Raw genomic sequence first — 142,349 nt, 5'->3', positions numbered from 1 at the left:
AACTGAAGCCTTTGAAATGTGATGCTGCCAAAGACCCTGGATGGAAAAGAAGACAAACACTTCTGTTCGAAATATTATTGTAGAGAGGCAGACTGTTGCTGGAAATCAACAGGCGCAAGCTTATGTATTTTGGTCACATCAGGCTCAGAGATGGAAATAACCGCAAAAAAGTATCATGTAAGGAATGATGGTGGATCATCATAAGAGGGGAAGACAAGTGAGGAGATGGATAGATGGTGGCAGATCGCTGCTGCGTGCAAAGCTAGTAATTAAATGAGGAGGCTTCCAAAAATTCTGCTATGTCACATATATTCAGGCATGAATAAATGGACATTACATTACATATACATTTTGATCCAAGCACCCTGGACCCATTGCATGGTGGGACATGTAGTTCTTATGTGCCATGACTCCCATTAAAGTCAAGGATTGCTGTAGCTAGGTTGCAGAACCCCATCAGCTGTATCTGGTCTGTCAACCTCCAAGACCTGAAGAAGAGCTCTGTGTGGCTTTCTTACCAAAAGAAGTTGATTCATTACTTCACCCATCTTGTCTAACGTCCACTTTGGCAACCACTGGTTTACTGTAATCAGCAGAAATTATGTAATAGTAGCTTATAAAATTAAATAATGATCACTTTTTCCACAATAAGCTTGGCAAAAAGCTTTTTCAGGTCCAGATTCCAGATAACATTCATATTCATGCAGGGAGCTTTGACACTGCTGAAGTCCTATTGAAATCTGAGATTTCAAGCACACACTTAAAAGTTAAGCATGTGGTTAAGTGCTTTCATGCACAGGGAGGGATTTAAGTACACGCTTAAGTGCCTTCCTGAATTGGAGCCACAATGTGGATACATAGATATCAAATTAACTGTATCACTTGAAAAAAGAAAAGGAGTACTTGTGGCACCTTAGAGACTAACAAATTTATTTGAGCATAAGCTTTCGTGACCTACAGCTCACTGAATGCATCTGATGAAGTGAGCTGTAGCTCACAAAACCTTATGCTCAAATAAACTTGTTAGTCTCTAAGGTGCCACAAGTACTCCTTTTCTTTTTGCGGATACAGACTAACACAGCTGCTACTCTGAAACCTTTATCACTTGAGAGTATCAACTGTGATCTAGTGTGATCTGGTCTTGGGAATGGCCATCAGGAGACCTGGGTTCTATTTACAGCTTTGCCAGTGATTTATGTCACTAAGCTGAAAGGTGATACATAGTTGCAAAAAAATTTTCCAACGGGCAGTGGGTGTGTGTGTGGCAGGGGGGGTCTTACATTGGAAGTCTCTAAAAGTTTTGATTTGTTTCATAAAGGGAAACAGGCAAAAAGGTTTATCTACAACTGAGGGAAAAGATGGTGATACTTCCTGCAAATTTAAACTTTTAATATTTGACTCAGGAAGTCTAGAAAATGTCATACAAGCTCTGAAGGCATGTTCTTGGCATTTGTAATAGGCTTTACCCAGCAGATAATCTCAAAATCAAATATACCCAAAAAATCATTAGTTTCATTTTTAAAAAAATTAAGAATGGGTTGATTTAAGGCATATGGTTCATTGGTTGAATCCTCTGAACAAATGTACCATACCTTTAAGCCTGACCTTGATAAGGAAACTGCCAAATCTATATTGTTATAGTCATCTCTCCAAGAGCTCCCTTGGACTGTCCAATATAGACAGTATTCAGTAAAATAAAGAGGAAATTCATGCATATATAGCACGTGTTTTATAACTTCTGTATTATGTATATTTACAAGTTTTGTTCTAAATATATATTTACTATGAAGTGACTGTCTTATCTCACAGTTTTACTAGTTATATTTGTAGTTAGGATTTTAAAATCGAATTTTTTTTTAGTACATGGAAACCAAAATACAAAAAAGCTCATGTCTAAATAACATCTTCCTTTCACAAGAGCTGTGGTCTCTTCCTACTCACTTAATTTGAATGTCTTTAGCTGATTTAACATTTCATCAAACATTTTATCTCTCATAGCTCGTCATGTCGACAGGTTAAATTGCTTTGGATAATATTTGCCTTGTATGTAATCGGAACATTGCTTCTTTCTTTGATAATAGGTGGTATTTTCAAAAGCACCTAAATGACTTAGGCGCACAAGTCCCATTAAAAGACAATTTTCAACAGTGCCTTCAATGGAACTTGTGCTCCTAAGTCTTTGAAGCACTTTTAAAAATACCACCCTTTGTATTTTTTAATAGCTATTAACTGGCCAGCTTAAGTCTCCATTCTTTTAAAAAATTTGGACTATCACCCGATTCTAAAATGCTCTCTCATTATCTGTTCTTCTCTGACGCTGTCTGTACTGACACAAGTTCTTAAACTACTTAGATTCTGACAAAGTCTTATTAGAATTCTTCCAGCTCTTCATCTGGATGACTGCCCTCTAGTGAGTAATATTAACTTACCTCAACTCACATCTCTTATCAAATTTGTAAACACTTACCTGCTTGCTTTACCTTTTACATCTTCTCTAATCCTGGTTAATTTTTATGATATATTTAGCTCAACTATTACCATATACCTTGGTTTATAGAGTCTCATATTTATAGGTGTTCAATCATTAATATAAATGACCTAGATGAATTCAGAATGTTTTAAATAAATATAAGAGGATTTTTCTATATGCTATAAGACCAGTGTGATGCAGAGTGAATACAGTAGATCCAACTTAACTGTCACAAATGCTTGTGTGCTAAATCAAAGTGCCTACATGGTATAATGCTATATCAGAACTAACTCAAAAAATTATGCACCCCTGTCAAGGTTCCTTCCCCACTCTGAACGCTAGGGTACAGACGTGGAGACCTGCATGAAAGACCCCCTAAGCTTATTCTTACCAGCTTAGGTTAAAAACTTCCCCAAGGTAAAAACTTTCCCTTGGCCTTGAACAGTATGCTGCCACCACCAAGCGTTTTAAACAAAGAACAGGGAAAGAGACCACTTGGAGACATCTTTCCCCCAAAATATCCCCCCCAAGCCCTACACCCCCTTTCCTGGGGAAGGCTTGATAATAATCCTCACCAATTGGTACAGATGAACACAGACCCAAACTCTTGGATCTGAAGAACAATGAAAAAATCAATCAGGTTCTTAAAAGAAGAATTTTAATTAAAGAAAAGGTAAAAGAATCACCTCTGTAAAATCAGGATGGTAAATACTTTACAGGGTAATCAGATTCAAAACATAGAGAATCCCTCTAGGCAAAACCTTAAGTTACAAAAAGACACAAAAACAGGAATATACAGTCCCTCCAGCACAGCTTATTTTACAAGCCATTAAACAAAAGAAAATCCAATGCATTTTCTAGCTAGTTTACTTACTAACTTTACAGGAGTTGTAAGGCTGCATTCCTGATCTGTTCCTGGCAAAAGCATCACATAGACAGAACCCTTTGTCCCCCACCACACTCCAGATTTGAAAGTATCTTGTCCCCTCATTGGTCATTTTGGGTCAGGTGCCAGCAAGGTTACCTTAGCTTCTTAATCCTTTACAGGTGAAAGGGTTTTGCCTCTGGCCAGGAGGGATTTTATAGCACTGTATACAGAAAGGTGGTTACCCTTCTCTTTATATTTATGACAACCCCACAATATCCAAATGTATTCACTTACACTAAAAAATGGGTGTAGTCCGTGGCACAATGGGAGAAGTCAGGGGAAAACATAACTAGGATCTATAATTTTTAAAAAATTGCATAAGATAGGTCAGCACAGGCATCATAACTCACCTAGGCAGCATTGCACTGTCTATGCATACAGTGAATCTCACTGGACTTAGTCTGTGCCCCATAGAGTTTAAAGAATTTAAATCTTTTGGTTTATATGAACATAGAGTATCTAGTAGCACAGGGCCCAGATCCGCAAATGGGGTTTCTAGGCTCTACCACATTACAAAAATCACTAAACAGAGAACATAAAAGAACTAGGAAGAAATAAACCGTCTCTACTGATGGGATACACAAAACTGAGGAATAATGAATACTTTCCTTGAGCAAAACAATGAAATGCCAGATGGGACTTGAACTCTTGAGGAATTCTTATGCTCCAAGGCAAGCTTTGTCTAACTATGGAAGTATTCAATACACTGGTTAAGATCAGATCTACACCAGGAACTTTTTACTAATGTTTCCTATTGTGGAAGCCCTAGTGTCAAAAAGTCTCCAGCATTTTTACTATCATGTCAATTTAGCATGCTATAGACTTGTTTTGGTCTTATATTGTGATTTAATAAACATTGTGGTAAAAATGCTGGAAGCTGGTGAAACTCCAAATTGGTGGCACAGAACTGGAGACAGAGCCAGTGGGAATTTAAAGCTAAAATTCCCTAGCGTAGACTGGCCCTAAATATATGCAGTAATGTCTTCCTCTAGTGCAGAATTATAGATCCTAATGTTTCTAATAGTCTCTAGTGCCATCCAACATTTTTACCATCATGTCAATTTACTGTAATATAGATTGGTTTTTGTCTTGTATTTTGATGCAATCTCTCTCTTCACAAACCGAAACATAGAACAGAAAACCACTCTTTTTGAAAGCATCAGATAAAAGCTCCCAAAATAAATATTGTAGTCATGTTTTATTTTCATTAAGAAATTAGACTTTTAACAACACCACTCATGCTCCTAGAAAGATCTAGTGAAACTATTTTGTAATGTTAATCACAAATAGGAAAACAAATCTTATTTATGTCTTTCAAAAAATCATAACTATAAATTACATTAGTACAATTAATGATACTATCTTTCAGACATACTCAAAATGGAGTCTGTCTGACCTTGTCTACACTAGAGAACTGAACCACAGGTAACTGAATTAGTAGAACTAATAGTAGAATTAGTAGAATAATGTAAATAACAAAGGTCCAGTGTATCCATAAACTAGCCATGCTGTTTCACGTACAGTTCTGCAACACCTCCACACTCATGCTGTTCTACATTATGCAACAGCATTGCCTGCTGGGTACCTATTGCACACCTCCATGACAGCTATTTCTAGGACATTTTGAACGGCCTTCTTGAAGCTTAGGGAACTGCCCAAGGAAAAGTAAAACTCCTAAAATACCTCAGGAACCTGCTTTAAGTCACCTAGAGCCGGTGCTCTTTCCTAATCCTGTTCTCAAGATAGCAGTGATGCTGAACGCTCAATTCTAAATCCCTCTTCAGCGAGGAAGGATCTGATAAAGTGCTGGGCACGCTCATCTCCCACACAGAGTTTTCAGCACTTTTCAGGAAACAGCTCCCTCTACCCCAGTCTTATATTTCCCCACACTCCCTGGGCCCTGTCCCCATTCTCACTGCCCACTGCATTCCCTTGCCCCTTTACTATTCCTCCGTTCCTCAAATGCAAAGTGTATCTCAGCAACTGTAATACCTAGAGACTTACTTTAAAAAAAGAAAGGTTACAATCTGAAGAACAATGTGGCATGAAAGAAGTGCTGGTATGCTGCACCACTTCACAGCAGCCTAACCCAAGCACTTACTCCATTAAGAATGCCAGCCTCCATTGCCTGTTGTTCACCTTTCTTCAATGCCTCTTTTTATGCATGGAAAACTCTCCTCAAATTAGTCAGTAGGGCATGTAAACATTCTTATTACTGTTTCCCCCATCCTCCTGACCTTGTTTTTCTGATTGATTGTTACACTCACTGGTAACATCACATTTTAATTATATTGTAAACTCTTCATCGCAGAGGACTTAATTTACTCCATCTTTGTACATCACCTAGCATGATGGGGGGATACATAATATAATTAGTAGTAATGAAAAGCTATGTTACATAAAATTAAGAGTTAAACAATATTTCTATGAAGTGAAATAGTTGCAAAGAGAATTATCTATATTACACGGCAATAAAACGGTTTCCACAGCGTGCACCTTTTCTATTACTAGTTCACAACAAGAGAGGGCAAAAATACCTTAACTCAAAAATCTCAGGGGGAACAACACTCAGCTCATAGTCACTGGATGGTTTCCAGTATGCAGCCTTGGACAGGCTGACAAATCAGAGTGGAGCACTACAGAAGAATATTAAAAGGGTCAATTTAAGCACAACAGAGAGCACATACCTCATTGAGTGCAGCTGTTTAAAGACCTTGTTCTTCTTAAAACATACACGTTTTGTGTTTAATAAGTACAGTAGAACCTCAGTTACGAATGCCTTGAGAATGGAGGTTGTTCATAACTCTGAATAAAACGTTATGGTTATTTCTTCAAAAGATTATAACTGAACAGTGACTTAATACAGCTTTGAAACTTTACTAGGCGGAAGAAAAATGCTGCTTTTAACCATCTTAATTCAAATTAAACAAGCTCAGAAACAGTTTCCTTACCTTGTCAATTTTTTTAAAAACCTTCCCTTTATTTTTTTAGTAGTTTACGTTTAACACAGTACTGTACTAGTTTTGGTGCTTTTTTGTTTGTTTTTTGTGGGGGCAGAGATGGTGTCTCTGCTTGACTGCATACTCCCGGTTCCAAATGTGGTGTGTGGTTGACTGGTCAGTTCGTAACTCTGAGTTTCTACTGTAGCTATCATCTCCAGTGACCATGCAACAGATAAGCAAAACAGAGCTTGGCTCATAGGTAAAAGAGTCTGTAACATGTTAATCATGGATTAGGAGAAAATAAATAGCTTTCCCTACAAAAGTCTTTAAAAAACTTTAAACCAGTTGTAATAAGGAGTATGCTAAAGTAAGAAGGGACATGATAAAAATATATAAAATTATTAGTCGTATAGAAAAGGTTGATAGGGAGAAATGATATTCCCAATCTCATAAAACAAGAGCAAGAGGCACTGAATGAAATTAGGTGGGAAAATCAAAACAGATAAAGAAAATACTTCTTCACACCATGTGTGATTAAATTATGCAACTTGTTGCCCTAGGAAGTCATTGAGTCCAAAAACTGGATATGAACATGGATATCAAGAATATTCAGGATGATTGTACTAAACGGCAGCACATTTTTTGGAAGGGATATTAAACTTTGTCCATCAGGGCCTAAGCCCTAGCTCTAAGAGACTAGGATGTGACTAGGTGGGGAGGACACTGGCAGCATCATTTAGTGGCCAGAGCACTAGCCTGGGATTAAAAGGACCTGGGTTCTACTCCGCACTCAGCAGCTAGGTGATGCTGTTTCCACCCTCTGTACCTCAGTTGCCCCATTTGTAAAATAAGGATAACAATGCTAACCTCCTTAGTCAAGATCTTTAAGATCCACTGATGAAACATCCTATAAGAGAGCAAAGTATTATTACTACTGCCAGGTTCTTACACCTTCCTCTGAAGCACATGGCTCTCCCCACTGTCAGAGACAGGATACTAGACTGGATAGATCTTAGGTCTGATACAGTATAATAGTTCCTATATTTGCTAAGTTACAGTGCAGGAACTGATTTTGACAAGTTTATCTTTCAAAGGGATAATATTTTAATATAATACACAGTTCTTGCATTCTTGTATGCCTGCTTCACCTATGTACTAGCTTGTTCACCACATAGGTTGTCAATGCAACTACATTCAGCAAAGGTCTTTTTAGTCACCTGCAATTTTTAGCTAAAACAGATTTTGATCAGTTGGGAGCAGGCATTAAAAAAAAAAAAAAAGAAAGAAAGAAAAAAAAACGTGCTCTCTGGGTTACTGTACACAGGGTCCTGTGAACACAAGCTGGTCAGTTATGAAAAAGCTGGCTTCAAAGAAACTACACTGACACTCTCCTATGCCCAGCATAAAACTGCCAGCTGGTTTTACACAGGTTGTACTTCATTGAGTTCTAGGATCTTGAGAAAAGAGTTTTGGCCAGCTTTAGAGGGCAGGCAGTGTTAGAGGCTGTCATAACTATAAAGGGAAGGGTAACCACCTTTCTGTATACAGTGCTATAAAATCCCTCCTGGCCAGAGGCAACATCCTGTTACCTGTAAAGGGTTAAGAAGCTCAGCTAACCTGGCAGGCACCTGACCCAAAGGACCAATAAGGGAACAAGATACTTTCAAATCTTGGTTTCAGAGTAACAGCCGTGTTAGTCTGTATTCGCAAAAAGAAAAGGAGTACTTGTGGCACCTTAGAGACTAACCAATTTATTTGAGCATAAGCTTTCGCGAGCTACAGCTCGCTTCATCGGATGCATACTGTGGAAAGTATAGAAGATCTTATTATATTATATATATATATATATTATCTTTTTGTGTGTATATAATAAGATCTTCTACACTTTCCACAGTATGCATCCGATGAAGCGAGCTGTAGCTCACGAAAGCTTATGCTCAAATAAATTGGTTAGTCTCTAAGGTGCCACAAGTACTCCTTTTCTTTTTTCAAATCTTGGAGGGGGAAAGGCTTTTGTTTGTGCTCCTTTGTTCGTTCTCTCTTAGGACTGAGAGAGGCCAGTCAGAAATCCATCTTCTCCAACCCATCCTAATCCAAGTCTCTAATATTGCAACCAGTATAGGTAAGCCAGGTAAGGCGGATTAGTTTATTTTTTATGTGAATTTTCCCTGTGTTAAGAGGGAGGTTTATTCCTGTTTTCTGTCACTTTAAGGTTTTGCCCAGAGGGGGATCCTCTGTGTTTTGAATCTGAATACCCTGTAAAGTATTTTCCACCCTCAGCAGCGAGATATCTTCCATAATGAACATAGCCTGCGGAAAAAGTGGGGACAGGAATGATTATCAGGCCCCCCTACAGTGCTGGCTCTCCCAAGAGCCACATGCCCAGTGTACAGTAGGGTCCGGGAACACTGATTTACCCTGCCCCTGCGGCTACTCACTGTTTTGGGGGTCTTGTGGCTCATGTGTCCTTGCCTGGGGTCAGCCAATTAGTGACAGGTATGGGAATAGCAGCTGTGTTTTAAATCACTGAATCAGTGTTCTGTGTGTTGCAAACAATACTGCTTCTGTAAACTTGTGTTTTGGCTTCACAGAGATGATCTTGGGAGCCCAGCTTCCCTCTTTGTTATCGCCAGCTGAACGGCTGCGCAGAATTAGAAAGTGGCCAAGAAGAACTAAGGAGGACTTTCTGCGTGAAATTATGATGCACACCGTGGCCAAAAAACAGGATTTGAAGGAGTGGCGGGACAGCGAGAAGAGGGACTGAAAGGAGAATGCGGCACGCCAGAATGAAGCCACGGAGTGGCTCTTATATGGAGCGCCAACCGGACACACTCCAGACGATACTAGCACTGCAAACCAAGCAGCTCCACGCTCGCCCTCCCCTGCAGCCACTGTCACAAAACTCTTTCCCATCCTCCCCCCAGACACCACCAACACACTCTTACCAACCTCCTGGCTCAAGTTTGTACCTGCAGCATTCCACTCCTCTCCCTCACAGACCAGCACTGTGGACTCCCCATACCTACTGCACTCAACACCCATCCCTCTCCAGTTTAGCCCTACTGAAATACAGCACCCACTGCACTGTACTCCAAAGGAGAAGGTTGGATATAATCGCTGGACATACACAAATCTTTAACCATTCCGGGACCCCACCTTCTCCTGGGATCTTCCCTTCCCCCATCCCCCTCAGTGCTGGTGTGGTTTTTTGTTTGACTCTCTCCTCCAGTTGTTGTTTTTTAATAAAAATTGTGTTGGTTTGAAAGCAATCTTTATTATATTAATTGAAAGCAAACAGAGCCCTGCAAAGCAACAATTATCTTAAACTTTCATATTGCATCATCTGCACCAATCACAATCACCTCCTTGCATTACAAGCACTGCACTCCCATGCATAGCAACAAATATTAGTGGTTTTCAGCTTCAAATCGCTGCCTCAAGGTATCCCTGATCCTTATGGCTCCGTGCTGCGCTCCTCTAATAGTCCTGGTCTCTGGCTGTTCAAATTCAGCCTCCAGGTGCTGAGCCTCAGCAGTCCAGCCCTGAGTGAAGCTTTCACCCTTGCCGTCACAAATATTATGCAGCGTACAGTAAGCGGCTAAAAGCATAGGAATATTGTCATCAGCCAGGTCCAGCTTCACATATAGGAAGCACCAGTGGGCCGTTAGATGGCCAAAAGCACACTCAACAGTCATTCTGCACTTGCTCAGCCTGTTGTTGAATGGCTCCTTGCTGCTGTCAAGGTGCCCCGTGTATGGCTTCATAAGCCATGGCAATAAGGGGTAGGCAGGATCTCCCAGGATCACGATGGGCATTTCGACTCCCCTACAGTGATCTTCTGGTCTGGGAAGAAAGATTGCAGCTTCCTGAATAGGCTAGTGTTCCAAAAGATGTGTGTCACATGCCTTTCTGGACCAGCCTGCGCTAATATCTGTGAAAAACTCACGGTGATCCACAAGCGCCTGGAGAACCATTGAGAAATATCCCTTCTGATTAATGTACTTGGTGGCTAGGTGGTCTGGTGCCAGAATTGGAATATGCATGCCATCTATCACCCTTCCACAGTTAGGGAAGCCATCCACAATGTCACGTTTGTTGCCCAGAGTCACGGTCTTTCGGAGCAGGATGTGATTAATGGCCCTGCACACTTCCGTCAACATGAGTCCAACGGTCGACTTTTCCACTCCAAACTGGTTAGTGACTGATCGGTAGCAGTCTGGAGTAGCCAGCTTCCACAGTGCAATCGCCACACGCTTCTCCAATGTCAGGGCAGCTCTCATTCTCATGTCCTTGTGCTGCAGGGCTGGGGCAAGCTCGTAACACAGTCCCATGAATGTGGCTTTCCTCATCTGAAAGTTCTGCAGCCACTGCTCAGGATCCTAGACATGCATGATGATGTGATCCCACCACTCACTGCTTGTTTCCTGAGCCCAAAAGCAGCATTCCACTGTGGTTAGCACCTCTGTGAATGCCACAAGCAATCTCGTGTTGTAGCTCGTAGGCATGGTGAGATCAGTGTCGCACCCCTCTTTCCTTTGTAGTTTAAGGAATAACTCCACTGCCACTCGTGACACATTAGTGAGAGCGAGCAGCATATTGGTCAACAGTGCGGGATCCATTCCTGCAGACCGAAGAGGCAGAGCGCGCAGTACACAAACCGTTGAAAGATGGCGCCAAATGCGGACGGAAGCACAGGGATTGCTGGGATGCGAAACAATGCATCACGGGTCATTGGGACAGGACCCAGGATGCCCCGTGACCCCCTCCGCCTTCCCACAACTCTTAGCAACAGAAGAGATGAAGAGATGCTCTGTGAGATAGCTGCCCAGAGTTCACTGCTCCGATTACCGCTGCAAGTGCCGCAACTGTGAACATGTTATTGAGCAGGCAGCTGACAGTGTGAACACAACGGTGGTTTCCCTTCAGTGCTCTCTGTAACTCTACCAGTGTAGACATACCCCTATCCTCTGCTCTGTCGTGCAGCACATGGTGCAATCCTGCTTTCATATAAGTCAATGAGTTTTAATTTTGGTAGGAGCAGGCCCACTGGTCTGCACAGTTCTTAGTATGTGGTGATCTGCACCCCAACTCTGTAGACTTTTCATGTCACTCAGTCACCTCATCTCGGTCTCTGCTGTCCTCCTGTGAGGTGCTCTCCCCCCATGCCCAAACCCCAATTTAGCATTCCCTCCTGAACTCACTCATCCCCATTGCAGAATACTCCCCTTCTCTACCTGTGATCTATTCTTAACTCTTGGCTCCCTAGCTCACCTCTCACCTTTGCGCAAGTCTTCTACCATCAGTCTCTGCTTAACTCCATACACAGGGATTCTCAAACTTCATTGCACTGCGACCCCCTTCTAACAACAAAAATTCCTTCACTACTCCAGGAGGAGAAACCAAAGTCTGAGCCCACCCAAGCCCCGCCATCCCGAGTGTGGGGGAGGCCAAAGCCTGAGCTATACCACCTTGAGCTGGAGGGGGGGTCAAAGCTGAAGCCCAGAGGCTTCAGCCCCAAGCAGGGGGCCTGTAATCTGAGCCCCACCACACAGGGCTGAAGCCCTCTGGCTTCAGCTTCGACCCCAGGCAGAGGGGCTTGGGCTTTGGCCCCAGGTGGTGGGGTTCAGGCTTTGGGCTCCAGCAAGTCTAAGCCAGCCCTGGTGATTGCATTAAAATCGGGTCCCGACCCACAGTTTGAGACCCACTGCCCCAGATGCAAAGATCTGTTTCGTCTAAAGCAACTCTTAACTGGCATCTAGACTATGTTTACTTGTGCAACTACTCACCTCACTGCTCCTCCCCTTCCTTCATCCTAGTCCTTCTGTGTCATTCTTTGTGTGCCCATCATCTATTAGAGTTCTCTCCTGGCCCCATGCGGTGCAGAACTCATTCTCTGCAACCCTATGAAGACATCTTGCCTTCTACCTCAGCCCTACTCAGCTGCCTCCACTCTGCAGAGCTCCCAGGGTAGCCTGTACTTTGAGCTAGAGGAGTAAATTTCCAGCTCGAAGAAACATACCTGTGCTAGCTCTGATGAACTAGTGGGCTAAAGACAGAAGTGTAGCTCTGGTAGCTCAGGGCTGGACAGGCTAGCTGCCTGAGTTCACACCTAGTGCCTTGGATGGGATCGTACTCAGGCCAGCTAACCCCTCCCACCACTGCTATGACACTTCTATTTTTAGCATGCTGGCTGGATTAGAGCTAGCATGGGGATGTCTCCTGGAGCTCAAAATTATACTTCCAGCTCAAGGGGCACAGTACCTTGGATGCGCCCCTGCAGGCCCTGATTAGATTCCTGTTCTATGCAGCTTCCACATCTTGGCCTTGCTAAACTCACCACCCTGCTCAGCTCTCATCTACTCTGTGGCATTGCTCATATCCCCACTGCTGTGTGGAACTCAGGCCCACTACCCTACTTTGTACAGAGGCCTTCTTCACCCACTCTCTTCCTTTCAACCTCTCCTACCCCCAGCACAACCCTCCCCATGCACACAGTATACAGCACTCCCCATAGGCGCTGGAGCACCCATGGGGGAAAAAAAATAGTAAGTGCTCAGCACCCACCAGCGGGCCCCGCCAATCAGCTGCTCCCCCTCCCTCCCAGCACCACCCGCTGGCCATGGATCAGCTGTTCAATGGCAAGCAGGAGGCGCTGCGGTGTGTGTGGAGCGCTCTCAAGGGAGGGGGCGGAATGGGGCAGGAAGAGGGCAGGAACGAAGAGGTGGAGTGAGGGCAGAGCCAGAGTCGATCGCGGCCGGGAAAATGAGAAAGTTGGCACCTGTAGCACTCCCCTGCCATATCACAGCTCTCAGCCTGCAGCTTCCCCCCCTCCCCGCGCACAGCTCTCAGCCTGCAGCTTCCTCCCCCCGCGCACAGCTCTCAGCCTGCAGCTCCCCCCCCACCCGCGCACAGCTCTCAGCCTGCAGCTCCCCCCCCCCCACCCGCGCACAGCTCTCAGCCTGCAGCTCCCCCCCCCCACCCGCGCACAGCTCTCAGCCTGCAGCTCCCCCCCCCACCCGCGCACAGCTCTCAGCCTGCAGCTCCCCCCCCCGCGCACAGCTCTCAGCCTGCAGCTCCCCCCCCCCGCGCACAGCTCTCAGCCTGCAGCTCCCCCCCCACCCGCGCACAGCTCTCAGCCTGCAGCTCCCCCCCCACCCGCGCACAGCTCTCAGCCTGCAGCTCCCCCCCCCACCCGCGCACAGCTCTCAGCCTGCAGCTCCCCCCCCCACCCGCGCACAGCTCTCAGCCTGCAGCTTCCCCCCCTCCCCGCGCACAGCTCTCAGCCTGCAGCTTCCCCCCCTCCCCGCGCACAGCTCTCAGCCTGCAGCTCCCCCCCCACCCGCGCACAGCTCTCAGCCTGCAGCTCCCCCCCCCCACCCGCGCACAGCTCTCAGCCTGCAGCTCCCCCCCCCACCCGCGCACAGCTCTCAGCCTGCAGCTCCCCCCCCCACCCGCGCACAGCTCTCAGCCTGCAGCTTCCCCCCCCACCCGCGCACAGCTCTCAGCCTGCAGCTCCCCCCCCACCCGCGCACAGCTCTCAGCCTGCAGCTCCCCCCCCACCCGCGCACAGCTCTCAGCCTGCAGCTCCCCCCCCCACCCGCGCACAGCTCTCAGCCTGCAGCTTCCCCCCCCCGCGCACAGCTCTCAGCCTGCAGCTCCCCCCCCCCGCGCACAGCTCTCAGCCTGCAGCTTCCCCCCCTCCCCGCGCACAGCTCTCAGCCTGCAGCTTCCCCCCCCCCGCGCACAGCTTCTCAGCCTGCAGCTTCCCCCCCTCCCCGCGCACAGCTCTCAGCCTGCAGCTTCCCCCCCTCCCCGCGCACAGCTCTCAGCCTGCAGCTTCCCCCCCTCCCCGCGCACAGCTCTCAGCCTGCAGCTTCCCCCCCTCCCCGCGCACAGCTCTCAGCCTGCAGCTTCCCCCCCGCCCCCCGCGCACGAGCTCTCAGCCTGCAGCTTCCCCCCCCCCGCGCACAGCTCTCAGCCTGCAGCTTCCCCCCCCTCCCCGCGCACAGCTCTCAGCCTGCAGCTTCCCCCCCTCCCCGCGCACAGCTCTCAGCTTGCAGCTCCCCCCCCCCGCGCACAGCTCTCAGCCTGCAGCTTCCCCCTCCCCCCGCGCACAGCTCTCAGCTTGCAGCTTCCCCCCCTCCCCGCGCACAGCTCTCAGCCTGCAGCTTCCCCCCCCCGCGCACAGCTCTCAGCCTGCAGCTTCCCCCCCCCCGCACGAGCTCTCACCTGCAGCTTCCCCCCCCCCGCGCACAGCTCTCAGCCTGCAGCTTCCCCCCCCCGCGCACAGCTCTCAGCCTGCAGCTCCCCCCCACCCGCGCACAGCTCTCAGCCTGCAGCTCCCCCCCCCCGCGCACAGCTCTCAGCCTGCAGCTCCCCCCCCCCCCGCGCACAGCTCTCAGCCTGCAGCTTCCCCCCCCCCCCGCGCACAGCTCTCGAGCCTGCAGCTTCCCCCCCCCCCGCGCACAGCTCTCAGCCTGCAGCTTCCCCCCCCCCGCGCACAGCTCTCAGCCTGCAGCTTCCCCCCCCGCCCGCGCACAGCTCTCAGCCTGCAGCTTCCCCCCCCCCGCGCACAGCTCTCAGCCTGCAGCTTCCCCCCCCCCCCGCGCACAGCTCTCAGCCTGCAGCTTCCCCCCCCCCCTCCCCGCGCACAGCTCTCAGCCTGCAGCTTCCCCCCCTCCCCCGCGCACAGCTCTCAGCCTGCAGCTCCCCCCCCCCCGCGCACAGCTCTCAGCCTGCAGCTCCCCCCCACCCGCGCACAGCTCTCAGCCTGCAGCTTCCCCCCCCCCGCGCACAGCTCTCAGCCTGCAGCTTCCCCCCCACCCGCGCACAGCTCTCAGCCTGCAGCTTCCCCCCTCCCCGCGCACAGCTCTCAGCCTGCAGCTCCCCCCCCCCCGCGCACAGCTCTCAGCCTGCAGCTCCCCCCCCCCGCGCACAGCTCTCAGCCTGCAGCTTCCCCCCCCCCGCCGCACAGCTCTCAGCCTGCAGCTTCCCCCCCCCCCGCGCACAGCTCTCAGCCTGCAGCTTCCCCCCCCCGCGCACAGCTCTCAGCCTGCAGCTCCCCCCCCCGCGCACAGCTCTCAGCCTGCAGCTTCCCCCCTCCCCGCGCACAGCTCTCAGCCTGCAGCTCCCCCCTCCCCGCGCACAGCTCTCAGCCTGCAGCTCCCCCCCCCCGCGCACAGCTCTCAGCCTGCAGCTTCCCCCCCCCCGCGCACAGCTCTCAGCCTGCAGCTTCCCCCCCCCCCCGCGCACAGCTCTCAGCCTGCAGCTTCCCCCCCCTCCCCGCGCACAGCTCTCAGCCTGCAGCTTCCCCCCCCCGCGCACAGCTCTCAGCCTGCAGCTTCCCCCCCCCGCGCACAGCTCTCAGCCTGCAGCTTCCCCCCCCCCCGCGCACAGCTCTCAGCCTGCAGCTTCCCCCCCTCCCCGCGCACAGCTCTCAGCCTGCAGCTTCCCCCCCCCCGCGCACAGCTCTCAGCCTGCAGCTTCCCCCCCCCCGCGCACAGCTCTCAGCCTGCAGCTTCCCCCCCTCCCCGCGCACAGCTCTCAGCCTGCAGCTTCCCCCCCCCGCGCACAGCTCTCAGCCTGCAGCTTCCCCCCCCCCGCGCACAGCTCTCAGCCTGCAGCTTCCCCCCCCCCGCGCACGAGCTCTCAGCCTGCAGCTTCCCCCCCCCGCGCACAGCTCTCAGCCTGCAGCTTCCCCCCCCCCCGCGCACAGCTCTCAGCCTGCAGCTTCCCCCCCACCCCGCGCACAGCTCTCAGCCTGCAGCTCCCCCCCCCGCGCACAGCTCTCAGCCTGCAGCTTCCCCCCCCCGCGCACAGCTCTCAGCCTGCAGCTTCCCCCCCCCCGCGCACAGCTCTCAGCCTGCAGCTTCCCCCCCCCCGCGCACAGCTCTCAGCCTGCAGCTTCCCCCCCCCCGCGCACAGCTCTCAGCCTGCAGCTTCCCCCCCTCCCCGCGCACAGCTCTCAGCCTGCAGCTTCCCCCCCTCCCCGCGCACAGCTCTCAGCCTGCAGCTTCCCCCCCCCCGCGCACAGCTCTCAGCCTGCAGCTTCCCCCCCTCCCCGCGCACAGCTCTCAGCCTGCAGCTTCCCCCCCCCGCGCACAGCTCTCAGCCTGCAGCTTCCCCCCCCCCGCGCACAGCTCTCAGCCTGCAGCTTCCCCCCCTCCCCGCGCACAGCTCTCAGCCTGCAGCTTCCCCCCCTCCCCGCGCACAGCTCTCAGCTTGCAGCTCCCCCCCCCGCGCACAGCTCTCAGCCTGCAGCTTCCCCCCCCCCGCGCACAGCTCTCAGCCTGCAGCTTCCCCCCCCCCCGCGCACAGCTCTCAGCCTGCAGCTTCCCCCCCCCGCGCACAGCTCTCAGCCTGCAGCTCCCCCCCCCGCGCACAGCTCTCAGCCTGCAGCTCCCCCCCCCGCGCACAGCTCTCAGCCTGCAGCTCCCCCCCCCGCGCACAGCTCTCAGCCTGCAGCTCCCCCGCCCCGCGCACAGCTCTCAGCCTGCAGCTCCCCCCCCCCGCGCACAGCTCTCAGCCTGCAGCTCCCCCCCCCCCGCGCACAGCTCTCAGCCTGCAGCTTCCCCCCCCCCCCGGCGCACAGCTCTCAGCCTGCAGCTTCCCCCCCCCCCCGCGCACAGCTCTCAGCCTGCAGCTTCCCCCCCCGCGCACAGCTCTCAGCCTGCAGCTTCCCCCCCCCGCGCACAGCTCTCAGCCTGCAGCTTCCCCCCCTCCCCGCGCACAGCTCTCAGCCTGCAGCTTCCCCCCCTCCCCGCGCACAGCTCTCAGCCTGCAGCTTCCCCCCCCCCGCGCACAGCTCTCAGCCTGCAGCTTCCCCCCCTCCCCGCGCACAGCTCTCAGCCTGCAGCTTCCCCCCCTCCCCGCGCACAGCTCTCAGCTTGCAGCTCCCCCCCCCGCGCACAGCTCTCAGCCTGCAGCTTCCCCCCCCCGCGCACAGCTCTCAGCCTGCAGCTTCCCCCCCCCGCGCACAGCTCTCAGCCTGCAGCTTCCCCCCCCCGCGCACAGCTCTCAGCCTGCAGCTTCCCCCCCCCGCGCACAGCTCTCAGCCTGCAGCTCCCCCCCCCCCCGCGCACAGCTCTCAGCCTGCAGCTTCCCCCCCCCCCGCGCACAGCTCTCAGCCTGCAGCTCCCCCCCCCGCGCAACAGCTCTCAGCCTGCAGCTTCCCCCCCCCCCCGCGCACAGCTCTCAGCCTGCAGCTTCCCCCCCCCCCGCGCACAGCTCTCAGCCTGCAGCTTCCCCCCCCCGCGCACAGCTCTCAGCCTGCAGCTTCCCCCCCCCCGCGCACAGCTCTCAGCCTGCAAGCTTCCCCCCCTCCCACGCGCACAGCTCTCAGCCTGCAGCTTCCCCCCTCCCCGCGCACAGCTCTCAGCCTGCAGCTTCCCCCCCCTCCCCGCGCACAGCTTCCTCAGCCTGCAGCTTCCCCCCTCCCCCGCGCACTAGCTCTCAGCCTGCAGCTTCCCCCCCCCCCCGCGCACAGCTCTCAGCCTGCAGCTTCCCCCCCCCCCGCGCACAGCTCTCAGCCTGCAGCTTCCCCCCCCCCGCGCACAGCTCTCAGCCTGCAGCTTCCCCCCCTCCCCGCGCACAGCTCTCAGCCTGCAGCTTCCCCCCCTCCCCGCGCACAGCTCTCAGCCTGCAGCTTCCCCCCCTCCCCGCGCACAGCTCTCAGCCTGCAGCTCCCCCCCCCCCCGGCGCACAGCTCTCAGCCTGCAGCTTCCCCCCCCCCGCGCACAGCTCTCAGCCTGCAGCTTCCCCCCCCCGCGCACAGCTCTCAGCCTGCAGCTTCCCCCCCCCCCGCGCACAGAGCTCTCAGCCTGCAGCTCCCCCCCCCGCGCACAGCTCTCAGCCTGCAGCTTCCCCCCCCCCCGCGCACAGCTCTCAGCCTGCAGCTCCCCCCCCCCGCGCACAGCTCTCAGCCTGCAGCTCCCCCCCCCCGCGCACGAGCTCTCAGCCTGCAGCTTCCCCCCCCCCCCGGCGCACAGCTCTCAGCCTGCAGCTTCCCCCCCCCCCCCGCGCACAGCTCTCAGCCATGCAGCTTCCCCCCTCCCCGCGCACAGCTCTCAGCCTGCAGCTTCCCCCCCCCGCGCACAGCTCTCAGCCTGCAGCTTCCCCCCCCCCGCGCACAGCTCTCAGCCTGCAGCTCCCCCCCCCCGCGCACAGCTCTCAGCCTGCAGCTCCCCCCCCCGCGCACAGCTCTCAGCCTGCAGCTTCCCCCCCCCGCGCACAGCTCTCAGCCTGCAGCTTCCCCCCCCACCCGCGCACAGCTCTCAGCCTGCAGCTTCCCCCCCCCGCGCACAGCTCTCAGCCTGCAGCTCCCCCCCCCGCGCACAGCTCTCAGCCTGCAGCTTCCCCCCCTCCCCGCGCACAGCTCTCAGCCTGCAGCTTCCCCCCCTCCCCGCGCACAGCTCTCAGCCTGCAGCTTCCCCCCCTCCCCGCGCACAGCTCTCAGCCTGCAGCTTCCCCCCCTCCCCGCGCACAGCTCTCAGCCTGCAGCTTCCGCCCCTCCCCGCGCACAGCTCTCAGCCTGCAGCTTCCCCCCCCCCGCGCACAGCTCTCAGCCTGCAGCTTCCCCCCCCCGCGCACAGCTCTCAGCCTGCAGCTTCCCCCCCCCGCGCACAGCTCTCAGCCTGCAGCTTCCCCCCCCGCGCACAGCTCTCAGCCTGCAGCTCCCCCCCCCGCGCACAGCTCTCAGCCTGCAGCTTCCCCCCCCCGCGCACAGCTCTCAGCCTGCAGCTCCCCCCCCCCGCGCACAGCTCTCAGCCTGCAGCTCCCCCCCCCCCCGCGCACAGCTCTCAGCCTGCAGCTTCCCCCCCCCCCCCGGCGCACAGCTCTCAGCCTGCAGCTTCCCCCCCCCCCGGCGCACAGCTCTCAGCCTGCAGCTTCCCCCCCCCCCCGGCGCACAGCTCTCAGCCTGCAGCTTCCCCCCCCGCGCACAGCTCTCAGCCTGCAGCTTCCCCCCCCCGCGCACAGCTCTCAGCCTGCAGCTTCCCCCCCCCCGCGCACAGCTCTCAGCCTGCAGCTCCCCCCCCCGCGCACAGCTCTCAGCCTGCAGCTTCCCCCCCCCCGCGCACAGCTCTCAGCCTGCAGCTCCCCCCCCCCGCGCACTAGCTCTCAGCCTGCAGCTTCCCCCCCTCCCCGCGCACAGCTCTCAGCCTGCAGCTTCCCCCCCTCCCCGCGCACAGCTCTCAGCCTGCAGCTTCCCCCCCCTCCCCGCCACAGCTCTCAAGCCTGCAGCTTCCTCCCCCCTCCCCGCGCACAGCTCTCAGCCTGCAGCTTCCCCCCCTCCCCGCGCACAGCTCTCAGCCTGCAGCTTCCCCCCCTCCCCCGCGCACAGCTCAGCCTGCAGCTTCCCCCCCTCCCCGCGCACAGCTCTCAGCCTGCAGCTTCCCCCCTCCCCGCGCACAGCTCTCAGCCTGCAGCTCCCCCCCCCGCGCACAGCTCTCAGCCCTGCAGCTTCCCCCCCCCCGCGCACAGCTCTCAGCCTGCAGCTTCCCCCCCCCGCGCACAGCTCTCAGCCTGCAGCTTCCCCCCCCCGCGCACAGCTCTCAGCCTGCAGCTCCCCCCCCCGCGCACAGCTCTCAGCCTGCAGCTCCCCCCCCCGCGCACAGCTCTCAGCCTACAGCTCCCCCCCCCCCGCGCACAGCTCTCAGCCTGCAGCTCCCCCCCCCCCGCGCACAGCTCTCAGCCTGCAGCTCCCCCCCCCCCGCGCACAGCTCTCAGCCTGCAGCTTCCCCCCCCCCCCGGCGCACAGCTCTCAGCCTGCAGCTTCCCCCCCCCCCGGCGCACAGCTCTCAGCCTGCAGCTTCCCCCCCCCGCGCACAGCTCTCAGCCTGCAGCTTCCCCCCCCCGCGCACAGCTCTCAGCCTGCAGCTTCCCCCCCCCCCGCGCACAGCTCTCAGCCTGCAGCTTCCCCCCCCCCCCGCGCACAGCTCTCAGCCTGCAGCTCCCCCCCCCCGCGCACAGCTCTCAGCCTGCAGCTCCCCCCCCCGCGCACAGCTCTCAGCCTGCAGCTTCCCCCCCCCCGCGCACAGCTCTCAGCCTGCAGCTTCCCCCCCCCCCGCGCACAGCTCTCAGCCTGCAGCTTCCCCCCCTCCCCGCGCACAGCTCTCAGCCTGCAGCTTCCCCCCCTCCCCGCGCACAGCTCTCAGCCTGCAGCTTCCCCCCCTCCCCGCGCACAGCTCTCAGCCTGCAGCTTCCCCCCCTCCCCGCGCACAGCTCTCAGCCTGCAGCTTCCCCCCCCCGCGCACAGCTCTCAGCCTGCAGCTTCCCCCCCCGCGCACAGCTCTCAGCCTGCAGCTCCCCCCCCCCGCGCACAGCTCTCAGCCTGCAGCTTCCCCCCCCCCCCGCGCACAGCTCTCAGCCTGCAGCTTCCCCCCCCCGGCGCACAGCTCTCAGCCTGCAGCTTCCCCCCCCCCCCGCGCACAGCTCTCAGCCTGCAGCTTCCCCCCCCTCCCCCTCCAGCTTCCCCCCCCTCCCCCTCCAGCTTCCCCCCCCTCCCCCTCCAGCTCTCAGCCTGCAGTTTCCCCCCCCCTCCCCCCTCCAGCTCTCAGCCTGCAGCTTCCCCCCCCTCCCCCCCCTCCAGCTCTCAGCCTGCAGCTTCCCCCCCCTCCCCCCCTCCAGCTCTCAGCCTGCAGCTTCCCCCCCCCTCCCCCCCTCCAGCTCTCAGCCTGCAGCTTCCCCCCCCGCGCACAGCTCTCAGCCTGCAGCTTCCCCCCCCCGCGCACAGCTCTCAGCCTGCAGCTTCCCCCCCCCGCGCACAGCTCTCAGCCTGCAGCTTCCCCCCCCCCGCGCACAGCTCTCAGCCTGCAGCTCCCCCCCCCCGCGCACAGCTCTCAGCCTGCAGCTCCCCCCCCCCGCGCACAGCTCTCAGCCTGCAGCTCCCCCCCCCCGCGCACAGCTCTCAGCCTGCAGCTCCCCCCCCCCGCGCACAGCTCTCAGCCTGCAGCTTCCCCCCCCCCCGCGCACAGCTCTCAGCCTGCAGCTCCCCCCCCCGCGCACAGCTCTCAGCCTGCAGCTTCCCCCCCCCCCCGCGCACAGCTCTCAGCCTGCAGCTTCCCCCCCCCCCCCGCGCACAGCTCTCAGCCTGCAGCTTCCCCCCCCCCCCCGCGCACAGCTCTCAGCCTGCAGCTTCCCCCCCCTCCCCCTCCCCCTCCCCCTCCAGCTCTCAGCCTGCAGCTTCCCCCCCTCCCCCTCCAGCTTCCCCCCCTCCCCCTCCAGCTCTCAGCCTGCAGCTTCCCCCCCCTCCCCCCCTCCAGCTCTCAGCCTGCAGCTTCCCCCCCCTCCCCCCCTCCAGCTCCCCCCCCCTCCAGCTCTCAGCCTGCAGCTTCCCCCCCAGCTCTCAGCCTGCAGCTTTCCCACCACCCCGCCACAGGACACAGCTCTCCCCCCAGGACACAGCTCGGAGCCTGTAGCTCCCCTCCCCCACGCTCTCCCGCCCCAGCAGAGCTCCCCGCGGCGTGGCGGGGGTTAGCGCCGACGCGTCCCTGTCGCCTCAGAGGCTGCCTTGGCGTGGCGGGCGCGCGCGCGCGCGCTCGCTCGCTCCTTCCTTCCTCGACCCCCCCGATCCTCGCGCGGCCAGAGGCTAAGTAGTTCCCACCTCCCACCCGGAGGGAGATGGGTCGGAAGCAGCTAATGGCCATAATCGTGAACCCCCCCGCCGCTGACCGTAATCCTTCCGCGGTTCCCTCGCCCCTCCTCCTCCTCGGGGATAGATCCGGCCGGGCCGAGGCGGAGGGATCCCCGGGCCGTGGGCGGCGTAGGGGCCGGGCGAGGCGCGGGGGGGGGGGAGAGTGTGAGGGGGCGGAGGCGCCGGCTGGAGCAGCGGGGGCCAGGGGCGGGGAGGGGGCAACATGGCGGCTCCGTTTTAACTTTCCCCCTCGCCAGGCAGCGCCGCCGCCGCTCCCCGCCCCGCCATGCCGGGCATGATGGAGAAGGGAGCCGAGTTCCTGGGGGGCAAGAGCCGGGCAGCCCCCAACGGCACCAAGAGCAGTAGCCCCTCCAACGGGCACTACTCGGAGCCGGAGAGCGGCGGCGGCGACAGCGGCGACGAGCACGGTACGAGCCGCGGACTCGCTGCCGGGCCTAGCTGGGCGAGGCTGATCCGGGGGAGGGGGCGGGGCGCAGCGCGGCTCAGGGCACGAGCGCTGCCGCCTGCGCCGGGCAACGCGGGAGACTGCGCATCTCGGACCTTTGCGCGCGTGCAGGTCGGGCGGCCGCGCGCCGTGTCTGGCCGTGGCTCGCGTGTGCGTGCGCCGCACTGCACTGCACATGGGGGGCTGGGGTGGAGGTGCGCTGCGCTGCGCGGAGTGGCTGCGGCGGACCGCCGGAGTCCCCGTAAATAGCTCCCACCTTCACTAAGTAATAGACCTTAATCCGTGGGGGGGAGGGGCCTCTGCTTTTGCATCGCTGGTGTAGGAGATGGGGTTGGAGGCTTTTTGAAGCGCAAGGGTCGCAGGGAGCAGCCCTTGAATTTGCAAGATTGTTGGTAGTCTCGGATTGAGTGCAGACCGCCTAGATCGTTGAATTTCCCAGTTTTCATTTAAATAGCACCCCCCTTCTCATCCTCCCGCCCTTTAAAGATAAAATCCCAGTAATGCATTTGTTTTCTCTTGCATTGCAGATGTAGGAATGCGGGTCGGAGCAGAATATCAAGCTCGAATCCCTGACTTTGATCCTGGTAAATAGCTTTTGTACTATAACCTGACATCTTGTCGCTGCTGTTTTGAAAATGGGGGTTAATATAATGATTTATAATGGAGAGGGGTGTGTGTTTGTGTTTTCACTTGAATACTGTGTGGGAGCATTGCATTGCAAAGGTTAACGTGGATTTTTGTTTTTAGGCTTTGTGTTTGCTGTCAGTCACGAGAGCATTGCAGGGGCAGCATCTGCTCCGTGTGAGCTGAGGGGGAGAAAAGCATTGAGAGGGGAAAGCTGTGTTTAATTTACCAAGATTGGATGGCAGGGCTACAGACAAAGCGTCAGTGTCTCTTCCCTCCCCCCTCCCCCCCCATTGTAGATAGGAGGTGCAGGTTACAAGAGGGAATGAAAAAATCTTTGCTTTATAATGCTCTTAATATGACCTCTATTGGGGTGGGGTGGGAGGAGTTGCAGAAACAGTGGATACCTTGTTCTAGCACCTCTAAAACGTAGACCCATTTGGCTGGGTTTTCAAGCACCTTGTTTTGTAAGGTGGGGTAGTCTCAATATCTGTACTGTTGCAGACTAGCTTCTCTTGCCCACACAGTGGGTGGGGGAAGAAAGGGATATTGGCTAGCCACATACACTCTGACATTCGGTCTTAATAAGCTAAACATGAGAGACCTATTTTGTGTACATTTATAATAGAGTAATAATGTGTTAAGCGCATCTGTTAGTCCTGCTGTGGTGGTCACAGTGAAGCCTGTCTACTTTCCTGTTCTCCAAACAGGCTCCATTGCTGTCAGATGATTCGTGCCGGGAAGAGGATTGGGCCAGAGCTCCTCCCATGGTACCTCCCAAGTTGGAGCTTCTGTCGATGGGGACTAGTTGCCCTTAGCCTGCTTCTTGGGTCTGGAAGCACTTTTGAAAATGATTTTGTCTTAGGAGTGGGTACATCCCTTAGGAATTTTGGGGATGTAAGGAGGTTTCCTCTGGAAACTAGTACCTTATTTCATACTTCAGGTTTCTATTTTTGTTAATAAATAGTGTTATGGTTAAAGCTTATTATGTTTACATTAGTAAGTCTAAACATGTTTGTTTTAACAGATAAAAAATGATCACTCCTGACATGCAGTCTAGGCTTGTTCTGCCTACAGGCCACCTAGAGAAGCAAAATATTTAGCAATTGTTTTAATACTTTAAATAACTGGGCAGTGAAGAGAGAACATCCTCCAGCTTTTATAGGACAGCAAAATCATTAAATCCTGCAATTAAATTTTTTCTCTTAAACACCATATATATAATGTATACATGCAGTAGAATTGACACTACCAGCATAAAATTAATTTGTATGCATTCAAGAGCTTATAAGTGGATGGGAGTCATCTTAGAAGTGATCTCTGAAAACAATTTCTGTTGTGTAACTAGTGAAAAAACTAAATGTTACATATTTTGAATCCAAAAATATAGCATTGCCTTTAGGATTGTGCATACTCCTGCCTCTTATGCAGAAGTTCTAGAGGAAGGAACTTAAAAATGTATATCTACTTACCGAAAATTTTTGTAACTAGAAGAACTGTAATTCTCATTTTTTCTGAACTAGTATTGGAAAACTTTCTAAAATGTCTCTTGCATTGCCTTCTTGATACTAGTACTACAAAATTAAAGTTAAACTTGGAATGACTGCTCCCATGAATTGTAAGAATAAATGTCTACCACGTTAGTAAGGTGCTGTGTTTAACCAAAGAGATGTTGCCATGTCTGATGTCTGAACAGTTGTTCTCCTTTCTGATCAGGTTTATGAGGCATCATCAGTTTGAAAGCCAGACATCATGCTGTAACAAAGCTGTGCATGCTGTGGAGTGATCACTGTTTTTAAAAAGAGAAAAATCAACATTTTTGTTCACTGCAAATAAGATGACATACATTTTGTATGCCTGCTAAAGTTAAAAGCATATCTATTTTTAAATGTAATGCTGCAGCTTTAAAGCTGAATGTCTCTCCTGATGTCTTTGCTCTTGGCATTAAAATATCTCTTATGTAGAGTATACTGAGGTGTTAAATGTTCTAATTAGGTGCACTCCATTAGATTTTTAAGTAGGTAGTCATCAAATTGATATTTAAAATTTCGTTCTATTAAAACAGTGAGAAAAATCAGTGGCTGATTAGAACTGCCTATAAAGTCTAACACCTAGTTTTGCCCTCTGATACTTGCATTCAAAATCCATTCATTTTGTGTGTACATGTGTGAGCAGTGAATCCTCAGCTTCATTTGATCAAATTTTTAAAAATATTACATCATTGCAAATTATTTCTGTTGAGCAAATAGCTGTATTAAATGACAAAATGTGTTAATTGTTAAAGTCGTGGTACTCAGATAATGGTAAACTAGATGTTAAGTATTATAATTGGGTGGACTCTATTAGATCTTAAGTAGTTGTCATAAAATTCAGAGTTAGTACTGATGCTGTCATGCCACTGTAGAACATGAAAAGGGGATTCTCGTTGAGAGTAGAGCAGCATGAGGGGAAGTTAATGTGTCAGACAACTTTTTTTTTTTTTTTTTATGTTCACATCCTTAATGTTGAAATCTATTATGTGACCAAAGGAAACTACATGTATATTATCATTAAATAGAACAGCTGGGGAGACATAATGTAGCTGTCATTTTAACACCTAAGTTACACAAGAATACCTCTTTAATAGGAAGAAGAGAAATGTATTGGATGGAAGAAACAGTTCTGATAAAATAACCGGCCTAAATTCTGAAATTAGCCAATTAACAAAATAAACCTTTTTGATTTTCTACTGCCCAACTGAACCAGAATTTGTCATCTCCTGCTGATTTGTCACTGGAACTACTCATTCTGTTTCCTACCTCTGCTAAAACTGAAGTCTCTTTGTCCTAGTCCTACATGCCCTCAATCCCATATCAAACAAGCCCCTATTTTTACTGATATCCCACTGACACCATAGAAGTGTCAATATCATGAAGCTGCTTTCTTTTTTAAAGCTGGGCCCTTGGAAGAGAGGATAAAGAAATTGCTGTGTTGGAAAATGGGTCATTGTGTGGTTCATGAGTCAATTGAATGTACTCCAAGGGAGAAAGGCGAGGAGATGGATAGCAGAGGAAGGTTTTGGTTGTATTTAGAAGAGGGAGGGAAGGAGAAGGATGGTCCTCTGTCTGGCTTTTCTGCTAAATCTGATAGACTTTGATTTATTTGGAGTACAGCAAGGCTTACAACCTGAGCTCGATCCATTTATTTTTGGAGCTTTCTGGAGTGTGCCCAGAAGAGCCCCTGTGGACTTTAAGATATTGCCTCTTTTAGGGCCCTTTTATGGGTCTAATCGAAGTATTCATGGCCCTAATCACCCTCGTTTCAGAGAGTCTCCTGTATCAGAACTGCTCTTCTTATGTTCTCCATTATATTCAGTACAAGCTCTTCAGAACAGGTTCTACTCCGCTTGTTTAAAATGTACTTAGCCTCACATACTATACCTTCCCCCCCCCCCCCCCCCCCAAGTTCCTCTGCCAGTTTTTCCAGAGATGCTTATTTATTTATTTTTTAAAATGTTCATTCTTCCTGTCTCTGTGTGAAAGACCCACCCAAACCAAATAAACTGACTAAGCTGAGAAATTGACTACATATGAAGCGCTGTTGAAGGCACAAAGTAAAATTGAAACACATTTCTCTGCTCTTTCAGTTAGTTGTCTTTGGTGTATTTTTGAAGTTGACACATCCTTTTAAGAGTAGTATTCACTTCAAACCCAAAGTCTTGAGTTTTGTACAGATCACTTTTTCTCTGTGTGTCCACCTGTGTGCCTCAGTAATTGCTATTAACATTAATTCAAAATTAACAGGTGTCATTCCAAATCTATAGTGGAATAACTTTAGCACAGCAACAAATAGGAGAACTGATGAATTAAAGGCCATCTTCAGTTGGATGGAATGTCATTTTTGAAGTATCAACTGTTGAGCAGCACTGGTGTACCTGGTGGTGTACAATGCACAGTGCAACATACGTGCTCTACCAAAAGAAGCTTACATTGAGGTTTTACTGGTCGACCTTTTATGCTGAGAATTCTAGTATTTTTCAACCTGCATAGTTCTCTGCCTAATCCTCCCTGCCTGATAGCTCGTTTCCTTTCACGTTTATTAGTATCTAATTTCCCTAGTATTTCCATCTATTTGCCTCTACCACTTATCAATAAGCAGAATGGAACTGCTTGTCAAAGACCATGTGGTCTTTTGAGCTGGAGTCCTTTTTCCTCAGCTAACTTACTTTCACTCCAATTCACATGGAACGCATCATTCCCCCTACATTGCATGTAAAGGGTCCTCTCCAAATGGACTTCTCCCTCCTGTGCTGAAGGCAGCTGGGTCAGATGCCTCTTCAGCATGGTCTTTCCCCGCATCCTCTCCCTGGATCCTGTGGAGAATTCTGCTTGGTTGAATTCAGGGAGTGAGAAGTCGTATATGTGGGGAGAATGGGATTCACATCTCCCTATGAAAATTAGCTAGAAAAGGTTGCCTTTCGTGTAAAATCCATTCTGCAAAGGTAAAACATCACCCATTTTTAAAAGGGTCTGAGGGCTTGTTCCGTAGAATATTCCAACCTTCCACCTATACAACCCTTAAAACCCCACTTCTCTCCCCTTCCCCCCCCCCCCCCATCAGTCCCTTACAGGACACAGCAGTTTAGGAGAAACTTGGAGAATGAGGCATGATGGAATTGTCTAATCATTCAAGTTTCCCCTCACAAAGCCTTAATCCAACCAGCGTATCTGCCATCCTACTCCTGCAGTGGCCTGTCGGGTCTAGGTTGCTCCTTCCTGCAGTAGAATATGTGGGAGAAGGTAAAGAGGAAGGAGTCCTTGTTTGTTTCATCCTTCCATCTGTGGGCTTTCCTTTAGGAAGGAACAGTGTGACACCCTGTTAGGACATGGGGAGGGAATAGCAACATGCAAGTTAAGCTAGTTTGGTTTAGGCTCAACTCTTGGGAGTGGGGCATAATGGAATTATTCATTCCATGGTCATTCCGAGTACAAAGCTTCTGGCTGTAAATAATAGATATTACTTTTATAATAATAAAAATACTGAGTGTTTTTAAAATTTAGCATGCTTTTTCAGTATTACTTGAATGGTGTCTTGTTCAAGACTTATTTCTTGGTTTAGAATAAACTCTATAAATGCTGACTTTCATGTATGTATGCTCGGCAAGCAAAAATATTTGGCCATATATTGCATTGTTTTATAAGTAACCCAGGTGGACTCTGATATCTTTATTTTTTTTCCCCTAAATGGTTAAAAGTGTGGTTTAAGTTCAAAAAGATGAAGCACCTTAAATTTCGGATACTTTTAAAACAACTTGGCTTTTTAAAATAACAATACTTTAAAAACTTCTATGTCTCAAACTTTACAACTATCTTCTTCAGAGTGAGGTTAAAAAAAAAAAAAATCACTGAGTACAAGATAAGAAGTGCTCAGCTTTGGACTCAATTTACTTCTCCCTTGGAAAAGTTAATCCATTGCTGAGCGCTCTTCAAAATAACACAGAGCTCACTGTTTATATTTAAAAAAAATAATAAAAAAATCCAGTCCTGTTTCTCAGACTTATAAAAGCATCTTCTCTGTATTTACTACTTTTTGGTTTTAATATTAGGTTGTATCTTTTCACTCTTTGCATAGTGCTTTGAGGCCCTTGTATGAAAGATTATGTCAAAGTGCAAATAACACTACTATAAGGGAGGTTGTGGAATCCCCCTCATTGGAGGTCTTTAAGAACAGGTTTTGGGAGGTTTTTGGACAAACACCTGTCAGGGATGGTCTAAGCTTACTTAGTCCTTCCTCAGTGTGGGGGGGCTGAATTTGATGACCTTTCAAGGTCCCTTTCAGCCCTACATTTTATAGTTCTGTGATAACTTCAAGCTTTGAATCTTCTTCTAAACTTGAATATGTAATAGCTGCTGGTATCCAGGACATGAATTGATTGATTTTGATGTCCATGTTAAACTTGAACATTCCACAAGCATGTATTCTGGTAGTCCTCTTATTTCATTGTCTTTAATTATCCTACGTTCAAGAGATCAGTTACTGTTGCTGGCTCAGATTGACAAATATTTGACTTGTGCTGCAGGTGAAGGAGATGCATTTAATATATTTGCATAACTAATTGTGATGCTAACTTCATTCTTTAAAATGAAACTTTTGCTTATTGTATTTCGATATAACATCTGTAACTGGCATTAGTCTGCAAAGACAGTACCAAATACAAAACACTACAAATCTAAAGGAAAAAAACTGACTAAATATAGTACACATCCAGAAAACATTACGCTCGCCTCGCCTCCAAAATGATCATTTGCCTACTAGCTAGAGATAATGCAAAAACAAAGGAAGGAATCTTTGGGGTGTGGGGGGGAGCCAATAGGTAACTTAAATAAATAACTCAGTAGCTAGTAAGGAGAGATGGGTCTGGATTCCCTCGAGAGGACAGCTTCTTGAGGAAAACCGTGGTTCTGTATAAATCCAGGGAGTGTCTACTCTAACTGCTGGGTAGACTTGGCAAGAAAGGTGGTAAAAAGGCTGATATCATGTATGGTTTTATTAACTCTGTGTAAGAATATAGCAGTCAGTATAGCTGTTCTCTTGCTCTAAGGGTCAAGCATCATCCTGCAGCTATGTTCAGCAAGTAATTTAGCCTCTTTTAAAGAAACCCAACCAAGAACATATGACAAATCAGACTGTGATAATGTTGTCCATTTCAAGGAAACTAATACACTTACTGCCTCCAGCTCAACTAGGAACTACCCCAGCATGATGATCCCTAAACTCTGCATCCAATCCAACCTGGGCAAGCAGCTTTAATTATCAAATTCTGGTAACTGGAGTCATATCTAATATCCAGTTGTGAATGGCAGTTAGGTCACTTCAGTTGTGCTAGTCTTCTTATACACGTGGAGGGAAATAACTGTGAATACACTGTACTTTAGGTCATATTAATAAACACTAAGACAACTTTTCTTACAGGTGCTACAAAATATACTGATAAAGACAATGGAGGGATGCTTGTGTGGTCTCCATACCATAGTATTCCAGATGCCAAGTGTAAGTCCTCTTCTCCCAAGAAAATTGTACTCTATTAACTAGAACTGATTCACTGCATTTGATGTTGAACTGTCTACTTCTAATTTTTAGCACATAATTTCTCTTGCAATATGGGAAAGATGCATAAGTTATGTTGTGTATGAAACAGCAAAGCTGAAAAATGCTACTGTAAGCGAAACAATGTTAAGCAAATCCAATTACCCCATAAGAATTGATGTAAATGGGGTGGGTTAGATTCCAGGGAAATTTTTTTCACCAGACAAAAGGGAGGTGGTGGAGTCAGAAGGTGAGATATTTCCCAGGGAATGCCTTACTGCGAAATGATGAACTAGCATTCGGCTGAGCCCTCAGGTGTTAACACATTGTTGTTAATGTAGCCTCACACTCTACAAGGCAGCACGAATGGAGGAAGTAGACACAGCATGGCAGAGAGAGACAGACACACACACTGTGTGTGTGTGTGTGGGGGGGGGGGGGTTGGAGGGAAGAGACCGAGACCTACTCTGTGTGTGTGTGAGTGAGAGAGAGCGCACGTAACGCGCATTGCCCCTTTTAAGTACGCTGACCCCACTCTAAGTACACTGCCTTTTTAAGTAGATCAGCAAGTTGAGACAGCAGCTGCTGCCAGCAAGCTCCCTCTGTCCTGAGCCCTGTCATGTCCCCCCGCTCTGTAGAGATGGGGTACAGGAGTGGGGGGAGGGGTACACCCTGACATTAGCACCCCTTTTCTCGCACACACACCCCCCCCCGTGCCCCCAGCAACCAGGAGACTCGCAGGAGCAGCACACAGCAGTGTGGGGAGGGACAGCTGAACTGCCCCGCAATTGTTAGCCTGCTGGGCGGCTGCCGCACAGGGAACTTAGGGGGGCTGCCGGTCCATCCTGGTTCCAAGCCCCCACCAGCTAGGTCCAATGGGCTGCTTTTTCTGCATGCTGTGGACAAAGCAGGCAGCTGCCAAACAGCGTTATAAGGCAGCATTGCACAACTTGTTAGTTGTGTTAATGTTAGTGATCAATGGCTCCATGTCTAGTTGGCAGCCGGTGTCAAGTGGAGTGCCCCAGGGGTCGGTCCTGGGGCCAGTTTTGTTCAATATCTTCATAAATGATCTGGAGGATGGTGTGGATTGCACTCTCAGCAAATTTGCGGATGACACTAAACTAGGAGGAGTGGTAGATACGCTGGAGGGCAGGGATAGGATACAGAGGGACCTAGACAAATTGGAGGATTGGGCCAAAAGAAATCTGATGAGGTTCAATAAGGATAAGTGCAGGGTGCTGCACTTAGGACGGAAGAACCCAATGCACCGCTACAGACTAGGGACCGAATGGCTAGGCAGCAGTTCTGCGGAAAAGGACCTAGGGTTGACAGTGGACGAGAAGCTGGATATGAGTCAGCAGTGTGCCCTTGTTGCCAAGAAGCCCAGTGACATTTTGGGATGTGTAAGTAGGGGCATAGCGAGCAGATCAAGGGACGTGATCGTTCCCCTCTATTCGACATTGGTGAGGCCTCATCTGGAGTACTATGTCCAGTTTTGGGCCCCACACTACAAGAAGGATGTGGATAAATTGGAGAGAGTCCAGTGAAGGGCAACAAAAATGATTAGGGGTCTGGAACACATGAGTTATGAGGAGAGGCTGAGGGAACTGGGATTGTTTAGTCTGCAGAAGAGAAGAATGAGGAGGGATTTCATAGCTGCTTTCAACTACCTGAGAGGTGGTTCCAGAGAGGATGGTTCTAGACTATTCTCAGTGGTAGAAGAGGACAGGACAAGGAGTAATGGTCTCAAGTTGCAGTGGGGGAGGTTTAGGTTGGATATTAGGAAAAACTTTTTCACTAGGAGGGTGGTGAAACACTGGAATGCGTTACCTAGGGAGGTGGTAGAATCTCCTTCCTTAGAAGTTTTTAAGGTCAGGCTTGACAAAGCCCTGGCTGGGATGATTTGATTGGGGATTGGTCCTGCTTTGAGCAGGGGGTTGGACTAGATGACCTCCTGAGGTCCCTTCCAACCCTGATATTCTATGAACTTTAAACAAGCATGTTCTCTAATTGATCAGCAACGTATCAACGTTCACCGGGACGACGTTAAGTGAGGAGTTACTGTATTTAAGGTCAGTGAGAGATACTTTGTCCAAGCATTTTGGTTAGGCATAAGTAGAGTATTGCAGTAAAGTCACAAATTTACTGTTAGTAAGATAATGGTCAGACTTTCATATATACACTTCTATTGACAATTGACTCCATTGGGTGGCTAAATATTATGCTGATAAATCAAGGGATTAAAAACTAAGCAGTTGAGGGTTTTTTTAAATTAACTGAATGTTTTAATATACTATGTTAAATAAAAGTTCTCAATTCTCTTTTGAAATCTCCCAATTCTCCACTCTTTGAAAGTCCCCAGCGGTGAGATCTATGAAAGATCACTCAATCAACAAATCTCTGGTAAATAAGTAAATATTGTTAAAATTGACATAAGTATCTTAGTGGATACCATTATGTATATTACTGTAGTCCCTACAATATAGGCACTGTACAAACATAGGAAAATAGTTTCTGCACTGCTTCAATTTTACACACTTCAAGAAACCTCACTGACTTCCCTGGAACTGCTTGTAGTGTGTAAAGTTAAGCACATGCATAACCTTTTGCAAGATCAGACCCTGTGAAAACAAGCAGTGTACGAAAGGTAGGGAAGAAGGATTGAAACACATAATCAAAACTTTGATATCAGTTATCCATAACTACACCTCTGCTTTGTTACATTTAAGTGACTAACTTTTTGTGGTTTTGTAGCAGAACCAACACTTTCAGAGAAATTAATTCTGGCATTGCTTTCTTACAGTGGATGAATATATTGCCATAGCAAAGGAAAAACATGGATACAATGTGGAACAGGTAAATTCTATGAATGATTTTTAAGGTGGTGTTTACTGTATAACACAACTCAGTTTTTTTCAACTGGCTTCCATTAACTAGTGCTATCTCTTCAGGCATGGCAGCAAACACTGCAGGTTTATGGATCTGCATACTCGTGTGGTCTGGATTCAGCGCAAAAGATTGCGCTCTTTATTTTCATGACATACTCAGCTTGTAATGCACAGTTTTGAAAGGTTTGGTATGTTTTGGTACACTGGGCATGTCATGTAATTGTGTGTTTATGTAACTTTAAAAAAAAAACTGTTTCTTAGGCAAGCAATTTTGGGTATGGACTTGTGCATTTTGGAAGTAAGAATTTTTAAATATTTTTAAATGATAACATTGATTTAATGCTCTCCATGTTGCTGTTGCAAAGGCATTTCAACTAGTGGGGTGATACAAAAATAATTCAACTGGCATGTTTCAAAGCAAGAAAAACACTATCAAAGTTTCAAAACTTGCAGTGTTTGGAGGTTGTAGTTAAAGCTGTGTTTTGGTTTTACTACTCTTTAACCGCTATCCCATAAAAAACAGTATAGGTAAACGTTGCTAGTTCACACTAATGACTAAGATCTGTAGCAAGCTTGTATTTTAAAGATTACCAAGTGAATGAATATAGTAAAAGTAAGGGTAACAGAAAACAAAAGTTTAGTTATTGTACCAGTAAAAGATCCTCTTGTATAACCTTGTTTTGGGGAAGAAGAGTAGGGCAAATAATAATGAAATCTTAGTAATGAGAACTCATTGCAATACTTGACTGTTTAAGTCTGTATTGTTGGAAGGAGAGGCAGACAATGTTGTGGTGTCTAGAATGTGTACAGAAAAAAGTTTAGATTGTATTGTTTTTCCCAGTGCTCTTTAGGAAAAAGATACAGTGCTCATTAGTAAGTCTGCATACACAAACTGCTGGTAGTTTGTGCTTAGAGTGGAAAAATGTTGTCGGGGAAAAGCTGGTAGATCCATTAAATCAAGGCACTGAGACTTGATGATGAGCTGTTAGTTATCATATATGTTCTGTATGAAACTAATATAGGCAGTTCTGTTTGAGTATTCCCCAAGTCATGAACAAGACTTGGTGCAAAATCTGTGAAGGGTTTTTTTGGGGTGGGGTGGAGGGGAAAGTCTCCAGTTGTTCTAGAGTCTTTATCAGAAGTACAGAGAGATTACTCACTATTTACACCCAGTATAGAGATTTATTTAAAGTTGTCTGTTTTATGGTATATCATACACAGCCATGGACAACGGAAATGCCTGACACAAGCCAGACAGCTTTTTTTATTTGAGAGCTGGGGGATCGTTAAAAGGACATTCAGGATGTATTCAGAGTTTCAGAATTGTATTTTATTTACTCACAAGCAGCCTTTTAAAATTGCAAATTCCTTGTCTCCCTAATGAATATTTTTACTGCATGTGCACATGCAGCAGGTGAGGGTAGAGAGCTGCGTGGGTTTCTGGTCACTGAACAGCAGAAATCTTTTTGTTTGAATGGGCTGGGAGTTGGGCCCGGGAAGATCTGTAAAGAACTACATAGTCTATATTTGTTTGTAGAGGGAGAAAGTAGGTCAGAGTTTGAGCCTACCACTATTTTATGCTAACTAATTCAGAGGTGATACTGCCACACTGACCTCGAATTGACTGACTGGTCCAGGTATTGCAGCATGGATGGAATGCAAAAGTGCGCACTGATCAAAGTAACTGTGGAGAGAACCTTATAAGCTGTATTACATATTCATAATAGACGAGAAGCTTAAGTGTGACTTTCTTTTGATAGTAGTCATATTTAACATAGGTTTTTTTAATGTAATGTTCTAAAGTGGGCTTTGATACAAGTCAGCTAAAATCAAAAATGGATTATTTCTTTTCAAAGGCACTTGGCATGTTGTTCTGGCATAAACATAACATTGAGAAGTCCCTTGCGGATCTCCCTAATTTCACTCCTTTCCCTGATGAATGGACAGTTGAAGATAAAGTCCTATTTGAACAAGCTTTTAGTTTCCATGGGAAGAGCTTTCACAGGATCCAACAAATGGTAAGGTAATATTTCTGATTATAACTATTATTTAATATAAATATTTTTAGTCTGAAGGCTCCTATCAGAATAAAGCCTCATTGTGCTAAGTACCATATAAACATATTCAAAGATAGGGTTCCTACTCCAAATAACTTAGTCTAAGAAACTTAAATTCTGTTTTTGCTTCTGTATTATTCAGCCTTTTATAGCTGTAAAAACTCTCTGTTTACAAAAGTGGCATGAGATTTTTTTGGTTAAAGCATGAAATAGTTTTTTAAAGTGGAAAAACATAAGTGTTTTCTTCTTTCTCTAGATGCATGGAAAATTAAGAAAGCATTCATATAAGGGTTATTGTAAGATAATTATGCTTCAGCTACTAGTTTACATAGTTTGCATTTTTTTAATATTTGAACTAATTCTTCTAGCTTCCAGACAAGACTATTGCAAGCCTTGTAAAATATTACTATTCGTGGAAAAAAACTCGCTCTAGGACAAGCTTGATGGATCGACAGGCTCGAAAACTAGCCAATAGAAATAATCAAGGTGACAGGTGGGTTGAATATTTTTAAATAGCTAATTGCCCGAGAGTGAAGTTCTTTGTTTAGATACAGATGTGGCAGCATTTTTTTGACAATATGCTTCAACTCTAACCTGGAGGGGCCGTTTCTAATGGTGAGAGTACTCCTAGTTTAGTCTTATGCCCTTTCAACAGACAAACTGTATTTTACTTCTGCTCTAGGAAGTAAACAGCTCTGTGGCAAATGCTGTAGCTGCACAGCAGACTGGTTACTAAGTTGTCCTGTGAAACAAATCCTATGAAACAAGACTTAGAAATCTTGGTTGGGGGTGGGATCAGGAGGGAAGGAAAAGGTTACTAAACAACTACAAATTGCTGAAATGTCCAGTAATATTGTTTTACTGGCATTCTGCAGTTTACTGTACTATGTTTTTAAACCTTTAAATAGCCTTCAATTTAAAAATTTTAACATGCAATTATTATTCTCCATTTTTATGGTAAATACTGTTTTTAGGTCTATTTAGTTTTTTATAGAGGCAAAGGTCCTAACTACATATAATAAGGAGGCAAGCCTTTTAAATAAATTCAAAATAATTAGTGACTCTTACTTAAGGACTACAAAATCAAATCCATTTGCTTTCAGTCTAGTTAGACTTTCCAGTTATTACAGACACACTGAACTTCCTGAGTGTGTTTTTTACTTTTCATTTCACCAGAAGTGCTATTGCCTGAACATCATAAACTTGAATCCAAGTCTTCCTGCTTTTTTTTCCCCAAGAGAAACATAATTTTTTCCAACTGTTGCTTTAATTATGGCAACATACACGAGCTTAACAAAAGAAAAATGCTTCCAGGGTGTACTACATCTTAAAAAGAAATTCCAAAATAACCATAACTCGGGTCTGTTTGTGTGTCTTGTAACAGTATGACTAACATTATTTAGAATGTATGTTAACTGTATAATTGTAGATAGCATCGGCAAAAATAGTGGAATAACAGGCTAATAGGACCAAGTTTACTCATCTGTTGTCTATCCTCAGTGATGATGATGTGGAAGAAGCACATCCAATGGATGGAAACGATAGTGATTATGATCCAAAAAAAGAAACCAAAAAGGAGGTAACACTCTAATTACAATGAATGTTAGTAATTTTTCCATGATGCTTTCTGTAAAGAGTATAACTTGCAACATGGTGAAATCCTCATATGCTTAAAATATAGAAGATTTTGATGCTTTTTGAATGAAGCTAACCATTACTATTTGATTTGCTGAGACAATTTCAGTCTTCTATGTAAAACCCCTCTCTTTGAGGGGAGAGAGGGAAGTAAAGAAATTGCTGATCAGCCAGTGAGAAGAAATTTCAAAGAGTAGCTCAAGACTAATCAATAAGAGACACTTGTTTGGCTGTTCTGTCAAATGCTCTTTCCAGTTTCTAACTGATGCTGAGTAATTGGATATCAAGTACTTTCTTTGTGCATTAAAATACAAAGTGGTGTTTCTCAAAGTATGGCATGTCCTCTTCATTCAAAGTAATGAGGCCATAGATATCTTTAATTTGTCTGAATACTTCTTTCTAGTAGAAATTATGGTGGATATGACCTTACTTTGTCCCTTTAAGAGGGAAGGAAATTCTTTGGTATCTCTAAAAGTATCTTTAATCTTTAAAAACTTTACTTTAAGTCAGAAGTGTGGTGTCCCTTTACCTTCTGTTCTTGCAAATAAGACTCTAAAGGTTATTAAAACTGAAAAACTATGGGAAAAACTATTCATGTTTACAGAACTTTGTATGTAGTAAGTTTCCTTAGTTACCTTAGCACATTTTGGGTCTTCCATACCACAGGAGAGAGAAAACATTTCTACATATTAGAAAATGTGCTGGTTTAAAAAATATATATATATTTTGAGTGTGGGGGAGAAAAACACAAATTAGCAAGGGTCCTTTCAAAGACACTGAAGGAATAGCACTGCTAATAAACTTTGTATCTCTGCCAAAAGAAAGCTGGAACATAGAATGGTCAAGCGGATAGGGTATTGGACTGGGAGTCCAAAGATACAGATCTTAGTCTCAGTTTTGCCACTGTCTTGTGTGTCCTTCAACATTTCTTGGAATTGGTATGGCACAAATCCAGTGGAGAGTCTTTCTGCCTCTTGTTCCTCCCTTCCTAATGGGGGAATGCTCTAATGTCCTTTCTTTTGGATTCAGCAACCCAAAAAGAGGACAAGCTACTTTTAAAGAATTGCCCAATTTGCTTTCATGATTTACTGTATTTGAACCATTAAATATGATACAGAATAAAATTAAAGAGTTAAAGAATAACTAAAAAGTTTGTAGAGACTGGCCAGATAGACTAATAAGTTTTAGACCTAAATCAAGATTTATTTTGTGGTCTGATGTTTCTAGTTCTTACATATCTTGACTTTCTAAGCAAAATTAAGCCAAGTAGTAAAATCCTATATTTTTCTAAAACAAAAATCATAATTTTTAGTAGTCTACAGGTAAGCTATGGCTGTTGCTTCAAAAATGAAAAGTAGAGACATCAAATGATGTATAGATTCTTTTTAAAAAAACTCTGGCTTTGATCTATTCTAGAGCATATATCTAGTACAAAATTTCCATGAGCCCACTAAGGCAGAATGAAACATCCTGTTGTGGAGAGAGGAAGGTACACAACATCGCAAAATAGGGCTCGTCTTCACTACTGGGGTAAATCGACCTAAATTACGCTACTCCAGCTATGTGAATAACATAGCTAGAGTTGTCATAGCCTACGTCAACCTACCGTGGTGTCTTCACTGCGCTGCGTTGACGGGAGATGCTCTCCCATCGACTTACCTTACTCTTCTTGGAGAGCTGGAGTACCAGGGTCAACTGGAGAGCACGCTGCCGTTGATTTAGTGGATCTTTACTAGACCTTCTAAATCGAGCATCGATCTCCCTGGTAGTGAAGACAAGCCCATAGAAACTTCAGGGGGAAATGTATATTAGAGTTATAGGGGAACGGAGGAAGAGAAGGAACAAATACAGTATGTGGATGGCAATATGGGATGGCAGAAAACAGAAAGTGAACAGTGAGAGTTCTATAAATGATGAAGTAGGTAAGTTGATTTGAGAAAGGTTGAGTTGTTTCTTTTTCCCCCCAGAACCTGTGGAGCAATTCAGGAATTAATTTAATAATCTGTAACTAAGCTCATAGAGAAGTGTAAGTATATATTAAACACAGAGTTAAAAGAACAGTCATTAGGTTGCAGAGTGAAGCACTCAAAAGTTAGGAGGTACTGCCAGGAAGAAACCTTAATTTTTGCACTTCCTTGACTGCCTGACTCTGCAACTTTAACACTGGGTTCTTTTAACTTCGTTTTTTGCATATAATTATAGTTGGCTGATGGCATGGCTGATGCTTTCATAGACTTTCAGGCCAGAAGGGACCATCATGATCATCTAGTCACCTCCTGTATATTGCAGGCCACAGAACCTCACCTGCCCACTCCTGTAATAGATGCATAACCACTGGCTGAGTTACTGAAGTCTTTAAATCATGATTTGAGGGACGTCAAGCTACAGAGAAACCACCATTTACACCAGTTTAAACGTGCAAGGGACCCATGGCCCATGCTGCAGATGAAGGCAAAAAAAACCCAGGGTCTTTGCTTTAGGCTTTTGGAAAATTTTCAGCCAGAATGGTTCGGCTGTTTTAGAAAATGAGGCTAGGGAGTAATACATTGTGGGTTTTTTTTTTTAACATGGGCAGAGCAAACTTTAAAGGAAAAAAAAAAAAAAGCTTTAGGCCCAGATTTGTAAAGGTATTTAGGTGTTGCTATGCTCAGTGTGATGAAATTTAGACTGCTATGTGTCTAACTCCCTTTTGAAAATGAGATTTAGGCTCTTAAATCAGACTAGCAATGCTGAGCACAGCAACACCAAAATATCTTTAAAAATGTGGTCCTACGTGCTCCTATGCAGCTGATGGTTTTTGTTGCCCCTCTGAAATTCCATGCACATTGGCAAAGTTGTAAGCCTTTGAACAACTGAAAAGTTAAACTGAGTACTTGTACAGAGGCTCAGTGACTTACTTGCTAGAACTAACAGCCAAAGAGTGTATCCTTAGCGTGCCTGAGCCTCTCCCTCAGCTTCTAGTGCTGAGCAGATTGCACCATCCACACTGAGTGACTGAGCGTGCTTTAGCCCAGGGCCGTGGGCGCTCAGAGGCACTTTCCCTGCACTGGCTGCTTCTGGGCACTGGAAATGAGAACAGGGAAAAATTCTTTTTTCTGTGCGCTCAGTGACACACATGCACGCAGTGGCACTCGGGCAGCAAGGAGAAGGAATCCATCTGACTTCAATGCAAAGGGGAAAAAAGTAGCACAAGGGGAGGGAAAGGAATAGATTGGGGCAAGGAGTCCAATGAGACTAAGACTTGAGGGTGGGATGGGAAACATGACTGGACGTTGGAGGGGGAAGTCTGGGACTGACTGCTTAGATAAGCATGAAAACTGGGAGCTGGTGGGAGAGCAGGCACTGAGATCTAACATGGAACTGGTGTGTAGAGGGAGAATTGGAACTGCCTGGACAAAGAGACTTGGACAAGGAGCCAGGGATGCAGGGGACTAAAATTAGCTAGGATCCTGGAGAGAGAAACTGGGACTGGGAGCCAATGTGGGAGGAGAGACAGATTGGTCAAGGATCCCAGAAGGTGCTGGCAGTGGGACTCGGATGAGAAGCATGAGGAACGGAAACTGGGGCTGGGTAGACAAGGAGAATGGGACTGGGACAAGGAGCCAGGGATGGGCCAAGAGAATGGACTAGAACAGGGGTAGGTTACTGGGCAGAAGAGGTCAGGCTTTGGGGGAAAGGGGCAGAAGTCTGTGCCTTCTAGAACATTTCCTCCCCCGCCCTCCCCCAAAACGAAACCTGAGTTTCTTGAATTTTACCAATTCTCTGATGTCAGCAAATATCTGACAGTGGGTCTCATTCCCTTCCAATGTTTGCTCACGTACAGGTACTCCTGGGGGCATTCTGTGCCAAAAAATTAAAAAGTCTGCACACAATATTTTAAAATTCTGCAAATTTTATTTGTCCAAATAACACTACATAATCATGCCAGTTTCAATTATTTTTAGGGCTGTCGATTAATCACACTTAATTCACGCGATTAACTCAAAAAAATTCATTGCAACTAAAAAGATTAATCGCAGTTTTAATTGCACTGTTAAACAGTAGAACACCAATTGAAATTTATTAAATATTTTTGGATGTTTTCTACATTTTCAAATATATCGATTTCAGTTACAACACAGTTTACAAAGTAGACTGCTCACTTTATATTTTTTATTACAAATATTTCCACCCTAACAATGGCAAACAAAAGAAAGTGTTTTTCAGTTCACCTCGTACAAGTGCTGTAGTGCAATCTCTTTATTGTGAAAGTGCAACTTACAAATATAGATTTTTTTTTTTTTGTTACATAACTGCACTAAAAGCAAAACAGTGTAATACTTTAGAGCCTACAAGTCCACTCAGTCCTACTTCTTGTTCAGCCATTCGCTAAGACAAACAAGTTTGTTTACATTTACGGGAGATAATGCTGCCCGCTTCTTGTTTACAGTGTCACCTGAAAGTGAGAACAGGCATTCACATGGCACTTTTGTACCCGTCATTGCAAGGCCTTTACGTGCCAGATAGGCTAAACATTCGTAGGCCCCTTCATGCTTCGGCCACCATTCCAGAATACATGCTTCCATGCTGATGATGCTCATTAAAAAAATAATGCATTAATTAAATTTGTGACTGAATTCCTTTGGGGAGAATTGTATGTCCCCTGCTCTGTTTTACCTGCATTCTGCCATATATTTCATGTTACAGTAGTCTCGGATGATGACGCAGCACATGTTGTTCATTTTAAGAACACTTTCACTGCAGATTTGACAAAATGCAAAGAAGGTACCAATATGAGATTTCCAAAAATAGCTACATCATTTGAGTCAAAGTTTAAGAATCTGAAGTGCCTTCCAAAATCTGAGAGGGACGAGGTGCTGAGCATGCTTTCACAAGTCTTAAAAGAGCAACGCTCCGACGTGGGAACTACAGAACCCGAACCAACAAAAAAGAAAATTAACCTTCTACTGGTTAATTTGACTCATGATGATGAAAATGAACATGCATCAGTCTGCTCTGCTCTGGATTATTATTGAGCAGAATCCGTCATCAGCATGGACACGTCCTCTGGAATGGTGTTTGAAGCATGAAGGGACATATGAATCTTTAGTGCATCTGGCAATAGTGTCATGTGAACGCCTGTTCTTACTTTCAGGTGATATTGTAAACAAGAAGTGGGCAGCATTATCTCCTGAAAATGTAAACAAACTTTTGTCTGAGTGATTGGCTGAGCAAGAAGTAAGACTGAGTGGACTTGTAGACTCTGAAGTTTTACAATGTTTTATTTTTGAATGCAGTTATTTTTGTACATAATTATACATATTTAAGTTCAGCTTTCATGATAAAGAGATTGCATTACTGTACTTGTATTAGGTGAATTGAAATACTATTTTTTGTATTTTACAGTGCAAATATTTATAATCAAAAATAAATATAAAGTAAGCACTGTACACTTTGTATTCTGTGTTGCAATTGAAATCAATATATTAGAAAATGTAGAAAACATCCAAAACTATTTAAACAAATGGTATCCTATTGTTTAACAGCGCGATTAATCGTGTGATAAATTGCGATTAATTTTCTTGCACAATTAATCGCGATTAATGTTTTTAATCGCTTGACAGCCCTAATTAGTTTGGTAATTTATTTCAAAATACCTGTCAGCAAGTATGTCTGTAACAATACAGACACAGACATAAATTCCCCCCAGGAGTAGAGTTAAAGAAACCCCTATGACAACCTAGTTCCTGTTTCTCTGCCCGCTTCCCCTCTCTTCCCCCGCTCACCCCCACCCCCAAGCCCAGCCGGGGTGGCCGGACACCCACAACCCCTCCCCCCACAGCCCAGCCACAGGGCCCCCCAGCCCAGATTTCCCTCCCTCAGCCCAGCCACGGCACCCCCAGCCCAGACACCCACCTCCCTCCCTCCCTCCAAGAGCAGGGATCCAGAGGGAGAAACCGTGTGATGCTTAGTCCTAGGCTTGCATGGCATTTCCTGTGCTCCACCCTCTCCTTCCCTCAGGGCATGCTGGGAACTGCAGCTGCCGGGAACCCTCTAGCTCCCTCCCCCTGCCCCCAGCAGTGTCTTCTATGTGGGAGCCAGCAGTACTGCAGCCCATTTCTGTGGGGGAAAGGAAATTCTGTGCACACATGCGCACACACAATGTTAATTTCTGCAAAATTCTGCTTTGTGCAGAATGCCCCCAGGAGGAATACAGGAGGACAACCTATCACTACGGTCAGTTACTCAGTTAGTTTAGGTGGCAGAGGTCTCTGTGATGGATCAGAAGGTTCTACCCCGCTGATGAACCATGGGGTATCAGTTTGATAATGGGTTTTTTGTTTTTGTTTTTTTATATTTTCAGTTTCTTTAAAACCTAGGAAATTGCAGACTATTCAAAAGAACATTATTAAACTTGCAAAAGCCAAGCACTCACAAGTGAGGAAATGCCAGAATTAGGATTGCTCATGCAACCCTAATTCAGCCCTCTTGTGCATATGCATTGTTAGACTTCAGTTACATGATCACATACTGTTTTTTCCACAGGAACTCTGCCTCATTCCATCAGTGTGCCAGATGCACCTGCTTTGGAAATGAATCAGAGTTGTGTAGTAAAGAAAGCTGTTGTCTGTAGGACCCCTGCTTCATTTGTTGTAGAAACTGAAAAGTGTATAGTGCATGAGTTAGGGGGTTGCAGGAATAGAAAGGATAGTTTCATTATTAAGACAGTTGAATGCTGCCCTGGAGATTTGGATTCTATCCCTGCCTCTGCCCCACAGATCCTGTGTGATGATGAGCAAATCCCTTAAACCAAACTTTTCAGAGATGCTCCCTAATTATGTGTTCCTCTTTTTCTGACTTGAGGCCCTAGACCCTGATTTGCAGATGTGCATTGACTGCATTATAATATTTCAAGTGCTATAAAATGCAAAATACGGCAAAAAATCAGGTCCTAAGCATCTCAAATTGGCACCTGAAATTAATGGATTTTTTTGGACTTTATGCCCCATCTGTAAAATGGGGATAATGCCCCATCTCTCAGGAATTTTGTGAAGATAAATTAATGTGTTTGAAGATCTTGAATACTATATATATCCAAGACCTAATATATAAACTGTATATATGAGTACTTTAGAAAAGCTATAAGGAAATTACTTTATACTTTAAATTAATTGTATTTTGTGTAAGAGTTGAATAGTATGCTGTAAATAAGGTCTAGAGCCACACACTGAACAATGGGGACAAAATCCTGTGGACTGAATGAAGCTGAGGTCGTGTAGGAAAAACAGTATGTGATCATGTTATTAAAGGCTGTGTAATAATGCATACATAAAAAGGGTGAGGGTGGGGGAATTAGGGTTGCACAGGCAACCTTAATTCTGGCATTTGGTAGGGCTGTCCGGAAAACAGTTCCATTTCATGAAATAATTAAATGTTTCAAAATGTGTTCCTTCTGCATTAGAATGCATTCAGAGTAACCTGTTCTCAATTCCGAGCAGAGGACTTGAACCTGGACCCTAACCACCAGGCTGAAGAGTGTCTCTCTCTTTGTTTCTCTCATATTTTGAGCGGAGTCCATTCTGGACTGAGAAATCTTCCTGTGAAACATTTCAGTTTCAACAAGACAATATTTTTGATGATTTTTTTTTTAACCAGTTCTAGTGCTTCACTTTGCAACCTTAATTTTTTTTTAATGTAGAATATATTGACGCTAAGGAGCTTAGATTTATGTAAAACATATTTTATAACCTGTAACTTTTATTTAAAGCGTTAGAGGTTAGGAATATGTTAAAGGTTGACGACTGACCTAGCCAACAACTGACTTGGGAGCATAACTCTAATTTAAGGCTTTAATGCCCTTTTTGGGTAGCTGTAGAAATGGCCTAGTTTTCTTTTTTGATTAAGCTGTTTGTAAAACATGCTTGCATAGTATTCAAAAGCTGTGTACTTTAATCCACCTACCTCTTCTAACTTTTAAGGGCAATAATGAACAACCTGTTCAGACCAGTAAAATAGGGCTGGGTAGAAGAGAGTATCAGAGCTTACAGCATCGCCATCACTCGCAGCGTTCTAAATGTCGTCCACCTAAGGGCATGTATCTGACCCAGGAAGATGTGGTAGCAGTTTCCTGTAGCCCCAATGCAGCCAACACAATTCTTAGACAGCTGGACATGGAGTTAATCTCATTGAAGCGCCAGGTACTTTGGGTCATCTGTCTTGTTTTGTTTTGCTGTGAATTCCTGAGACTATGTGTATTTTTCTAATCAAGTGGTTCTCAACCTATTTACCATTGTGGGCTGCATACGCAGCTCTGTGTTATGTGGGCCACATCCACACACACACACACACACACACATATACATATACACACACACACACACTATCAGTCTGGCCCTGAGGATGTCACACGGGCCACAGCTATGTGCTGAATGGGCCACAGGTTGAGAACCATTGTCCTAATCCATCTCTTTATGGGGTTTCTGAAATCATGGGTCTGTTGCTTCAACACAAGTGTCTTGTTAAATTGATTGTTCCTATACTTGTTAATTCTACACTGATAACAGGTTGGAAGTTAGAAAATAGCCTCTCCTGTTTTAATGCTACCCTTGCCCACTATTGAGGATATAATTTTGTGGGACTACCTCTTTCTAAAAACACATGTACATTTAATTCTTGTAAAGGGGTAATCCTCCCAACAGCTTCTTAATTTCTATGTTGAAGGGAAATAGAATTTTTTGTATTTTAACATCTTATCTGATTTTAAACTGAATAAAATCTAATAGGGGTGGAAGTTATCTGTTTATTTATCATGTATTATAACTTTTTTAGTGTGTGTATAGGATGGGGGAAACATTGGAAAAATCATGGATCCAGATGTATTTCTGTTTAAAATGCTGGAAGTGTGCAGCTCTTTCTTTGCCTAGACTGAGTGCAACAGAGTTTTTCTCTATACTCAATGCCTTCCCATGCATTCAAACCCTTGCATGCTGTCAAACCAGCCTTGCAAATCCATTTTCTCATATATGCATTCATCTGTGCATTGCGTCAGCACATTTTAATTTAATAGTAATGTGCAAGTGTGAGTTAGAAAGTACACCTTTGTAAACAAAAATTAATCTCTAATTTAAATGTGTCAAAATAAATCCAAAATGAACTATATCGGGAGATCATAACCTGAAGCCAGCAAAACCAGTAAAAAGCAGTCTGCAACAAGAAAGTAACTAGAAATATCTCATCACTTTTTAGAGTTCTGTTGGGGAAGGAGAGAACCTAGCCTTCTAAGAAACGATTTACGTATAGAATTTCTCTCACTCAGTAAAAATGTAAGAGCGGCAAATGAAAAGATGTTTGTAGTATCCTGAAATATTCCTTATTCTATACAGATGTGTAATTTTTTGAAAATTAGCTTTTGTCTTCCTCCTGGTTTGTCATATCCTGGTGGACAAATTTTAACCAGCCTTTCAAAGAACACTGTCTTAGTTGTGTCTCTCTCATTCACTCTCCAGGGTAAAATATGATTTGTCTGTGAAGCAGCAGTTAAAAGTAGAGAAGCATTAAACCATAATGTTTACTTCTGTAATTTAAGAGGCAATACTTGTGGGAATCCTAGTGGAGATGTTTGTACAAAGTGATCAACTTTGTTTGTGGAGCTGATAAACTTTTTTTTTTTTTTTTTTAAACCAAGGTTCAAAATGCTAAGCAAGTAAACAGTGCACTGAAACAAAAAATGGAAGGTGGGATTGAAGAATTCAAACCTCCTGAGGTAAATTAATATAATGTGCTAGAATGTGTGGCATTGCACTTGGATTGGTGGGAAGATACATTATTGTATAGTTTGAGTCGTTTGCTGCTGCACAGTGCCTTTCCTCAATCTTTTAAATGGGAGGTGAGTGGGTAGAGGGACAACAGAGGCAGCAAGGTTAGCATGATTATACATAAAGCTAGGGAGCTGGATCATGTGCCATTACAAACCAGCTTTTCTGGTGAAACTGTCAGCTAATTAGTTGCTACTTTCACCAACATGTCACAAGCATTGGGGTGGGGTTTTTTTTGTTTTTCAATTACTGAAGCTACTCTTTTAATGGTGAGTGCATTGCTTGAAAATGCAAAATAATTTAGAAATTATGTTCTGATAATGCAATTTAATTTTAAACAGTAAACTAACTAAATGTTTTTACCTTCATGAAAATGATTATTACTCTGTGACAACTAAGTCTTTGATTGCACCTTACTGCAAACAGGGAAAACTATCAAAGAAATTCAGGCATTAAAATACGTGCTTTTATGACTTTCAGATATTTTACAATGGGTTTGGAATGTGCTTTAATAACCCTAGTGTGCAATTTCTCTAATTTTAATAGTTGAATCAGAAAATCAATGCCCGTTGGACTACAGAAGAGCAGCTTCTTGCAGTACAAGGTATGTCACAGAAAAGTAGTAATGACCAATAACTATTAAAAATCTTAAGTGACCTGCAGATTTCTTTAAAATTGGCCTGTGCCCTTTTTCTGCTTTATGTATAAAGAACACCTGAGAAGATGCTTTGTTTTCCCTTTTTATTTTTATTTTTTAAAGGTAGCTGGGGAGTGAGGTTTGCTCATTTTTTTTTTTTTTTTTTTTTTTTTTTTTTTTTTCCCCCTCTTAGAAATGTTGGGAATGTAGAGTCTCTGGCTTTGTTGGAAGACTAATGGAACGCATATGATGTTGTTGTAAACTCTTCCTTTAATTGGAGGGGTGTGAGTGGTATATGCTAAACATTGAGTAGATTCAGAGTTTAGTCATTGAAGTTAAATGGGTGTTAATTTTTTTTTTTTAAGCCTACTGGTGTTCTAAGCAATCTGACTAAAAATCCCTTCTCTTAATATATAAATTACACCATCACAAGACACTAATTCTTCTTCCTGGTCTTCTAGCCCAAACAGACGTGAAATAAAGTAGGAAACAAGTAGGGGAAAAAATATATTTCAGGCTGCCTTTATACATCCAAAAAGAAGCAAAAAGGCAGAAGCCCAATTTCTTTCGTTTGCAGGTCACCTTTAACTAGGCATGAAGAGACAAGACACAGTCTTCCCATCCAACATCCTGCTGTGAAAGTTTGAGGCTGGAGACAGATGCTGTACTAACACATTTTCTTAGTGGCTAGCAGTGCACTTTACCAACAGGATATTGGGTACAGTTAACATGCAGTAATCTCTTATCTAAGCATGAAAACGCTCAGATTATTGTCTTGTTAAAACAGTGCACTGCACAGTCCAGAAAAAGCATTCAGATGGAAATATAAACATAAAAATGAAACTCAGTGTATTAACTTCAAAGTGTGATAAGTTGCATCTCTTGTATTTTCTGATACTATACATCAGCTCAATATTACTTCAGTGAAGTAATCGAGCTAGTTCTCTACGTCAGTGGTTCTCAAACTTTTTTTTTTTTCCACGGACCACTTGAAAATTGCTGAGGGTCTCAGCGGACCACTTAATGATCTTTCCAAATGTTGTTTGTACCATTGGCTAACTATTGTAAAGCATTTTGGATAAAAGTTCTATATTAAAAAAAACCCTTAATTGTTTTTTTGTTCTACAAATAAAAGCATGCAATTCATATTTCAATATCAGTAGTCTTACCTTTCTAATGCGATGGATGTGCCCTCTCTCCCCTGCTGCGGCAGTTCCCGGGCTGGGAAGGATGGGGGTCTCCCCGGCTGCGGCGGCCACCGAGCTGGGGCTGGGAAGGAGGACGGTCTCTCCCTCTCTTCCCCACCGCGGCAGTCCCCGAACTGGGGCTGGGAAGGAAGGAGGGTGTCTCCCCAGCAGCCGCAGCCCTGGAGCTGGGGAAAGTCACCTCTTTCTCTGGCCCTGCATGTCCCTATTTCCCCCCCACCCCCTCTTCCCACATACCCCTTTTCCCCCCAAGGCCACCACCTTACCTTACATTTGCATCTTCTCCAGGGGCCAGGCACCTAATTAGTGGAGCCACACCTGCACGGCTCCGCTAATTAGGTGGGTGGCCCGTCATTTTTTCATGTGCGGCCACCCAGGCGCGCACCTTAGAGGGAATTATCCATGGACCACCTGAATGGAAGTGGTCCGCGGACCACAGTTTGAGAACCTCTGCTGTACATTGTTTACCTGCTTTAAAATAATGCTTAGACTAATTAGTATAACTTGCCCCATGTTCTGTTAGACTATCATAATGTATAAGTTACTGACCATTCAGTATTCAACAACTTTTAGTATGCTGACTCTGCTTCGAAAGTTAGGATTCTTTCAAAAGTTGAATGGTCTCTACTGGTTGCGTATAAAAGAAATAAACTGTTTTAGTGCTTGCTTTCTACTACCGAATTGGTTATTTTGAATAAGTCCTCATATTTTTTGGTGAACATCGTTTTGAAATGGCTAAGGAAAAACATAGCTTTGTTCATGCTCAGTCATTTTTCATACCATGTGGTCTGCAAAAACTTAAATCAAACGACTGTTTGCAAGTACAGAACCCATTACATTTGATGGAGCATGATGGGGGCATGACACTAACTTGAAGAGTTGTATTGTCGTGACACTAACTTTCTGAAATCAAGTTGCTGCAAGTACGTAAAGTATGAGAACTATTCCATGCTTAGGAAATATGACCCAAATAAGGTCACTGCAAACTATCTTTCTGAATGTTTTACTCTGTATACTGCAGTGGCCCTCAAACTGTGGGGCGCGCCCCCTTAGGCGCCAAGGAACATTCGCGGGGGGGGGCATGTGGCAGGGCCCAGGCCAGCTCTCATGGGGGACTGGGAGGAAGCACCATCCAGCCCTCTACCCCCAGCTCTGCCGTCAGCCCAAGCTCTGCTGCTGGGCCAACTGTACAGTAATGGAGGGGGAATGTGGACAGATTCCATTACTTGTCGGGGGGGCATGATGGGAAAAGATAAGGCATCACTGGCATATTGGCTCTGGGACTAAAGGGGGAATTCTGTGCAAGAGCAGAATTCATGTCCCCTACAGATTTTACTCTTTCCCTGCAGAATAATTGATTAACAGGCCGTCTGGTTTGGGCATCGGGAGCAGCCAGGGAAGATGTAAATCACCACCTCAGGGGCTGGGACTGGGCGTGCGTACAAGACTCTGTCCCTCTCGCTTGCTATCACGATGTGCCTGGAGCCAGAAAGGGGCAGGCCTGGTGACACCTGGCCGGTGGCTTCTACCATGCGCCAAACTCCAGCTGCTAGTCCTGTGGGGGAACAAGACTTATTCTTCCCCTGCATCAGCTGCTCCTGGCGCTGGGTCCAACTCAGCCCTGCTCCCTGCCCCCATTGCTCCCCAGATGCGGGGGAAGAGGTCACTGTACAGCAAGCTGCTCCCCCATCCGTCCAACCCCCATGCATCTAGACCAGTGGTTCCCCTGGGAGTTCACAAAATGTTACAGGGGCTTCTTAGGGAATTTTTTCCCCTAATGGTGGACAGACCCGTCCATAGGGACCCCGGGCAGCACGGGGCCATCAGCCCTTGGGGACTTCCAAGAGCTAAGCAGATCAAAGCAAGCATATCTATCACACTGAGGCGATTTAAACTTCAAGACTCCTTATACGAAATAGAAAGGGAGGTGGATATTTTTTGCTGTTTTTAAAATTGAATAGGCTGCTTATGTTGTTCTTAAATTATCATGAAGAACAAGTTTAAGCTTTCTCTGTTTGCCTGGACTGCTCAAGACCTGAATGCTTGTGTAGAAGGAACTCTTTGGCTTCTTAAATACCTGAGTTGGCTTCATGCTGTTTCACATCTGATACTCCTTGATGAAACATAGGAGCCAGAGGTGCCAGTATGGAGGGGCAATGAGGGTCGTATGCTGCCCTCGTGTCGGCACGACCACCCTCCACGGGTCCCTTCCCTTTTTTCCCAGCTGCCCCTGTGGGCCCCCCCACTTTTCCAGAGGTGCCCCGTACCTCTTTTTTTCTACTGGCACCTCTGATAGGAGCCTTGTCTTATAACAGGCTTAATCAAAACTGATACAAGCTACAAAAGTGAGATCTTGGAAGCGTGTTGCTGTTTTCATAATGTAATAAAAATACTGTAATGATAACTAATAGAAATAGTGTGTAATAATCATATCTTAAAAACACATTTTATATTTCCAAGATCATTGCTTTTATAATTTATGCTGAGGTAAGGGAGAAAATCCCTGGAAATAATCATTTTTAGGGTGGGGTTCACAAGACTTGACATTTTAGTGAAAGGGGTTCATGGGTTTTTGAAGTTTGGGAACCACTGATCTAGACCCTTCACCCACCCTGCCAAGCCCCATCCCACTGAGCTGCACACGGACTCCTAGCCGCCCTGAACCCAGATCCCCCTGCTGAGTCGCGTTCCCCCTGCACCTTGACTTTCCAACGAGCCCCTGTGCATCCAGATTCCTCCCCCACACCCAGACCTGGGCCTCCCACCAAGCTGCCCACACCCAAATTGCCCCACACAGAACCCACTCACCCCACACCTGGATCCTTCCACACTTGGATCCTGCTGGGCTGAACCTGCTTGCCCCACACCTGGATCAGGTGGCAGGGTTGGGCTTGCATGTGAGACTCTGTCCCTCTCACTTGCTGCTGGCATGAAAGGGCAGGGTTCCAGAGTGTTTCTGGGTCAGGCATTGCCCTTGCACTGTGTCAGGATCGGGTGCAGCCTCACTGCCGACTCCGTATCCCAAAGGGGGCGGGGGCCTGCAGAGTGATCCCTCACCTCTGTGCAGCCAGTGGCCTGCGCTTCCCACTGCCATGCTGGAGCCTCCACTCCCATTGCCCTTCTAATCTATTGTCTGCAACAATTTCAGTTCTAGTCCAATGACTGTACAGTGATATGCTGAGTACTACTTAGCCATGCCATGCACTAAGGCCCCAATCTGGCAAAGCATTAGTTTTAATGGGGATACTCAGGTGCTGAACTCTAAGTGCTGTGGCAGATCATGGCTTAACTTCACTCCTAAGGATGTGCTGCCTTTTAGGGTATGTCTACACAGCAAAGAACAGCACACAGCTGGCCTATGCCAGCCAACTCGGGCTTGGGCTGCAGGGCTGTTTCATTGCCATGTAGACTTCCGGACTGGGACTAGAGCTTCTAATTTTGAGCTTCATTTTATAAGAGTAGGCAAATTATCAAGCTTAATCAGTCTTCTGGGCAGAGAGGAGGAAAGCTTTAGGAAGTAACTTACGGTAGTGTTTGAAACTTGATTTTGTAATGATGAGTAGTCTGTGCACCAGTTTGCAGTTATATGACCTAGAAAGCTGGTAGCACACATTTATCTTGAAAGGAACTTTGTCAGTATGTTAGGTTTTCTGTGTCTCCCAATGAAGATAAGAGTGCTGTACTGAAGTCTTGTATAAATCAATCTCAGTAACACTATTGGATACTTACTAGTATGCTAAAAGGAATCCAAAAGGAACCTGAACCTCAGTGGTCAAATGAGAGAAATGCATTTCATTTTGTTATCCTTTTGTTCACTTACCAATTTGCAGAATTCATTAAGTAAGTCACAATGGGTCTTCTAATCATCCGTGTGAGTTAGAGCTCATTTGTACTAGAAGCACTATGTCTGACGAAGATGCTCTATGCCGACGGGAGAGAGTTCTCCCATTGGCATAATAAATCCACCTCTGCAAGAGGCGGTAGCTATGTTGGCAGGAGAATATCTCCCACTGATCTAGCGCTGTCCACACTGGCGGTTAGGTAGGTATAACTTACGTTGCTCAGGAGAGTGGTGTATTCACCCCCCTGAGCGATGTAAGTTCTACTGAAGTAAGTGGTAGTGTGGACCTGGCCTTCTATTATGACAGGCAAAAAGACTGAGTACTGGAGGGAGCATACTTTGAAAAGGTGTAGCTATATCGCTCGTCTTTCTCTCTCATCCCTTGCCATTGTCAGTGCACAGAGCACACTGTCTTGCCCAGACTTACCTTCTTTAGAGACCCTACTGCTCCCTCTTGCACACCCTGTCTCCCTGCAGCCAGATTGGTTTTTTTTCCCCCCTGCAGATCTCTACGGGGGGAGCAGGAGCTTACTAGTACATACATGCAGAACCAGCCATAATTTTATTTGGCCCTTAATGGTTAAAATGGAAGCTTCAACTTAGTTTCAGCTGTAGTTGAACTATTTATTGGCACTGAATTTTCTCTTGTACATTCACTGCAGATGAACAAGACACTGCATATTAGAAGCCCTTATTCAAAAAGAAAAGTAGAAAGAGCAAAGTCATGTCATTTTTTTCAAGTTACTAGGAGCATACATTTCAGATTTTCTAATTTGAAATAAATAACTCTCCTTCTGTATCCTTTACTTTACCTTTCTGAAATGAGGTATTACATCTGGCGTATAATTTTCTGCTATTGGGGGAGAAAATGCATGTCCTTTAAGTATTATAATGGATTCTGAATGGGTAAAGTCATCAGCAATTTTCCACATTACATAAGTCAAATCTTATTTTGCTCATGACATATGAAAGGTTCCCTAGCAGAAAGCAAAAATCATATAACTGTCTCCAGTTTATGGATTACTGTAGAGTAATTTTTATCCCAGGCTATAAAATGCAAGCAGGCCTTGTCTCTGAAGTCTGAAAGGTACAAAACTCTTGGACTCTTTGAGTGATCAGAAACGTCGTTTTTAGTATAGTAGCTAAAAGCAAAGCTTCAGAGTGCAGGAGAACATGAGGATTTTCCCCTTGAGAACAGGAAAGAGGAGAAACTTCAACAGTTCTCATTAATGTATTTAAAGGGGAGAGACTCAAATATCTTTGTTTTTAAGAAAATGAAAACTGAATTGAGGGAGAACTGGTAAACTTCAATATTTTACTTTGAGACAGCCTGATTCAGGTATTTAAAATACATGTATTTTTTTTATTTGATCTACCATTCCTTGATAACTGACATATCAAAATTTCAGATGGAATTTTTCAGTGCTAGTATATTGTGTTGGGAGAGAGAAGCATACAGAGCCAACCTTATTGTGTTTGAGTGGGCAAGTACATTTTTTCCACAAAATCGGGTATAACTAACTCTTTTTGACCCACTAGTGCCAAAAGCAGTCTTAAGATTTTGGGGAGGACCAGAAGTAAGTTGAGAAATAAGTCCCAAATCAAACTGACTGATATCAAAATGAATGGAAGGGAGAAGAGTTGGACTGTTCCAATTCTCCTGCATTGGGAGCCTAGGGTCTCAGCTGCTTTTGCTGAGAGCTATTTTGCCAACACTTTTTTTTTTTTTTAAGGGCAGTTGTCCCAAATAAGCCCAGTGAATATCTGCCAATTTGTCCTATATTCAGAGGGCTGTTCCCCCATTTCATAAATAGCTAAATGACAGGCTGTTAGCCTGTTCCCCTTAGGGCACAAAGGAAGTGTCAGAGCCAGGATTAGAATTCTAATGTCCTGGCTCTGCCTTGGGCTGAGTCAGTAGACTCATGCTATTGAATTCTGCTGCTCCTTTCAGTCAGATGCCACATGGGTTTTTGGGAAAGGAGCTAGCTTAGCATGCAGCTAGCTGGGGGAAGCCTACAAAGAAGACCTGTAACCATCAGTTGAAGCTCACAGAGTACTGTTCTCTCCCCCTCCAAAAATATCAAATGGTCTATTTCACACATCAGAGACCAGCCGTGTGAGGCTGTAGGGAGGGCCCTATCAATTACCAGGATCTTTAGAAAAATCAGTGACAAACCCTTACCCTAGTGAATAATTTATACTTTCAAGGCTATCTTTGCAAGGAAGTGTCAGTGTGGCTTTTGGGAATCTTTTTGGTTTGTCTGGTTTTTATTTATTTATTTATTTTAAACGGAAACTATAGTCTGCCTTCTAATGGAGAGGTTCTTAAAATTAAAGTGAGCCCTTAGCTGTAGGCCCCAAAGGCCATATTTGTATACATACTTCACAAATAGCTGTGCTTGACCGGTCCTTCACAGGTGTATTATTTACTTTGCCTTTCAGGTGTACGCAAATATGGTAAAGATTTTCAAGCTATTGCAGATGTAATTGGCAACAAGACTGTTGGCCAAGTGAAGAACTTCTTTGTAAACTACAGGCGTCGGTTTAACTTAGAGGAGGTGTTGCAGGAATGGGAAGCTGAACAAGGAACCCTGGCTTCTAATGGTGATGCTTCTACTTTAGGGGAGGACACAAAAAATACTTCTAATGTGCCATCAGGAAAGAGCACTGATGAAGAAGATGAGGTGTGTTTTGTGTATCACGTATTAGTAAGCATGAGTTGAGGAATAGCATTTAATTCAGTGAAATATAATGTGAGGTTAATCTGATTGTGATACACTAGTGTACTGGAAGGCCTGATCTTGATCTGATAAGCTTCATTGGGAACAGGACTGGGCCTCTAATAGTGAATTTCTTATGACTGTATTTACTGTTAATGAAAATTTAAAAAAAGGAAGATACCTGATTCTAGAAAAGAGAACTGTATTGTTTCATCAATATTCTATTTTTTCGTTGCGCTATTCAGCAATTTAGAAATTAAAATGCTCGGTAACTTTTGTTTTTTCAATGTCAAAAAAAGCTTGTGCTTTTTAGATAGTGGACACTGGCAACCCAAACTGCATTTTGTTCTGGACAGTATGGCTCTTTTTACATTCCATTTTGTCTTTGTGTAGGGACAAGCCACACAGATCACTCAGGGTTTAGGCCCTTCGCCTCCTGCACAGGCATCTGCTCCAGCAACCCCGGTAGCAACTTTGAACCAGCCTCCTCCGTTACTTCGTCCAACACTTCCGGCTGCTCCTGCTCTCCATCGTCAGCCTCCACCACTTCAGCAACAGGCTCGATTTATTCAGCCAAGACCAACCCTAAACCAGCCCCCACCACCACTTATCCGCCCAGCTAATTCTATGCCTCCTCGTCTAAATCCAAGGCCGGTATTATCCACAGTCAGTGGCCAACAGCCACCCTCACTTATTGGAATTCAGACAGAATCACAGTCCACTCTGCACTAAAGAAGTGAAATAGGTCAGAACTATCATAACTCCTTCGATAAAATTTTATCAGTGTCCACTTTTCTCAAATAATGAAGGGGAGAAAAGAGCAAGCCTTCCAAGGTATTGTGAAGCAGTTTTACACAGAGAAGCAAGCTAATAATCTTAGCAGCGGAACCACAGGAACGACCATCTATAGAAAAGAATCTTCTGTGCAGAAGACTTGTACAGCAAAACAATGCCTACAGTTCAGCCCTCATCCATACAAATAACTGTCGAAGGAAGCTAATCTCTTTAGCAAATAAATGTTCTGTGCACCAAGATTTTGTTTAACTGATTTTTTTACTCTATTTATTTTATTAAAGTTCTTTATATTGAAACATCTTAGTACAGGAATGCAAAGAGTCTGGCAGATTTAGGAACTGTGACAACTCCTTAACTGACAGTAGAAATAAATGTGGGGGATTATTTTTATGTTTTCCTATGTTAGGAGTGTAAGAATCAATAGTTAGCCTGCAGTTCAGATATACAATAGAAGTATTTCATGCACTTTTAAACTATAGACTTTTTTTATAGCTTTCTCAAAACAGACTTTACTTTCTTTAAAATACTTTCTCATTAAATACTCCTTTTGAAAGAGTAATCTGAAGATCTGCTCAGCTGTTGTACCAAACGTGTTAAATCTAGCAATGTGTTCTAATCTTATAAACCCTCTGATACCAGGCTTCTGATTTCCTAGTGCAAAATTGTAGGAAGTGGATGTGCCAGCAACTTCCAGGTCCAAGGAGATGATGAAAAACACCAGTAATGACCACTATTGTAATGTGACTACTCCACTTATTACACTTACAGTTGCAGTACAGTGGTTTTTAATCCCTTTGTAAATGGTCATATCTAGAGTTACATACTCTATATTATTGCTCTTTACCTAAAGCTTTAACTAAAATACTGGTAATGCCAATTAGCAGGGAATGTGTCCTCAAATGTTATGACGGTGGGACTATGTGAAACAACCTAATTTCAGAGAAGGCTAAATGGTTATCTCAGCTTTCCCTTCCCCCATCTGGGTTTGTGTTGTTTTTTTTTTGTTTGTTTTAGTTGTATTAAATCAAATACAAAACAATTAAATAGTAATGCAGGTCTGCATTTGGTGTTTATTGATCCTTCTAAATTTTTTTGGTTAGGAGTTGGGGGACTTCACTGGAGAAACTAAATTATCTGAAATTATAATTTGTGTCTTCAGTGACAAAAAGGTAAAATGTGAAATTGTAAGTTTGTCAGTTCTCCGAAAACAAACTTAGGCCAGAAACTTGGGTAAGGAAGTGTTTTTAAAGTTACTGTTATCAAATTGTTTGGGAACCAGTGTGGACTGGGTCAAGCTGTGGAAAAGTGTTTGCTTTTAAAACACTGTGTCCTGCACCCATATTGACCACCACACTGTTCTAGAAGCTCTTTTAGCTGGAACAGTGTTTGAATATTTTAAGTGTAATTTCATAACTCTCTGTTCTAGGCCTAATATAGACTGGCCTTAAAAATAAACTGGATCTTCAGTTTGAATTTGGAATTTACAATCCTCAGTCTCCTACAGATTCAGTGGTTCAACTGTCCTGATGTTTTACGGTTTAACAGTTTTGCTGAAATCTTGTATCTGTGCAAAGGGAAGTTCTTGTAGAAGCCTTTTACCTACTACATTTGTAACTTTAATATTAAAATCAGACGTGTAGCCTTAATTATGGTTACGGTGTCAACCCTACATAAAAACACATTTCAGAAATGGTAAATTTAGGAGACTTTGTTTTTTGAAACATCTGTCTCTGCTAATGTTCTTAGCTCTAAGTACAGAAGTCCCTTTTGGGGGTTTTCTTTCACACCAAAATTAGATTCCCAGCCACTACATGGACATTAGATAGTGGCTGTTCCAGAAAGAAAAGCAGCATTATAAAACCATGAAGAGTTCTTCGTGATCATTGGAACTTTTGTTTTGGGGGTCAAAAGGGTCCCTCAAACAACTACATGAAGTCTGGCTGACCTCCAGACTTTCAGGCTGACAAGAACCCTGTCTTGTGCATTTTGACATAACTGTTTAAATAAATATCTAATTTTAATTGTTACCTAAGTAGAATGCATCTTTCAGTATTTTTTTAAGTATTGATATCAAGTCTCCCTGGTGTGTGTACTGTACCTTTGCTAATTTTTGTCTTGTCTATTGTCAATAGAATTTCAGTATGCAAAATGTTGGGTGTTGCAGTACAGTTGGACACCACTGACTGCTATCAACTGTTCAGTACATTGTAATTCAATTTAATCCTGTTTAAATATTCTGTAACTGGGCAAAGGTGCTGTATTTGGGGGGCAAGGGTGTAGTGTACTTTAGTTTACGTACACTGTGGCACACAGGAGGGAAACCTTAGCAGTTGTAGTACTCAAAAAATGTACATAGCAAAATGTCCTTTTTATTGTGTGCTTTGCAGAATATGTGCATACAGTTTGCACGTCTTGTTTTGGGGGTGGGAGTTTGTTTTTTAAACAGTGTTTTTGCCTGGAAGAGTGATATGCTTGCTGCTTAATCAAAGGATTAAAGTTTTAAAGGAATCTGTGTCTTCTATTTTTATGTACCTTGTAATGGTCTGAAATTTTAGGGCCCTTATACTGTGATTATCTTCTAAATTCACTTATATTTTTTTAATAATTAGAAATAAAATTATACAATGGTGTTAATTTCAGTGGAGATTTTGTTTTTGCCATACCACTAATCTCCTGGTTTTGTCTTTTTATAACTAGTTCAGGAAATGAACTCGACTAATTTTCAGGTTGTCTTAATTTTGTTACTTTTAAGAAATATAAAATGATTGCACACCTTTATTAAGTTTGGCAGAGAAAGTGTATCCTACATTGTTCGGAAACAATATAACTTTACAGCTCTTCTTTTGTATTGTTTATTCTCAGTTAATAAAGAAATCTAAACAGCGACTATTCAAAATGAATGGGAAAATTAAAAGTGCAAGGTCTGATCTGGACAAAGTGTTTCTAGGTTCAATAATCTGATGCACAGAAATGGAATATGGAGGCACACAAAGTTCCAGTCTTAGTTGTTCAGCTTTAAATGACATTGATTATGAACTGGAACATTACCTTTTGGTACTATTAAAAAGTGTACATAGCACTTCTAAGACAGTTCCTACTTGGAAGAATTTACAGTCCATATAAAGTAAAACATGGAACAACCCTTACATTATGGGGGATGCTAGATGGACACAGTGACATTGCAACTGTAAGAGGGACTCTGGGAAAAAAGTGTGGCTTGCGTATAAAGGTGACTAGTATGGGCTTGTGTGTCTTGCTTGCAAAGGAGAGGAAGCAGCTTGAAAGAAGGTGTGAAGCTCAGAGCAAGAAATGAAGGGAGTAATAAGAGGAATAGGTTGTGCTTGTGATAAGGGAGAGACTGGGAAAGGCAGGGATCTTCAAAATGTGTTAAACTGGAAAACCAATGAAGGGATTTGAGGGATTGCTCTGAAATCTTTAAAAAAAAAAAAGAATAAAGAGCAAATAGCCCTTTAAAATAAATTACTAGTGTGCAAAACAAGCATTTTATTATTTTAATGTAAAAATTGGGTAACTTTAAGTGTAGTTAAACTACAAATTCTTATTCTGAAACTGAAAATTGGTAAGAATAAGAGCTGAATCCCTCTGGTTTGTAAAAGTAGTTACAGGCTGTTATGATAAAGACACTTGTCTTCAGAGAGCAGGACAGTAAGTGAAGGGTAATGGACAAAAAGCTCAATATAATTATGGTCCTGCTAAAATTATATTTATAGACTGGTATAAATTAATATAAATCTTTGCTTTTTTTAAATGGAGAGAAGAATGGGAAGCTAGGTTTAAGTGCTTTGCAAGGAATACTATTAAAGGGATATTGAAGTGCATGGAAGTTACTTGCACAGCTCTTAGGACACTATCAGAGTTGATGATGACTCTAAAATTGAACCTGCCTTTTAAAAAAAAACATTATTTTCTCCTGTTGTGTTTTTTACTAAATGTTCCTTAAATTAACCTTTTGATGGCAATAAGCAATATCTTCATAAATGATCTGGAGGATGGTGTGGATTGCACCCTCAGCAAGTTTGCAGATGACACTAAACTGGGAGGAGAGGTAGATACGCTGGAGGGTAGGGATAGGATACAGAGGGACCTAGACAAATCAGAGGATTGGGCCAAAAGAAATCTGATGAGGTTCAACAAGGACAAGTGCAGAGTCCCGCACTTAGGACGGAAGAATCCAATGCACCGCTACAGACTAGGGACCGAATGGCTCAGCAGCAGTTCTGCAGAAAAGGATCTAGGGGTTACAGTGGACGAGAAGCTGGATATGAGTCAACAGTGTGCCCTTGTTGCCAAGAAGGCCAATGGCATTTTGGGATGTATACATAGGGGCATTGCCAACAGATCGAGGGACGTGATCGTTCCCCTCTATTGGACATTGGTGAGGCCTCATCTGGAGTACTGTGTCCAGTTTTGGGCCCCACACTGCAAGAAGGATGTGGAAAAACTGGAAAGAGTCCAGCGGAGGGCAACAAAAATTATTAGGGGACTGGAACACATGAGTTATGAGGAGAGGCTGAAGGAACTGGGATTGTTTAGTCTGCGGAAGAGAAGAATGAGATGGGATTTGATAGCTGCTTTCAACTACCTGAAAGGGGGTTCCAAAGAGGACGGCTCTAGACTGTTCTCAGTGGTAGCAGATGACAGAACAAGGAGTAATGGTCTCAAGTTGCAATGGGGGAGATTTAGATTGGATATTAGGAAAAACTTTTTTCACTAGGAGGGTAGTGAAACACTGGAATGCGTTACCTCTCCTTCCTTAGAAGTTTTTAAGGTCGGGCTTGACAAAGCCCTGGCTGGGATGATTTAATTGGGGATCAGTCCTGCTTTCAGCAGGGGGTTGGACTAGATGACCTCCTGAGGTCCCTTCCAACCCTGATATTCTATGATTCTATGGAAGCCTTTTGAAGAGCTTGCTTCCTCAGTACCATTCTCCACCAGCAAGGATGCTTAACTTCAGATTGCCAAAGTCACTTTCAATGTTTTGGATGCCTGAGAACTACTATGAGATTCAGGGCAATAATTAATTTTGCTACTTCCTTTAGCAGGTAACTTGCTTCAGCCTTTGCTAGAGAATCAGCTTGGTCTGATGGCGCTTTTCCATTGCTATGTACTATTATCCTGTTGTCTTTCATTCAAATCTGCCAAAGTGTTTCACAAATCTTAAAACTATGTATATATGTATGCTGGGTGCACTTCAGCACTGAAAAGCAGCCACTTCTGGGAGAGAAGTGAACATTCTCTAAACAGCACATAACAAAAGTAGACTAGTAGTGGATTTAATTTAATTAAGAAATGTGTGGTGGTGTCATTTCTGCATTGTACTATTTATGAAGACATACCACTGACTTACTTCTGAAATGTACAATTTTTTTTTAAGTGGGTGGTGTCTGGCTCTGTCTATAAAATCATAGGAGTTACATGGTACCAGTGTTTAGCATTACTGTTTGTTGTGTTCCATGTAGCCAGTTGCATTTTGGAAATGGGTAATATTTTCTATTTATTTCATAAGATTATTTGAAATTTTGGCCTGGTGGCTTCAGTGACTTAACAGGTGTGTAATTTTTACATGTGCCTAGTCCCCTGAGACTACCGTGAATAAAGTTACAATCATATTTAAGCTTTTGCAGAAATGGGGCCTTAACTAGGCCCCACTCATGCCCTTCCATAATTTAAGACACTTGCCAGTTGTTTCTCGCTCTGCCCGGCGATGAACAGCATGAGCTGTTACTGCTCGTAGCCCGGCTCTTAGCCGCGCCCGCAGCTGCGGCGTGGGGTGATGCCGGAGGCTCAGGGCGTAGAGAGCTGCTGGGGGCTTGGCTTTTCCCTGCACCCCCCAGCGGCTGTGGGGCTTAACCCGTCCATGCAGGGACAACGCTGCGAGCGCCTCTGGCGGACGAGGCTAGAGACGAGCCAGAGCTCGCGGAGGGGTAGGGAACAAAGCCACAATGAGCCGTAGCCAGGAGGTTGCTTAGTAAATGATGCCCGGACCCTGCAAACCCCTCCCCGCTGGTGGCCCGCCCCTCTCTGGGAGAGCTGAGCCGAGCCCCGCTGTGCCCCTCTCTCTCCCCACCCCCGAGGCAGCGGGGCGCGCAGTTGCCGTGAAATCGAAAGCAGCGAGTCGCAGCTAGCGCTTCCCTTCGCCGCGCCCGAGCCTCGCCGCGCCCTGTGCTGCCTCCCCGCGGACGGGGCCGGGCTCGGGCTCGGGCTGCCGGGCCAGCGCGGCTGGCGGGAAAGTTTGCCGAGCCGGACCCGGCTGCTGCCGGTGAGTAGCGCGCCAGCTGGCCCAGGCGGGCGGGGGTGGGAGGGGCAGCAGCCCCGCAGCTCTGCCCTTGCGACCCGGGGCACGCTGAGAACAAAGCCCGGCTGCATTGACAGCTCCGCCCCACGTGCGAGGCGAGCCTTGCCCCCGCGGGGCCGGGGCGCCAGCTGCAGAGGCGGCGGGCTGGGCTGGGCTGGGCTGGCTGCCAGGGGCCGCCTCCGTGCCGCTCGCTCTCGCGCGGGGCTTGGGCCGAGGCGTTATGGGTCTTTGTCTCTGGCTCCGCAGCCCGGTCATTGCAGCCCGCAGGGGGAGGCGGCGACGCCGCCGCCGCTCTCGGAGGCAGGCGCAGGGCACCGGCACCAGAAAATGCAAAAGTTCAGCTTCTCGTAGCAACGCTCCCGCGCCCGCCTGCTGCGGGGTGTGCGCCCTGCGGGAGGCCCGGCCGGGGCGAGCCTGGCTGGCCGCCTGGGAGCATCGAGCCCCTCGGGGGCCGCCGGCGCCGCCCTTCCACGCCTCGGAGTCCCAGTGCAAGTCACCGAGCGCGTGGTCTGCACCGGGTTTGCGGAACTGGCCTCTCGCGTGCTTGGAAGTACCCGTTATTTCTTCTTCCCTATAGCCAGGGCTGGGAATTGGCTCGGTTCGAGCTCCCCTAACGCCCGGCAGCAGGTGTCCCTGTCTGCTGGCGGGAAACGCAGGCAGGAAATGCCTCTGTTACCGGAATGTCTGAGCCACACAAAACTGGGAACCTTTTGAACTTACTGTGACCTCAACTCTGGTACCGTTCTGTTGTTTTAAAAAAATCATTTCGAGTAATGCTTATGCCTAGTTACTTTCTGGTAGGGCTCAAGCCTCTCTGAAGGGGTGAATTAGGGTCAGGGTTGCTGGGTTGAGACAGCCCAGCGTGGGTATAGGGCCTTTCGGTTTAGATTAAATTAACACACACGTGCACCCTTATTTAAGTAAGCAAAATTTTCCTTGCAACAATATTCACTGGCTCCGGTTTTGTGGTGTGTGCACTCCATAAGTCCTAACAGCTGCCAAAGCAGCAGCTTCCTATTGGATTGTCAGTCATTCTTTAATATAGTTAAGCCACTAAATGATCTCTAAAAGACCTTTCTAAGTGCTTTCCTCCTTTATTATGAATTTAGATGTAGCACTTATAATGCTTTACAAGTTTCTTTTTAGTGAGACAAGGTCAATTTAAAGAACCTGAACACAGATAATACACTATAGAGTTCTTTATCTTCTCTCTCTTTGTGTTTATAAGACCCTCATCACCACAGTATATGATTTCCTTTTTATTTATAAAAGCATAAATAAGCACCCGTTTCCTGTGTTAAATTACGTAAGGGCACCTAACATCATAAATTTCTCTTACCACCCTAATGAATAAGTACCAGCCAACAAAACAGAAGATCCCCAGGGCAGGTATAATACCTCCCTTTTAACACTTAGTGCACCTCCTTCCCCCCGAATGCTCAACTGAAAATGTGGGTGTTTTGTAGCATGCCCTGAAGGTTAACAGATCTGGATTCTGGCCAATGAGAGGTGGAGAGCAAATTCAAAAGTGGAGGAACTCTCTTGACAAATGCCTTTTTAGCAGCTCTGACCTTTTTAAATTGTAGAGAATCTTGCTGCATTGTATTATGCAATGAGCGATGTGGTTGTACTTGATTAAAGGTGTGCAAGGGGTGTGTTTACTTGTGAGGCACAAGGCTTTGATCATGTAAAGTACAGTCAGCCATCTGAGAACTGGCAGAGAGGAGCACTGATATTACTGCGTTTATTGAAGCTTGTACTACTTTGCTTTTTGTTCATGTGGCTGATGCTTCCTGGCATCAGCCAGTATCATTTTTCCTTTCATAACTTCCTCTTGCACGTGGGGTGAATGAAAGGTTGCAGTGCTTTGTTTACTAAGAAATAATTCTGTCAAGGTATTCAGGTCAGTGGGGGGCTCTAGGCTGGGAACAGTAATATACACTTCTATTTTTAAACCATTCTATTTGAAGGCCTAAGAGCACAACACTGTACAAAAATGAACAAATAAGCAGAAAACTTCAGCTGTTCCGTCACTTTATGGTACTGGAGGCACTGGCCTATATAACTATCTTGTTTGCATTTGTATTTTTTTTTTCCTGTGGACTTCTTTGCACAGTTCCTCTATGATTTGTGCTGATTAGCACTCTTAGTGGGGCACATGGTATGCTGACTCTGAAATGATCCCTAGAGCAACTGACCCCTCTGTCCAGTGGACTTAAAAACACAAGATGAAAAGAATTATCCAGTTTGAGAGTAGAAAAGTAGGAGGCAGATCTGGGTCTGTTCTCAGTTTTACTACCTACTGACTGGATGTCCTTGGCAAATCATTGAGGTACATAGACCCCAGTCCTGCAAAGACTTAAGCACATGCTGAATTCTGTGCAATGTGGGCCCAGTTAACTTCATGGGGACACTCATAGTATGTTACGTTAAATGTATGCTTAAGTTTTTCCTTGTGTGTGTTCCTTACCTCACTTGGGTGCTGTAAGATTAAGTTCATTAATTGTAAATTGCATTGAGATCATTTAGTGGAAGGTAGTGTAGAAATGCAAAAACCCCTAGTGACTACATAAACCACAAGGAGAAGAGCAACCTACAAACAAATTTCATCCAACTCAGTCATTATAAAATACAAACACCCAGTCATATTGCATTTTTCAGTCTTTGCTATTTTGGGACGTATTCTGGTTTAAGATATAAAGTTACCCTTGTTAAGTCTGGGATAACTGGACTTGTGCCTAAAGAGCCAGGATATGGCTCTTAATAATAGATCAAAGAATAATTATAAGCTATTGTTTACTATTCCCTTAAGTATAATAGCTATATCTCACAACTACTTAAATCAGAAATGTAATGGATGACAATACAAATGTGGGCTGCTTGCTATTGTCTGTGAAATCCACCTCTATTTATCTCATCCATGACCACTGTCCTCCGACTCTGTATTACGGCTTTTCTTCCTCCCTCAAGGACCCAGTGGTTGGAACTCCATGTGGACCATGTTTGTGCTGTGCCCAGGGCCGGCCAGAGGCGGTCACTCAAGAAAGAAGCCAGATGTAGGATCTTCCTTCCCAATGAGTAGAGCTCTGCATGGACACAACATCTGTATCAGCATCCGATCTGCAAAAACGATATATAGGTGGATTTGCAGGGCTCTACCAATGAGAGAGGGGTTGGTAAGGCCACTGTATCTAAACCAGTAGTTTTCAACGTATTTATCATTGTGGGTCACATGTGCATTACATGGGCCACAGGTTGAGAACCACAGTGCGCCACCTCCCCTCCCCCCCCAAAATCCCCCACAGTCCCCTATGCCCAGCGTCCCCCACCCAGAGACCCCTCCAGAGAGCGGGGCCAGGAGCAGAGTCCTGGGTGCAAGGCTGGGCAGCAGCTGGATCTGTCTTGGGACCCGGACCCCTGGCACCTGGCCAGGAGCGGAGCGCCCGGCGTGAGCCAGCAGCCAGGACCTGAGGCGCGGGGCCAGGAGTGGAGCCTCACCTAAAATCTGGGAGTGCTGCAGCATCCCCCAGCCCCTCACTGCTCAGAGCCCGCATCACAAACCTGCCCAGAGACCCACTCTCCTGCCTCCTGAGGCAGTTACCAGCCCTCTGCTCGCAGGAGCACTCATGCAGGCTGCCAGACGCTGTCTCCCCCTCAGCCAGCCCCCTTTCGGATTAGAGCCGCAAATTTTGAATTTTTTTTAGTACAAAGCTGGGCTGCAGCTGTGTGCTAATTGGACTGTGGGTTTAGAACTGCTGATCTAAATGTTAAGTCCCCTGAAGTACAAAACAGTAAAGCTGCCTCCACAGAGTGTGTCTGTCCCTCTCCACAGTCTGCAGAAAGGATTCGTTCCCCTTCTCCCAGCAGAGGTCCCTGGTGCCCAGTCAAATGGCTTGTGCTGGCTGCTAAGGAGAGGGCTTTGTTCAAAATAGCTGGCTTGCATTTGCTCTGTAAGTGATTGATCGTAAAATTATAGCCCTCTAATCATACAGGATGTGTGATGTTTAATAAGAAAGCATATTTGTTTAACATCCTTCTCTGTTTACCATGCACAGTATTTTGAAGATGGTCTATCTGATTTTCTTCAGATTGCTTTTTTAAGCTAATATTTCCCCTTTATTTTAAGGGCAGCCAATCTGCGGTGTCACCACTGCTGCCAGTAGCGATTTCAGATGGTCGCTGACAATCACTTCTGCTTTCAGACATTTGATGGTCTCTTATTGCTAAAAGTTCAGTCTTATTTCTTAATCACATCAGACGTAGTGGTGTGACTGAATAAGAAAGAGAGCTCATGAAGGAGGCGTGATCTGAGAGCCATACATCCGATGAAGTGAGCTGTAGCTCACGAAAACTTATGCTCAAATAAATTTGTTAGTCTCTAAGGTGCCACAAGTCCTCCTTTTATTAATAATGTAATTGAGCATGGGAGGGGGGGCAACCTTTTGTGGGGGTGAATTAAGATAAGAGTTTAACTTTATTGTAGTAATTCAAATGAATAAGCGGAGTTGATTCTGGGGTTTCTATTGACATGCTGATTAAATAGTCCTTTCAGAACAAATCAAATTGCCAAGGGGTGGTGAAAATTTAAAAACAAAAATCTTTTAGGCTTGCACTGGATGGTGATGAGCAAATCAGTTGAATCCCTGTATAGTAGCTCTCAGTGAGGTAATAAGCAGATTATTATAGCCCATCACTAAGACCCCAGTTTTACAAAAAATGCAATGGTTGACTCATCTGTTTGCAAAAGTGAGACCTTATTTTGCCCCTGATGCACTTCCATTTAAGAATGTTTTTAAAAAAGAACTAGTATTATGACCTTTCTTTATCTCTCATCTTCCTTTTCTTCTCTCTCTTCCTGCCCCTTCTTTCTGTTGCCTCTGTCCCAATACACTCCCCCTTCTCTGTTTCAGAGTAGCAGCCGTGTTAGTCTGTATCCGCAAAAAGAAAAGGAGTACTTGTGGCACCTTAGAGACTTACAAATTTATTTGAGCATAAGCTTTTGTGAGCTACAGCTCACTTCATCGGATGCATGCCGTAGAAAGTACAGTGGGGCGATTTTATATACACAGAGAACATGAAACAATGGGTGTTATCATACACACTGTAACGAGAGTGATCAGGTAAGGTGAGCTATTACCACCAGGAGAGAAAAAAAACCTTTTGTACTGATAATTAAGGTGGGCCATTTCCAGCAGTTGACAAGAAGGTGTGAGGAACAGTGGGGAGGAAATAAACATGGGGAAATAGTTTTACTTTGTGTAGTGACACATCCACTCCCGTCTTTATTCAAGCCTAAGTTAATTGTATCCAGTTTGCAAATTAATTCCAATTCAGCAATCTCTCGTTGGAGTCTGTTTTTGACATTTTTTTGTTGAAGAATTGCCACTTTTAGGTCTGTAATCGAGTGACCAAAGAGATTGAAGTGTTCTCCGACTGGTTTTTGAATGTTATAATTCTTGACGTCTGATTTGTGTCCATTTATTCTTTTACATAGAGACTGACCAGTTTGGCCAATGTACATGGCAGAGGGGCATTGCTGGCACATTGGTAGATGTGCAGGTGAACGAGCCCCTGATGGTGTGGCTGATGTGATTAGGCCCTATGATGGTGTCCCCTGAATAGATATGTGGACACAGTTGGCAACGGGCTTTGTTGTAAGGATAGGTTAGTGTTTTTGTTGTGTTGTGTGTGGTTGCTGGTGAGTATTTGCTTCAGGTTGGGGGGCTGTCTGTCTCCCAAGATCTGTGAGAGTGATGGGGCAGTCATCCTGCAGGATAGGTTGTAGATCCTTGATGATGCGTTGGAGAGGTTTTAGTTGGGGGCTGAAGGTGATGGCTAGTGGTGTTCTGTTTTTTTTCTTTGTTGGGCCTGTCCTGTAGTATGTAACTTCTGGGTAGTCTTCTGGCTCTGTCAATCTGTCACTTCAGCAGGTGGGTAATGTAGTTGTAAGAATGCTTGATAGAGATCTTGTAGGTGTTTGTCTCTGTCTGAGGGGTTGGAGCAAATGCGGTTGTATCATAGAGCTTGGCTGGAGACAATGGATTGTGTGGTATGGTCTGGATGAAAGCTGGAGGCATGTAGGTAAGCATAGCGGTCAGTAGGTTTCCGGTATAGGGTTGTGTTTATGTGACCATCACTTATTAGCACCGTAGTGTCCAGGAAGTGGATCTCTTATGTGGACTGGTCCAGGCTGAGGTTGATGGTGGGATGGAAATTGTTGAAATCATGGTGGAATTCCTCAAGGGCTTCTTTTCCATGGGTCCAGATGATGAAGATGTCATCAATGTAGAGCAAGTAGAGTAGGGGCATTAGGGCATGAGAGCTGAGGAAGCGTTGTTCTAAGTCAGCCATAAAAATGTTGGCATGCTGTGGGGCCATGCAGATACCCATAGCAGTGCGCTGACTTGAAGGTATACATTGTCCCCAAATGTGAAATAGTTATGGATGAGGACAAAGTTCAGCCAGCAGGTTTGCTGTGACATTATCAGGGATACCGTTCCTGATGGCTTGTAGTCCATCTGTATGTGGAATGTTGGCGTAGAGGGCTTCTACATCCATAGTGGCCAGGATGGTGTTTTCAGGAAGATCACCGATGGATTGTAGTTTCCTCAGGAAGTCAGTTGTGTCTCGAAGATAGCTGGGAGAGCTGGTAGCTTAGGGCCTGAGAAGGGAGTCTACCTAGCCAGACAATCCTGCTGTCAGGGTGCCAATGCCTGAGATGATGGGGCATCCAGGATTTCCAGGTTTATGGGTCTTGGGTAGCAGATAGAATACCCCTGCTCGGGGTTCTAGGGGTGTGTCTGTGTGGATTTGTTCTTGTGCTTTTTCAGGGAGTTTCTTGAGCAGATGGTGTAGTTTCTTTTGGTAATCCTCAGTGGGATCAGAGGGTAATGGCTCGTAGAAAGCGGTGTTGGAGAGCTGCCTAGCAGCCTCTTGTTCATATTCCGACCTATTCATGATGATGACAGCACCTCCTTTGTCAGCCTTTTTGATTATGATGTCAGAGTTGTTTCTGAGGCTGTGGATGGCATTGTGTTCTGCACAGCTGAGGTTATGGGGCAAGTGATGCTGCTTTTCCACAATTTCAGCCCGTGCATGTCGGCAGAAGCACTCTATGTAGAAGTCCAGTCTGTTGTTTCGTCCTTCAGGAGGAGTCCACCCAGAATCCTTCTTTTTGTAGTGTTGGTAGGAAGGTCTCTGTGCGTTAGTATGTTGTTCAGAGGTGTGTTGGAAATATTCCTTGAGTCGGAGACGTCGAAAATAGGATTCTAAGTCACCACAGAACTGTATCATGTTCGTGGGGGTGGAGGGGCAGAAGGAGAGGCCCTGAGATAGGACAGATTCTTCTGCTGGGCTAAGAGTATAGTTGGATAGATTAACAATATTGCTGGGTGGGTTAAGGGAACCACTGTTGTGGCCCCTTGTGGCATGTAGTAGTTTAGATAGTTTAGTGTCCTTTTTCTTTTGTAGAGAAGCAAAGTGTGTGTTGTAAATGGCTTGTCTAGTTTTTGTAAAGTCCAGCCACGAGGAAGTTTGTGTGGAAGATTGGTTTTTTATGAGAGTATCCATTTTTGAGAGCTCATTCTTAATCTTTCCCTGTTTGCTGTATAGGATGTTGATCAGATGGTTCCGCAGTTTCTTTGAGAGTGTGTGGCACAAGCTGTCAGCATAGTCTGTGTGGTATGTAGACTGTAATGGATTTTTTACCTTCAGTCCTTTTGGTACGATGTCCATCTGTTTGCATTTGGAAAGGAAGATGATGTCTGTCTGTATCTGTACGAGTTTTTTCATGAAGTTGATGGACGACTACATTTCTTTTCACTCTCTCTCATTATCCCTTTCTTGTCTGTTTTCTCACTTACCTTCATCCTCTCCCCACATACTTAAATAATCCTTTGCCCCCCTTTACTGTTTCCTTCCTCCTTTCTCTTGGAGGGTCTGCAAAATACTTCTAGCTGCAGAAGAAATTGGAAAGGGGTACCTGAACAATAGCATGAAACTAGTGCTTTCTTCTCACTTGCAGAGTGAAATTGACTAAAACTGCCAGGAGTTCTTGTGGCACTTTAGAGACTAACAAATCAAATACATTTGTTAGTCTCTAAGGTGCTACAAGGACTCCTCCTTGTTTTTGCTGATACAGACTAACACGGCTACCTCTCTGAAACCTGACTAAAACTGGGATCCTAGTCCATCTCAACTTCTCTTTTCAGGGCTTTCCCCAAAGCTTTCCTAGAAGCAGATGACATTTTCTGGTGCTGTGCTCACATAAAATTATGTTTTCCTCCAAGCGCTATCTTGTGCAAGTGAAACAGAGTAGGAGTATCACTTCCTTCTACATCTACCAGACTTTTGTGGAAAATCCATATAACGGCAGTTATTCTGACCTCCAGAAGTGCAAAGGTTGCATATACTCAACAGCTCAGTCATGATAAGTCCTGAGGGCAGATGTCATTTGTAAAGATGTGGGGGGGGGGGAATCAAAGTCCCAATCCTACAAACCCTTAACCATGCTAGTAGTCTTAGGCCTTGTCTGTACACGAGTTGCACCAGTTTAATTGTCCAACTGAAGCAAGGCCCTACACTAAAACTTGATGGCATTTCTATCTTTCTGTTTGCCTGTATGCAGCACAATAACTTTTGACCACTGAATCTGATCCATTCCAAATTTCAGGAAATGTTTCTGCCCACTGATTCCTAGAACTTGTTGGTTTGGGTGACAATCAGAATACTGGAAAAAGACGGAGGACAAGAAAATGGAGTCCCTTGCATCTGGTTAACAGAGCTGACCGTTTCAACCATCTCTGTAACTGTAGATCAAAGAACTGGTTGATGGCAGCCATTAACAGCTTCCAGCATAACAACAACCTCATCTCAGCTCTGCCCATTGTCCCAGTGCTGTTTATAATATTGACACCCTGACTTATCTCCCAGATAGAAGGAAAAAATAAGAATGTGAGGGAGGAAGAAGGGCATGGAGGAATGAGAGGCCCCTCTCGGTGGGAGGAAGAAAAATGGGACTAATGGAGTGTGGCAGAGAGAAATGTGGGGGCGGAGGGGAGGACACACAGAGACCCTGTGTGACACAAAGGTCCCCTGTTCTTTGTAAACAGCTCTCATCTCAAACCTGGCAAATTCACTACCGCAAATGCATTGCTTACAGTGTATTTGTCCATAAAGGGTAACATGTAAGGTCTCTATTGAAAGATTGCAATTCATTTATGTTCATAATTGTAGCATGATCTGTGTGCGGGTAGTTTTGAAAGAATAATGAAACTATATTGAAGTTTATACTCTTATGGTCCTAAAGTTAAAAGGAGTCACAAGGGAGTAACATGGGAGTGATGGCCTGTTCATGCAGGAGGGAGTTGCCACCCAGCCCTGGTTAGCCGGTGATGTAATGCAAGGCTCTGTTGTTTACCATTGCCCATCCCAGAACAGTCAATGGAAAACTATCAAAGACAACTGCAAACAATCAAAACCACTTGGAGGTAAAAAAGAAACATTATATCAGTTGGGGGAATTGTCAGGTCTATTACTAAAAATAAAAGACTGTTACAGTATAACCAAGTGGGGCAAGGCATATTAGATCCAATTACTGAAGAGACGTCTTCTTGAATGAGGGTTTTTGTCGTAAAATATTTGGATCGTGGTTCCTGTAAAGCCACCCAGCTCTGCAACACACTGCACGTTGGTGGGGGAAACTTACTTTTAGATAGGAAAAAGTAACTATAAGTGTAGGCCCAAGTTTGTTTTTTATGATCTTATTTTGTATGGTAACCATTTCTTTCTATCACACTCTCTTGTTTGTAGTGCAGTCTCTCTGCTTGCTTAAATAAACCTTTTGTTTCATTACAAGTGTTGTGTGGTTTACAGGAGCAGTGGTTTAAGGTAAAACTGGTAAACTGGGGTACACTGCTCCTTTGGAGGCAGAGGATCTGGGATTTCTGGGAATAGCCAGTGTCAGGGGCTGGATATTACAGGGGAATGCTTCAAGGGGACTTGGGGACTGGGGTGCATCTATTGTTAAGGCAAAAACAGGGCTAGCATAGCCCAGAGGAGGGGGCTTGAGTGGCTGAAAGGTTGGCAGTGGCAGAGGGTATAAAGGTTTCAGAGTAACAGCCGTGTTAGTCTGTATTCGCAAAAAGAAAAGGAGTACTTGTGGCACCTTAGAGACTAACCAATTTATTTGAGCATAAGCTTGCTCAAATAAATTGGTTAGTCTCTAGGGTGCCACAAGTACTCCTTTTCTTAGAGGGTATAAAGGTATCTCTCAGTCCTGGGTTCCCTGAAAACTGTTACACATTGGCATGAGGGAAGAGTGGTAGGGTTTCAGGAAGTCACTGAAATAGAGGGGGTTGGGAAGGTAGCACAAAGGAAGCTGGTGGCGGGTGGGGGGAGATGGAAGGATGAAAGGAGCCCCCCACTGTATCCATTTAGCTTGGCAGACAGAAGCAACAAAGTGGGCGACCATCTAGTTCAGTGGAATTGAAACTTTTTTTCTGGGGACCCAGTTGAAGAAAATGGTTGATGCTCGTGACCCAACAGAGCTGGGGATGAGGGGTTTGGGGTGTGGGAGGGGGCTCTGGGCTGGGGATGAGGGTTGGGGTGCAGGAGGGGGTCAGGGCTCTGGGGTGGGGTCGGGGATTTGGGGTGCAGGAGGGGATCTGGGTTGGGGGGCTCAGGGTTGGGGCAGGGGATTTACCTCTGGCAACTCCCCGTCAGCAGCACAGCCGGAGTGCAGAGGCAGGCTTCCCCGATGTCCTGGCACCTCGGACCGCACTGTGCCTGAAGCAGCCAGCAGCAGGTCTGGCTCCTAGGTGGAGGCGTGCAAGCAGCTCCACATGGTTCTTGCCTCCCCTCCCAGCTTCCATTGGCTAATGGGAGTGCGGATCCGGTGCTCGGGGCGGGGGCAGCGCACGGAGCCCTGTGGCCCCCCTGCCTAGAAGCCGGACCCACTGCTGGCCACTTCCGGGGCACAGCGCTGTGTTGGAAAAGGTAGGCACTATCCCGCCTTAGCTGGGCAGCACTGCCGACGGGACTTATAACATCCCGGTCGGCTGTGCTGACCAGAGCGACCCAGTGCCTGACATGCCGTGACCCAGTACTGGGTCACGACCCAAATTTTGAAAAATGCTGATCTAGTTTAAATCTGTTTCTAAACCAATTTACTTAAACTGTTGCAAACTCCAGTATAGTTGCTCCAGTATAGTTGACTTCAGTTAAATTGGCAAGTCTGGTTTAAACCAAAATTAAGACTATCCACACAGCCTTTTGCACAGATCTAACGAAATCCATTTAAAATAGCATCTTAAATTAAACCGGTGGCAATTTCTCATGTTGACACGCCCTTATTCACCTGACTTGAGTGGCTCTACATGTGTGAGTAAGGACTGCTTGTGTAGGGAATTGCAAGATTGGGCCCTTTGTTTTCTTTACGTCTTTACAAATGCCATGTTTCCTTGTGACCAAAGAATTGTCAAATCAGATACAGCTCCATTGAAACTGGCAACATTTTAATGAAAACTATAAAATGCTCAGCAAGGAAAAATGTGAAAAAGGGTATTTCTAAGCTTATGTTTCTCCAGAGACAATAATTCTGCAGTGGGTAGGGTTGTATTATTTCAGTCACTGCAGCAGAAGTTTAAAGGAGGAATATTCTTAAGGTTTGCCTTTCTGTCCTAACATTTTCTGTGTTTGTTGTTTTGTTTGTAGAGGTGATCTTTGCAAAGCTAGTCTTGGGGGATTTCCACTGTCTTGCTGTTTAAAATCTACCATAGTGTTGTTTTAACCACAAGCCATCTCACTTTCTGTTCAGGAACAGCCACAGTTTTCAGGTACTGTTCTATCAAAATAAATCTTCTAACTGTTGGCAATAGACTAATAACGGCACTTATATTTACCAGGTTCAAAGCACTCTTCAAACATTAACTAATTTTAAACCTGATGTTTAAATAACATGTGGATTTGTTAATGTAAACCTTTAGAATTTAAAAGGGGTTGAGAATGATTTTGTAGTTTAACTTTGAGTTCACATCAGATTATGTTGTTGCCAGAAGAGACATTAAGACATCCAAGCATTGGCATAGAAATTTAAAAGTGACTGTAGAAAAGGAAAGACTTAATTATTAAATTTCACCATATTATAGTTTGAGGAAGAAAGGTGACTCTTACCATATCGGTGTTCTTTTTGATAAAGTTAATGTGATACTCTACACACTTGAGATACTATTGTAGGAAAATTAAAGTGTTTTAATGAATGACTGGATTACTGTGTACTAAGTGTAGTACCAATTTTACTTGGCTTATAGCTCTTGAGTGCTACCTTTTTATAGTTACAACTATTACTAGATGTTAAGGACAAAATTATTTTTCCACAGTTAAAAAACACTATATTTAAGACTAATGCTGTCCACGTTATTGCCAAATATACCAATGTAGATATACTATAGAGAAATCTTTGTACAGTAGAAACTCGCTAATTAACATTAATGATTGGGAGATCCATAGTAAATCAGCCAACATTACAAATAAGCAAGTCAGCAGAAAAAACACAAACTCAAAACTTCTGTAGCACAAAAAGTCCTTTTTTGGTTTTTTTACATGTATAGTTTTAATTATTATATATATGTACACACCATAGTGTACTTTGTAAAAAAATAAAGAAGTCTTTTAGTCTTATGGGATCTCACTACAATACTTGACTGTTAAATCTTCACAAAGAAGTAGAGTGAAATTGCAGGGTGTTAATGAGAATTTGGGTTTGAGGATTAGCAAACTGATAATTAGCAAGGTTTTACTGTGAACTTATAACAAGGTGACATTTGAATTCGGGTTGCATAAAAATCAGTTATTTACAAAGCTAATTGAATTTGTTTTTGTGCTTTCTGCAGCAGCATCCCCTGTGGATCTTCAAGCCAGTATCCAATCAGGAATTATTGCTGTTAGAAGTATTAGCTCCTGCATACCACCTGTGGCTACTGTTGTGTGGCCACTAAGGGCTTAGGCCAGTGGCAGAACAGCTCATGAGGACTGTGCAGGTAGGTGGAATGGGAGCCAGCCCTCCAATACAATGAGGGGTCTTCTTCCTCATGGATCCTCAGGATTGAGAAGCTACCCAGCATACATCCAGAATCCTTTCCTCCCCTGCGGGAAGCACTCCACAGGGTTGTGGGGATCCGTGGATGTGGATTGCATTGCCAGTGCTTAAAGTATATACTCCTAATATGTGGTAGGCCAGCTGTTATTTTCAGGTGATTCCGTATAATCTGCCATATCTTTAATCTGTATTTAATTATATGCAGTAGTTCTTTAACCCATTTTACATTTCCATACATTGTGATATAATTCGAGCACTCTTGTTCCCGTCAATACAATTAATGCATGTCAGTGCTCCATATTACCAGTAAATCACATTGCTGGATGCTGTAACTGTATAGCCCAATAATAGAGTCAGTTGGACCACCTTGTCCATCAGGCAGTTTGAATGGATAATTTAATGAATGGTATTCCCTTCTTTTCCTTCATGTTTCTCTCCCCACACCTCCACTGCAGTGAGTTGATCTTAGATCTCTAAAGTATACCAAATTTTGCAAGACATTTCACATTTTGGCTGGATCAGACTTCCTGTCCTAGTGCACCACAAAGGAAGACAGTTTTCTGAGGGAGGGACAGAGAGATTCCATTTGCTCTGCCAAATACTCTGGAGTCACGGGCATACTAAGTTGAAAGCCAGGAACGATGAGTTTAAATTTTATCCCTTATCACTGTTGTTTATACTTCCATGTACTTCACAGCCCTTACTGCTGAACAATGTCTTATACCCCAACCCTAAAAGGCAATCAAGATTTAGCCTCCCATTTTATAGGTAAGAGAGTTGAGCATAGAACCCAGGTCTCTAGAATGGGAAGCTCAACTCATATACACTGAGCCACACTGTCTTTCAGAGTGAATGTACTGAATAATGTGCTTTGGTTATCTTATCTCTAATTATTACATCATTCTCCTATCTTGGAGCTAAGACTTGAAACCAGGATTCCTGGTCTCTAATATTCTACTGCTGTCTAGTAAATAGTTGTGCAATACTGGCAAGGTGTGTTCCAAGTCCCGCTCTAGTGGCTGGTTCCCAGACAGGTTTATAGTTACTTTTGTAGCTCAAGTGGTAGAGTCTGTGCTGGGAATCTGAAGATCTAGGATTCAGATCCAGCTGATGACCCATATAGGTGGACTTAATGGTTACATGTGATTGAATTTGTTTTTTTTTTCCAGTTTTCTTTTTAAAATGTATTTAATTCACTTAGTGAGAGAACATCATTGAAAACTGGTTTTATAGTTAAAAACATGTGTCATTGATAGTGCACACAATATAGGAATTCCACACTTTGGCCATTTGTCACACATTTTGGTTGCTGGCATAGGCGCCGACTCCATCAGCCAAGCTCCCCTCCCCTCCGCTCCTCCAGCACCTCCCGCCCACTGCCCCGCTGATCAACTCCTCCTCTTCCCTCCCACCGCCTCCTGCATGCCATGGAACAGCTGTTCTGCAGCATGCAGGAGGTGCTGGGAGAGGGGAGAAGTGGGGAGGGGGTGGGAAGAGGCATGGTGGGGCCTTGGGGAAAGGGGTAGGACTGGGGGCGGAGCAGGACAGGAAGAGGCAGGGTGGGGGCTTGGAGGAAGGGGTGGAGTGAGGGTGAACCTGGGGCAGAGCCGGGGGCAAGGAAGTCAGCACCTGTGGTTGCTGGTGTCACACATTGGCAAGTTTGAAGATTGAGATGAATGGTTGACCTGTTTCAATAATTTGTTGGCATGAGGGCAACATTCTAGGGAGTAGTATCATCCTGATTGACTCATACCATGTTCCACTCAGGTCTTACTATGTGTTCTGCGTATATTTATGAACAAATAATTTAGATTATACGTGGCCCATATAAATGGAAGGTGCATAGCCTCATTTGATTTGGTGCTAATTAAGGGGGAATTGACCTGATTTAGGACAATTTATTTTTTTTGTCCTGAAAACTTCCCATAGTAGATTTTTTTTCAAAATAGTGTGGCTTAAGGATGAGAGTGAGAAACCTATTGTAAAACAGCATCTGCATACAGAAAGATATTTTGTATGCAGTGTGTTTATCCTGCCTTTGATGAGGTTGCCCTTTATTATGGTGGCATGGGTGTAGGTTGCTAAAGCAAAAAGCAGGGGTGACAGTGAGCACCTCTTTATTGTGTTGCTACCAAGATCTAGTTGTTCTGAAGGTGTGAATAGTTCTCATGTGGGGATATGGGCTTAGTGACTATTTAAACCAGTTTTGCAATGTAAGGTCAAAATTAATTATTTAATACAGCATGTAGAAATTCCTCTAAATAAAATCCTTTTTTTGTATTTAGGGTTACTGTGGAAATAGAGGTTTAATTTATTTTACATTTTTGTAGTGACACAGTGAAAGCCTATTTACAGATCTGTTTTGTGTCTGTTTCCCTTCTGACACATGTGTCTCATATTATCCACCCCATCTAATGTTTTTAAAACAATATTCTGATGTGTGTGTGAATATGTTCACTTTGCATACTTAGCTGTTTGACATACAAAAGTTAAAGCATACAGTACCTCCTGTGTTGGTCAGACATCAGTTTAAGCAGAAAGTTGATTCAGTTAACCCATAGAGCTCTTTATATTGCAAAGATCACTTTTTCCTTTGCCTGTTTTGCTTTGGTATGAGTTGAAGGAACAGAGTCATCAAATAGTTGAAGCCGGAAGTGGTATTACAGTATCTGCATCCTAGTTTCCTGTGTCTAGCGTGAGTTGCACAAGACATACACATTCATATAGTCATCATGTTTATTTGTAATGGTTCAGATCATATCATCTTGGAAGTTTTGTAGCAACAGGCTTGTTTACACAGTAGTAATGCATAGCTACACTGCTGAACTAGTCATGCTGGGCCAAATTCAACACTGATGCAAACAGGTGCAGCTCAGTGACTTATACCAGTAGTGAAATTGGCCCTAATAGCTCAATTCAGCAGTGTGAACCCATGATCTTTTTGAGCAGTGCAAGACTTGGAAGGCTACAGGTGCTGACTGATGGTTTACTTCTCTGTTGAAAGGTTAGTTTGTAATAGAAGCCTGGACCAGAAAATACAAACGTATTGGACAAGGAATTGCAGTCATGTGCTCCACAACTCTTTGTCCCCATCACTATGTGCTGAGCTAGCTCCCCTTTCCATCCCCTAGAAGGGAGGCAGATGGGAAACTTGGCCTTTATATGATCCTATATGTGCTTTGACTGCATTGGATCAAGAAGATGTCTTAGCTGAGATTTCTGATGGCAGACTTGCATATAGAAAGTACTTCATTGAAAGTACTCCTCCCTGCACACTTGGACTTTTTAAATTTTCTCTGAACATGTAAGCATTGCTGAAATGGAGCAGAAGCCTTCATGAAGAAAAGAGGTGTGTGAGAGGGGTGAATATAGTTTTAGTATTTTACCTTGCTAAAAGTAACGCTCTTCAGATCTTATGTGTGCATCTTAAAGATGCCTGAGGAAGGGAATATGTTAATTCCAGCAAAGTAGTTGGAAGCTATTGGTGAAATAAAAGAATGCTTTTCAGAAGGAGATAGAGACTAGTGCTGTTGAATTAATTAGCAAAGAGATTTATGAATGAGTTTTTGGATTTGACTTTGGATCACAATTGCATTTCTAGTTAAATGTATTCTTTAAGGTTTTTGTTGGTAAAATCAGGCTTGTGATATTCTTTTATCACTGATTTGTGTGTTTATGTATTGACATTACTGGATACGACACAGCTATTGGTAGCCCATATGGGAAGAATTTATCTTCTTGTTTGACATTGTCTCTACGTCAGTCTAGGTGAAGGAACTTTGTTTCAGGTGCGGGGGTTGAGGGGTTGAAGATGGTGAAATTTGGGTTCTGGATGTGTTCAGAAAAGAGGTGTGGGATCTGAACATGGGATTGGGAACTGGGAACTCCACAATCCTAATCTCAGTTCTGACATTGACTCCTGTGACCATTAGGCAAATTGCTTAGGCCAAAATTTTCAAAAGTGCCCATTAATTTTCAGTGCTTTAAATGTTTTTAAAGTATTCATTTTGAGACACCTGGGGCCTGGTTTTTGCCCCAAACTCCCACTGACTTCAGTCAAATTGTGAGTACGTGGCATTTCTAAAAATTGGATCCTAGGTGTTGCAACTTAGGTCCCACAAATTAGTGGACGCTCTTGATAATTTGGACCTTAATCTCTCTGCCTTGATTTTTCCATCTGTAAATTGAGGCTATTAACACCTCTGACTCATGGGTGTTATTAAATTGACTTCATTAGTGTGCGTAGAGCACGTTGAATATGAAAAGCACTATGTAGGTCAGGGGTGGGCAAACTACAGCCTGGGGGCCACATCTGGCCCTTCAGACATTTTAATCCAGCCCTAGAGCGCCCACCAGGGAGCAGGGTCCGGGGCTTGCCCCGCTCCGCACAAATCGGGATGCCGCGTAGCTCCCAGAAGCAGCGGCACGTCCCCACTCCGGCTCCTACATATAGGGGCAGCCAAGGGGCTTGGCATGCTGACCCCGCCCCAAGCACCACCCCCACAGCTCCCATTGGCCAGGATCCACAGCCGATGGGAGCTGCAGGGGCGGCGTCTATGGATGGAACAGCATGCAGAGCTGCCTAGCTGCACCTCTGCATAGGAGCTGGAGGAGGGACATGCTGCTGCTTCTGGGAGCTGCTTGAGGTAAGTGCCGCCTGAAGCCTGCACCCCTGACCCCCTCCCCTGCCCCATCCCTGATCCCCCTCGTGCCCTCCTAACCCCTGGGTCCCAGCCCAGAGCATCCTCTTGCACCCCAAACCTTCATCCCCAGCCCCACCCCATAGCCTGCACCCCCAGCCAGAGCCCTCACCCCACCCCAACCCGCTGCCCCAGCCCGGAGCCCCCTCCCGCACACTGAACTCCTCATTTCTGGACCCACCACAGAGCCCGCACCCCCAGCCGGAGCCCTTGCCCACTCCCGCATCCCAACCCCCAATTTTGTGAGCATTCATGGCCCGTCATACAATTTCCATACCCAGATGTGGCCCTTGGGCCAAAAAGTTTGCCCGTCCGTGATGTAGGTGCTAGGCATTGTAATAACCTTGTACTACAGTCTCATCCTCATCTTCACTGACAGCTTAACTTCAGTATCCAGAAAGATAATGAAGCAAATAAGTAAGCAATCAATTTGCAAACATCGGGAAGAAAATAAGGTGATAAGTAACAGAAAGCATGGATTTGTCAAGAACAAATCATGTCAAACCAACCTAATAGCTTTCATTTACAGGGTAACAAGCCTTGTGGATAGGGAGGAAGCAGTAGATATGGTATATCTTGACTTTAGTAAAGCTTTTGATACTGTCTCGCATGACCTTCTCATAAACAAACTTGGGAAATACAATCTTGACAGAGCTACTATAAGGTGTGTGCATAACTGGTTAGAAAACCATTCCCAGAGAGTAGTTATCAGTGGTTCACAGTCAAGCTGGAAGGGCATAATGAGTGGGGTCCCACAGGGATCAGTTCTGGGTCCGGTTCTATTAAATATCTTCATCAATCATTTAAATAATGGCATAGACAGTACACTTATAAAGTTTGCGGATGATACCAAGCTGGGAGGGGTTTCTAGTACTTCGGCGAATAGGATTAAAATTCAATATGATCTGGACAAACTGGAGAAATGGTGTGGAAAAAAAATAGGCTGAAATTCAAGAAGGACAAATGCAAAGGACTCCACTTAGGAAGGAACAAGCAGTTGCACACATACAAAATGGGAAATGACTGCCTAGGAAGGAGTACTGCGGAAAGGGATCTGGGGGTCATAGTGGATCACAAGCTAAATATGACTGAACAGTGTAACACTGTTGCAAAAAAAGCGAACATCATTCTGTGATGTATTAGCAGGAGTGTTGTCAGCAAGACATGAGAACTAATTCTTCTGCTGTACTCCATGCTGATTAGGCCTTAACTGGAGTATTGTGTCCAGCTTTGAGAACCACATTTCAGGAAAGATGTGGACAAATCAGAGTAAGTCCAGAGAGAAGCAACAAAAATGATCAAAGGTCTAGAAAATATGACTTATGAGGGGAGATTGAAAATAAAATTGGGTTTGTTTAGTCTGGAGAAGAGAAGACTGAGAGGAGACTTGATAACAGTTTTCAAGTACATAAAAGGTTGTTACAAGAAGAAGGGGGGGGAAATATTCTTCTTAACCTCTGAGGATAAGACAAGAAGCAATGGGTTTAAATTGCAGCAAGGTGGACATTAGGAAAAACTTCTTGTCAGGGTGGTTAAGCACTGGAATAAATTGCCTAGGGAGGTTATGGAATCTCCATCATTGGAGATTTTTAAGAGCAGGTTGGACAAACACCTGTCAGGGATGGTCTAGAAGATACTTAGTCCTGCTATGAGTGCAGGGGACTGGACTAGATGACCTCTCGAGGTCCCTTCCATTCTTACGATTCAGTGTTACATAGGGAGGTTTAGGAATAGCTGTGACTGTAACTCCAGGGTGTTTTCATGACACTGATTATATTCATTCTGTGGGCTTTCTGTTTCAAGCCTTGACCTTTCTCTCTTGAGTGTATTTACCAATAACTTTATTGTCTGGAAGCTATTCTTCTATTCACTTTTCTGTGCTAAGATTTATTTGATATTAAACTATACCATGCTGGAGACCTCTGGCTATTTTTACTTAGAGACTTCTTGATGTGTTTTTTTTGTTGACTATTTTTAGTTTGGTTAACATTTTTCTTATTTAATTTCATGAGATGAGTGGACTGTAATGCCTGCATGTTGGATAATTTCCTGTGTTGGCTTTAAATATCTCTTACTTCAGGGGCTTTCAAATGTGTAGAGACTTCCATATGAGGAAAAATTGAAAAGATTAGTTTAGAGCAGTGTTTCTCAACTTTTCCAGGTTGGCCACCGCTTATTTTAAGTTAAAAAAAAAAATAATAATAATCACATTTGCTATAAAGGTAAGAAAAAATGTATCAGTTACTATATTTGACCCCACAAATATAGAAGGTTATGGCCACCCCAAATTTGTTTTTGAAATGTTATTTTCCTGGCGTATAGGAAATGTGATAAAATTTTCAGCCCCTTGCTTTCCTTTCATTGCCCAGTGGTTGAGAAACACCGGTTCAGAGGAGACCTTAAAGAGGTATATAAAATACTGAACGGCATAGATAAGCTGGGCAAAAATATTACAAGAGAAGATAAATACAAGAGTACAGTCAATGTAAAGGCCAAAAAAAAATTTAAACTCCTACAAAGAGGTGGTGGTGCTTTTTGAACACAACATACAGTTAACTGTGGAATTCATCACCATTAAAGATTGCTTAGTCCAGGAGCATAGTAGGATTCAAAAAAGCATTGGACACATACATAGATAATGAGAGGGGTTAAAAAAATCATAGGAGAAAAGTTTCAGGGCACTCTACCCACTAACTGAAGAGGGTAGTAATAAAACTGCCCTGCTAGAAATTTATTCCATGCTTGGCCCTTGTGGTGATTCTTGCACTTTCCTCTGAAGCAGCTGGTACTGTCGATTGTACAGGATACTGGACTAGACAAACCACGGGTCTGGCAATTCTTCTGTTCTGCATTTTTATGTCTCTGATTAGTGGCAGAAAAGCAAAATTGTTCCTGGTCAAGGTTTCAGTGCCAGAGAAGTAGGAAGTCCATTTTCAGAGGGGAAAGGATCAGCAATTGTAAAATAAATGGAGAGAAATGGAAAATTGTCCCTAGGTTGAAACAGAAGACTGTTCACTTGGGGTGACTAAACAGAGCAATCTGCAAGGGTGATTTTGTACATAAGCAGTTCCATATGTACTATATATATTTTACTGTATACCAGTGGTTCTCAAACTGTGGGTTGGGACCCCAAAATGGGTCGGGACCCCATTTTAATAGGGTCGCCAGGGCTGGCTTAGACTTGCTGGGGCCAAAGCCCCACCACCCAGGGCCAAAGCTGAAGCCCGAGGGCTCAGGTTACAGGCCCCATGCATGGGGCTGAAGCCCTTTGGCTTTGCCCCTCACCCCCCTCCCACTCCCCCCCGCCCAGGGCAGCAGGGCTCGGGCGGGCTCAGGCTTCAGTTCCCCATCCTGCGGTTGTGTAGTAATTTTTGTTGTCAGATGGGGGTCACGGTGCAGTACAGTTTGAGAACCCCTGCTAAAGCTTTATGCTTGTGTAGTGTTGTTAGGGCTTATATCCCCTGTGGGTTGCAGCCATTAGGTTATGCCTGATTGGAGACACTTGTGTAAGTCTGACGTTCCATCTAAATGAAGGCAAAGGGGCTGAGATGAATTTGGCACTTTAAATGTAATGTAAATATCAGAAATAGGACACTGACCTGTGAAGAGAAGGAAAATGTTTATCATGAAATCATTGTTTTTTTAATCTCACACTCTTAATTGCCTTTAACATTCTATTTTAAACTTTTGGTTAATTTTACCTACTGAACCTGAGCTGGAAAGTGGTATGGTTTTGTCTCCGTTTTCTGTAATAGTATATCCACACTAGAGGGGCTTCTCGGGTCAGAATTATGTTGCAGAATTAAACACATAGTAGTGGTATATCACTTATTGCAGTAGTCAGATTATCAGAGTTTACGTTTTGGGTCCAGTCCTACTTCCACTGAAGTGAATGAAAAGACTCCCAATGGCTTCATAGGATCTGGATTCAGCCCTTTGAGAGCTGCTTGTGCCACTAAGAATTTCATGAAAACTCAAAGAACAGCAAAAATACACAAAATGTACCTGAACAGAAAGTGGTTAAGGGGTAGGGGATAACTGTGGAAGAGAAATAATGTGCCACAGTACAGCCATAAAAAGGAATCCTGCCAACAAGAAATGACAGAAGTAGGGCTGTTGATTAATCACAGTTAACTCACGCGATTAACTAAAAAAAATTAATCATGATTAAAAAAATTAATCATAGTTTTAATCGCACTGTTAAACAATAGAGTTCAATTGAAATTTATTACATATTTCTGGATGTTTTTCTACATTTTCAAATATATTGATTTCAGTTACAACACAGAATACAAGTGTACAGTGCTCACTTTATATTATTATTTTTTATTTCAAATATTTAAAACAATGTAATACTTTAGAGCCTACAAGTCCACTCAGTCCTACTTCTTGTTCAGCCGATCGCTATCACAAACAAATTTGTTTACATTTACGGGAGATAATGCTGCCCACTTCTTATTTACAATATCACCTGAAAGTGAGACCAGGCGTTCGCATGGCACTTTTGTAGTAGGCATTGCAAGGTATTTACGTGCCAGACATGCTAACCATTCGTATGCCCCTTCATCCTTCAACCACCATTCCAGAGGACGTGTTTCCACACTGATGCTCATTAAAAAAAAATCATGCATTAATGAAATTTGTGAATTAACTCCTTGGTGGAGAATTGTATGTCTCCTGCTTTGTGTTACCTGCATTCTGCCATATATTTCATGTTATAGTAGTCTCAGATGATGACCCAGCACAAGTTGTTCATTTCAAGACCACTTTTACTGCAGATTTGACAAAACACAAAGAAGGTACCAATGTGAGATTTCTAAGGATAGATACAGCACTCGACCCAAGGTTTAAGAATCTGAAGTGCCGTCCAAAATCTGAGAGGGACCAGGTTAGAATCATAGAATATCAGGGTTGGAAGGGACCTCAGGAGGTCATCTAGTCCAACCCCCTGCTCAAAGCAGGACCAATCCCCAATCAAATCATCCCAGCCAAGGCTTTGTCAAGCCTGACCTTAAAAACTTCCAAGGAAGGAGATTCTACCACCTCCCTAGGTAACGCATTCCAGTGTTTCACCACCCTCCTAGTGAAAAAGTTTTTCCTAATATCCAACCTAAACCTCCCCCACTGCAACTTGAGACCATTACTCCTTGTCCTGTCCTCTTCTACCACTGAGAATAGTCTAGAACCATCCTCTCTGGAACCACCTCTCAGGTAGTTGAAAGCAGCTATCAAATCCCCCCTCATTCTTCTCTTCTGCAGACTAAACAATCCCAGTTCCCTCAGCCTCTCCTCATAAGTCATGTGTTCCAGACCCCTAATCATTTTTGTTGCCCTTCGCTGGACTCTCTCCAATTTATCCACGTCCTTCTTGTAGTGTGGGGCCCAAAACTGGACACAGTACTCCAGATGAGGCCTCACCAATGTCGAATAGAGGGGAACGATCACGTCCCTCGATCTGCTCGCTATGCCCCTACTTATACATCCCAAAATGCCATTGGCCTTCTTGGCAACAAGGGCACACTGCTGACTCATATCCAGCTTCTCGTCCACTGTCAACCCTAGGTCCTTTTCCGCAGAACTGCTGCCTAGCCATTCGGTCCCTAGTCTGTAGCTGTGCATTGGGTTCTTCCGTCCTAAGTGCAGGACCCTGCACTTATCCTTATTGAACCGCATCAGGTTTCTTTTGGCCCAATCCTCCAATTTGTCTAGGTCCCTCTGTATCCTATCCCTGCCCTCCAGCGTATCTACCACTCCTCCCAGTTTAGTATCATCTGCAAATTTGCTGAGAGTGCAATCCACACCATCCTCCAGATCATTTATGAAGATATTGAACAAAACCGGCCCCAGGACCGACCCCTGGGGCACTCCACTTGACACCGGCTGCCAACTAGACATGGAGCCATTGATCACTACCCGTTGAGCCCGACAATCTAGCCAACTTTCTACCCACCTTATAGTGCATTCATCCAGCCCATACTTCTTTAACTTGCTGACAAGAATACTGTGGGAGACCGTGTCAAAAGCTTTGCTAAAGTCAAGAAACAATACATCCACTGCTTTCCCTTCATCCACAGAATCAGTAATCTCATCATAGAAGGCTATTAGATTAGTCAGGCATGACCTACCCTTGGTGAATCCATGCTGACTGTTCCTGATCACTTTCCTCTCGTGTAAGTGCTTCAGGATTGATTCCTTGAGGACCTGCTCCATGATTTTTCCGGGGACTGAGGTGAGGCTGACTGGCCTGTAGTTCCCAGGATCCTCCTTCTTCCCTTTTTTAAAGATTGGCACTACATTAGCCTTTTTCCAGTCATCTGGGACTTCCCCCGTTCGCCACGAGTTTTCAAAGATAATGGCCAATGGCTCTGCAATCACATCCGCCAATTCCTTTAGCACTCTCGGATGCAACTCATCCGGCCCCATGGACTTGTGCACGTCCAGCTTTTCTAAATAGTCCCTAACCACCTCTTTCTCCACAGAGGGCTGGCCATCTACTCCCCATGTTGTGATGCCCAGCGCAGCAGTCTGGGAGCTGTCCTTGTTAGTGAAGACAGAGGCAAAAAAAGCATTGAGTACATTAGCTTTTTCCACATCCTCTGTCACTAGGTTGCCTCCCTCGTTCAGGAAGGGGCCCACACTTTCCTTGGCTTTCTTCTTGTTGCCAACATACCTGAAGAAACCCTTCTTGTTACTCTTGACATCTCTTGCTAGCTGCAGCTCCAGGTGCGATTTGGCCCTCCTGATTTCATTCCTACATGCCCGAGCAATATTTTTATACTCTTCCCTGGTCATATGTCCAACCTTCCACTTCTTGTAAGCTTCTTTTTTATGTTTAAGATCCGCTAGGATTTCACCGTTAAGCCAAGCTGGTCGCCTGCCATATTTACTATTCTTTCGACTCATCGGGATGGTTTGTCCCTGTAACCTCAACAGGGATTCCTTGAAATACAGCCAGCTCTCCTGGACTCCTTTCCCCTTCATGTTAGTCCCCCAGGGGATCCTACCCATCCGCTCCCTGAGGGAGTCGAAGTCTGCTTTCCTGAAGTCCAGGGTCCGTATCCTGCTGCTTACCTTTCTTCCCTGCGTCAGGATCCTGAACTCAACCAACTCATGGTCACTGCCTCCCAGATTCCCGTCCACTTTGCTTCCCCCACTAATTCTTCCCTGTTTGTGAGCAGCAGGTCAAGAAAAGCTCCCCCCCTAGTTGGCTCGTCTAGCACTTGCACCAGGAAATTGTCCCCTACACTTTCCAAAAACTTCCTGGATTGTCTATGCACCGCTGTATTGCTCTCCCAGCAAATATCAGGAAAATTAAAGTCACCCATGAGAACCAGGGCGTGCGATCTAGTAGCTTCTGCGAGTTGCCGGAAGAAAGCCTCATCCACCTCATCCCCCTGGTCCGGTGGTCTATAGCAGACTCCTACCACTACATCACTCTTGTTGCTCACACTTCTAAACTTAATCCATAGACACTCAGGTTTTTCTGCAGTTTCGTACCGGAGCTCTGAGCAGTCATACTGCTCCCTTACATACAGTGCTACTCCACCACCTCTTCTGCCCTGCCTGTACTTCCTGAACACTTTATAACCATCCATGACAGTACTCCAGTCATGTGAGTTATCCCACCAAGTCTCTGTTATTCCAATCATGTCATAATTCCTTGACATCACCAGGACCTCCAGTTCTCCCTGCTTGTTTCCAAGGCTTTGTGCATTTGTATATAAGCACTTGAGATAACCTGCTGATCGCCCCTCCTTCTCAGTATGAGGCAGGAGCCCGCCCCTCACAGACGTTCCTGCCTGTGTTTCCTCCCGGTATCCCGCTTTCCCACTTACCTCAGGGCTTTGGTCTCCTTCCCCCGGTGAACCTAGTTTAAAGCCCTCCTCACTAGGTTAGCCAGCCTGCTTGCAAAGATGCTCTTCCCTCTCTTCGTAAGATGGAGCCCGTCTCTGCCCAGCACTCCTCCTTCATGGAACACCATCCCATGGTCAAAGAATCCAAAGCCTTCTCTCCGACACCACCTGCGTAGCCATTTGTTGACTTCCACGATCCGACAGTCCCTGCCCCGTCCTTTTCCTTCCACGGGGAGGATGGACGAGAACACCACTTGCGCCTCAAACTCCTTTATCCTTCTTCCCAGAGCCACGTAGTCTGCAGTGATCCGCTCAAGGTCATTCTTGGCAGTATCATTGGTGCCCATGTGGAGAAGCAGGAAGGGGTAGCGATCCGAGGGCTTGATGAGTCTCGGCAGTCTCTCCGTCACATCACGAATCTTAGCCCCTGGCAAGCAGCAGACTTCTCGGTTTTCCCGGTCAGGGCGGCAGATAGATGACTCAGTCCCCCGGAGGAGAGAGTCCCCGACCACCACCACCCGCCTCCTTCTCTTGGGAGTGGTGGTCGTGGAACCCCCCATCTCAGGACAGTGCATCTCATGCCTTCCAACCAGCGGAGTCTCCTTCTGCTCCCTTCCCTCAGACGTATCATCTGGTCCACTCTCCGCATTAGTACCTGTGGAGAGAACATGAAAGCGGTTAGTTACCTGTGTCTGCGTTGCTGAAACCCGGACATCCCCCCTTCTTCTTCTGGAGGTCACATGTTGCCAAGCCTCTTCACTGGCCTCTTGGCTCCGCTGTGCAACCTGCTCTAAATTTTTAGAGCTTTGTGCCCGTAGAAGCATATCCTGACTTTTGTCCAGAAAATCCTCAGGTTGGAGCATGCTTTCAGAAGTCTTAAAAGAGCAACATTCTGATGTGGAAACTACAGAACCCGAACTACCAAAAGAAGAAAATCAACCTTCTGCTGGTGGCATCTGACTCAAATGATGAAAATGAACATGCATTGGTCCACGCTGCTTTGGATCGTTGTTGAGCAGAACCCATCATTGGTGTGGACACATGTCCTCTGGAATGGTGGTTGAAGTATGAAGGGACATAGGAATTTTTAGCACGTCTGGCACGTAAATATCTTGTGAAACCAGCTACAACGATGCCATGTGAACGCCTGTTCTCGCTTTCAGGTGACGTTGTAAACAAGAAGCGGGCAGCATTATCTCCCTAAATGTAAACAAACTTGTTTTTCTGAGCAATAGCTGAACAAGAAGTAGGACTGAGTGAACTTGTAGGCTCTACACTTTTACATTGTTTTGAGTGGAGTTATTTTTTGTACATAATTCTACATTTTTAGGTTCAACTTTCATGACAAAGAGATTGTACTACAGTACTTGTATAAGGTGAATTGAAAAATACTATTTCTTTTGTTTTTTTACAGTGCAAATATTTGTAATGAAAATTAAATATAAAGTGAGCACTGTACACTTTGTATTTTGTGTTGTAATTGAAATCAAGTATATTTGAAAATATAGAAAACATCCAAAAATATTTAAATACATGATATTCTATTATTGTTTAACAGCGCAATTAATCATGATTAATTTTTTTAATTGCTTGACAGCCCTGGGCAGCACCTAAGATCTTGGCTGAGTTTCTTACACACTGATATACAGTAAGGTAACTTGTATATCGGTGTTGCCCTAAGGACAGTGCTGTAAAAGAAAAGTAAACACTTTAATTACCATAAACCATGTTTCCATGAGTTAGTTATGCTCTACGCTATGAGTAAGGAAGAGGATGGAAAAATGATCAATAGAGTGTGTTGTGAGTGAACTTGTCATTTAAATGTAGGTTAATATGATGGGTGTATTCTGCTGCTACACACATCCCATAACTAAATGTATTTAATTAGGTTAACATCACTACGTAAACTTCTCTGTTGGTCAGTAAACAGCAACAGGAGCAGAAAAAAAATAAATTCTTATGTATGTTGCGTCTTAAGGGATGAAAATTACACTGGTTCACGGGTAAGGATTTGCTATTATCAGTCCGAGACCCATTGCCCTAGACTGAGGGACCTGACACAGATTTAAGGTCTGATTATTTTTATTTATTTATTTATTTATTTAGGTGAACCATTTAGGCTTGAAATTGATGGTGTATCTATTTCAAACCCTGATAAGAGACTGAGAGAGAGAAAATTGAAGTTACGATTCTGATTTGCAATCTTGCTTTTCTCCCTACTTCTTTTCAAACATGACTAATGCAGTTAATAACATACAAATAACTAACTAAAGTAAGATTCTGAAAAATAGAATTCTAGCCTTCTGGTGTAAATCGGTGATCAATCAGAAAGAGAAGTATCGGGTCCCAAGTCTTTGATCTCTGTCAAATCTGTACTTATGGTAAAGTCATCATTCTTTCTTCCAGTTGCTGTGAACCATGGTGAGACATTACTCTTTTTGAACTAGTTTAAATGAATTAGTAAAGGTGTGTGGGCTCAAATCCAAGGCATTTTTATTACTGTATGTAAAGTTTTGATGCCTGGGACTTGTAGGACCAAGTTACGCCTAATTGAAGTCTGTGGCAGTTTTGCTTGAGTAAGGATTGCAGGATCTAGCACGAGAACTAGGGAAAAGTAACCTCCTTTCTGTTGGGGAGAAATTTTCAGACTGTGAACCTCTTCACAGTCATAAATGTTGGTGCTAGCTCTGAAATAAATCATTCATCATTCTGGAGTACCTTGATGATATTTTTTGTACTGCTGTCTAGTAACTGATCCTGCATTTGAATCTGAAATCCGTATTGAAGTCTACGGCGAGAGAATGAGTCCAAAAACACATTAATGTTCATCTTGCAAACTGTAGTGGAGGTGATTTTACTGGTCATAAAAGTACTTAAATTGAAACTTTTTGTCCTTGGCTTTCCAGTACAGCTTCCATGGCCTCTGAAGAACTTACTGGTCTCTCAAACATCTTCGCACGCCAGAATTCCACCAGCGGCATTTCTCTAGACTTTGAACCTGACACTGACTACCACTTTGTTGAAACCTTAGAAGAACGGTACAAATGTGCCTATTGCCACTTAGTCCTTCACAATCCTCACCAGACAGGATGTGGTCACAGATTTTGCCAGCATTGTATTATTTCTCTGAGGTAAGAACAATACAGTTCTCTCTCTTCCCTCTACAAATAATTCCCCCCAACAATTAACAATAGTCAACATCTTTCAAAAGTCAACATCAAATGCCATAACAATATTAAAGGACTTAATCCAAAGCCAATGGAATTCAACAGAAAAATTCATTGACTTCAGTGGGCTTGGGCTCAATAACAAACCTCATAACAAATCTTATGAGATGCGTGTGTAAAGTACATAGTCTCTGTTGGTGTAACAGGTTGGCAATGTTAGCCTGAAACACTCCAATCTGGTAGCAGCTGTTGATCAGACTGGGGGAAGGCTTAAGTTAGTTCTGCTGACTCACAGAGGCTGGCAACTTGCTACCCTTCTGAGGCGTTCTCTAAACATAAAAGTTATATTGATCTAATTAAATCAGTTTAGAAACTGATGTGTGTACGCAGAAGGGGGAAGTACATCAGTTTACCTCAGATTCTGTATCGATTTAACTAAATCTATTTAACTCTTGTGTGTAGACAAGACTTCAGCTATATGGGAGACTAGAAAGAATCTAGGGGGGTGAGTGAGTCTCGAGGTAGGCAACCCTAGGTGTGGTCAAACCCACACAACAGGATTGAGCTGAACTTTATTCTGGTTAATTTCTCTGTTATAATAAAACCAAACCCCAGGAAGGGGACAAGTTTGGACTCTACTCAGTGTGTGGACTGTGTTTGAAAGCAGACCAGGAATGGCACCTACTCCCATTGGCTAAAGGTACATATGTCTTGAGATACAATCTGTCGTTTGGGGATCAAGGAATGTGTACGTGTGTGTATGTGTTTGGGTTTTTTGTTTTTGTTTTTTTTTAAAAAGGTCCCGAGTACAGTTTGGATAGGTGGTGGTAAGGAACATGAGGTCTTTCTGGCAATTCAAACAAAGTAAATCATGTTGTGGGTCTGATGCAATTGTTTTCAGATAAAAATTTTGAGCTTTTATACTATAGAGTATGACAGGTGAGAGACCATCCAGCAGGGTGATTGAATGGGCATAGAACTCCTGTCTGTCACCATGATATCTAGGTGCCTGTTGTTATTTGCGTTAAACAAACAGTAGTTTATATTGGTGGTTAGACTGATCCTGCTCTCACTTGTACTGGTGTGACTCCATTGACTTTAATGGAGTTATACCATTATAAATCTGATGAGAGATCAGAATCAGTCCAATCCTGCAGTCAGCTCACAGTGGTGAAAGGGTCTATTGACTTCATGGGGGGCTCATCAGAGGTAAAAGGGGTTCGTTCACCCACACAGATCTAATTGCACAGTGGGGATACATTGATATATGGTCCTTATATAACTGAAGGTTGGAGTTGGCCATGTAGACTTCGCTGAAACTTTGTTACACATATAGATGTCAGTATCTTTAAATATACTTTTTAATGTTTCATATTTGGTTCTCTTTCTTTTGGATTGTCACTCCTTGGATAATATGTCATTAGGTATTTTGTTTCTTGCCCTTTCTTTTTAGTATTTCTGATAACTTGTTGAGACAGTTCGGCACATTTAAAAGGTCTCAAGCGTGGAAGGGAAGGCATTGCTTGAGTTAGGCAAAGGATAATGATCCTTTCACCTACACTGTGAGGTTTTTCCCAAATACAACATCATTTACTAGCAATGTATAGTCATGGGGTAATAAAATTCTGTTAATTAAAAAAATACTTATTAATAACAGGATAAATTTTCCTCATACTAAATGCAGTTCCTACTTAATCTGAGGGTAGAACTTGGCTTTATAATTCTTAGCACAATACATTTTCAAAGTGCTATTCAAACATTTAATCCCCATATGCAGTATTGAAAATTAGCAAGGTGCATTATGGGGCTTTTCCCACTTGTCCCTGAAGCATCTGGTATTGGCCACTAGGATAATGAAGTCGATGAACCAATGGTCTGAATCAGTATGGCCAAGCCTATGTAGAAGGAATTAAGCATTCTGTGAATTAATATTTTTCTGCCCTTTTTTTTTAATGTAGAGAATTTAATGCAGTACCCACCTGTCCTGTAGACAAAGAAACAATAAAAGCGCATGAGGTAAGAAAAGGAATAATTCTGGTAGTTATGGTTGCTTGGACATCCAGCCTGTAGGGGGGTGGGCTCCAACAGAAGACTAAGATAAAGTAGGGACAAATGCAGCTCTCAGCCTTTAAATGAACCAGGGCACTGCCACCTTCATCTCTGGAAACAATGAGCAAGGAAGCTCTGTATTTGGTGATGTTTTATTAGTGAAGTAAGACATTAATGCCTTACAGCTGGAGCTTTTACCTTACACTCCACTGAATTGTTTCAAAATAAAGCCATCTTAGTACTCTGTTTTGGGAGTCCTGCCTTAAACCCAGTGGTATGTGGTCTATACCCACAGACTTGGTGGACTCATAAGATGTCTCTGGTCTTGAAATGTATTTACAGCAGAGAATAGGTTTCTTATTCTTTTAATCCCGCCTCCTATTCTGGTTATTTAACAGTACTTAGTTTTAACGTAATCTGTCACCTTGCCTATTTTCAATGTAACTCATTAATCCTGCACACTTCTTTTTTTTTTTTTTTTGGTATTCTTTTTTTGGGGAAAGGTCACACAATGGCTATTTTTTAAGCCACATCCTTTTAGGAATATATTTATTTGGCCCAGAGTGTGAGCATGAGCCCTCCCTGTACCCATGTGTTTCTGCCAGGACACAGTCCCAGTGGATTTCACATCCTCTACCAGCAAGGAACTTGGGTATCAGGTTGTGCCCGTCATTCCACGTGTTAGGGATGTTGTAGGTATTTCACCCACCATCTTATTCAGTGGATTCATCCCCCGTTTACTGTGTGCATGAGTTGTGGTGGCAACAGTAACACACAAAAAAGATTTGGGACCATTAGTATAATAGTAATACTTTGTGCTTGTTATAGTGCTTCTCATTTGAAGATCTCAAAAGAAGGCTGACAGTCTGCTCTGAGAGCTTAATTTAGCTCTCATCCAAAAAGTAGAAGATGCTTATGAGCAATGCATTGTATCCCCTCCTCCCAGAAGCTAAAAGCATCACCTCTACAACAGCTTCAGCCCAATGCAGGTCCTAGAATGAAATATCAAGGTTAGCCTCAATCCCAGGTTTCCAAAGCTGCAATACAATAGGTAGCTCAATGCATAATCCATGTAGTCAGCCTGTTTTTATTTCATGCTTCAAAGCATCCCGTTGTTGTTCTTAGTCTCCTGGTATTGTCAGTGATTTCCTTTTACCGCTATTCTCAGTATATGTTGTCAGCATGACATCGTTTGGAATCACACTAGCAGCTGGAGTGGACGCCTCTCATTTAAAAGATTTCTTGTGGTAGGTTGCTGTCCTTTGTGTTCTTAATGACGCAAGTTCGTAAATTTTGTGATTGTAGATTGCTTCCTTTGCAGGTGTTCAAAGACAACTGCTGTAAAAGAGAAGTTCTCAACTTGCAAGTATTTTGCAAAAATGTTCCTCAATGCAATTCAAAAATAATTCTGGGACGATACCAGGTTAGTGTTAAAGTATCTTTATATATTTATTGGCCAAAATTCTGAAGACTTTAGTCAGTCAAAACTTTGACCTGTCATAAATTAATTTGCTCTTTCCCCTTTAAACTATTGTCATTAGGTTTCAGGGTTATTACAGCATTGAGATTACTGTAACGGAGTTTGGCCTAAGTACATACGTCTTGATTTGACCTATTCAGTGTACTACTATATGTAAACATGAAACTTAAATACTAAGCCGAACCTGTTGCAGTTGTAAGTCCACATCCGTTATATTTTAAATAATTGGCTTAATAAGGACTCCTGTTAACACACATCCTTTCTCTTTGTGATAATGTCTCTGTCTTTCAGCTGACTCAGTAAGACAGTACTGCATTGGGTCACATTCAGAAGGTTTCTCTGCTCCTCTGAGAGCAAAAACCAGTAATTTTGTTAAAATAAAAGTTAAAATTCTGTAGAAATGGAGAGAAAGTAGACTCAGGCAGGTAGCTGCCACGGTGATTGACGAGCTATGAGGACCTAGAGAAAGAAGTATTGCTGCTGCTTGCCAGCATAAATTGTTTCAGTTTGGTTCCTGTTTGAGATATTAACTGGACAAGGAGTGGAAATCAAAGCAAAGGTTCTCTCTGACTCTTCAGACCTTTCTCTGACTTTAATTATCAGAGCCATTACTGGGAAAGTGTTGTTTAGTTTTCTTTAACTAAACCTATGTAGTGTCTTAATATCTCTAGCAGACGCTTTGGTATTTAAGTAAGGGCACAATTAACCATAATTCTAGCCTAGTCAGTGCATTCTACACTCATGTGACTTTTAAAGTATGATGGTGTTTTGTTGTTGCATGGCACAGGATCACCTTCAGCAATGCTTATTTGAAAGTGTTCAGTGCACTAATGATGAATGTCAGGATCAGATTCTTCGGAAAGATTTAAAAGATCACCTAAGTCTGCACTGTAAATTTCGAGAAGAAATATGCCAGTACTGTAATCAATATGTGGTTTCAATTCATTTAAAGGTAAGATTGCGAAAGATTTCCTAAAAGTTCAACTGTTTAAATTGCTGTGAAAAAAGTTCCAAAGTTGCTATGAGGTTTTATGCTTCTGAAACAAAATTCATTTGAGTATCTGAAGAACATATAATACATGTATTTTATAACAATATTGATAACTGTAGGTACAAAGTTGACATCTGTTCCCTTTAAAAATACTTTTTAAAAAGAAAATTTGTATATTTAAAAATATTATTTCTGACAAATTAGTAATTTTTTTTGTGCGCATACTGAAGCCAATGGGCCAAATTTATCCTCTCAGTCTGTGGAATTACATAAAGGACAAATCTGGCCTCAAATGTCTAACTCTGGTTTTTGACTATTTCAGCCAAAATGATTTAGTTGGTTCTGAGATCAAGGCTAGGGAAAAGTATGTTGTTTTGCTCATATTAAAAAATTCTGGCAACATTTCCTTTGAGAGGACCTAGGATGCTATGCACGTTTTAGAGGGTTGAATTAAGGTTGCACAAGCAACTTTTAATTCTGGCATTTCCTAACGATTGAGTGCTTGATTTTTGCAACCATAACATTCTTTTAACGTGGGTGTGTGTGTGTTTGAGTGCCAACAATGTGTGTATTGATGTAAGTATGTGCTGCTGTGCAGAATATATATCTTGCCTATTCCTTCTTGCATGCACTGTACGATCTTAGAAAAATTGAGTTATTCATGAATAACAAGTATAAGTCATTCCTAATCAATCTTTTTTTTTCTCCCCCAGAACCATGAGAAAAATGAATGTCCTGATTTTCCTGTGCCTTGTCTCCACAACTGTTCTCAGATCATTCTGAAAAAGGAGGTATTATTTGTTTGATCACTTACTGTAAGTTGGCAAATTGTATCGTTTTGTGAAAACTAGAACTTGCATCATAGGCCTCACCGTTCCACATTTGGGATGAATTTGCTTCATTCCTTGAGATGCTACTTTTGTTTGTTCCTAAAATTGATACATGACCTTATCAAAGCATATCATAGGAACGTGCTATGCTTTGCAGAGCTTTTGCACATTGCATTATTGTAAACCATCTGTCTCGTTTGTTGACACTGATTAATCAGTCTCCATTGTATGTGACAAATGGTATCTTAACATCACTTTGGCCTTTTTGCACCCCTTATGCAGGAGTTTAGGTTCAATGAATGTATTATTCAATAAATTTATCACTACCAATTTGTTTTAATACTTGCAGATGGATAAGCACTTCTGTGTGTGTCCTGAGGCAGAAGTAGATTGTCCCTATAAACAATACGGCTGTCCTGTAAAGGTACTGTAATCTAGACCTCCATTTGTACTGTGATTGCGGTTTTCCTCCAAAAGCACTAAAGGGTGGTAGCCTAAGTAACTATTTTTCTGTCCTCTGAGTCCCTTTCAATGTGATTTAAGATATCAAAGTAAGCAGGTGGAGCTGTTCATCTGTTTTTGAAGCAGGCAAAGAAATATTTAACCACTTGCCCCAACAGAACTTTCTATTAACAGCTCTGTTCATCTGTCTTTATTTTTTTTACCCTCCCACCCCCAGATTAAAAGAGGAAAGCTTGCAGAACATGAGAACGCTGCTTTGAGGGAACACATGCTACAAATTTTAGACAAGAATTCCAAATTGGAAGAACAGGTAATGAACATGTGTAATGAACACTCTTCAACAGTTTTTAACTGGTAAAAGAAAAGTCCAGGTTGCACATGTGTTGGGATTGGCCCAGCCTCCTCTTTAAAGAATATTAAACTTTTCATCCCACATTTTGCAAGCCAGTCAAAAACCCTTTCCAGTGAAGCCAATAAGCTATCAGGGGTTTTCAAACTTCATTGCACTGCGACCCCCTTCTGACAACAAAAATCACTACACGACCCCCCCGGGGGGGAGCCCGAACCTTGCTGTCCTGGGCAGGGGGGCCAAAGCCAAAGCTGCATTGTCCTGGGTGCGGGCGCCGAAGCCCAAGGACTTCAGCCCCAGATGGGGATCCTGTAACCTGAGCCCTGCCACCCAGGGGTGAAGCCCTAGGGCTTCAGCCCTGGGCCCCAGAAAGTGTAAAGCAAGCCTTGACGATCCCATTAAAGTGAGGTCGCAACCCACTTTGGGGTCCTGACCCACAGTTTGAGAATCACTGAGCTAGACTGAACCCCACCCCTGCACTGCACCCTTGTGTATTCACTGCCACTGCTCTCCTTGCTGTTTTTCACCCCAAACTCTCCCTTTGGGGGGAAGGGCTGTGGACATGGCATCCTAAGTTTTGTCTAGGGTTCCATAGTAAATTGGCTGGGGGGGCGGTGGCAAAGATGCAGTTTCAAGGGATAGGTGCCTCGGGGATTCCCAGGCCAGGCCCTGTTTACAGGCAGCACCATCCACTATCTGCAGCCCCTTTCCTCCCAATGGAGAGGAAGTTGCAGCCACCTTGGAATGCCCAGCAACCAGCTGCTCTCTACCCCCAAGAGATGTTCCACTGTTTGGGACCCAGCACCTGGGGCTTGTATCAGCAGAAGCAGATGTAAACCTCAGAATGAATTCAGACCAATATGTGTGTTTATTTAAAAACAAAGGAGCAAAAACAGTAAATGATTCAGAATTCTACAATGTAGCACATTACTGCAGTATTAGGAGCCAGTGCTTCCCCCTAACTCATCTGTTACGCTGACTAGGTGCCAATAATTTTAGTGCAATGCATTTTTAATCCCTCCTAACACAGTATGGCTCTCTGTCCCCCTCTAGTGGCTAGTCAACATTTGGTGGTCTGAGTCTCCTACAGCATTCGAACTAAAAAAATCTGGTTCTTTAGCAAAGCCAATAAACGCTTATGGTTTTTACACACACAGGCAGGGATTCCATCCTCACCTCTGCCCCATCCAGGGATTTTGGGTTAACATTTTGAAACAGGAAAATAGTTGTTATATCTAGGTATGTTGGTGCAGCACATCAATAAACCCTTCCATGTGTACCTATATAGCTTCCATACGTTTTAATCTGTTTCCTGTATGCTTTGGATAGGCTTGAGTTTTCACTCTTCATTTTCCATTGTTTAGATATCTGACCTATATAAGAGTTTGGAATTTAAAGAGATTAAAATCCAACAGCTAGCAGACACAGTTAAAAAGTGTGAAAAGGAATTCAGACAGTTTGCACAGCTGCTTGGGAAAAACAGCAATTTGATGGTAAACACGCAGGTGAGACATTTACTTTATCTTACTGACAAATTGCTTTTTTATGGCCTGGAATACAATTATCCAGCAATAGTTGTAATTAATGCCAGGACAATAACAAACACCAGCTTTCAAAGCCACTTACTGCATGAATTTGGATTGATTTCTGGAGTGCACTGTGCTCCATATATGGATTTAAACCACTATTGTTTTTTAAAATACAATACATACAGCCTTCCCATTATAATTAATATGGGAGCCTGGGAGTTCCATGGGAGTTTGACCAGAGTAAGGTGTGCTGAATAGGACTCATAAGGCCAGTTTCCAATTTCAGTTATGCTGGTGTAAATGAGAGTAATCAAACCAGTTGAGATGAAAGTAGTAAATGGTGAATGGTAATGAATTAGACATTGATTCTTAGTGAATGAATGCTGAATTAATCATGAGGAAATATTTGAAGGATTCCAAAGGCAAATGAGGATATTCTTGAATGTAATGTGTAGTCAATATTACTATTGTACAAAGACATTTTTAAATCTCAAATGAAATGATTAATTTTATTAATGTGTGTTCATTCCCCTCCTCCTGCATTAAACTTGAAGACTCTTGCCAGTCATATTGATAAATCTGCATGGCTGGAAACACAAGTGCGGCAGCTAATACAAATGTCAAACGAGCAGCAAAGTAAATTTGACCTGAGGCCACTGTTGGAGACTATTGAAAATGTAAAGCAGAAGATTTCCTTTATGGAGACATATGATCAGCGTTTAGGTATGCTCAGATTTTTTTGTTTTGTATTTTTTGAGTAAAAACTGGTGTTACTAGAGGCTGTGATGTTGTTTATCTGTTTGGATCACCTTCCCCATCAACTTGTTTGCACAATTAGCCGGATGTGGCTCTTCAAGATGAACATCAGCCTCAACAAAAAGTTTAACCAAAATGATTATGACGTTTCTGTGATAAATGTCCTTGATATTCATGGTGGATGACAGGTAAACCTTTGCAGTAACTTGCTTTGAGTTGTGCCCTCTCTCCAGCCTTCTTCTGCTGACCATAGTTGATCATAGTTCTTGGTGCACAGCCCTTTGGGTGACAACGTTTGTAATTGCAGTGGCAGTTATCAAAAAGTGTAATAATCCTACAGTGAAGTTGTTATAGGATTCTGAAGTTAAAAACTTTAGCCTGAGAGAGTCAGGGTAAATTTATTACAGGAAGATGACACTTTTTGGTAACTTCCACTGTGCTAATACTGCTATTTGTTACCCTGTTGTTCCCTTAAATTCCAGTGGGCTGCTTTTGTTGTCGTTGTTGTTAGGTCATGTTCAAGAAATTTATGCACAACAGGGTTCTATGTAAGCTGCTTTTGTTGTGCAGCCTGTAATGCTCTGCTATTGTAGGACACGTGGGGCTTGGTTCTCCTTTCACTTCTATGGTGTTACTCCTCACTCTCACCTGTGAGCTCAGAATTAGGCCCCATAGTGTCAGGTTATTTTTCTGCTACAACCTGAAAATACTAGCATAAATTCTTAGAATAATCAGTGGCACACACTGTGCTGGAGAATGCAAAGAACACCTATGTCAAAGATGACATTCCATTCTTGAAAGTTGTGAATTTATCTGACCTAGAGGAATTATGAAAAGTAACTGGAACACATGACTATTTTAATTACAAAGAAATGCTTTTTGAATAAATGACTAGAACATGGATGTGTGTATCCAACAGATCTGAACCAAAACCAAAACCTCGTATAGCTAAACACACCCAGACTTGAAGGAAGTTGAGATCCAAATCCAAACTTTGCATCTCTGTCACATCTCTAAGATGCATGTGTGACGGTAGTCTTCAAACAGGGGTCGTCCTTTGTGCTGGAATTAAGAGGATTCTCTTGACTCAAAGTATGTTAATGGCAGCAGACTCACTGAAATGGCCACTGCCACAAAGTTAATTGTCTTGTGTAGTTCCTGTGATTCCTCAGTTATTTCTAAACTCTGGGCTCTAGCCACATAGTTGTTACGGTCCCCTAGTCTGTAATTCACTTTGTCTCAATCACAATTTTCCCTAACTGGATGTTTCATGTGTCTTTCTTCCCCAGTTGTTTTGGAAGGCCAGTCCAACAAACATGATGTCCACATCAGTCTTCACAAAGCACAGATCAATAAAAACGAAGAGCGGTTTAAGCTTTTGGAGGGCACATGTTACAATGGAAAACTAATCTGGAAAATCATGGACTACAAGATGAAGAAAAAGGAAGCCATGGAAGGCCGCACTGTCTCTATATTCAGTCAGCCTTTTTATACCAGCCGCTGTGGGTACAGATTATGTGCAAGAGCATATCTGAATGGGGATGGCTCAGGAAAAGGGACGCATGTCTCCCTATACTTCGTAGTGATGAGAGGGGAGTTTGACTCTTTGCTACCATGGCCTTTCAAGCAAAAAGTTACACTTATGCTTCTGGACCAAAGTGGGAAAAAAAATCACATTGTGGAAGTCTTCAGAGCCGACCCTAACAGCAGCAGTTTCAAAAGGCCAGATGGAGAGATGAATATTGCCTCTGGGTGCCCAAGGTTTGTGGCACACACTGTGCTGGAAAATGCAAAGAACACTTATGTTAAAGATGACACTCTGTTCTTGAAAGTTGTTGTGGATTTAACTGACCTAGAGGAATTATGAAGTACCTGGAAGACATGACTGTTTTAATAATAAAGAAATGCTTTCTCTCAGTGACTATTGGCCAATTTCATACAACAGTGAATTGCCACTAGTCCAACTATATTTTTGACTGCATGATAGCTACTGAGTTGCCAAATCACCAACCTTACAGAAAAAGTAAAAAAGAATCTGGGATCTGTAAGTCCAGTTGGATGGTGTGAACCAAATCAATCTATTCAAACCAGTATTTTGACTCTGTTCAATATATTTTGGGAATGAATGCTTGGCTCACATCTCAAGACTGGCATTTTAAGATGAAACTGCAGTAGGCACTTTGGAACCCAAGCTTGTGGTTCCAGTCACTTACAGACGTTGATAGGGCTCCCATCATAGTGGTGTCTAGGTGCATTTCTTGTGGGTTTGCGAGGGAATCATTTCAACACTGCCTGAAAATGAAGAGTTGAATCCTGATCCCAGCAGCACCTTGACTTTTAAAAACCGAGGGAGAAAAGCTGAGCCAGGTAGGAAAAACCTAGCCAGGAATTTCAGAGCTCCTAGTTATTGGAAAGTCTGGATGAAGATGTCTTATAGTTCTGGCCTGCTTACTCAGCTGTGCTGAGCAACCACAACTCAGATTGATGTCATTAGTGTCCCCTGTGTTCCTGCTCAGTGCTTTGGGCCAGATCCTGATTTGTGATGAGCATCCCCAGTCCCCATTAGAAGTCAGTGAAAGCTGCTGGTGCTTATCACCTCCCAAGATATGGTGGTTGTTGGGATTCTCAGCCCATCTGCTAAGCTACAAGAGTAGCAGACCAGTTGAGTCCACTGCTGGAAGGCAGGGGCAAAAGCTTTGAAACTTTTGCTCCCCTCTTCTGCCTGTGGAGGAAACTTATTTTATTTTATTTTTTTGGTGACTTAGCAGCCCTGCAGTGGCTCAGAACTTTGGAAACTGCACTTGAAGGGTTTCTGCTAACATGAAGCATTCCCCAAAGATGGAGAAAAGAGGATGTGTGTGGAGAAGCATTGCTTTAAATTAGGGCTGCTGATTAATCACAGTTAACTCATGCGATTAACAAAAAAAATTAATTGGACTAAAAAAATTAATCACAATTAATCGCAGTTTTAACTGCACTGTTAAACAATAGAATACCAATTAAAATGTATTAAATATTTTGGGATGTTTTTCTACTATTTTCAACTATATTGATTTCAATTACAACACAGAATACAAAAAGTGTACAGTGCTCCCTTCATATTATTTCTGATTACAAATACTTGAACTGTAAAAATTATAAAAGAAACAGTATTTTTCAGTTCACCTCATACAAGTACTGTAGTGCAATCTCTTTATTGTGAAAGTGCAACTTACAAATGTAGATATTTTTTTTTGTTACATAACTGCACTCAAAAACAAAACAATGCAAAATTTTCGAGCTACAAGTCCACTCAGTTCTACTTCTCGTTCAGCCAATCGCTAAGACAAACAAGTTTGTTCACACTTATGGGAGATAATGCTGTCCACCTCTTATTTACAATGTCACCAAAAAGTAAGAACAGACATTCGCATGGGACTTTTTAGGTGGCATTGCAAGGTATTTACGTGTCAGATATGCTAAATATGTGTATGCTCCTTCATGCTTCAGCCACCATTCCAGAGGACATGCTTCCATGCTGATGACGCTCGTTAAAAAAAACAATGCGTTAATTAAATTTGTGACTGAACTTCTTGGGGGAGAATTGTATGTCTCCTGCTCTATTTTACCCACATTCTGCCATATATTTCATGTTATAGTAGTCTCAGATGATGACTCAGCACATGTTCATTTTAAGAACACTTTCATAGATTCATAGATACTAAGGTCAGAAGGGACCATCATGATCATTTAGTCCGATCTCCTGCACAACGCAAGCCACAGAATCTCACCCACCCGCTCCTGCGATAAACCTCTCACCTATGTCTGAGCTATTGAAGTTCTCAAATCATGGTTTAAAGACTTCAAGGTGCAGAGAATTCTCCAGCAAGTGACCCGTGCCCCATGCTACAGAGGAAGGCGAAAAACCCCCAGGGCCTCTTCCAATCTGCCCTGGAGGAAAATTCCTTCCTGACCCCAAATATGGCGATCAGCTAAACCCTGAGCACATTGGCAAGACTCACCAGCCAGGAAAGAATTCTCTGTAGTTGCAGATTTGACAAATTGCAAAGAAGGTACCAACGTGAGATTTCTAAAGATAGCAACCGCACTTGACCCAAGGTTTAAGAATCTGAAGTGCCTTCCAAAATCTGAGAGAGATGAGGTGTGGTGCATGCTTTCAGAAGTCTTAAAAGAGCAGCACTCCAATGTGGAAACTACAGAACCCGAACCAACAAAAAAGAAAATCAACCTTCTGCTGGTGGCTTTTGACTCAGATGATGAAAATGAACATGCATCGGTCTGCACTGCTTTGGATTGTTATCGAGCAGAACCCGTCATCAGCATGGACGCATGTCCTCTGGAATGGTGGTTGAAGCACAGAGGGACATATGAATCTTTAGTGCATCTGGCATGTAAATATCCTGCAACACCAGCTACAACAGTGCCATGCAAACACCTGTTCTTGCTTTCAGGTGACATTGTGAACAAGAAGCAGGCAGCATTATCTCCCGTAATTGTAAACAAACTTGTTTCTCTGAGCGATTGGCTGAACAAGAAATAGGAGTGAGTGGACTTGCAGGCTCTAAAGTTTTACATTGTTTAATTTTTGAATGCAGGGTTTTTTTTTGTACTTAATTCTGCATTTGTAAGTTCAATTTTCATGATAGAGATTGCACTATGGTACTTGTATTATTTTCGTTTTGTACAGTGACAGTGCAAATATTTGTAATAAAAAATAAAGTGAGCGCTGTAGGCTTTGTGTTCTGTGTTGTAATTGAAATCAATATATCGGAAAATGTGGAAAACATCCAAAAATATTTAAATTGTATTATTAACTGTTGGATTAATCACACAATTAATCAGTATTACTTTTTTTAATCACATGACAGCCCTACTTTAAATAAAGAATGAGCTTTTCAAAAGTGCTCCATGCCCAGCAGCCCTCAAAAGGAAATGCTAGTGCTGAGCACTTCTGGAAATCTGACGACTTCATTTATTAGTATTTATATTACCATAGAGCTTTGGGCCATAGTCATAGAGCAGGACCCCTGTTGTGCTAGGTGCTGTTCAAACACAGAACATAAAGCCTGTGTCTGCCCCAAAAAGCTCACAATCTAGGGGGCCTAACTGCGAGCTGAGTTCTCATGAAAATCCAGCCCCAACTCTGGGTACTCTGCACTTTAGGAATTTGACCCTCATTTCTTTCAGGCTCGGTTTTGCAGTTCAGATGAAGTGGGAGAGTTAGGAATTTTTCTCTGAGTTCCCTCTCCATTGCAGGTGAATTTATGCCTGGGTATGGGTTTTGGGGAGAAACTGGCTGCGTAAACAAGCCAAGTTCAGGCACGGAGGATTACAGGAACAACTATCAAGGAAGGAGTGGGGACAAGTGCATGTGTGCCTTGCAGAAGCTTTATGGACACTTTTAAGAGGGCTCTAATTGTGCATCCTTACTCATTTTGTGGGTACAAGTAATAGAATTTAGATGTCTGTCTTCACTTGCAAATCAGATAGCTAGATATGTAAATTTAATTAGTTGCTCCTGCAACCCAACGGTGGGGGCAAACTTAGAGACTCTTCTGAAAAGGCAACAAGACATCAGGAAGGATTTGGAGTAAGCTTGTGGCGCGAGGACAAAAACCAAAGTGGAGCAAGGACTGTAGGGAACTAGGTAGAAAATGCAGGAAAAGGACAAGAACGGGTAAAATCACTAATGTGCCCTGACATTTCATATGAAAATCTTAATATTGGCTGAATGCTATAGCTTTAGGTAATTCGCACAAAACATGACATTTTTGCCGTCATCGTCTTAGATGAAATTTCCAGACTGGTAGAAATTTAACTTACAGTGTTCTCAGATGGATTATGGGACATGGTTCAGATAGGCATATTGTTAAAATTGGAAAGTTCTCCATGCTGCTACGTTTCCACATCTTTGTGGTATATTTCAATTTTGATGGTACTGTGCCAGTATATATTGGGCCGCTGTGGGGATTATAGATGTTCCCAGGGACAGATGCTATGGGCCAAATTCTGTTATCTGTTGTACAACTGCAACTCTCACTGAGTTTAATAGCTGTTGCACCTGTACTAGAGAGCAGAATTTGATCTTATATCTTTAGTACTTTGTTTTGAAAAGAATGGGTGTGTGTTAAAAAGGTGCAGCATGCTAGAACTTTGTGACCCAACATGGTGCATTAAAGTGGATCTAATGTTGATTTTTTTTACAGTAACATCTGTGCTGTAACTTTCAAAATGATGTAATATGAATGATGACTGCTAGGACTGATGGCAGTGATACCTACCACCTGTTTCCATAAAACTACTAGAATGTTAGTAGTAAAATACAGAAAAGTATTATAGAACTCAGAGAGATGGGAGAGCATGGTCTGGACTTGAGCAAGTCACTTAACTCCCTCTGCCTCCATTTCCCCAACTGTAAAATGGGGATACTTGCATCACAGGGGTGTTAGAACTAATAGAAAATGTTTGTGAAGTGCTTTGAGCATGCAAAGAACTAAGTATTATCAGAGCTCCATTTCAGATGGTTAGATTAGGTGATGGTTTTGTGATGTTGACAAATGTTTAGTGTGTTCTTGGACAGATTTTGAAGCATGTTAAATTTGCATCCAGTCCATATTGCAACCTCTTGTTCTGTAATTGTTGACTATATTTACTTTTTTGCCATGAATATAGTTTTAAAAATAATTTAAAGAAATACATGCTGAAGCACAAGCAACCCATTTTGGGTTTATGGTAACAGCTTTCTTTTAAAAGACTGCCTTTTATAAAGAATTTGCTCAGTAAATTACATTTTTAAGGGTTTTAAGCATTTTAATCAACTTATTTATAAAAGCAGTGGAGAGTTGGGATTTTGTTTTTTCAGGTGTTTTTACTTATAACGTGGAGTTTAGATATCATCCCATTCCTAGTAAGGAAGGAATGTTGCATAGCATAGATGTTAGAGAAAAGACAAGTTGTAACTTGCATGGAAAACACCAAAAACTTTTCAACTCATTCAACTTTTAATGAGTATACAACATTTCTACAGCAATATGTGGTATGTTTTTAATGTATTTATTGACCAGTTTTTAGCCTTTCTGGATAACTCTTTACTAATATATTGTCATTTTTCTATCCCATTGTCATACCTGTACCAGTAAAATATGTAAAGAATAAACTGAACTTCATCATCCTTCTAAAGTGGTTGTGGCATTAACAACTTCAGGCAGAATTTTTAAACCATTTTTACAGAAGAGAATGGGTAGATATTTGCATCCCAGAGTTTTTTGCTATGTATCCAAGAAAGGACACTCCTTTATTACAAAGAAAATGAAAACCACCTTATTTATGTAAGGGTATTTCATATTTTAACATCGTAAAGCAGCTGCACATACCAATTTATAATTCACTGCACTGGATTAGACTAGCAATCCATCAGGTCTTGTATTCTGTTTCTGGCAGCAGTTTATACCAGATGCTTTAGGGGAGAGCAGCAGCAGTGGGGGTCCCAGATCATGTGCCGCCATCCTCCACCCTGCCAAAACCCAACATTTAGTCAGGGGTATATAGTACAAGGCATGGACAGGTCCTGGGACATTAATTTTTGTTTACTGCCCATGACCTGTCCATGACTTTCATTTAAAATACCCGTAACTAAAACATAGCCTTAATTATGATGGTACGAACACAAGAATGGCCATACTGGATCAGACCAACGGTCCATCTAGCGCAGCATCCTGTCTTCTGACAGCAGCCAATGTCAGCTGCTTCAGAGGGAATGAACAAAGAACAGGGCAATTATTGAGCTATCCATCCCCTGTTGTAAAGTCCAACCTCCTGGCAATCAGATGCTATGGGACATCCAGAGCTAATAACTATTGCTGGACCTATCCTCCATGAACATGGTAGGATTATCAAAGTAACTTCACTGTTGTACTGTGCCAGCTTCTGGCTTGGCCATGGCAACAGTAAAGTTCACACTTGAATTGCCAGGCTGGAGATAGAAGGTGTTGGGCCCTTCTCCAGTGCAAGAACCAAAGTCTGTCCTCCTTTCTTTCCTGTGGGAGAGAATCCCCATCAAGCTCAATTCTATGACCAGGAATGTACGTGTTGCCCAATCTGCCCAAGAAAGCAGATCCTCAAGGTATCTATGAGAGGCACGCGTGTCAGCTCAGGGCAACTGCACTGGTATGCGCCCTCTGTCATCCAGCAAGGTCACCTAGTATAGGCTTCCAGTTCCCCAACCATCTCCTCTCTTGAATGGAGACATGGGTCTCTCTCACTTCTGACCAGGGTATTTCCAGGCTGCACAGTCCCCTGACTAAATGATGATATTCTCAGCAAAAGACAGGCTGCCCAACCAGGCTTCTTTTGCCTTCTCTTCAGAGGCTGTACACCATGTAATTACCACTGATACAGGTCACCACACAGCTCTTTCTAAGCAAGCACACTTCATTCTTAAGGTAAAAGCATAAGAGAAAACACTAAAAATATAGAACCACCTACAGGGATGCTAATAAGCTAACTCGAGTTGACCCCCCAACTCCAACATGGGCTCTGACAGGTGAGCAGTTCTTCAAAATCCCACATGAGGGTTTTCCTGTGGTTTTGAGTTCATAACACGCTTTTGTGCAGAACAAGAACCCTCATAACTTTGAGTCATTTATCCAGTTTGGGCCTTCGAAGAGATTGTGAATGGGTAATCACCCAGATAATGGTTTTCTGCACAAGGCGAAAATTCAAAAGGTGAGTGGGGAGTCCTTTGCATTCCCCTCATCCCAAATATTTCTAGGGAAATCCACTTCACATGTATTATCCGAAGGATTTGTTTTAAGTTCCTAATACAACAAAATATTGCATTAGTCAGATTTCCTAGAGAAATTACATATAATTCCACAATAATATTAGCAATTGCATTTTTAATACAATGGGCAACTTTTAAAATACGTACAGAATTAAATTAAACCTTATTGAATTAAGGTTTGTCTAGGTTATTGTGTTGTATGTCAGAGGAAGTTTGGGGCTACATCTGCCGTTCTAAACAGCTCCCACTCCCCTTACTGTGGCTCTAAATATGGGGCATTCAGTGATGCCAGCTGCTTGGACAGACCAGGAAGAAACTGCCAGCTGCTTTAAAAAAAAAACCAAACCTCTGAAGTAAAGTGGGGATTGAAATAGCCCTTGGATCTTGCCTTTTATCTTTAGAGGTCTCAATGCCATATACATAGCCAGGTAAGCTGCAGGCACGTAGACTGCAATGTTAGCACTGAAAACTAGCTTTGTGCTCCTATTGGGATTTTTTTAGTCATAGTGGCAAACAGTGCATACTCTCAGGTATGTTGTTTGATTACCCTGTGTAAATTCATCAGGAGAAATTCAGACCTGCTGTGAGCAGCCATAGTGACAAACTGTTGTGTAAGATAATTGAGTGGAAAGTGGATTAAAAATGGATATGTGGAAAAGAAACAAGGTACACTGTCCAATTTGGCACTCAGTGCGCTTTTGCCAAGCAATGTAATTTATATGCAGAGGAGAGAGTGCAGCCGGAAAAGCAACTACCGTATGCATACAACAAAGGGGGGAGCCTGCTTTACCTTACAGCTAGGCTCCCAGAGCGGAGATTTTTACTGGTGTCAGTAAACGTCACTTTCACGCCACGGATACACCCATTGCCACTCCGGATCAGCCACGCGCGCAGCCCAAAGCAGCAGCGGGAAGTCAGGGCGCTCGAAGGCTGGGGACTGTGTAGGCAGCCCGGTGCTGCTGGTAACGTGTCAGTGGTTGCAAAGCTTAATCTCAGGGCCTGGAGTCACCCCCTAACAACCGCCGTCTGCGCCCGCCGCTGTCAGCCTGTACATCGGTAACAACGGGGGGGAGGCTTACAAACAAACGTGGAGCCTCTCCCACAGCAGCCCCGCGGCGGGCGCTGGCGGAAGCGCTGCCACGGCTCATGCCCAGCCGCGCAAGGGGCTGCCGCAGACGGTGTAGGACAAACCCGCCGGGAGGGGGGAGGGGAGAATCTCCCAGGCCCTCCGCGAATCACGCGCCAGGACGGTTTCCCCGCGGGCCGGGCCGTTGCGAGGGCAGCCGGCGCACACCCGCCACAGCGGGCTGGGCACAAGTAGGACGTGAACCTACAAGCTCATTTGCATACGGCCCCCACTGATTTACCCTCATTCGCTTCTCACAGAGAGCCCCCGCGGCACGTGGCAGCCGTGACCCCGCCCCCTGCGTTGGCCGCACGCACCAGGCGCGAGGTAAACGGGGAGGAGGAGGAGGAAGAAGGTCCTTACATAGGCTGTCCCATTGAGAGACACCCCGCTGCTCTGATCTCAGGCCCCGCCTACCCGGATCTCCCGGATGTAGACCCTATTCCCTTCCGGTCGGGGTCAGTCTTGTGCTTCCGGGTAACGGGGACGCTGGAAGCTAAGGTGGGGAGGCCGAGGTGGGACGTGGGCCGTGGTAAGTGCTGGGAGCGGCGCAGCGCTGGCGCCCGGGAAGCCGCTTCCCCGCCTCCCCCCCCCCCCCCTCCGCTGTCTGCCCCCTCTTCTCCCGGCCCCTCCCGCGCGGCGTTACACCGCCCGCCCCGCCGCGTAGCCGCGGGCCCTCTCGGCATCCGCTGCGGCCGGTGGCTTCTTACGGGAGCTTCCTGGTGGCCGCCCGCAGGAAGAGGGAGCGGAGCGCTGAGCTGCGCCCGGGCCGCGGCCCTGGCAGGAGCCCCCCCCCGCAGTACATCGCGGCCGGTCGCGCGGGGCGGTTTCACTTGCCCGCCCCGCTCTGGCGGGATCCTCTGTAGTCGCCCCGAGGTGCTCACAACGTCTGACTCCGACCCCGCGACATCACACGGTTGGCTTAAAACCCGTGAGATGTCGAGAGCCCCCCAGGGGTGCGGGAGCAATCTGTACAGTGGGGCTGGCAGTGAGCCATTGGCCCAAACCGTAAACCCTGCCGGTGATGGAAACCACCCCAGTCAGGAGGTGCTGTAGCAACCCTACTTCCAGCCCCTATGGATAACGTCGGGCAGGGGTTTCTCTGCTGCCTTCTGCTCTCCGCAGCTTTACAGGGCGTTTGGGGCCATATTTTTCTCTACTGCCCTGAGCACCAGAAACTTGTTTTTTTTTTATAGACGCTGAGATTCTCCTGTAATAACCTGACTGGGGTTTTAAGTAAAACACCAAATATTGCTAGAGTTGGCCACATGGTGGTTCTGCATATCACTGACTTGCTCACTAATTGAGAGATGGTTGATACAGCTTCCTCAAGCGCTGGTCACTGAGGGACAATCTTTGCCCTAACAAAAAGGGATTGAAAGAGAGAACCTGTCTATCCCTCCCCAAAGCTAGACTTGCTGTTTCCACCTGCTCTCAGTCATTACTCTTATAAGATGAGGCTCACAGTTGTGGAGCACACAGTATGATGCTGTATGTAACAGCATGTGTTGGGTTAGGCACATTTTTAACTTTCAGAGTTTAACATCTCCGAAAGCCATGCACATGTGCATCTGCAGTTGCAAATGAGCCTGCACTGTGTGTTAGGTTGCCTAGCAAAGAAGAGTATTTTGACTTGATTTTAGTTTTCTGATGTTTTCAGGATTGCACTTAGAATATCAGGGTTGGAAGGGACCTCAGGAGGTCATCTAGTCCAACCTCCTGCTCAAAGCAGGACCAATCCCCAGTTTTTGCCCCAGATCCCAAATGGCCCCCTCAAGGATTGAACTCACAACCCTGGGTTCAGCAAGCCAATGCTCAAACCACTGAGCTATCCCTCTTCCCTATATATTAGGCCACTATATTAAGTCTTTTGAATAAAATTTATAACAAATGCTGAACATCATAATCTTCTTAGTGCCCTGGCACTAAATTTTATGATTTAAAAACTTAGGAAAATGAAAGATTTTTATTATTACAGTAGGTTAATTTTTGGGCCAGTCAACCCTGAAATGTTTAATTTAGCCCGATTGTGCCTACATTTTTAAGGTGCGTAAGATTGCTCAGGCTGTGAGATCCTTTTGGCATAAGATCACCTGATGCAGAGATTACTATTAATCCAGTATTCATTTGTTGTCACAGGCTTATATCATGATCATAGCAATTTTTCTCCTTTTGAGAATTTTTAAAATTTTAATTTGCATGAACTTTTAGTTTAACTATTCCTATAAAGTTGCATTTCAGTGATGCTATCAAGATCTTGCACTGACTATTTCCTCATCCGTTTGAGGCCTCTGGGAATTTAAATGGATTAAATAAATTTCCGAGTCTATCTCCTGTTAGCACCGTCTCAAGAGTTTACCTATAGTATTAATATTGATGTCCTTTTGAAAAGTAGATAAGTATTATCCTCATTTACATTTGCAGATACTATGGGCTTGTCTACACAGGGTTTTAGTCCACAATAACTTTACTTAGTGTGCATTCAAGTGACTTGTGTCCATACAACATAATTCTTCAAAGTATGCTAATTGGCCAGGAAATACATGTTCTATAATTCACTTTGAAAGTATATTAAGTTCACTGTGTATTGAATTAGTGCGGACTAATATATGTGTGTGTGCTCTTCCCATTTCCACTAGCTTGGCAGTCTGCAAACTGCTATCCCACATTGCTTTGCATGTTGCCAGGACCGGTTTGTCTCTTTACCTGTGTGCCCTCCACTGCTCTGAGGTCATGTTGACTGGATGTCAGATAGCATGGATGTTTTGCTCTAATCGCTTACCATCTTAACGGCCGAACATTAAGTACTAATGACTTGCACTAAAACAGCTATGAATGGAATCATAGAAGTGTAGGACTGGAAGGGACCTCAATAGGTCATCTAGTGCAGTCCCCTGTGTGACGGGTTACCGCCCCTCTGAGGTGCTACTTGATGTACTAGGGTACCACTGAGCCCACCTGTTCCACTAGCCTGGGCTCCCTTACGCTGTCCTGCTGAGCCAGGCCCTCAAGCCTCCTCCAGCATACACACAGGTAGGGACAAACCCAGCTGCAGAAAGACACAGAGTCTGAAATCAGCACTGCATGGGAAGGCTTCAGCTAAGGAATTGCCCATCGCTCAAGTGCACACCCCTTCTGGAGTGTAAACCCAAAATTATATTGTCTTGCACGGAGGACTATACAGCGTAAGCTCATGAAATTCACCCCCTCCCTCAATGTGGAGGAAGATATGCACAGCACCCTCCCTTACCTCCTCCAGTTATGAATTCCACAAACTGGTTTTAGAGAAAACAAAACAAGTTTATTAACTACAAAAGATAGATTTTACATGATTATAAGGGATAGAAAACAGCTCAAAGCAGATTACTGAGCAAATAAAACAAACACGCAAACTAAAGAAACTGGTTACAACTAGTTTCGAGTAGCAGCCGCGTTAGTCTGTATTCGCAAAAAGAAAAGAGTACTTGTGGCACCTTAAAGACTAACCAATTTATTTGAGCATAAGCTTTCGTGAGCTACAGAAGTGAGCTGTAGCTCACGAAAGCTTATGCTCAAATAAATTGGTTAGTCTCTAAGGTGCCACAAGTACTCCTTTTCTTTCTGGTTACAACTAGCAATTTCTCACATTAAATGTTTTATGGCATTTCTTTCGCAGGCCAGACACCTTTTTCAGCCTGGGCTCATCTTTTCTCCCCTGCCTTTTTGTCCTTGTTTCTTAGATGTTTTCAGCAGTCATCCTGGGCAGGGATTAAGTGAAGAATGAACACTGATTAAGTCACTCCCCTGTCTTAAATAGGTTTTACATATGGCAGGAACCCTTTTTTTGCCAGTGAGGTTCCCATCGCCCTCAGTGGAAAAATACTGGTATTCTATGATGGAGTCCAGTACCAGGTGACATGACCCTACAGTGTCAAAGCAGCCATGAGTCAAAGGCCATTTGTAACATTCCAGGAAGCTTCTCAGGAAGGTGGGAGATTAGTATCTTCAAAGTCCTATTGTTCTCCCTAATAGCCCATCCAGACTGATTGCGTTCTGTCTGGAGGGAGTTCCCCAGGTGTAAGCCCACTTGTAATTGTTACAAAGTCAATATTCCTAACTTCAGATATAGAAATGATACATGCATACAAATAGGATAATCTTCAGTAAATCATAACCTTTCCAATGATATCTCACAAGACCCATCTTGCATAAAATACATCTTAGGTATGCTATAATCATCTAACAATATTTCTATGAAGAATATGGGGCATAGGGTCATACCCTGCACTCAAGGCAGGACTAAGGAATAACTAGACCACCTGTCAGGAATGTTCTTAAAAACCTCCAATAACAGATTCCGCAACCTCCCTAGGCAATTTGTTACAGTGCTTAACTACCCTGAGAGTTAGGAAGTTTTTCCTAATGTCCAGCCTAAACCTCCATTGCTCCAATTTCTGCTCATTGCTTCTTGTCCTATCCTCAGAGGTTAAGGAGAACAATTTTTCTCCCTCCTTCTTGTAGCAATCTTTTATGTACTTGGAAACCGTTATATCCCACCTCAGTCTTCTGTTCTCCAGACTAAATGAACACAGTTTTTTCAATCTTTCCTCACTGGTCATATTTTCTTGCCCTTTAATAATTTTTGTTCTCCTCTGGACTTTCTCTGATTTGTCCACATCTTTCCTGAAATGTGGCACCCAGAACTGGATGCAGTACTCCAGGTGAAGCCTTATCAGCTTGGAATAGAGTGGAAGAACTATTTCTCATGTCTTGCTTACAACACTCCTGCTGAGACATCCCATAATGATGATCACTTTTTTTGCAACAGTGTTACATTATTGGCTCATATTTATATTGTGATCCACTATAATCCCCAGATCCCTTTCCGCAGTACTCCTTCCTAGGCAGGCATTTCCCGTTCTGTGTGTAATTGATTGTTCCTTCCTAAGTGGAATACTTTGCATTTGTCCATATTGAATTTCATCCTATTTACTTCAGACCATTTCTCCAGTTTGTTCAGATCATTTTGAATTTTAATTCTATTCTCCAAAGCACTTGTAACCACTTTCAGCTTGGTGTCGTTTGCAAACTTTATAAGTGTACTCTCTATGCCATTATCTAAATCAGTAAACTGTGGTTCGCAAGTAGCTCTATGTGTCTCCTGCGGCTCTTTGCAGCACATGACATTAAAACACTCTGATTTAATTATTAACCAATCAGGATGCTTTTACTATGTTATTAACCAATTGTAGTTGATAAAATAAGTATACTTGGTCAGTCATTTTGCTGTGAGAGTACAGTAAATGAAACAATGAATTCACACTACTGTGGCTCTTCTGGGTAATATTGATCATTCATTTGCTCCTTAACTACCGAACGCTGAGTATCACTGATTTAGATCATTCGTGAAGATATTGAATAGAACTGGACCCAGGACCAATCCCTGTGGGACTCCTCTCAGTATGCCCTTCCAGCTAGACTGTGAACCACTAATAACTACTCTATGGGAACAGTTTTCCACCTTATAGTAGCACCATCTAGGCTTTATTTCTTTAGTTTGTTTATGGGAATTAAGGAAGAGTAAAACTTATGAAAATGAACCACTTCATGTTCTTAGGGATTAATTTCAAATTTAAAGTTCTCTTAATGTAAACTGATTTAAAATCAGAATGCACTAGAAACCGGAAAACCATGACTTCTGTGCAATTTTCTGTATGTCGGATGAGAATTTTAGAGTACAGATTCTGTCTATTAGAATCATAGAATTTAAAAATGGAAAAGACCTATTCAATCATCTAGGTCATCTTCCTGCTAATGTAAGATTGCACTGTAGGGAACATTTACTTACGTTATGCATGGATGTTAAAGGTAACATGGCACAGACAGAGAGGGAGGAGGGGGAGGGTGGGGGTGTGTGTGTGTGTGTTTTCTCTGGTATCTTAGCCAAAATTCCCCCTCTCCATGCCACTGTTGAGCAATATGATGTGTACTGTCTGCTGAGTTCTCCACACCAAAGGTGGCTGCATTTCAGTGGCTTTGTGTTGTATTTAGCCTCTGAAGCCCTTTGTGGTGAGCCTTCTGAATAGAAGGTAGTATATAGCATGTTTTTTTTAATTATGTACAAACTTAGATGTCTGCAAAATTTGTTTTAAAATCTGCTTTGAACAATGATGTGCATGTAGTTGCACAGAATTTTTCATTTAATCAAGGTACAACAGTCTTAAATTAACTTACACACACACACACAATTTATATATATGAATATAAAAGTGGTGAGTATGAATGCAATTTTTGAGTGTGGATGGATGGATGTATGTATGTATGTACATACTTGGGATTTTTTTGTGCAATTCCTGGCATAGCAAGATTAGACCCTACACCCATGTTCATCCTGGTGTAGTTTGATATTTATCTTTCTTCCCCCATCTAAATAATAGGAATTGATCATGGAAACGTTCCCTGATCTCCACTACCATTGTACATGTATGTTTCAAAGAAAGCCTTTTTGTGGATATTCATATATGTTTCTTTTCACTAGATATGGATAACAGACGTGATGAGAAATGTGGAACACCATGCGCTACATCACAAGAAGAGATGAAAGTCAGAGGTGGGAGTCATGAAATCAAACTCTAGTCTAGGACAATAGCTGCTGCAGAAAGACTCTTGTTTGTATACTATGCTTTGCATGAGTAAAAATGTTTGATTGCATTGCTTGGCATTGTCATTAGCTACATTATGTTGGAAATGACAGAAGGCAAGGACAATGGTTTTATTTTTTTAATGGATTCACCAAATCTTGTCTTAAATTTTAATTTCTATAAAAATTATGTCGTCTGAGCTTAAGTTATTAGCTTTTGTGTTGTCACTATTTGAAACCTAATGAACCAGGCCTTGTATTCTCCTAAGGGAAAGACAAGAGAAAGCGAAAACGCAGCAGAAGCAGATCATCATCCATTTCATCAACATCATCTGCTAGCACTACTACTACATCCTCCTCATGCTCTTCATCAAGGTCTTCCTCCTCTTCAAGCAGCAGAAGCAGTTCAAGTGGCAGAGGTAAGTTGCCATTACTGCACTTGAGTGTGTATTTACTCGTTCGAACGGTGCTGCTACACACATTTGAAACTTGCTTTAAATGTAGCTTAATTACCAGGAAATAACTGTACAAGTTAGTGCACAACCTTTGCTGTCTTTTTCTTCAGACTGTTTCCATGTAACCACTTCCTGTAGCTACTCCAGACTCTCTCTGCACACTGCATGTGCTGTCATGTAAAATAACAAATCAACATTAGAAATAAAAAAAATTATTTTCACTCAAAGCAACAAGTAAGATCTCAAATAACATCGCGTACGTTTAAAATGTTTTAAAACAAAACAATTGAATTTTTTTTCTATTTTGCCTGCCTGTCCAGACCAAAGTTAGTTTTTTTGGTTTTATCTGAATTTTGGTCTCAATCCTGCAAATACTTAAAGGTGTGAAGTTTACTCATAGGACTAGTTCCGCTGAGGTCTATGGTACTGCACTCATGATTAAAGTTGTGGCTCAAAAGCTTGTCTATCTCACCAAGAAAAGTTTGTCCAATAAAATATATTACCTCACCCCCCCCTTTGTCTTTATGATTAAAATTAAGCAGATATGTAAATGTTATTTGACTGGGTGTCCCTATGGGTGCTCCAGTTTAGGTGTCTGTGTGCCTGTGTGCTTTCAATTAGAGATCTTTTGGTGGTAGTGTCTGTGGGGTCCACATCTGCACCATGTACATCCCTATGCTCCAATCCGAGACCATATAGAGGAGGGTGGACCCGCCACTGTTCCAGTTCCTTCTCAGCAACCTGCAACTAGAGATGCAGCATTGCGGTATCCATTAGCTTCAAAGTTTTAGCTAGCTGACTTATTTTAGTCTTATCTCTTTTATTTTTTTTATTAATTTCCCAAACATGCTGTGTGCTTTTGGGGGTCCCCCCTCACCCCCTCCACACCTGACCTTGACCTCTCCTTGTCTTTCACCTTCTCTGTTGCGGGGTATGCCCAAAATCTCAGGCAGCAAACCCTGTCAGACCCGTAATAGGTCTTTTTGCCTTAGCGATGGACATTCCAGCTGTCTCAGAGTCTCGTGTTCCATCTAAGTGCAAGGTCTGCACTGGTTTTAGGAGAAGATCTAGGAAGCTGAGGGACAACAGGCTCAATCTTCTCCTCATGAAACATTCCTTGAGACCTACTACCATTTCAGGCCCCCTTGTATATTGGCCTCAGACAACCTGAGTGCCCTGGCAACTTTCACAGCTCTGACTCCAACAAGCGGAGACCTGGGAAAAGCTTCAGAGGGCCTAAGAAGAGGGAGAAGTCATCCCCGAAGCAGGTAGCAAGTATACCTTGCGTCTGGTATGAGTACTGCTGTGGTTCCTACGGCCTCAAAGATCATCTGCAGCATGGTACTTTCTGAGAAATTTCTCAGCAAACAGCCTCACTAGACACTGACATGGGTACCTGTCTCGGAGTCCTCCAGAGACTCCTTGAAGAAACTGTCTTTGACCGTGACCCACTTCTACAGGTAATGGGCGAAAGGGCCATATGGATCGTCCAGCCGTACCATCCCTGATAACATCAGCTTCATCCTAACCAGCCACTTGGAGCCCTACTTTGTTGGTATCAACTAGGTTCCTTTTGCAAGAGGATCTTTGAGTGTCAGAAGAACCTGAGTCGCGTCTACTGAGATGTATGAAGAGAGATCTTCTGAAAGTACTGATGTATAGCTCCCCTGTCCCAGAGTATCACCACATATCTAGGCCTTGTCTACATTACACAGTTTTGTCCTCAAAAGGCAGCTTTCATCTGCAAAACAATGGTGTACGCACAGCAAAGCTCCTCCCGTTGATTTAACTCTCCTGATACGCTGATGACATAAACCACCTCAGCAAGAGGCATAGAGCTTTTTGTGATGAAGTTAGAGCGATGCAGTGCCAGTGTGGACACTGCGCTTGCTTATGTTGCCCTAATTGGTCTCCAGGAGGTGTCCCACAATACACATCATGACAGCTCTGGTCAGCAGTTTAAACTTTGCCGACCTGCCTGCATGCAGGCATGCGCCCCTCTCCCTTTAAAGCCCAGGAATTTTTGAAATTCCTGTTCCTGTTTACTCGGCGTGGACAGCTCACAAAGTAAATGCACAGCTAACCATGCCGACTTTCTGCAGTAAATGCACTCATGCCTGGAGTACACTGGAGTTGTTGGGTTTGTGGGGCGAGGAGGCTGCGCAGTCCCAGCTCCGCTCCAGCTGTAGGAACTTGATACCTACGGGCAGATTGCTCGTGGCATGCAGAAGAAGGGGCACAAAAGGGACATGCAGCAGTGCTGTGATAAGATCAAGGAGCCGAGGCAGGTGTACCAGAAAGCAAGGGAGACCAACTGTAGCTCTGGTGCGGCGCTGAAGACATGCCACTTCTACCAGGAGCTGCACGCCATCCTCAGTGGCAACCCTACCTCCACCACCAAGAGTCCCTTGGATGCTTCGGGGGGGACTGGAGGCAGCGACCAGTGGAGTCAACCCTGGGGACAAAGTGGTGGACAAGGAAGTGGAGTTGGAGGAGGATGTGGGACATGCAACAGGGTCATCCGATGGCCTGGCGAGCCGAGCCAGGACCTCTTTTTGACTCCGGAGGAGTCTAGCCAGTCCGAGCACTCAGACTGTGGCATGCCTGATGCAGGAAAAGGGATCTCTGGTAAGTACTAATTTTGCTTTGATACTGCATGGTGACAGGAGGTTGAGCTCTGCTTTATTTTGTTACATGATAAAAGTGGGATAAGGGATAGAAATTAACAATACTAGGTACTCTTTGCACCTGCTTCTCATTACCCTGTGCAGCTATGCAGTGGGGGCCCTGTGGAAAAGTTTGTTAATGCACGCCAGGATGTCCTGGAAATCCTCCATAGTGATTTCTAGGAGACTTTCCTGGAGGTACTCTGCAATCCTCTGCCGAAGATTCCTTGGCAGAACTGCTTTGTTTCTTCCCCCGCTGTAGGAAACTTTGCCACGCCAATCAGCAGTTACTTCTCCAGGAACCAAAGCAAGCCACAGGCGAGCAGCATACGGACCCGGTCAGAAGCTGCATGCATGCAGGAGATGCACCCTTGCATCCTTGGTTACCCTCAGGAATGAGATATCAGCTTTGATCACCCCCCACTTGTGAAAAACAGTGCCAGTATTCAGAGTAGTGTTCCTAGGCGCTTGTAGTGATCCCCTTCGGAAACCACCGAGACCCTTTGTCCCATCTTGCCCCTTCCCTCTCCCTCCCTCCCTCCTAGGCCAAACTCACCATGTTTTGGGCTCTCGCTGTGCTGTGTGCTTGCTAAGGGAAAGTGAGAAAGAGATGTATGTAACTGTTATGATTCAAGGCTGTGAGTGCATTCATAATACTACCTCTGTTTGTTGTTTCTGTTGTTTCTGCAGATGTGCCCTTATGGGCCACCTCCTACGCACCAGCGGAGCACCTCCATCAGATAAGGAGGCGAACCAGGAGGAGTAAGGAAGACATATTTAGAGAACTGCTGCAATCAACTGATGCTGCAGACAGTGAGAGCAGAGCATGGAGAGAGACGATCAATGAAAAACTCAGAATGGATAGCCAGGAGAGGAGACGGGGGCAGGAGCGGATGATAAAACTGATGGAGGACCAAACAGAGATGCTGAGGTCCCTGATTGCACTGCAGGCAGAGCACATCCGTGCTCAACTTCCCCTGTAGCCTGTACAGAACTGCATTCCATGCCATCCCCAAACTCCCCACACACATTCCTCGCATGTTCCCAGCCTGTCGCAGTACCCCTTGCCCTTGACCCCTAGGGATATGTTTCATAATGACAACTGGACTTACACACAGCTGTGAGAGCCTCATTTGAGACAGTACTCCTTAGGGTCATGTCCCTTGTAGGAAATGGAAATCTGTGTATTGCTGTTTAATAAAAATGTAGACTTAGCAATAAAAGGAATCTTTTTGTGTCCTGCACACAGTAGTTGCTGCTGAAATTCTTATACGGTGGCAATTGTCATATTTGCTGCCAAAGCATTAATTGTAGTCTGCAATCATTACAAGGGTCCTTCAAGGCAGCAAGTAAACAATGCCTGGCTGAATGCATTAAAGAAAGACACATTACTGGGGCTCATTGTCAAAATGCTGCTTCAAAGCCTCCCCCATTCAAGCAGCCCCCTGTTGAGCCACTCTAATAGTTCTGGAATCTAGCTGCTCAAAATGAGCCACCAGGCAATGTACCTAAACGCTCCACCCTGGGGTAACTTTCCCCCTTAGCTTTGCAAATGTTATGCAGAGCACAGCAGGCTGCTATGACCATGAGAAAGATCTCAATGAAGAAAACAAACCTGCCAAAAAGGCAGCTCGAGCGACTCTTTAGTCTGCCAAAGGCACATTCAGTGGTCATTCTGCACCTGCTGAACCTGTTGTTGAAACGCTCCTTGCTGCTGTCAAGGTTTCCCGTGTAAGGCTTCATGAGCCACAGGCGTAAGGGGTAGGCTGGGTCTCCCAGGATCACTATGGGCACTATCCACATCCCTTATTGGAATCTTCTGGTCTGGAAAGAAAGTCCCTGCTTGCAGCTTTCAATACAGGCCGGTGTTCCTGAAGATGCATTTGTCATGCGCCTTCCCTGACCACCTCGTGTTGATATCAGTGATACTACCCCTGTGATCGACCAGCGCGTTCAGTGCCATAGAGAAGTAGCCCTTTCTGTTGGTGCACTGTTACAAGATGGCCTGGAGCCAAAATTGGGATATGTGTGCCATTTGTCACCCTGCTGCAGTTAGGGAATCCCATTGCTGCAAAGCCATCTGCTATTTCCCAAACGTTGCCCAGAGTCTCAGTACTTAGTAGTAAACACAGTTAATGACCCTGCACACTTGCATAACCATAACCCCCACAGTGGACTTCCCAACTCCAAACTGATACGTGACTGACTGGTAGCAGTCTGGATTTGCCAGCTTCCCAACAGGGATTGTCACTTGATTTTCGACTGTGAGGGTAGCTCTCATTCTGGTGTCCTCGCATTGCAGGGCAGGGGCGAGCGCTGCACACAGGTCCAGGAAAGTGGCTTTGCATACCCACGAATTCTGAAGCCACTGCTTATCATCCCCTACCTGCATAACCATGTGATCCCACCCCTCAGTGCTTGTTTCCCAAGCCCAATGGTGATGGTCCACTGTGTACAGCAGCTCCCTGAATGTCAACGTCAATCCGGAATTGTTTTTTTCCATGGCACACAGCAGGGCACGATTCACTTTCTGTTTTGCAGCTTGTGAAATACTGCAGGATCTGCTGCGATGTGTTCATAATGCTCATTGCAAGACTGGAGTGCAGTGTAGGATCCATGGTTTCAGAGAGAGATGGTGGGCACAAAGTTTGCAGGCGATGTTCAAAAATGGTGCATAACGTAGTCAGAAGCCCATGGAATGATGGGATGGCGAAAACTGCATCATGGGACAGTGAGCTGACCCCCATGATGGACTGTGATCCATTCCCAGAACTAGTGGCAGAAGATGGCAAGTTGCACAGTGGGATGGCTACCCATGGTGCACTGCTCTCTCTGTCGATCCAAAGCACCAACTGTGGACGCAGAAAAGGACGTAGGGGTTACAGTGGACGAGAAGCTGGATATGAGTCAACAGTGTGCCCTTGTTGCCAAGAAGGCTAATGGCATTTTGGGCTGTATAAGTAGGAGCATTGCCAGTAGATCGAGGGACATGATCATTCCCCCCTATTTGGCATTGGTAAGGCCTCATCTGGAGTACTGTGTCTAGTTTTGGGCCCCACACTACAAGAAGGATGTCGAAAAATTGGAAAGAGTCCAGCGGAGGGCAGCAAAAATGATTAGGGGGCTGGAGCACATGACTTACGAGGAGAGGCTGAGGGAACTGGGATTGTTTAGTCTTCAGAAAAGAAGAATGAGGGGGGATTTGATAGCTGCTTTCAACTATCTGAAAGGGGGTTCCAAAGAGGATGGATCTAGACTGGTCTCAATGGTAGCAGATGACAGAACAAGGAGTAATGGTCTTAAGTTGCAGTGGGGGAGGTATAGGTTGGATATTAGGAAAAACTTTTTCACTAGGAGGGTGGTGAAACACTGGAACGGGTTACTTAGGGAGGTGGTGGCATCTCCTTCCTTAGAGGTTTTTAAGGCCCGGCTTGACAGCACCCTGGCTGGGATGATTTAGTTGGGGATTGGTCCTGCTTTGAGCAGGGGGTTGGACTAGATGACCTCCTGAGATCCCTTCCAACCCTGAGATTCTATGATTCTATGACATGCTCCGCTTACAAGGAGCATTGTGTGAACATGCACAAGCGATGTAATTACAGTGGTTTATGATCATTGATGTAACTTAAGTCAATTTAATTTGGTAGTATAGATGTAGCCTTAGAAGAATACACAACACTAACCCACAATCCCCTAGGGCTTTGTGTCCAACCCCTTCCATCCAAAAACTTCCCACTCAGTTGCCAGGAACTGTAAGCAACCTCCTCATTGAAATGCAGCTGCTCAGCATTTAACCCTTCATTTCCACACAGACAGCTCACCTGAAAACACAGTAAACCTTCACATGTATTAGCTATGGCCAACACTTAAGAAGCCCAGCATCAAGTGCGCTGTTAGCTGGCCAGAGGAACACAGCTAGAGTCTGGTTAACCTCCAGAGCAAAGTGAGCAAGACATCTGACTTCAGCAAAAGCACAAGAAATGATCATGTCTGCAAAGGTATAGCCGAGTGGCTGGCAGCATTGAGGATTGAATGAACAGATGAGCAATGGAGAGAACAAATCAAGTGGCTGAAGACAGTACTTCAAAGTCAAAAGCCTGCTCTACTCTACAAAGTTAGGTAGATGTAAGTTGCCTTGCATAGACCTAGTTGTGCTAAAATTTGCCACCAACATAAGCTCTCCATTACGCTGACATAATATAACCATCTCCCTGAGCCCTTTTCAGCCATGGTCAATATACTGAGATCGTCACAGCATGAGTGTAGACATTGCATTACCTATGTCTGCCTTAATAGTCCTCCAGCAGCTGTCCCACAATGTCCATACTGACCGCTCTGGTCACAGTTGTTAACTCCACTGCCCAAGGGTTACGTAGACCAGAAGATGCCCATCTTTAAAACCCCATGAATGTTTGAAATACCTTTTCCTGATTGTGCCTCTTGATGAGCACACCTCTAGCAACTGTCCATGGAGGGGTTGTGTGTAACTGCCCAGCTGATTGTGCCATCTACGCACTCCAGATGCGATCCGTCCCAGAGATACTGGATCTTCTCGGCCTGTGGAGAAGCTGTGCAAGTACAGCTACAGACCAGCCGTAGAAATTTTGACATCTATGAGCAGATTGCCCAGGAGATGCAGGACAAGGAGTATGACAGGGATCAGCAGCGGTGCTGCGTGAAAGCAAAGGAACTGCGTCAGGCATATCAGAAGGCCAGGGAGGCCAACAATCGATCTGGTGCCAAGTCAGAGACCTGCAGCTTTTACGAAGAGCAACAGGCTATAGCTTGTGGAGACCTCATCCCCACCCCGCACACCACCATGGATTCCCCGGAGGAGCCCGAGTCACAGGCCCCTGCCATGAACACTGAGGAGGAGGGTAGGGGATGTGACCAGGGGTTCAAGCTATGTTGCGAACCAGGCCCTGTTTGAGAATCCGCTGCAGTCCAGTCAGTCAAGCACAGGTGAGCCTGATGCAGGGGAAGGAACCTCGGGTGTGTACATTCATTTCCCATTACAGTGGCACTCCCAATTTAGCAGGAGGCAGCCATTGACTTTTTATTAATTTACTCAGACTAGAAGAGGTAGAGGTACAATAGTGAGAGGCAGAATTATCTGCTTTTCATTCCCCTCTTTTGGCAGAGGATGGGGGACGCAGAGCATTTTGTTTATGTACACAAGGGTGTCCCTTGAATCCTCCTGAGAGATCTTGATGAAACTTTTGTAGCAGTACTCTGCAATCTGCTGACAAAGGTTTCTAGGGATGGCAGCCTTCTTTCTTCCCCATGGTTGGGCACTTTCCTATGCCAGTCAACGGTAACTTTGGCAGGTACCATTGCAGTATGCAGGCTAGCAGCATACAGGCAAGGGCAGCTTCAGGATGCCAGCAGCAGCTGTACTCTCTGGCTTTGTCACCCTCAGCTAAAATCACCACTGCTCGTGGAAAATGGTGCCAGTCTTCAGAGCCATTGTCCTATACTCCCATATAGCTTCATGCAACCAAGCAACTCCCTCCTCGTTTCCCTTACCCCTACTGGGCCATACTCCCCATGGCTGGTGCTCTGAGTGGTGCCATGCACAAGCGCTCCAAAGCAGAAGTGTCAATAAGTGTTTAAAACTTTAGGGGAGCAAGGGGAAGGGAGTTCTGAATTTTAACTTGTGCTTTCTGTTATGACTATACTGACATATAAACCCTGTATTTTGTCTGCTGCTACTGCTGTTGTGGCCTTGAAGGGTTCCCTACACACCCGCAAAATGCCTGAGCCAAATGATGAGAAAGAAGAGGACTCAAGATGACATATTCAGTAAGACCCTGCAAGCCCGTGCTGCATCGGACCATGAAGAGAGGGCTTGGAGGATGAATATCACAGATTTTATGGAGAGGGAAAGAGCTGACAGGCGAAAGGCCCAAGAGGCCCATCGGAAAATGAAGAGGGAGACACATCAAGACATAATGGGGCTTCTCCAGCAGCAAACACAGATGCTGTAGGCTCTTGTGGACCTCCACATTCAAGCATCCCAGGCTTGCCTGCCTTTGCAGTCCATGGAGAACTGCAGCATAGCGCCTCCCTACACGCTCCCTCAGGATTCCACGTGGCATTGGAGCCACATCCCTATCCCACCACTCCATACTGCGGGAACAGAAAGGACAATCACAGCTTCTCATTGAGATCCAGTCTGATGACTGAAGAGATGCTGGCATCATTTAATCTACCAAAACCATATGTAACTGTCATTCTGCACCTGCTGAGCCGGTAGTTGAATCTTTCTTTGGTGGTATCAGGGTGGCTGGTGTACAGCTTCATGAGCCAGGGAAGTAAGGGATTGGCTAGGTTATCCAGGGTGACCACTGGCATTTCAACATCACCAATCATCATCCACTGGTCAGGAAAGAAGGTCCCTGCTTGTAGTTTTCTGAACAATCCTGTTTTTTTAATGATGCAAGGGTCGTGTGTCTTCCCTGACCAGCCAACACCACCAGTGAAGCATCCCTGGTGATCCCCCAGCACTTTCATAACTATAGAAAAATAGCCCTTTCAGTTGATGTAGTCTGTGCCAAGGTGGTCTGGGTGCCAAAATAGGGATATGTGTGCTGTCTATCTCTCCACCATAGTTCGGGAACCCTGTTGCTGCAAATCCAGCCACTATATCCTGCATGTTGTGAAGAGTCACATCTGCATATCAAGAGATGATTAATGGCTCTGCACACTTGCATGACAGTGACCCCCACAGTGAATTTTCCAACTCCAAAATGACTTTCCACTGACCAGTAGCAATCTGGTGTTGAAGGTTTCCACAGTCCAATCCCCACTCACTTTTCCACTGATCGTGCATCTCTCATTTTGATGTACCTGCACTGAAGGCTGGGGCAAGCTCAGCATGCAGATCCAGGAATGTGGCCTTGTGTATCTGAATGTTCTGCGACCACTGCTCGTTATCCTAAGCCTTCATTATGATGCAGTCCCACCCGTCTGTGCTTGTTTCTCAGGCTCAGAAGCAGCAGTCCACTGTTTGCAGCAGCTGCATGAATGCTACCAACAATCTTGAATGGGTTCTCACTATGTGCCCACAGATAATCTACCTTCCAGGAAATCATCACATTCCAAGTGGCTCTCCAAATACCAGAGGATTGTGCATCTTGTGCTTGTAATGCTTATGACAATAGTGCAGAGCTGTGCAGGCTCCATGCATCTGTCAGAGATGGTGGATAGCGATACGTCCTGTGCGGGTTTGTGGGATTCTCAAAATAGGTGTGACAATTATGGGACGGAGATGGCATTATGGGATGGAGAAAACTGCATGATAGGAACTTGATGCTGCAGTCCCAGTCATGCCGCTGTGTCACGTGTTTCTGCCTCCCCATGCATTGCCAAAACGTCTCAAAAGACAGTGCACTGAAAGGTGTCGAGTTGCACACTGGGATACCTACTCATGGTGCACTGTCCTCTACATCGAAACAAGCACTCCCAGTGAGTTTGTACACTGCCAACTGAACACTGACTGCAGTGGCTTTATGCTGATGTAACTTGGGGCAGCAAAAGTCTGTAATGTAGACGTGGATAAAGATTTTAATGGCACCTATGGGAACTCCCTGTCTTCCTGCCTCTTTTACAAGGAATTCGACTGGCTACTGGGACCCTGTGACAGGATGTACCTACCCTGCACCAGCCCTGCAAGGGTTAACTGTGCTTTGCAGGCTGAGGAAGCCCTGCCCCTCTGACTCTGCTGGGCATGCTCAGCCTGGAGGCAGAGTATAAAAAGAAACAGCCCAACTCAGTCTGGGCAGGCTGCTCAAAGGGGAAGGGTGTGCAGACTGCAGGCTCTCTCCAGGGAGCTGCTACAGGTTCTGACTATAAGCCACGGCACGCAGAGTTCCAGACGGACTCCAGGCTGCCTGACGAGCCCAGAGAAGAGACTGTGCCAGCAAGAGCTACTCCACCTGAGGACCCCAGAGACCCAGGGGAAACGTGGAGCATCGCCGAGGGAGAAATGATAGGAAGCGGTCTAGGGGACTTAGACTCTTCTCCAGTGAGTGAACTAGGGAACCAGTTAGCGTGTTTCGGGAGGATTCCCACTGACTCGGCGGTGAGCACCCCCACCCCCACCAGGGTCTTAGGCTGGGACTCAGAGGACCAGCGAGGGGCTGAGTCCCCCTACCCTGGGTGCCACACACCCCTGAATGGTACCCCACTTCCCCAGCGGACCAATAGGCCACATAATCCCTATTGTGAGGTGGGCCTCTCTATTGACTCTGGCCATTGGGCCAAGCTGCTGTGGTGGAAGGGCCGCTTTATTGACACTGGCCACTAGGCCATAAATATCACATTTGATAGGGTGACAAACGAGGGACCTAACTGGCTGCTCTACAGTTTTTTTCCCTTCTTCTCACCATACATGACCCAGCACCCGTGACGGGCTGTACCTACCCCACAACAGACCTTTAACGAGCACTGAACCCACAGTGGTGCATGACAATCTGCTGAGCAGGGATGGCACCCTTATAACTTCCCAGCCACAGGTGCCACCTGAAGTGACCCTGGTGCTGGGGCCAGTAACCAAAGAGGCTATGCCACCGGAGCAACTAGAGCACAGCTGGGTCTGTACTTGGAACAGCTGTTTGGAGATGACCTTGGGAAGCAGCACCCTACAGACCCTGCATCAGAGCAAGCTCCAGAGCCTACTGGGTTTCTGCTGCCATGTTTGCTGCTGTTAATGTATGGATGGGAGGGATATCCAGCTTATGGCCCTAGGAAGTTATTAATATAAGCCAGGGGTTTAGTATGCCTCTGTTCAGTGCGGAACCCACCCATTCCCCTAACACCCTCCACCCTACTTTCCTCCAGTACCATGTGGGATTCAAAATGAACCCCACAAAATGAGGAAGAAAAGTTAAGCAGCTATCATGAAACATAGACTAGTTACTTGCTGATTGTTACAAGTATAGGTTGAGGCTCCACAAATAATAGTCTCATGTACCCTTCTTGTGTAATACAACACAGCTTATAAATAGGCCACACCTGTACTGGCCTGGACTGCCTGTAAAGTCCCAAAAAACCCTGGCTGTTCAAACGAAACCAGAGTGTGTATTTAGTTCACAGCTGCCTTCAATATGAATCCAAATTACAGCAGAGTATGGCGGTCTCTCTGTGTTAGGAGTCCCCTTCGCTGGCGATCAGCCAGGTCTGTTCATGGACACGATGCTTGTAAGGAGGCTGTATTACATCTCCGTGCTAAATCAGCATCTTGTTGATCTTTACCAGGAATTTTCACTCGTTGCTGGCTTGTGACAAATGTGAACTTCTCACAGAGTAGGAACTCTAGATGGTTACGTTCCAGGGTGGGGCGTGCTTATTAGGGTTACCTCTGTAACTCACGAGCCCCCTCTGTAACAGTTCCTGGGGGTACCCAAGGTTGTGAGGCACCTCATTACCACCTGGCCTTAGCACGAGGAAGCCTTGTCTATGCCTGGTGGGGATCAGTTCCCTAACACCACCAGTCTCTGGCAACACAAGCACTGCCTTCTCTGTAGACTCTCTGTAGACAGGTTACTGATAAGCACACTCCAAACCCAAGCCCTCCGAACAGCCGCCTACAGGGTCAGGCTCCTGTTCCATTAGACCCCCCCAAAGGACAATACACCACAGCTTACCAGTTACACTGTAGAACCCAGCTCCACTTAACACACAGCACATAGATTTGTTTACAGAGAAAGCTAGTATTGGTTTATTTAACAAAGAACCGATTCAAATGATTAGAAGCAGAAATATTGGAAACAAAGTGTTCCATATAAAATAAAACTATAATGGGCATACTAGAGCCCAAATTTAACTAATAAGACATTGTCATGTTATAAGAGCAAAATCTCAGTCAAGGCAATGAACACTAGCATGTGGAACAGACACATGTAACCTATGTATTCATCCACTCCTGTCCAGTTGTGACCTGCACATATAAAATGCACCAGAAAGGCCAAGGACAACAGAGGGACAGAAGATACCCAGAAATAGCTGTCCGTGTCATTTGGCAGCATGCATCTTCCACTGGTTTGTCACTGAGTTTGATTATTGTGTTGTACTTTTTGATTGCTGCTAGTCAGCCTTTCTGGTTTTTACTTTGGTACATAACAACTACATGTTTAAAATAAAGTGTTGAATTTGCACACAAGACTACAGTAGCAAGTTTTATTATATGTAGTGTTAAAGGTGGCACAAACTTTAATAAATGTCATCACATACCCATTCTCAATAAACCAAGCAGAGACCTGCCTAGGCCGCTTCTGGGCCATATGGCAGCTTGTAGGTTCATAACACTTCACGCCAGGCTGCTCTCCTGATGCCACCAACCCTGGCCCAGAACCATCTACACTCCAACAAGCACAACCAGTCCAAACAGATGTCTATCCCTCTGAGAGTTCTCAGCTCTCTCAGTTGGTGGAAGGATCCCCACAAGTTTGGAATGGGAGTCCCATTTTTGTGTTCACCACCCACAAAGACCATCACAACAGACTCCTCCCTAGTAAGCTGGGGAGCTCATCTCCAGAACCTCATGGAACAAGGCAGATGGACTCCTCAAGAGTCTTCTCTTCCCATCAATGAGAGAAGTTTGGTAGGCATGCATCCACCCACTTTCTACCCAAGATCAAGGGTCACTTGGTCAGAGTCATCATCAACAGCAGAGTGATCACGTGCTATACGAACCTCTAAGGAAGAGCAAGATCCCAGTCTTTGTGCACAGAGGCAATACAAACTTTGGAACTGGTGCATAACCCACCAAATTGACATACCATTAGCATATCTGCCAGGTCTGCACAACACCATAGCAAACACACTGACCAGACATTTTTGCTAGGACCACAAATGGGAACTGGGTGATCCTATCCAATGAAAGATTTTTCTCACCTGGGTATTCCCAGGGATAGACCTCTTTCCAACACTGTTCAACACAGCATACCAGCAGTTCTGCTCCAGGGGAGGATGCAAATGCAACTCTTTAGGAGATGCCTCCCTCATCTCACCCATTGGCCTGGAACTCTGTTCTGTGCCTGTCCCCTAATACCATTGTGCCTTAAGTTCTCGAACAAAGTAAAGCAAGAGAAAGCAGTAATCATCCCCTGAGCACCAACCTGGTATGAGGCAGGTATGTTTCCTGGACCCGATTCGCCTGTCTCTGTGGCTACCTCTTTGCTTGCCTCTGACCGCAGACCTATTGACCCAAGGACTGGGCACAATACTCACCCCGTCTCTCCACACTACATTTCAAGGCCTGGCTCCTCAATGGCCCTTGGGTATAGTAGAGTGTAGTAGTAGAGTACAGAATGTGCTGTTTGAATAGTAGAAAACCCTCCACAAGAAAGACTTACTTGCAAAAGTGGAAGCAGTTCTATTCCTGGTTCACCCAGCAGGTATTTTCACCCTCTGAGTCACACCTCACTCACTGAGTTTAAAAACCCTGGGTTTGTTACTGAGCTCCATCAAAGTCCACCTGGCTACTACTACAGCTTTTCACTTACCTATTTAGGGGTGTTCAGTATCCATGCACCCTGTGACCTCAACATTCAACTTTAACCAACCTTTTTCCTCACGACAGAGACCCTGCTCCACCTTGGGACCTTAATCTAGTTCTCAACGCGTTGAGGAAACCACCCTTCAAGCTCATAGCGAGTTGTTCTGTCATATGTAAAAAGGGGAAAGTACCACCCTCTCAATTCACAGAGATGCTAAGCTATTAATGTTTGCAAAGCACAAAAGATACTGTAGTGATTCGTGTCATAGAAAAGCCCAGGAGGAAATTAATTCTGTCTTCAGAGCAGGATTTGAATAGCGTGGGGTAAATAAGGCCTCGGGCCACACATTGAACAAGGATAAAACAAAATAGTGCATCACTGCCCATTACTTGAGCACTGTCCATCCTGTGCACTGAATGAGTCCGGGGTCCTGTGGAAAAATAATGTGATTATATAATTAAAGACTGTATTGATGCACAGGGGGATCCAAAATACTGGCATTTCTTAACTTTTGAGTGCTTTACGCTGCAACGTTAACATTCTTTTAATATAGCCTTTTTATGTAATAGTCTGACGAAGTTAGAGAGCTAATTGCTTAATTTTAGTCATTATAATCTATTCTCTGGACTATGAGTTTGGCAACCCCTTATTCAGAGTCAAAAAAATGTCACAACTCTTCTACATATAGTAGAAAAATAAAAATAAAAATGTATCAGTGATAACAATAAGACCATATAATTTGTGTGTGTTTTGAGCGGTTGACAGAATACTTGACTTTGAAGGGGAAGGGAGGGGCGAGTGTGGAAGTGAGATTGTCTTTGCTTTAGATTGTAATAAAATTTTCCAGGGCTTATGACCCCTGTAATTGCATTTTGTAACTCCACTTGGAGTCACATACCCATCAGTTGAGAAACACTGATCTAGATAGTATGTTGGATAGGTTCATAATTTGTGACAGTAGCTGCAGAAACAGATAGCCTTTGTTTGAAATAATATAAATATATTGATACAAGTAGTCACTGGGGGTGAATTACAGATTTATAATGTTGATATTCTACCACGAGGTGGCAGCAAACTGAGTTAGTGTTTGTGTCATTTTGTGTCAAGGTTCATATATTTTAGCTCGACTTAAGTATTCTTTTCTTACTCACACTTGCAACACTGTCCCTCTCCTGCAGTACTCATTTCAATGTTTTATCTAAAATAACCCATATTTTTAAAATAGTAAATTACAGACTTTTTTTTTCTTCCAGATTCTCCCAAGTCTAAATCAAAGAAAAGGAAAAAAGAAAAACGCAACAAAAAGGTAAATATTTGCTGGCAGAAATAAATAGCAATCCAGGCAAAAAAATTTAGATGCTACTGTATTCTGGTGTGATTAAAACTCACCTGGGAATCAAAATAAGGAACATAATTGTTCATTTGAAAGGAAACATTTCCATGATGATATTAAATGAATTGAAATTAAAATGTACAAATTGACTGTTTCAGAGGGGAAATTAAATGGAGCTTCTAGTAGTGTCTGGAATGGGTGCAGGTAGAATTTAAGGCACTCTGAGAGGAATTGGGGACCCTGGTATGAGTTATATTACTGAGCTGCTGCCTCTGTCTATACAATCACTGCACTACCGGTATGAAACTTCTTGTTAAACACCTTGGGGACCTTGTGTGACGGGTGCTATATAAAACAGCAGCCAATTCTCCTGTGGTAGCTTTGCGGCAATAAAAATGCCATAATGGGCTTATGAGTGAAGACAGTTGCCTCTGATCTACATTTCTGCAACCAACTCCATCATTTGGCCGCACAAAAAGGAATGAATTCACCATTGTGTTTGGAAATGTATTAGCTTCAGTTCCACCGAATGTTTGTGGACATCAGAAACATATTATAACTTTTTGAAAGTAATGTGGAACAGACTACAGATTTTCCTAAATTCTGTATAAGCTAAATAAGATTGTGATATCCATCAAGAAAATATAAGCAGTTTAGATATAATAATGTAATCTGCATTTTGTTACTGTCTTATACTTTTTATTTCTATCACTTTCTGCTCAGGGATTTCAGATATTTAGTGAGGCAGGGAGGACCAGACTCCCCAGAAACGGGGTCAGGGAACCCACCACCACTTCTGTTTCCTGGGATCCTGGGGGTCACTAGGCCTTAACAAACATCAACCTCTTTGCTGCCCCCCAATTAATACATCTCCCAGAGTTGGTCCAGGCGTGGGGAGCTATGGCAAAAGTGACTTCCAGGACAGTAGAAGGAAATTTGTGAGTTCATACATATTTGGGTTGGGTTTTTTTCTCTTGTGTTTCTGTGAGAAGTATGAGCTTTGCATATGTGTCTTGTACCTGTAGAAGAGGAAAAAAGAGAACAAGCTGAAGAAAAAGAAAGAAAAGAAAAAAAAGAGAGAGAAATCAGGACCGGTCCAGCTTTCCAAGGTACATATGCTGGTGTCGGTTTCATAGTGCTCTGTTACACTCCCATTCCTCCCCATGCACAAGTGTTTATGAAATAAAAGACCAACCAGGAAATGGAACACAGTTGGCCAAAGCATCCCTAGCTTCTGCTCTCCAGGACACGGAAGTTAGCATCTGTTCCCTGCTTGATGATAAAATGTGCTTATTAATATAATGTTATTTTGAAAAATGTGAGCATATTTTTATTCCTTGAAATGTATCACAGTGCATGATCTCGTTTTAGTACCTTAAAGACAAAAAGAAGACTGAAAACTACAGTATGATAACAGGAAAAAAAATTAAGATGAAAATAAAGAAGAGTAAAAAGGATAAAGAGGTAATGGCTGAAAATGGTCTGTATGTCCCAAAAGAGGGAGTACAGTATCTTTTTATATTTTCCCAGATCACTTGCATTGTGTAGATGAGTTGATCATACTTTTAAGAGTTTTAATTGAGTGCAGTTTTTTATGTAGTTATGGGGCCACCAGAGAGAGGCTAGATTTTAGTCCCTTGGGCATAAAATAGTTTTAAGATGTGTGCGTGGACTATTCTGACATTCGGGCCATGTAAAGGGTGCCTGTCTAGGTTAAGTAAGGAGCCCTGAGTTCTCTACCATTTTCTTGTAACCAGTTCATGGTTTTCTCCATTGGTGTGATTTATAGTTGGTTTTACTTTTAACTCTTCTATGAAAGAGGGAGTACTCCCACCTTCCCAGTGTCCTGTGTTTCTACATTTGGCTATGTTCCTTGCCCCCATTTTCTTGACGTGTGTGAAGCTAGCCATGGCCGCGCAGGTGTCAAATGGGAGAAAAGGGGGTGGTCCTCCACACATATTTTCCCCACAGCTCCAGAGCTTCTGGATGATTCTGTTAAGATGGTCAGCTGTGAAATAGTTAAATTTTGACAGTTAAACGGAGGCTTGAGTGTCACGACCCAAATTATATTTTCACATTTCTCAGCAGTTCCCCTTGTTTGTCTGCAGTCTGTGAGACACCAATCAGCAGGCATTCAGTTTGGCTAGCCAGTGCTGTTGAATTTGATTGACTAACTGTTCAGTAATAACTTCTCACTTTATAGTGGATATATTACACTGACCATTTTGAGGTAAGATTTAGTCAAAAATATGTTGGTTGGCTATTGCTGCCCTCAAGCCATGCTGAATCTTGCTTTATTTTGCCACTTTTATCCGAAGAATCAAACTGCCTGATGTCTAGATGATGGTGCTTCATAGTTCCTTATCTGATTATTTATAGTGGCTCTAATACCTACGGTTGATGAGGTCGGTACATTTGTGCCACTTGTTCAAACAATTTAGTATTTGCAATAAAAGTTGTGTTCATAAATATTACATTCTAAACTGTGACTCTTTATAACATAGATGTTGCTACTTTCAGAAAAATAGAGTGAAACCCGCATAAGGGACCACCCTTAGAAGGCATCCTGAGGCTGCATATCTGGCCTGATTCTCCACTGCCTTGCACACAGCATAGCCATATATATCTGTGCAACACAGGGGATCATGATATCCAGCCATCTGGATTTGGTAGCAGTTGACATGCACTTTACACAGGTGTAAATTACTACACAGAATGCAAAGCAGTGGAGTATCAGGCCCATTGAGTACTATTCTGTTCCTGTGAGAAAACTACTTCTTTTCACTGATTTTCTGTCTCCCTTGAGGGGTCCTTTAAGTTTCTGTGTAATAGAAATGTACACTTCCAAGCTGACTTCTTAACAAATTCAATTGTTTACTGAACAAATGCGTGATTTATAAGAACTGCTTTTCTAATCCACAGAGAGACCGAAACCGTGCTGAACTCCTTGATTTCCTAAACTCTGCCTTGTAATGGAAAGAGTGCCGAGCAAGGACTTGTAAATCTCCCAAGCCAACCGGTCATCATGCCTAGCAAAACACAAAGGAAACTCAGGGAAAAGGGCACCATTTGTGACAAGACCAGGCTCTTATGCTGTGAAGACAATCAGTGTCCTTTATAATTGGCAAAATGAAGAGTTACTGCTAACTTGTTTATTAATATCCATGTCCTCCTTTTGAGATCCTAAAGTAATATCCAAGTTGCAATGTTGTATGAGTGCTTAAAATCTGTTGCTGATGATGATCTGAAGTGAAATGATATTATTGTACTCCAGCGTATCAAATACATCCCAGAGCTGCATGCAGAGCACACTCTTAATTTCAAATGTCTGTAATGTTTGCAATAGCTGAAACAAAGCAGAGTACTTGTAGGTCATCTGCTTGAAAAATTAGGTGTTCCTGTATATATCTTCCTTAGTAGTGATTTTATTTGTTTTAAAGACGACGATGACTCTTTGTGAATAGTACATCTACAGAAATGAATATCTTTTTTAACAGTCATTCTTCAATATGTTGCTTTCTCAAAAAGTTTGAGACTCGAGCCTTCTCACAGGTGTTTATTACCATTTGTCAAAGCTTGGTAACAAATTTATAATTAAAATATTCTAGAGTAATAAAAACGTTAGCTGAATATTTTTATTCAAAACTAGAAGCAGAAAGGACTCCTCCTTGGGCACAGATCAGTTATGTTTTGAACACTAGTGCATATTCTTGCTATGTATAGATTGCTACACATTCTGACTGCTAATCACTCTTACAGGTTCCCATGCGTCAGGGAGAGAGGCTCCAGTGTACATTGCAACAGTACTAAGAGCAATTGACTTCAGCGGGAATTTTACATGTAGAATGATCATATGATACATGGGCCTTAGTTAAAACACACAGCTAAAAACACTTGGGGCTGAGTTTGAACAAGAGTACCAAAGTATGTGACATCTGAAGAACCACAGCAGTGTTCCAAGGAGACGTTGTGAAACCTTCTTACAATCCGGAAGCCAGTTTTATAAAGTATTTGATGTTAAAAAATTGTATAGAGATTCTAATAACTAGAGAATTATGATTTAGCAAAGCACTTATGTCCAACCCCATTCCCAACAGTACTTAAGTGGGTGCTTAGTCCCATTGGCTTCAGTGGAGTTTAAGCACATGCTTAAGTGCTGTCCTGTATTAGGGCCTGGGGAAGAAGACTGGGGATTAGGAAATCTAGGTTCTATTTCTTGGTCTGCCACTGACCTGTGACTTAATCGCTTTCCATTTTCATATTGGTAAAATGGGAGTGATAATATTTATCTGTGTAAAGTGTTTTGACTCCCTGGGATGAAAAGTACTGGAGAAGTGCAAAGTTGTATGGAGTAGCACTAACCTCTTGGTCATTAAAGTTGAAACTGACTTTTCATTTTAATCCTGTTTTCCATCCCATTCCCATAAGAAACCAATGTCCCTGCAATTTCACAGGCACATTGTATGGAAAGCTAGAATTTCTCTAGGAAGTATGGGGGGGAAATCAGAATTTTAAATTAAAGAGCTGTTTTAAGAACTCCCCAGTGGGTTGACTTTTTGCAAAAATGTAGTTTTGGGCTTCACATATCTCCAGAATGGCTTGGCCTACAAACTCCACCTTTGTCTTGTCAGCCCTGCTGAGGAGAATTTAGCTGGTTTTTGGTTGGATTTTCTTTTTTTTTTTTGGGGGGGGGGTGTTTTGGGGAGAGTGGAGATTTAGGAGATTATTGGGATAACTGCAAAGATGGGGTATGCAGCTGCAACCCTAAAGCCCCCTTCCCTGCCTTATGAGAGCAGGGGTATGAAGAGGCAGTGGAAGGTGGGGTCAGTGGAAGGTGGCAGTGGAAGGTGGGGTCAGACACCTGGTAAAAAAATGTCCAACCCAGTTCGGAAAGACCAAGAAGAAGCTAGTAGAAATTGGGGAAACTGACCATCTTGCTTATACAGAACTGCACTTCTCTTTAAACAGAATATTAGAATATTTGGGTGTTTCAGATCCCATCTTAAATAAGCACTTTTGTGCGGTTTTGCTCTGGGTTTGTGATTTTGTGCATTGGGCAAGTGTAAAGAAAGACTGCACAGAGGAAGCTCTGCCTTTATAGCATGGTATTGTAGCGTTCTCTTACTTTGTGGTGCTGTATCGCCATCCGCAAATGCTCAAAATCATGAGTCAGGCCCCCCAAAAGAGATTAAAAATAATTATTTGGGGGTTCTTTTTATTTGCCTGTTGTTGGGTTTGGGGTTTTTTTGAGCCTTCAAGGTTCACCCTGGGCACAGTTCCAAACTTTTCTCTGCTAGGAATGGAAATATTTTTTTAAATGAATTCTGAGCTCTTCGTGTCAGAGTGTAAGGCCAGGAGGGACCACCAAATCAACCGGTCTGACCTGCATATCACAGCCCACTACCTACCAGGCCAGGAGTTGGGGCTTTAAGTGAAGCATACATCGCAAGAGCTGGCAACATGGGTTTATCTTCGTTTCCTGTTACCAAAGACCGCTATGTGGGCCACATCCACACAGAGCTGGTTTCACATCCATATGGTACAACCATCTCAAGTATTTTTGAAGGTTTGTAAATATCAACATTCATCTGCAGGTCAGTGTTGCTGCAGCAGCTGGGTTGAACTGGAAGTGGGGGGCGTGAAATATAGGGTAAGAGATCTGGATGAAACTGGAGGGAACTAGAACGATTGCGTGCGTGGATGCGGGCTAGAGGACCTGGAGAGACACAGAGTCTGGGCACATAGATGGTGGTATGGAGCATTCTTCAATGTGAACAAAAGCTTCCTACATCCTGGCACCACCATCCCTCCTGGAGATCACAGCTAAGTTAACCCGTAGACATAAACTTTTGGCACTTAATAAAAAACCCAGAAATTTCCAAACATAAATCTGAGTTTCAATCTTACCCTCTTTTGCATTATGTTTCTGTGGAATCCAGCTGCCACCACCCTCCCCTCTGTTTTTTCTTTACAAATTTCCTAACCCTCCCCCACCTCCCATCATTTTAGGAACTTTTTGAACATTGGAAGAGTGAAGAGATTCAGCCAGGTCCTAATGGAAATACCGTCCTCCACCATTTACTTTTACCCCATTCTGTTTGCATTGTACATATAACCTTAACTTTGCCCCATCTTGCGCGAAAATATAAGTAGAGGTCAAAAGAAATGACTAGGAACGGCGAGTGTCCCATTCAAAGCACACGCTTCCACTGTATGTGCTACAACTTCATACTGGACCAACACCATGTAACCAATGGGTATAGAACGCTGACACAACTTAATGTTCCCAGGGAACGTATTCCTCTGGAAATCCTTACTTACACCTAGGGGCAGGTTTTCAAAAGTTCTTATCTGACAGCTAAGGCTGGATTTTCAAAAAAGCTCCTCTCTCATTTAGGCACTAAATGAAATGGCTAGATTTTAAAAAATGCATAATTCCCCTTGGAGCGGCTGGATGCTAACCGCTATTGAAAATTCATCCATTTCTTTTTAGGTGCCTAAATGGGAGCTGCTGAGTACAGAGCGCTTGAAAATCTGGGCCTCGATAAATCCCCAAAAAAGAAATTTCTGTCTATATCCAACTGCATATTTCCATGACAGAATGAAACAAAGGAGCAGAGACGTAGGAGTCATTGGGATGGGACGATCAGGATTAATGAAGGTTTATTTAGCTGTGAAGATTAGAGTTTATTCTTGCTCAGTTCTACACTTGTAAAAATGACCCAAATATTTAAAAGTTGTAAATTTTTTGTAAAATAATTTTTGTGGGGAGAGGGGATGTGGGTGTTAATATACTATAATGAGACGTACTTTCAGACTTTAAACGTCTTTTGTTTTGTTTGGGAAGACATTACTTTGCAGTGTGTAAAATATATCTCGATGCAGAATCAACAGTACTGATGCACAATGCTTAAATTCATCTTCCATGCATGATTTGAGGGCAAAAGAATCTGTACTTTTTTAAAAATGAAAATTTGCTGCCAACAGTTAACTTTCAAAGTTACCGTTGTTTCCGTTTGGTGACATTTCTGAAGTGCTCCAGCAGAGGGCATCATTGTCCATTTGAAGCTTAGGGAACATTTTAAGACTTGCAAGTGGGTTTTGTTTTGTTTTTCTTTCTTGTTATGAAACTGAACAGCCCCTGCAATTTGACTACAAGGCCCTGATCCAGCAAAGACTTAAGCACATGTTGCTTATTTGTGCACCTTTTCTAATGACTTCCTGTGACTTTAACCCCATTTGTTGTTATTTCCCCACTTTTGATTGTACTATTGAGACCAGAGCCCTCTGGGCTACCTCCGCTTAGCGAAGGGCAGAGTAGAACCCAATATTGGCTTCAAAATCACTGTTATTAACTAGAACACAGCTGCAGCATAGTAAGCTCTATCTTTAGGGACTCCTGGCTAGCAAGGGAATATGAAGGGCCAGATTTTCAAAAGAGTTCCCAGTAGGCACCCGAATGGAGTGGCTAGATTTTCAAAAAGGGCTCAGTACCCAGGACCTTCCACGGGGGCTGAGCTTTTTTGGAAATCTGGACTTTGCTGTTCACCATCTGTTTAACAAACCATTTCAGGCTTCTGCCGCCATTTCTGTATGAGAACTTGATAAATAGCACCTAGCAATGGACACAGTCCCACAGCTCGATTTAATGCAGAGCTGGCCCAGTGAATGATTCATAAACTAAAATGGCAGCCTTTTTCTGCTTGATGCTTCATCTGGCAGTGGAAAAGCAAGACACGTGTGATCTAATCTGTGCTAGAGCTGGACCATGCCTGCACTACAGCTTCCCTCACTGGTACCACAAGTATCACCCCACTCAGGTTTTCCGAGCACAGACATAGGCCAATGAGCACGTGTAGCAGCAACAGGAACTTCAGTGCGATCAAAGGGTTGTAGCTAGAATTGTGTCGTAGGAGGGAAAGCCAGCCTCGCTTTCAGCCGTTGGAAAGGATCCCGTCACGACAGCATGCTATGGTTCAGGATTACAGCAGGACCAGGGATCTTAGCAGGGAGCTCTGCCATTTCTTTGGGCAGACTTCCACTGTTGAGGAACAACAGACTGGCACCTTTAGAGGGTGAGTTCTTTGGGGGCAGGGACCAGCGCACTGGGGCCCTGACCTGGCCTCTCGGCACTTCCGGGATAGAAAGATGAAGTGATACTACTCCAGGATTAGCGGCTTTGGTGCAGAAAAGCACATACACATTTTCTCTCATGCCTCTGCTATGCCAGTCACTGCGCAAGGTTAGATTGATTGGGAAGAGCTGAAATGTAATTGTGACTAATCTATGGAGGTGCCCCTTATATTAACTAGAGGGTTATAAGGTGGGGAGAAAGGAGAGAGAGCTCCACAGGTTCATTAGTTTATAAAGCTGAGTTGCAAAACTTTCATAAATCATCACCTGGTTCACTGCTTATATGATAGCCCCCCTCTCACTCCATCGCTGTCCTTATTAAGGCCCCTGAGCCTGTAAATATTTACATGTGCTCAGCACGACTTCCGTGGGACCACTCGCATTGTGTAAAATCAGCCAGGTGCACAAGCCTTTGGGACTACACATGGGCCAGATTATGGCCCAGTTAAGGTGGCTACACAAGAAAGTACGGCGCTCGTTTGTGCCAGCGACCCACATCAGCGTAGCAGCGCCAGGAGGATGGCAGCCTCTGTAGGGCTGCTACCACTGTACCTGTAGATGGGACTGGGCAGGGCTTTGCAAGTCCTTCCATTGCACGTGGAACAGAGCAAAACTAGGAGACACCCAGAGTCATTATCTGCTTCCCAGGCTGCTCCTGGGACAGCCCAACCGTTCATTGCCCCTGGCTGGGACGCCTGGGCCCTGACGGAGCTCTGTATGTACAATGCCCTGCACATCGGCGCCCTGGTTCTTGCTGGGGCTCTAAGCACGACTACAATGTTAATAATGCATGCTAGCACCCAGGAGCAAATACAACCACAGCAGCGACTTTAATGAGCACCACGTTAAAGTAAAAACATCTGCTTGCTCTCCTCGCTCGCCCATTTTGTGGTGCACTGATTAACCCAAACGGACCTGATTGGAAACAGATTCTTTAAGATTTAAATGCTGGGTTACAACTGTAAACCACTTAGCTTCAGAGAATTTCAGCTCCTTTGCAGTTGTTTAATCCCAGCTGTTTTATCTCCTTAAATCTCAACATCTGTATGCTGCCCCGTTCACTGCTTGTGTGGCTGGGTGGAGCACAGGCACGGCACGCTGGATTTGGGCCTGTTACTGTTCAGTCATTCTCTGTCACCTAGTTGGCACTATAAATGTGCATGGCACTTTGCAGGCAGGAAGACCTGGTCCCTGCCCCGAAGAGGCAAAGCCTGGACAAGTGCTGCTAGACAATGGGAGGGCCTGGCTTTCAGGGATAAGAGCGAGCAGCTGTCTGGGTTTGTCCTATGTGGCTCGTGGTGATTCTGGCTCTATTTTTAATTGCTAGTTTTGTTTGGAGACTCACATGATGTTTAGGCTCACGAGGGGGATTTGGACGAGAAACTGGAAGGGGAAGTTGTTGCGGGGCGGGGAGAGGACACAAATTCTTGAGGTTGGGGGCAGAGAAGAGGAAGGGAGGGAAAGGGCGGCTGCAAGAGCGGAGGCATGACAGATGAGGCGGCCAATGAAATGTGCAGAGGGCCTTGGGAGGCGGGAGCGGGGTGCCAGAAGCAGACACCATTGGCCAGGATGAGAAAAGCCCCAAACTGTTTATGGCTGCTACTACCCAACTCCCGCAATGTTTGATGTTTTGCCGAACACTCGTTTCTCCTCCTCCCCAGCCTCCTCTTGTAAATCGACGCTGACAGAACTGGGCACAGTATTCTAGTAGCGGTCACGCCAGTGCCAAACACCGAGGTGAAATAAGCTCACTATGCTGATTCGAGATTCCCCTGTGTACAACATTGTGACAAACATAAGAGAGTCAAGCAGCTCCAAGCTACTGCTGGTAAAAACGCTCAGCTCCACAAACAAGATGATCTTGCAGACGTATTGTGGGCATTGCTGCCCTGAGTTTCAGCAGGGCCGAGTACCCACAGCCCTCATTAGTGTCGGTGGGTGATGTGGAAAACATTGTGTGGCCCTTTCAGTAGCCCAAAATCAGGCCCTCTATGATTTTGTGGAAGAAATAGGTGTATGGATTCTGCAAAAGCAACATTTATGGGACTATGTGATGACTTGGCTGTTCCCCCAGCCCCGGCCAGCACAGCACACATAATCTCCTCCAGGGTGGGACTAGGAGGAGCAACATTTGTAAAATCTGGGGCACGACTGGATGTTTCTGAGCTAAAACAAGATGACCATGCCCTAACTGAGCTCTTTAGAGCTGTGACTGCGACAGTGCCAAGTAGGGCTATCTCTATGGTCTTCACGGGAGTCAGGAGCGGGGCACAACAGCCATGCACCCAGGTCCCCTCCTCGCTGCCTCTCTTCAGACACGCAGAGGAGGCATTGGCAAGTGGTCTGATGGGTCAGCTCCAACCCTGCTCTAACCCCATGGTCTTCTAGGCTTACTGTTCATGCCAGGGATGAATTTGGCACTTCATGTATTCCAGATGTTCTCAAACTGGGGGTTGGG

The 142,349-nt window shown here is 44.8% G+C and overlaps 3 protein-coding genes across 21 annotated transcripts; all 3 read left to right on the top strand.

The window, feature by feature from the left end:
* Nucleotides 1-21,850: 21,850 nt before the first annotated feature.
* Nucleotides 21,851-58,332, top strand: RCOR3 (REST corepressor 3). 13 transcript variants are annotated; one of them, XM_037895762.2, is made up of 14 exons: nt 21,886-22,010; nt 22,229-22,399; nt 22,965-23,021; nt 30,013-30,090; nt 32,482-32,529; nt 32,930-32,982; nt 34,871-35,032; nt 35,440-35,564; nt 36,572-36,650; nt 44,665-44,883; nt 46,371-46,448; nt 47,047-47,104; nt 54,626-54,867; nt 55,297-58,332. In XM_037895762.2, exons 1-14 carry the CDS (start codon nt 21,959-21,961, stop codon nt 55,633-55,635), a joined length of 1,761 nt encoding a protein of 586 aa, XP_037751690.1. In that variant the 5' UTR covers nt 21,886-21,958; the 3' UTR covers nt 55,636-58,332. The 13 variants fall into 13 exon arrangements, with proteins under 13 accessions (XP_043399631.1, XP_037751690.1, XP_037751689.1 ...); XM_043543696.1 differs by lacking the exon at nt 32,482-32,529 and having other exon boundaries at nt 21,851-22,010; XM_037895770.2 differs by lacking the exons at nt 21,886-22,010; nt 32,482-32,529 and adding an exon at nt 23,772-23,831 and having other exon boundaries at nt 22,322-22,399.
* A 3,290-nt stretch (nt 58,333-61,622) lies between these two features.
* On the top strand, nt 61,623-106,447 carry TRAF5 (TNF receptor associated factor 5). 7 transcript variants are annotated; one of them, XM_043543693.1, is made up of 14 exons: nt 61,643-61,978; nt 64,985-65,190; nt 73,727-73,848; nt 74,905-75,051; nt 90,570-90,794; nt 92,789-92,846; nt 94,201-94,302; nt 95,147-95,311; nt 96,064-96,141; nt 96,530-96,604; nt 96,860-96,952; nt 98,356-98,496; nt 99,075-99,243; nt 100,566-106,447. In XM_043543693.1, exons 5-14 carry the CDS (start codon nt 90,580-90,582, stop codon nt 101,141-101,143), a joined length of 1,674 nt encoding a protein of 557 aa, XP_043399628.1. In that variant the 5' UTR covers nt 61,643-61,978; nt 64,985-65,190; nt 73,727-73,848; nt 74,905-75,051; nt 90,570-90,579; the 3' UTR covers nt 101,144-106,447. The 7 variants fall into 7 exon arrangements, with proteins under 7 accessions (XP_037751683.1, XP_043399628.1, XP_043399626.1 ...); XM_037895755.2 differs by lacking the exon at nt 64,985-65,190 and having other exon boundaries at nt 61,623-61,978; XM_043543691.1 differs by lacking the exon at nt 64,985-65,190 and having other exon boundaries at nt 74,908-75,051.
* Nucleotides 106,448-109,573: 3,126 nt separating this feature from the next.
* On the top strand, nt 109,574-135,377 carry LOC114019083 (corepressor interacting with RBPJ 1). The gene is made up of 7 exons (XM_037893552.2): nt 109,574-109,716; nt 115,702-115,773; nt 116,073-116,222; nt 131,679-131,731; nt 132,784-132,867; nt 133,130-133,222; nt 134,681-135,377. Exons 2-7 carry the CDS (start codon nt 115,704-115,706, stop codon nt 134,729-134,731), a joined length of 501 nt encoding a protein of 166 aa, XP_037749480.2. The 5' UTR covers nt 109,574-109,716; nt 115,702-115,703; the 3' UTR covers nt 134,732-135,377.
* Nucleotides 135,378-142,349: the final 6,972 nt, after the last annotated feature.

This window comes from Chelonia mydas, chromosome 3 (assembly GCF_015237465.2).
Source record: "Chelonia mydas isolate rCheMyd1 chromosome 3, rCheMyd1.pri.v2, whole genome shotgun sequence".
Lineage (NCBI taxonomy): Eukaryota > Metazoa > Chordata > Testudines > Cheloniidae > Chelonia > Chelonia mydas.
This window is presented reverse-complemented; position numbering and strand designations above follow the sequence as displayed.

Bases quoted from the DNA above. Each gene is read 5' to 3' on its own strand.
- RCOR3 (XM_037895762.2), top strand. From the start codon at position 21,959: ATGGGTCGGAAGCAGCTAATGGCCATAATCGTGAACCCCCCCGCCGCT. The intron at 22,011-22,228 runs GTAATCCTTCCG...CCCCCTCGCCAG, and splicing joins GAACCCCCCCGCCGCTGACC to GCAGCGCCGCCGCCGCTCCC. The intron at 47,105-54,625 runs GTATGTCACAGA...TTTGCCTTTCAG, and splicing joins GCAGCTTCTTGCAGTACAAG to GTGTACGCAAATATGGTAAA.
- TRAF5 (XM_037895755.2), top strand. From the start codon at position 90,580: ATGGCCTCTGAAGAACTTACTGGTCTCTCAAACATCTTCGCACGCCAG. The intron at 92,847-94,200 runs GTAAGAAAAGGA...CTTCCTTTGCAG, and splicing joins AAACAATAAAAGCGCATGAG to GTGTTCAAAGACAACTGCTG. The intron at 94,303-95,146 runs GTTAGTGTTAAA...TGCATGGCACAG, and splicing joins TAATTCTGGGACGATACCAG to GATCACCTTCAGCAATGCTT.
- LOC114019083 (XM_037893552.2), top strand. From the start codon at position 115,704: ATGGATAACAGACGTGATGAGAAATGTGGAACACCATGCGCTACATCA. The intron at 131,732-132,783 runs GTAAATATTTGC...TTGTACCTGTAG, and splicing joins AAGAAAAACGCAACAAAAAG to AAGAGGAAAAAAGAGAACAA. The intron at 133,223-134,680 runs GTAATGGCTGAA...TCTAATCCACAG, and splicing joins AGAGTAAAAAGGATAAAGAG to AGAGACCGAAACCGTGCTGA.